The 144,179-nt window shown below is 42.8% G+C and overlaps 2 protein-coding genes across 9 annotated transcripts in view; one reads left to right on the top strand and one right to left on the bottom strand.

The window, feature by feature from the left end:
* Nucleotides 1-28,876: 28,876 nt before the first annotated feature.
* On the bottom strand, nucleotides 28,877-86,202 carry THBS4 (thrombospondin 4). Its single transcript, XM_069597602.1, has 22 exons — nucleotides 85,564-86,202; nucleotides 75,881-76,084; nucleotides 58,086-58,333; nucleotides 54,075-54,183; nucleotides 53,608-53,690; nucleotides 53,189-53,240; nucleotides 52,761-52,963; nucleotides 50,996-51,133; nucleotides 48,687-48,755; nucleotides 46,028-46,180; nucleotides 42,613-42,717; nucleotides 41,934-42,041; nucleotides 41,455-41,614; nucleotides 39,914-40,032; nucleotides 38,982-39,034; nucleotides 36,188-36,381; nucleotides 35,191-35,369; nucleotides 33,632-33,680; nucleotides 33,338-33,534; nucleotides 32,571-32,743; nucleotides 29,658-29,797; nucleotides 28,877-29,100 (listed from the first exon to the last, which is right to left on the bottom strand). Exons 1-22 carry the CDS (start codon nucleotides 85,649-85,651, stop codon nucleotides 29,039-29,041), a joined length of 2,886 nt encoding a protein of 961 aa, XP_069453703.1. The 5' UTR covers nucleotides 85,652-86,202; the 3' UTR covers nucleotides 28,877-29,038.
* Nucleotides 86,203-126,668: 40,466 nt separating this feature from the next.
* Nucleotides 126,669-144,179, top strand: part of MTX3 (metaxin 3) — a 21,195-nt gene continuing 3,684 nt past the window's right edge. The window contains exons 1-10 of one of the 8 annotated variants that reach the window (XM_069597595.1): nucleotides 126,889-126,996; nucleotides 127,515-127,584; nucleotides 127,974-128,050; nucleotides 129,189-129,281; nucleotides 129,801-129,983; nucleotides 130,215-130,291; nucleotides 130,798-130,955; nucleotides 131,490-131,586; nucleotides 132,404-132,492; nucleotides 135,783-136,508. In XM_069597595.1, coding sequence (XP_069453696.1) covers nucleotides 126,916-126,996; nucleotides 127,515-127,584; nucleotides 127,974-128,050; nucleotides 129,189-129,281; nucleotides 129,801-129,983; nucleotides 130,215-130,291; nucleotides 130,798-130,955; nucleotides 131,490-131,586; nucleotides 132,404-132,470 — 903 coding nt within the window. In that variant the 5' untranslated portion in view covers nucleotides 126,889-126,915 and the 3' untranslated portion in view covers nucleotides 132,471-132,492; nucleotides 135,783-136,508. Of the gene's footprint in view, nucleotides 126,997-127,514; nucleotides 127,585-127,973; nucleotides 128,051-129,188; nucleotides 129,282-129,800; nucleotides 129,984-130,214; nucleotides 130,292-130,797; nucleotides 130,956-131,489; nucleotides 131,676-132,403; nucleotides 132,493-134,155; nucleotides 135,339-135,782; nucleotides 136,691-144,179 lie in introns of those variants that run through there. The other 7 variants (XM_069597598.1, XM_069597593.1, XM_069597601.1 and 4 more) reach the window with 7 other exon arrangements.

The following is a 144,179-nucleotide window of genomic DNA, read 5'->3' as shown; positions in this document are numbered from 1 at the left end:
GAACCATTCTTGTATCCCTGGGATAAATCTCACTTGATCATGGTGTTTGATCGTTTTAATGCATGGTTGGATTTTGTTGAGGATTTTTGCATCTATGTTTTTCAGTGATGTTGTCCTATAATTTTCTTTATTTGTGAATTATTTGTTGGTTTTGGTATCAGGGTGATGCTGGCCTTGTAGAATGAATTGGGGAGCATTCCTTCCTCTGTAATTTTTTGAAATAGTTTGAGAAGTATAGGTGTTGACTCTTTTCTAAATGTTTGGTAGAATTCACCCATGAAGCCATCTGATCCTGGACTTTTGCTTGCTGGGAATTTTTTTTTCTTTCTTTTACAGATTCAGTTTCATTACTGATAATTTGTTTATTTGTGTTTTCTATTTCTTCCTGGTTCAGTCTTAGAACATTATACATTTCTAGGCATTTATTAATTTCTCCTAAGTTGTCCATTTTATTGGTGTGTAATTAATTGTTCATGGTAATCTCTTATGGTCCTCTATATGTCTATGGTATTTGTTATAATTTCTTTTTTTATCTGATGTTATTGATTTGAGCTCTCTTTTTTCCTTGATGAGTCTAGCTAAATTATCTTTAAAATCTTTTAAAGATAGCTCTTAGTTTCATGTGTTTTATCTGTTTCTGCTCTGATCTTTATGATTTATTTTCTTTTACTAACTTTGGGCTTTGTTTGTTCTTCTTTTTCTAGTTCCTTTAGGTGTAAGGTTAGATTGTTCATTTGAGATTTTTCTTGCTTTCTGAGATAGGCTTGTTTTGCTATAAGCTTCCTTCTTAGAACTGTCTTGCTATATTCCATAGCTTTTGGATTGCTGTATTTCCATTTGTCCCCAGATATTTATTAATTTCTTTTTTGATTTCTTCAGTAACCTGTTAAATGTTTAGCAGTATATTGATTAGCTTCCATTTGTTTATGCTTTGTGCAGTTTTTTTCTTACAGCTGATTTCTAGTCTCATAGCATTGTGCTTGTAAAAGATACTTGATATGATTTCTGTTTTCTTAAATTTACTGAGACTTGTTTTGTAGCCTAGTATGTGAAATATCCTGGATAGTGTTTCCTGACTATAGTTAATAACAGTGTATTGCACATTGAAAGAGTAGATCTTAAAATTTAGAGAGTAAATCTTAAAATTTCTCATGACAAGAAGAAAATGTTTGTCTCTGTGTGTGGTGATGGAGGTAAGTAGACTTTGTATGGTGATCATTTTTCAATGTGTACCAATATAAACTGAAGTATTATGCTGTACAACAGAAACTGACATGATGTTATATGTCAGTTAGAAAAAAAAAGTGTCTGGAAAAAGCTCATGGCACTCCTGTGGGTGACCAGGGATGCTAAGGGCTTGCAGAGATATATGCTCCTGGTACATGGCTCTGCTGAGGCTCTGGGCTATTTAATGAGCCACCTTACATTCTTTTTGGAGTCTTGAGTAAGGCAGGGTATCTGCTTCTCTGGGAGCCCTGGGAAGGCTTTCAGGAGAAGCTTATCAAGTACTATGGTATATGGGTAAGGGGATAAACTCCACGATCAGGTGAGTTTGGTCCGAATCCTGACTTTCCTTCTAATTAGATGGGTAAACTTGCTTCTTAACCTCTCTGGGTAGTTCTTTCCTTATTTCTAAAATAGGGATATTAAGAGTATTTTTTTCTTTTTTTGCTTTGTTGTAAGTCTCTAATGAGTTAACCTGTATGAAGCAACTGTTAAGTAAGACACACACAGGTAATCTTCCTGTGGTGATACACAAAAGGTCAAGACTAGGAGATCTCACATCTGCCAGGACTCTGAAGCGTTCTATCGGGAGTTAGGGAAGAATGTTTGTTACTAGGAATCAGTGTGTTTTCCTATGTAGTGACGTTTGTAATTTTTGGCTATCCATTATCTAAACCTCACTTCCTAATAGCACTTATTACTTTCTCTCTTGGAGACCATACTCTTGGATATGGTTGTGGTGGAGGCAGTGTGCTTTTGCTAAAGAACTCAAAGGGGCCAGATCCTCCCCTCCCTGCCCAGCTGTGGGTAGAGTCCTTGCCTCTGATCTGGCGAGTTAAACCCCCTGTCCCTGAAACTGTCTGTCTCTCTTTCTGGACTCCTCTTAGGTAGATACAGAGCCTTCCAGATTAATCAGCTTTTCTCTCCCATTTTCTATCCTATTCCCTTTAGTGGCTAATTCTTCTATTTTATCTTCCAGAGTTTCTATTGAATTTATTGCTTTAGCTATTATAATTCTAACTCCCAAGAGTTCTTGTCTGTTTTCTGATTGTCCCTTTCCCTCCCTAAAGATAGCATTCTGTCCTTGTTTCATGGATGTATATTGTCCTAGTCTGGCAGTTCAGGCAGCTCTAACAAAAACCCAATGACTGGATGGCTTATCGCACACAGAAATTTGCTGCCCACACTTCTGAGGGCTGGGAAGCCCTAGATCAGCCCGGATGCCTTCTGGTGACGGCCCACTTCCTGGTTCATACCAGCACCTTTCTGCTGTCTCCTCACATGGTAGAAGAGGCACTGATCTTGTTGATGAAGCCTCCACTCTCATAAAGATCTTCCAAAGGCCCAGTCCCCAATACGATCATCTTTGGAGGTTAAGATTTCAACATACAAATTTAGAGAGGACATAAATACAAATATTAGGACCATAGTACATATCTTCTCATATTTCAAGGATGGTATTATAGATATTTTTGTTGTTGTTTCCAAAGTGTTTCTCTGATCCCTTTATGGCCTCTTTCTCACCCTGCTTGAGCTGATTTTATTCTCATTGTTTGGTCTCTCACCTTTTAGAGTGAGACTCTATAAAGCTGATTAAAAGCTCCCTGGGCATTCCAGCCCTATCACTCCATAATTAACAATAATCCTAATATTCCTTCTCTGTTGCATGTTTTTTCTCTGCATTTTATTATAATGCTTTCCGTTGTCTGATATGTTCCATTATGTAATGACTATACTTACAATTATCCCATTGTTTTACTGGGCATTAAGTTTTTCCTTTTTTCTCTCTTTGCTTTTAGAAATAAGTTTGCTACATTTTGGGGGGCCCCAAAATCACTGCAGATGGTGACTGCAGTCATGAAATTAAAAGACGCTTGCTCCTTGGAAGAAAAGTTATGACTAGCCTAGACAGCATATTGAAAAACAGAGACATTACTTTGCCAACAAAGGTCCGTCTAGTCAAAGCTATGGTTTTTCCAGTGGTCATGTATGGATGTGAGAGCTGGACTATAAAGAAAGCTGAGTGCGGAAGAATTGATGCTTTTGAACTGTGGTGTTGGAGAAGACTCTTGAGCATCCCTTGGACAGCAAGGAGATCTAACCAGTCAATGCTAAAGAAAATCAGTCCTGAATATTCATTGGAAGGACTGATGCTGAAGCTGAAACTCCAATATTTTGGCCACCTGATGTGAAGAACTGACTCATTTGAAAAGATCCTGATGCTGGGAAAGATTGAAGGCAGGAGAAGGGGACAACAAAGGATGAGATGGTTGGAGGGCATCACCAACTCCATGGATATGAGTTTGAGCAAGCTCTGGGAGTTGGTGATGGACAGGGAAGCCTGGTGTGCTGCAGTCCATGGGGTCACAAAGAGTCGGACGTGACCAAGCGACTGAACTGACTACACACAGCTTTTATTTCCCCATGAGGCATTGTCTTGAAATAGGTTCTGGGAGTTGAATTGTCAGGTAGTAGTTTGTGGGCACTTTCTGTGTGTTGCCAAATTTCTTTCTGGAGGTAGTGAACACAGGTCTAACGTCAGCAGCAACAAATAAGTACAACCCTCAAGCACATGATTTTTAAGTCTTTCTTTATTGTACCTTGTTTTCAAAGTACAAAATAGCACTCACTATTGTTTAAATTAGTCTTTCTTTGGTTACCGGGAGGTGAGGGGTGGGGGTTAAAGATTCTTTCATATGGAACTGGGCAAATTTAGCCTGGAGAAACATGAGGAGGCCCACTGGATATAGAAAAGCTCCTCAGATGACTTTCAGGTAGATACAAATGCAAAATATTCAGTGGGTTCTTAACCCAAATGCCACGGGCTGAGGTGGGTTGACTCCCTGACATTATATGTAAAGTGTTGTATCCATATGCACTTCAGCAAAGGGAGTGGGAAGGGCCCTTGGCTTTCATCGCAAGGCCCTGATGCTGCTGCTAAGTCGCTTCAGTCGTATCCGACTCTGTGTGACCCCATAGATGGCAGCCCACCAGGCTCCCCCGTCCCTGGGATTCTCCAGGCAAGAACACTGGAGTGGGTTGCCATTTCCTACTCCAATGCATGAAAGTGAAAAATGAAAGTGAAGTCGCTCAGTTGTGTGTGACTCGTAGCGACCCCATGGACTGCAGCCTACCAGATTCCTCCATCCATGGGATTTTCCAGGCAAGAGTACTGGAGTGGGGTGCCATTGCCTTCTCCATCACAAGGCCCTAAAAAGGCTTAGTTGTTTGGTGGGAGATTTCTACCCTGAGTGAACAAAAGGCAATACAGGAAGACTCTACAGTGAGACTTCCTTGGTCTGAAATCTTGTTCTGCCAACTGCTAGCTCTGTGATTGTGGGCAAGCTATTAACGTCTCTGTTCTGGAAAGTGGGAAGGATAACAGTAGCAGCTATTTCATAGGGTTGCTGTGGTGATTAAACGAGTTCACATGGGTAAAGCACTTTTATATAAAGATTCATTATGGCTGTGCTGGGTCTTTGTTGCTGGGCATGGACTTTCTCTAGTTGCACTGAATGGGGGCCACTCTTCATTTCAGTGGCTTCTCTCATTGGGATGGCTTCTCTTGTTGGGGAGCACAGGCCCTAGGGTGCATGGGTTTAGGTTGCCTTGTGGCACGTGGGATCTTCCTGGAGCAGGGATCAAATCTGGGTCGCTTGCATTGGCAGCTGGATTCTTAACACTGGACCACCAGGGAAGTCCCAGTAAAGCACTTTTAGTAGTGCCTGGTATATAGTAAATATATAGTAAGTGTCTATTACTCAAAACCATTAGACTTTTCCAGCAAAAGGACAGTCCACTTCATGTAGCCCTATCAAGTCAAAAGCTTGTAGGTAGTGAGTTCCCTGTCACTTGAGGTACTCATGAAATAGCTAGAAGACAATGGTCAGGGAGGCTCTTGGGAGGACCCCTGAATTGAGAGACACTCTAAGTTTCTGGGAATTAAAATTCCCCTCTGGGCAGGTGGCAGGGCAAGACCAGCAGGCCCCCAGCAGGAGTGACAGCTGTGCTTGCTAAAATGGAAATGTACTTATGAACACTCTGGCTGTTTCAAGAGCATGTCCCTGGCACACAGTTTTGAAGATGCAGAAGAATAGTTTGGAAAAACCAAGTGCAGTTTCTGCACCGTCGTGTGTGGAGAGAGTAGGGGTGGGGGAAGCATCCTTGGTGCCCAGAGAGATGATATATTGAGGGTACGGTGTTGTGTAGCAGAGGCTGCCCACTTTCAATTGCTTCTCTGATTACCAGATATTTGATGAGATATTTATTCTCCAAGGTCTGTGCACTGGATATGATGATGGCTGGAGGGTGGGTTAAACAGATGAATGAGATCCAGTACCACCATGCCCTCGTTGTTCTGGTTTCCTTTAATTTACTGATCTCTGGGCTATTCGTGGAGGACAGTAGAGCCCAGCTAAGTGGCTGAGGTGCATGGATGTCTTTGGGAGGACTGATCCAGGGGGAAGTTGGGCATTTCTACATATGAATGTGTCTGCACGCTCACAAGCACTGGGGATCCATTCGAGCCTCAGATTCGCTAACTCTGGATCAAATAAAATCTGAATGGGATAGTGTGGAAGGAGGTTTACTTTTACTTCTGGTTGGTTTATCCAGAAGCAGATGCTGAGCTAAGGATTTGAGTATCTTTCTTTATTTGGAGGTGAAGGAACCCCAGGTAGGGGAATGGAGAGTGAGTTGGGGTTGGGAAGGTGACTACTGTTGAGGCAACTGAGGCTTCATTGTGTGGGGTGGCAGAGAATCCATACCTCAGGGGCATCCCCCCAAGGAAAAGGACTGGTTGGAGCTTATTCCTGGGGCTCTTAATTCCCCTGCACTCCCAGGCTACCACATGGGTAGAAAAAGTGGTCTTAACACCAGAGAACGCTCTGAAACAACAAGCTGCATGTGCTGGCAGTTTGACATGGTTGAGTGAGGGATCCTAAGAGAAGTGGGTGCTAAACATACCTGCTTCAGTGTGTTTCAGTCAAAATATAAGTTCTGATGTCAGCAAGGCCAAGAGTGTTTTGGGAAGCAAGATGGATCCCAGGGAGCTTCTTCTGAAGCCTGAGGTTGACCAGGACCTCTGTACAGTTGACTTGGAACAACATGGGGTTGCAAATGCAGACCCTCTCGCACGATGGGAAATCCAGTATTACTTTACAGTCGACCTTATGTATTGTGTGGTTCTTATCTGTGCATCCAACCAACCACAGATTGTGTAGTACTGTAGTACATATTTATAAAAAAAGAATACATGTGGAAGTGGACGTGCACAGTTTAAACACGTGTTTTTCAAGGGTCAGCTGTGTAGAAGTGTTGGTTTTGTATGCTTCATAAAGGCAGCTGGCTAAGGTGGCACAGGGGGGAGCTCAAGTCTGGACCAGTCTGGGTCCTCCTTAACATGCACCATGTGGGTCAGAGGCCCTCCTGGTGCCTCAGGGTCAAACTCCAAGGCTAGATGAAGGCATGGAGTCTGCTGAGGGTGGAGAAGAAAAGCTGGAGCCTTCAAAGTCCCGGGACGTGCCCGCCTTCCACTGCTAGGTCTTTGCCATCAAAACAGGAGGTGGGGAGGCCTCCCAGGAGACCCCTGGAATTTTGTGACATAGATCCTATTCACACTTTCTGTTGGAGTGCTCTAGAAGAGAGCAACTGTTCATACTTGAGATCTGGTTTAGCTGGGGTGGTTCTCACAGCAGGAGGAGAAGTCTGAGCCTGTAGGTATTCACACATAGGAACTAATTCCAGCTCTGGTTCTCATTAGCCATAAGACCCAAGTCAGCAATGACTGGGCCTCAGTTTCTCCAACTGTAAAATGAGGTTGAAAAAGATGGTCCGGTCCCCAATGACCATTCAGATATAAAATCTGGTGATTTATAGTTTTGGATATATAGTTTTATAAACACTTGCCCATCCTGAATATCTTCTGAATTAAGGAGAATTAAATTCAATGGGAATAACAGAAAAGCCTTAAACAGATTAAAAAATTCTCATTTTCAAAAAGCCCAGATGTAGAAATTTTAGGGCCAGTGTTTGACTTCACAATGTCAATTCTATCTTGTTCTCTGCTATGACACTTCCATTCCCAAGGTTTTCTCCTCAGTTGAAGATGGCTTCTAGAGCTTTGGCTGTGACATCCACATTCCAGAGTAGGAGGGAGAAAAGGATAAAGAGGGAACATCAGCTGTCTTTAAAAGAAGATTCCCAGGTCTACCATAATTCTTTGCTTACATGCCATTAGCCAAAATTTGGTCATATGACCACACCCAAGTATAAGGAAATCTGGGAGTAGTCTTATTCTGGGCATCAATGTTTGGGATAAAATCGTGGGCTCTGTGCCTAGAAAAGAAAGAGCAGATACTGAGAGTTGTAGTCTAAACCTTAAATTTCTCTGGATGCAGAAACTAGTCAAATAAGCCATACCATTTAGTCTCTGCCCCTTGCCATGTGTGTTTAATCTTAGATGTCTCCATTTGAGTCTGCTCCAGGTCTACAGGCAATTTGTGTGAGTGTGTGTGTGTGTGTGTGTGTGTGTGTATGTTTTTAATATTTGTTCAGTTGTTTAACTGTGCCCAGTCTTAGCTGCAGCATGCAGGATCTTTAGTTGTGGCGTGTGGTATCTAGTTCCCTGATCAGGATTAGAGCTTGGACACCTGCAAGGGGAGCATGGAATCTTAACCACCTGGGAAGTCTCCAGCTTTTACCTTTGGGTCTCCCTCTCTTGTTATTTCCTCACAAATGAGGCAGATCTAGCACTTCCTTAAATCTGTGTACTTTGCAAAGCCCCGCAGCCTCCTTCAGCTGCTGGTGCGGGGTAACTGATGTTCCAGGGTGCTCAAGAGCACCCCTCATTCAGTGACTTGCTAGAGGACTCACAGGACTCAACATGTAGTTGACTTATAGTGATAATTTATCCCGGCAAAGGATACAAAGTAGAATCAGCAAAGGAAAAAGGTGCATGGGCCAACATCTTGAGGAAACCAGCTGCGAGCTTCCAAGACTCCTCTCCCAGCAGAGTCAGGAGATGTGTTTAATTCCTTCCAGCAAGTGGTTGCCACACCACATGTGTAATGTCCACCAGGGAAACTCAGTGATTCCGTACCCAGATTTTCACTTGGGGCTGGGCATGTAAGCACACCCTGCCTAGCTTGTACCAAACTTCCAGATGGCCAGAGGAAAGCAGGTGTTCAGCATAAGCCAGGTTGGACAGTATGGGTACACTTATCAGTTCTGAAATGGGGCTGCCCTCCCCAAACCCAAGCTCACAGGTGCCAGCCAGTGGCTAACTTGGCCAGCAAGCTTTCTTTCTTTTTTTTTAATATTTATTTATTTATTTTGCTGCACTGGATCTTGGTTGTGGCAGGCAAACTCTTTGTTGTGGCATGGGGGATCTAGTTCCCTGACTAGGGATTGAACCTGGGTCCCCTGCATTGAGAGCAGAGTCTTAACCACTGGACTGCCCGAGAAGTCCCAGCAAGCTTTCTTTTTTTTAAGGAGTAGTCTAATATTATGTGAGAGTTGAACTATAAAGAAAACTGAGCACCAAAGAATTGATGCTTTTGAACTGTGGTGTTGGAGAAGACTCTTGAGAGCCCCTTGGACTGCAAGGAGATCCAACCAGTCCATCCTAAAGGAGATCAGTCCCGGGTATTCATTGGAAGGACTGATGCTGAAGCTGAAATTCCAATACTTTGGCCACCCACTTTGACGTATTTGAAAAGATCCTGATGCTGGGAAAGATTGGGGGCAGGAGGAGAAGGGGACAACAGAGGATGAGATGGTTGGATGGCATCACCAACTCAATGGACAGGAGTTTGGGTAGACTCCAGGAGTTGGTGATGGACAGGGAGGCCTGGTGTGCTGCGGTTCACGGGGTCACGAAGAGTCAGACTCGACTGAGCAGCTGAACTGAACTGACACCTAAAAATATAATTCACTGTATTAACAGAGTAAAGCAAAATAACCAAATAGTCCTTGTGCTAGATGTAGGAAAAACAGTTTTATCATTCACATCAATTCATGTCAAAACTGCAAGCAGGCTTTTAGGATAGCAATCCCAGGCCTGCTCTGTTAACTCTTTTCTGCACCACTGATGAATATTTTCCCATAACTATATGATAATTTCAGGTTATGGAGCCAATGACACCGGGTTTGAATATTCCCTCTGCCATTTATAAAGTAGGTATCTGTTTACCAAGTCCCTTTACCATTCTGTGCCTTGGTTTCTTCAGTTACAAAAAGGAATCCTCTCCCTGCCCCAAACTTTCCCTCCCCCTTCTCCTCCCTTGCAGGTTGTTGTCAGGATTAGAGGTCCTGTGTACAAGGTGTCTGGAATGCTCTCTAAGTCAAGCTGCTACTGTTATCCTTAGTCTTTTTCCTTCCTGTCTTTGTTGGGGTGTGATATTTTGGTCTGATGCCTGGGGCAGACAGCAGTGTGGTGAGTGAAGGTGAGTGAAGCTGAGTGAAGGTGAAGGTGAGGTACGAGTAGGGGGCCTTTACTTTGTCCTGGGGCAAGTGGGGCCCACTCCCCACCTGCCCTTTCTCTGCTTTCTGTCTGCAGGGGCTGGCATGAGCACTCTGCATCAGTGGACCCCCTGGCACATCGGCTCTGGCCAAGCCAGAGTATTTGGGGTGGGAGAGGAGATGGAGGGTGGGCTGCTTATCTCCTTGGCTCCCATGTGGAGTTGTGCAGGATGGCTGTGCCCTTCTACCCAAGGTCCTGTTGGCTGGCACTCACTGTGCCCCACCCTTTCTGGAAGTGGTGACCACTCTTTCCACTTGCTCTGTCAAGGGTCGTGGGAACAGCACCCCTCTCTTGCTTGGGGGGTGGAGGGGGGCAGGAAGCAGAGGAAGGAATGGGATACTCTCTTTCCGTTTCCTGGCCACTATCTTCTTTGAAATAGCTCTTTTATTAATTTCTTCTCAATTATGAATTTGAGCACCTTCTGTGTCTTGTGGAGCAGTGCTGGGACGAGGAGTTAGGACCCCTGGATTAGAGTCCAGGCCAAGCCATTCAGTAGCTATGGGACTGGGAAGGGGTCAGTCGGAGGGCTGTAGTCTGACCCTCCTCTGTAATCCCAGCCAGCCTCGCAGACTGCCGTGGACATCGCAAGCCGAGGGTCTCAGACTGGGTCACCTTTAGGGGCCAGGCAGGAGCCTAATGAGTGAAGAGGGCTGAACAGCGTCCAGGGGTGCCTGGAGGACATGGCCCTCGCCGAGGTTCCTGGGCAGGGATGTAGATGGTGTGGCCAGAGCTTTTGAACTTTTTGAGGGAAGCTGGAAATATGAATTTTTCTGTGAACTCTTCCATGTTTTTTTTTTAATTTTTATTTTTACTTTATTTTACTTTACAATACTGTATTGGTTTTGCCATACATTGACATGAATCCACCACAGGTGTACATGCGTTCCCAAACATGAGCCCCCCTCCCACCTCCCTCCCCATAACATCTCTCTGGGTCATCCCCGTGCACCAGCCCCAAGCATGCTGTATCCTGCGTCGGACATAGACTGGCGATTCGATTCTTACATGATAGTATACATGTTTCAATGCCATTCTCCTAAATCATCCCACCCTCTCCCTCTCCCTCTGAGTCCAAAAGTCCGCTATACACATCTGTGTCTTTTTTGCTATCTTGCATACAGGGTCGTCATTGCCATCTTTCTAAATTCCATATATATGTGTTAGTATCCTGTATTGGTGTTTTTCTTTCTGGCTTACTTCACTCTGTATAATTGGCTCCAGTTTCATCCATCTCATCAGAACTGATTCAAATGTATTCTTTTTAACGGCTGAGTAATACTCCATTGTGTATATGTACCACAGCTTTCTTATCCATTCATCTGCTGAAGGACATCTAGGTTGCTTCCATGTCCTGGCTATTATAAACAGTGCTGCGATGAACATTGGGGTACACGTGTCTCTTTCAATTCTGGTTTCCTTGGTGTGTATGCCCAGCAGTGGGATTGCTGGGTCATAAGGCAGTTCTATTTGCAATTTTTTAAGGAATCTCCACACTGTTCTCCATAGTGGCTGTACTAGTTTGCATTCCCACCAACAGTGTAGGAGGGTTCCCTTTTCTCCACACCCTCTCCAGCATTTATTGCTTGCATATTTTTGGATCGCAGCCATTCTGACTGGTGTGAGGTGGTACCTCATTGTGGTTTTGATTTGCATTTCTCTAATAATGAGTGATGTTGAGCATCTTTTCATGTGTTTGTTAGCCATCTGTGTGTCTTCTTTGGAGAAATGTCTATTTAGTTCTTTGGCCCATTTTTTGATTGGGTTGTTTATTTTTCTGGAAATGAGCTGCATAAGTTGCTTGTATATTTTTGAGATTAGGTGTTTGTCAGTTGCTTCATTTGCTATTATTTTCTCCCATTCAGAAGGTTGTCTTTTCACCTTGCTTGTATTTCCTTTGTTGTGCAGAAGCTTTTAATTTTAATTAGATCCCATTTGTTTATTTTTGCTTTTATTTCCAGAATTCTGGGGGGTGGATCATAGAGGATCCTGCTGTGATTTTTGTTGGAGAGTGTTTTGCCTATGTTCTCCTCTAGGAGTTTTATAGTTTCTGGTCTTACATTTAGATCTTTAATCTATTTTGAGTTTATTTTTGTGTGTGGTGTTAGAAAGTGATCTAGTTTCATTCTTTTACAAGTGGTTGACCAGTTTTGCCAGCACCACTTGTTAAAGAGATTGTCTTTACTCCATTGTATATTCTTGCCTCCTTTGTCAAAGATAAGGTGTCCATATGTGTGTGGATTTGTCTCTGGGCTTTCTATTTTGTTCCATTGATCTATATGTCTGTCTTTGTGCCAGTACCATACTGTCTTGATGACTGTGGCTTTGTAGTAGAGCCTGAAGTCAGGCAAGTTGATTCCTCCAGTTCCATTCTTCTTTCTCAAGATTGCTTTGGCTATTCAAGGTTTTTTGTATTCCCATACAAATCTTGAAATTATTTGTTCTAGTTCTGTGAAAAATATCACTGGTAGCTTGATAGGGATTGCATTGAATTTGTAGATTGCTTTGGGTAGTATACTCATTTTCACTATTTTGATTCCTCTGATCCATAAACATGGTATATTTCTCCATCTATTAGTGTCCTCTTTGATTTCTTTCATCAGTGTTTTATAGTTTTCTGTATATAGGTCTTTAGTTTCTTTAGGTAGATATATTCCTAAGTGTTTTATTCTTTTCATTGCAATGGTGAAGGAATTGTTTCCTTAATTTCTTTTTCTACTTTCTTATTATTAGTGTATAGGAATGCAAGGGATTTCTGAATGTTGATTTTATATCCTGCAACTTTACTATATTCATTGATTAGCTCTAGTAATTTTCTGGTGGAGTCTTGAGGGTTTTCTATGTAGAGGATCATGTCATCTGCAAACAGTGAAAGTTTTACTTCTTCTTTTCCAATTTTGATTCCTTTTATTTCTTTTTCTGCTCTGATTGCTGTGGCCAAAACTTCCAGAACTATGTTGAATAGTAGCGGTGAAAGCGGGCACCCTTGTCTTGTTCCTGACTTTAGGGGAAATGCTTCAATTTTTCACCATTGAGGATAATGTTTGCTGTGGGTTTGTCATATATAGCTTTTATTATGTTGAGGTATGTTCCTTCTATTCCTGCTTTCTGGAGAGTTTTTATCATAAATGGATGTTGAATTTTGTCAAAGGCCTTCTCTGCATCTATTGAGATAATCATATGGCTTTTATTTTTCAATTTGTTAATGTGGTGAATTACATTGATTGATTTGCGGATATTGAAGAATCTTTGCATCCCTGGGATAAAGCCCACTTGGTCATGGTGTATGATCTTTTTAATGTGTTGTTGGATTCTGATTGCTAGAATTTTGTTGAGGATTTTTGCATCCATGTTCATCAGTGATATTGGCCTGTAGTTTTCTTTTTTTGTAGTATCTTTGTCAGGTTTTGGTATTAGGGTGATGGTGGCCTCATAGAATGAGTTTGGAAGTTTACCTTCCTCTGCAATTTTCTGGAAGAGTTTGAGCAGGATAGGTATTAGCTCTTCTCGAAATTTTTGGTAGAATTCAGCTGTGAAGCCGTCTGGACCTGGGCTTTGTTTGCTGGAAGATTTCTGATTACAGTTTCAATTTCTGTGCTTGTGATGGGTCTGTTAAGATTTTCTATTTCTTCCTGGTTCAGTTTTGGAAAATTGTACTTTTCTAAGAATTTGTCCATTTCTTCCACGTTGTCCATTTTATTGGCATATAATTGCTGATAGTAGTCTCTTATGATCCTTTGTATTTCTGTGTTGTCTGTTGTGATCTCTCCATTTTCATTTCTAATTTTATTGATTTGATTTTTCTCTCTTTGCTTCTTGATGAGTCTGGCTAATGGTTTGTCAATTTTATTTATCCTTTCAAAGAACCAGCTTTTGGCTTTGTTGATTTTTGCTATGGTCTCTTTTGTTTCTTTTGCATTTATTTCTGCCCTAATTTTTAAGATTTCTTTCCTTCTACTAACTCTGGGGTTCTCCATTTCTTCCTTTTCTAGTTGCTTTAGGTGTAGAGTTAGGTTATTTATTTGACTTTTTCTTGTTTCTTGAGGTATGCCTGTATTGCTATGAACTTTCCTCTTAGCACTGCTTTTATAGTGTCCCATAGGTTTTGGGTTGTTGTGTTTTCATTTTCATTAGTATCTATGCATATTTTGATTTCTTTTTTGATTTCTTCTGTGATTTGTTGGTTATTCAGAAGTGTGTTGTTCAACCTCCATATGTTGGCATTTTTAATAGTTTTTCTCCTGTAATTGAGATCTAATCTTAATGCATTATGGTCAGAAAAGATGCTTGGAATGATTTTGATTTTTTTGAATTGATCAAGTTTAGATTTATGGCCCAGGATGTCATCTATCCTAGAGAAGGTTCCATGAGCACTTGAGAAAAAGGTGAAATTCATTGTTTTGGGGTGAAATGTCCTATAGATATCAATTAGGTCTAACTAGTCTAATGTATCATTTAAAGTTTGTGTTTCTTTGTTAATTTTCTGTTTAGTTGATCTGTCCATAGGTGTGAGTGGGGTATTAAAGTCTCCCGCTATTATTGTGTTATTGTTAATTTCCCCTTTCATACTTGTTAGCATTTGTCTTACATATTGTGGTGCTCCTATATTGGGTGCATATATATTTATAATTGTTATATCTTCTTCTTGGATTCATCCTTTGATCATTATGTAGTGGCCTTGTCTCTTTTCACAGCCTTTGTTTTAAAGTCTATTTTATCGGATATGAGTATTGCCACTCCTGCTTTCTTTTGGTCTCTATTTGTGTGGTATATCTTTTTCCAGCCCTTCACTTTCAGTCTGTATGTGTCCCTTGTTTTGAGGTGGGTCTCTTGTAAGCAGCATATAGAGGGGTCTTGTTTTTGTATCCATTCGGCCAGTCTTTGCCTTTTGGTTGGGGCGTTCAACCCATTTATGTTTAAGGTAATTATTGATAAGTATGATCCTGTTACCATTTACTTTATTGTTTTGGGATTGGGTTTATACACCCTTTTTGTGTTTCCTGTCTAGAGAATATCCTTTAGAATTTGTTGGAGAGCTGGTTTGGTGGTGCTGAATTCTCTCAGCTTTTGCTTGTCTGTAAAGCTTTTCATTTCTCCTTCGTATTTGAATGAGATCCTTGCTGGGTACAGTAATCTGGGCTGTAGGTTATTTTCTTTCATCACTTTAAGTATGTCTTGCCATTCCCTCCTGGTCTGAAGAGTTTCTATTGAAAGATCAGCTGTTATCCTTATGGGAATCCCCTTGTGTATTATTTGTTGTTTTTCCCTTGCTGCTTTTAATATTTGTTCTTTGTGTGTGATCTTTGTTAATTTGATTAATATGTGTCTTGGGGTGTTTCGCCTTGGGTTTATCCTATTTGGAACTCTCTGTGTTTCTTGGACTTGGGTGATTATTTCCTTCCCCATTTTAGGGAAGTTTTCAACTATTATCTCCTCAAGGATTTTCTCATGGTCTTTCTTTTTGTCTTCTTCTTCTGGGACTCCTATAATTCGAATGTTGGAGCGTTTCATATTGTCCTAGAGGTCTCTGAGATTGTCCTCATTTCTTTTAATTCTTTTTTCCTCTCTGATTCATTTATTTCTACCATTCTATCTTCTATTTCACTAATCCTATCTTCTGCCTCCATTATTCTATTTGTTGCCTCCAGAGTGTTTCTGATCTCATTTATTGTGTTATTCATTATATATTGACTCTTTTTTATTTCTTCTAGGTCCTTGTTAAACCTTTCTTGCATCTTCTCAATCCTTGTCTCTAGGCTATTTATCTGTGATTCCATTTTGATTTCAAGATTTTGGATCATTTTCACTATCAATATTCGGAATTCTTTCTCAGGTAGATTCCCTACCTCTTCCTCTTTGGTTTGGTTTGGTGGGCAACTCTCCTGTTCCTTTACCTGCTGAGTATTCCTCTGTCTCTTCATCTTGGTTATATTGCTGCGTTTGGGGTGGCCTTTTTATATTCTGGTAATTTGTGGAGTTCTCTTTATTATGGAGCTTCCTCACTGTGGGTGGGATTGTATCAGTGGCTTGTCAAGGTTTCCTGGTTAGGGAGGCTCGTGTTGGAGTTCTGGTAGGTGGAGCTGGGTTTCTTCTCTCTGGGGTGCAGTGGAGTGACCAGTAATGGGTTATGAGACGTCAAAGGTTTTGGAGTAACTTTGAGCTGCCTGTATATTGAAGCTCAGGGGTGTGTTCCTGTGTTGCTGGAGAATTTGCATGGTATGTCTTGTTCTGGAACTTGTTGGCCCTTGGGTGGAGCTTGGTTTCAGTGTAGGTATGGAGGCATTTGATGAGCTCCTATTGCTTAATGTTCCCTGAATTCAGGAGTTCTCTGATGTTTTCAGGTTTTGGACTTAAGCCTCCTGCTTCTGGTTTTCAGTTTTATTTTTACAGTAGCCTCTAGACTTCTCCATCTATACAGCACTGATGATAAAACATCTAGGTAAAAGATGAAAAGTTTCTCCACATTGAGGGACACCCAGAGAAGTTCACTGAGTTACAAGGAGAAGAGATGAGGGAGGGGGTAGTTAGAGGTGACTGGAATGAGATGCGGTGAGATCAAAAGAGGAGAGAGCAAGCTAGCCAGTAGTCACTTCCTTATGTGCACTCCATAGTCTGGACCGCTCAGAGGTATTTACGGAGTTATACAGGGAAGATGAGAGGTAGGAAGTAGACAGAGGTGGCCAGGAGGATAAGAGAGAGGAATGAGAAGGAGAGAGACAAATCTTGCCAGTAGCCAGTTCCTTAGGTGTTCTCCACCGTCTGGAACACACAGAGATTCACAGAGTTGGATAGAGAAGAGATGGGGGAGGAAAGAGACAGGGGCCACCTGGTGGAGAAAAAGGAGAGTCCAAAGGAGGAGAGAGTGGTCAAGCCAGTAATCTCGCTCTCAGGTAAAATTGGGTAGTGAATTTTAAATGTACAAAATTGACAACAAAAACCAAGAAGCAAAGATTAAAAATCTAGAGTAGAGGTTGGATTTTCAAAAATACAATATTAAAGAAAAGAAGCTGAAGGAAAAAGGAAAAAAGAAAAAAAAAGAAAAAAGCCACAAGAATTATTAAAAAAAACACCAACAACAACCACCCAAAGACTATATATGGTGTTTGCCTTTAAAAAAAAGAAAAAGGTCTTTTTTTTGAAAAGTAAAAAAATAGAGTCTTTTTTTGGGAAAGTAATAGTAGGTTACAGAAATAAAAATTAGAGGAGAAATAGAAGACTTAACAATTTAAAAAAAGTTAGAAAAAAAAAGGAATGATTGTAAAAATAGTAAAAATATTTCTGGCCCTTCTCTGATGTTGTGGGCAGTGTGGGGTCACTTCCAAGGCGGTTCCCTCTGTTTAACTTCTGTTTGCTGGTTTTTTAGGCTCACTAGTTCAGTCGCGCTGTGGGGAGGGGGGCATGCTGCAAACAAATAGCACTGTCGTGTGCACACAGTGTCTCAGCCCCGCTGGACCTGTCCCCTCTCACAGTGCACAAACCGCTCCGGCTCTACGATGCTCAGCCGGGAACCACCTGAGGCCGGCCCTAGGCTGCGTGCACTTCCCCGGTCTAAGCCGCTCAGGTTCGGCGCTCAGGCAGCCCTCAGAGGCACGGATTCGGTTGGGACTGCGTTTTGTGCCCTTCCCGGGTCCGAGTAGCTCAGGAGTTTGGCGAGCGCGGTTGCTGCGACTTGTCACCTTTTCTGCCTCTGCTGCTCAGCTTTCTGGGTGGACCGCTGGCACCCCTTGTGAGGCAGATGGTGACTGTCCAGCACCCCCAGAAGTCTTAGCAAAGAAGCCTGCTTGCAGTTTGGTAAGTAAAGTCTCTCCGGGTCTGCAGTTGCCCCTTTCCAGCCCTTACGGCTCTGGCTGCCTGTCCCCGGTGGGGGATGGTCTGCAGCTGGCTTTTTCCATTCCTCCTTTGTTCTGTGTGCGGTCCTCGCGGTGTCTTAAGTTCGAGCTTTTCACGTGGTAGCTATCCCACAGTCTGGTTTGCTAGCCCACGTTAGATCATTCTGGTTGCACGTGGGGCGTTCCTGCCTGATTCTTACAAAGCACTGCAGCCTGCGCCTCCCGCGCTTCCCTGCCCTGCCCCCACTTGCTAGTGGCGGATGCAGGCATCTGTGCTGCTTTTCCGCTGGGGGAGTTACTGTTGGGCTTGTAATCTGTTGGTTTTAATTATTTATTTATTTTTCCTTCCTGTTATGTTGCCCTCTGTGTTTCCAAGGCTTGCCACAGACTCAGCAGGGAGAGTGTTTCCTGCTATTTGGAAACCTCTGTTCTTAAAATTCCCTTCCCGGGATGGGCTTCCCTTCCTGGGACGGAGCTCCCTCCCCACCTCCTTTGTCTCCTTTTTCGTCTTTTATATTTTTTCCTACCTGTTTTTGAAGACAATGGTCTGTTTTTCTGGTTGCCTGATGGCCTCTGCCAGCCTTCAGAAGTTGTTTTGTGGATTTTGCTCAGTATTGAAATGTTCTTTTGAGGAATTTGTGAGGGAGAAAGTGGTCTTCCCGTCCTATTCCTCCACCATCTTCTTCCATCAATCACCTCTTCCATGTTTTAAATATTTGCTCAGGTTAACAAAACCAACAAACAACCAAACAACAGTGTAAACACTGCAGGCTGAATAGTTATTTACTCCATTTCTGTCAAGCCACCTGTCCTGTCTTGGGACACTGCCTTCTGCTCCCTGGAAAATTCTTCCTAGGAGAATTTAGGACATTTAGGACAAGGCTCTCTTGACCCAGCTAAGAACTCTCAGGATTGAGTAAATACGGGTTCTTCCAATAGCCAAATATGTTATAGATTGTCTAAGAGCAAGGGAATCTAGAGATTGGCTTTAAGGTTTATCTAATCCTAAAAGAAATTGTTTTTGCAATCACGATCAGTACTATAACGAAAATGGTTTTCACTCATACAGAGGCCTGGACTGAAGCCAGCTGGATTTGTGCACTTTTTTTGTAGCCCTCATAGTGCCTGGCACGTGGTAATTGCTCACTGGGTGTTTGGTGAATGAATAAGTGAATAAATGTATAATGAACAGATGGAGAACGGCTCTTTGCTTGACTCACAGAAAGCTGTGCTGTGAACTTAGGTTGAGGGATGTGGAAAAAGGCTTCTCCAGGCAATTCCTGAAAGAAACCAAAGATAATGAGGCTTCAGTGTTCATTCAGAGCCTAATTGCAAAGATTCAAATTTAGGTTGTTTTGTGTCTGGTGCTTGTTTTTTGTTGAGTTGCATGTTTTGGTAAATGAGAATTCTTAGGCACTAAACTATTCACAGTTAACATAGTGCTATGGGTAGAGCTCTATTTATAAGTTTTTAATAAATTACAGTGGTTATTATCTTACTCTTTTGTTGTTGCTGTTGTTATTTTACTTTTAATGAACTTTAGGAGATGTCTCTTATTAATAGGTTAAATAAAAAGAGTAGTTTGTTTTTTTTTTTTTTTTTTCCGAATTTTTAGAGGATTTCTGCCACCTCGTGGATTCTTTGGAGAAAGACAGGAATTTGAAGCAGAGATTTGATGTTGTAGGCTTTCCAATTCAGCAAACACTTTAGGAGGTGGCAGGGAGAGTATGGAGAGGAATATTCCACAGTCCTCATTCTGGACTGAGAGTCCAGGAGCTCTCAGTAGCCACAGGGTGAGAAGGGACTTTCGAGATGTTCTCAAACCCTGATCCTCAGAATTGTGGTGGGAGAGGGGTGGGAATGGTATGGCCTGTGAAGATAACTCATTGCTGTGCTAAGTTGCTCAGTTGTGTCTGACTCTCCGCGGCCTTATGGACTGAAGCCTGCCAGCCTCCTCTGTCCATGGGATCCTCCAGGCAAGAATACTGGAGCGGGTTCCCATGCCCTCCTCCAGAGGATCTTCCTGACCTAGGGATCGAACCCGCATCTCTTACGTCTCCTGCATGAACATGTAGGTTCTTTACCACTAGTGACACCATACATGAATGGAGAAATTTTCAATGAGAATTTTTGTTCTATTAATTTTTCTTAGATTTTAGGTATCTGCTATGGTTTACTCCTAGTCAATACTATAAAATAAGCATTAAATGAGATTTCCCTCTGGTCCAGTGGTTAAGACACTGTGCTTGCAATGCAGGGGTTGCAGGTTCTATCCCTAGTTGGGGAACTAAGATCCCACTTGCCATGAGATAAGGCCAAAAAGAAAATTTAAAAAAAAGCATTGATGAACAAATATTTAGATAAAAACCTGAAACGTGGCAACAGTGGTTCACACTTAGTTGGACAAGCCTTTTTTTTTTTGTGACCACATGCTCCCAACAGTGATTCCTGTTGTATTTTATTGTTTATCAATTTGATAGTACTTAACAAGTTAAACTTCATGGGGAAAAACTTGTGTGCTAGTTCACGGCTTGGATCAAGCACTGAAATGAATCCCTTTCTCAGAGTATCTTGAGGTGAAGCTGTCACTTATGTCACAGCCAGCCACCCACCTGGAGCACTCGGCTCAGGAGCTCTTTTGTGAAATTTCTAAGGTGAAGGATGTGGCCTGGTCTAAACCTAGGCATCTTATAACTTTAAGAAAAAATTTAATTAGTAGGAGCTGAATAATTCAAGACTGATTTGTAGTGGCTTAAGAAACTAAGTTGGGGTTAAAATCAAGGCTGGTTGTTTTGTTTCTATTTTAATTGCTCTCATTTATATCCTTTAATCATCTATGCTTCTCTTAGACAATATTCTGCTGAACCCATTTAAACTGCTCATTGGTTTGCTTGACACTTGAAATTTGTATTCTATTCCTTCTTGTAGAAACAATACGTGTGCAGCAGTGTAATTTTAATTAGTACATATGATTCACAGGTTCCCCATTTCGGCATGTGGCTGTGCTTTTGCCTGCTTCTGCCTCTGGTGAGTGGAGTTGGATGGACAGGGTCACCAGGAGCACCTTCTGGAGTTGGGAGTACAGGTCGTTGAGGTGGTCCTACTAGCCCTGTGGCCCACCTCTCTCCTCTGAGTGCAAATAGCTTTGGCCCTGCCCTTCATGTCCTACCTTTCTTGATGCTTCTTCTGTCTGCTCCTCTCTGTTGGGACTGAGCAGATGCCCCTGTTCTCACTCTGTCCCTCTGCCCTCTCACCCAGCTGACCTCCAATATCAATTCTTCCTAGGGCTCCTTCCTCAGCCCTGCCCCCTACAAGGATCCCTGGGCTTACATGGCTCCAGAATGTGAGACTTGGGGCTTTCTCTTTGGTGGTCACCTGCTCCACCATTGCCCTTTAGCCACTGGATGTGCCTGTGGGGATCTGGTCCTCCACAGGACCAGATGGGGGCGCTATTCTTTGGCAGCTGCAGTCATGTTCCTTACAATAGGCTTGTCTGCCCCTGGGCTTCCCTGATGATTCAGCTGGTTAAGAATCTGCCTGCAATGCAGGAGATCTGGGTTCTATCCCTGGTTTGGGAAGATCCCTTGGTGAAGGGAATGGCTACCCACTCCAGTCTTCTTGCCTGGGGAATTCCATGAACAGAGGAATCTGGCGGGCCACAGTCCATGGGGCCACAAGGAGTTGGATACAACTGAGAGACCAACACTTTTGCATACTTTCACTGCCCCTGGCTTGGCTACCCGGAGGCCTCACCTCTGATCTCAGGGTGTGGGCTAAGTATCCAGTCCTCGGTCACAACAAGTGCCCCATCAGAGGCTCCTCCTCATGGGAGTGGGCAGACCCCACCTCCCCAGAGACTACCTGCCCATACCCCACTATGCTTCTGCTTAACTAACCTTGGGGAATCCCTTTTTCTTTTCCTAGCCACCCTGCCCTGTCCCTAGAGCAACTTGTTTCATTCCTGAAGTCAGACTTTTCCAAGCAGTATCACTGGAGGCTATTTTGTTTTTTCAGATGTGCCCCAGACATCCAAAGGTGATCATACCCTTTAGATCGCCAACATTTGAGGTCATTCAGAATGTGGTGGGGGTAGCATTTGACCTACCTCCTGCTCATATTTCTCTTTCCCTCAGTCCTTTTGTTCAGTAAGAGGGTGGATCCTGAGCTTATTATCTCAGAGGGGCTGTGGAGGATGGCCTGGTGATGCCCCTTCTGTGTGGTGATGGCACCAGAGCCAGGGAGAGCTGCACCAAGGTAGTGACAGTCCCCTCTGTAGAAATGGGCTGTGCTCTGGAACACTTGTCAGCGACTTACTGGCATTGAGGATGCATTCCCCAGACTCCTCCAAAATTTAAGAAAAAATCTAAGTGTTGTCATTGGGCTGTTTTTGTTGGTCTTGTTTTTTCCTTATAAGGGAAGCCTTTGTACACAGAAAACACAATTTATGGCTTCTTTAGGTTCTTGCAACAGTGAAAAAGAATCTGGTCTAGAGGTGAGGAGACTTAAGAACTAGGTCATTTATACATGAATCTAGGGGAGTGGGATGGATATAAAACACCCCTGTCTGGAGAGCATACGCTTGGGGTCCCTAATAACACTGGGACTATAGGAGGGCTCAACTTCCCCTACAGGATCATGAAAAACATCTCCTTCAGGCAATTCCCTGGCTTTCAGTGCTGAGGGCCTGGGTTCAATCCCCAGTCAGGGAACTAAGATTCTGCAAGCCTTGTGGTGTGGCCACACCCCATCCCCAAACCTACACAGCACACCCCAAAACCAAGCAGATAACCCCCACCCCCAAAAAATGAAGAATAAAAATCCACTTCAGTGTCCAGAGCTCCAAATCTTCAGCTAATAAACCACCTCAGCCCACTGAGTTCACCCCAAGTTTCTTGAAACAGTATAGTTTCATTAGTGTGTTGTTAGGGAATGTTTCACAGTAGGATTCCTGTGTGCTGTTTCCTATCTTTCTTGAGCCCTCTGTTCCTTATCGGTTCCTGTCAGGAGCGAGAGGAGTGGCAAGCCACTCCCAGGACTGAGATCATAGAGATGGGATGCTTGCATAGGATTTCCTTCATTAGCCTTTCCATATGGTGAAAGGGATTATCTACGACCTTCTTTTAATATGGATTGCCTTTTGGCCTTATGGCCTCTTAGTTCAGTTCAGTTCAGTTGCTCAGTCGTGTCCGACTCTTTGTGACCCCGTGAATCACAGCACGCCAGGCCTCCCTGTCCATCACCAACTCCCAGAGTTCACTCAGACTCACGTCCATCAAATCAGTGATGCCATCCAGCCATCTCATCCTCTGTCGTCCCCTTCTCCTCCTGCCCCCAATCCCTCCCAGCATCAGAGTCTTTTCCAATGAGTCAACTCTTCTCATGAAGTGGCCAAAGTACTGGAGTTTCAGCTTTAGCATCATTCCTTCCAAAGAAAATTTTACTCCTTGTTTCCTTGGTAACTTGTAAAGTCTGGTCTTTTGATCTTCATCTGAAGAAACTACCTTGTAATACAGTATATATACTCACAAAGAATTCAATAAAGCACCTTTGTTCCACCAGAGACTTGGGTCCCTGTGTCCTTCTTTCTCTCTCTCTCTCTCTTATCTCTATTTCTGGCTGATTCCCTGGAGCACGAAGGCCAGCTGTGTAACCCAGGAAACATTAGCCTCTTTCCTTCTTTCACTTTATCGTTGACTCTGGACCACCAGGTTCCAGTCCATTAAAGGACCCCAACAGTGTGTAAGGGTCTTTTATTCCTGAGAAATCTTAAAATTAAATACAGAATTGCTGAACCCATCATCTTAATATTTTTGTGTGGTGTTTTGGAATTATCTTTGACTATGTGGAATCAAGATTGCCAGGAGAAATATCAATAACTTCAGATATGCAGATGACACCACCCTTATAGCAGAAAGTGAAGAACTAAAGAGCCTCTTGATGAAAGTGAAAGAGGAGAGTGAAGAAGTTGGCTTAAAGCTCAACATTCAGAACATGAAGATCATGGCATCTGGTCCCATCACTTCATGGCAAATAGATGGGGAAACAGAGGAAACAGTGGCTGGCTTTTTGGGGGGGGCTCCAAAATCACTGCAGATGGTGACTGCAGCCATGAAATTAAAAGACACTTACTCCTTGGAAGGAAAGTTATGACCAACCTAGATAGCATATTCAAAATCAGAGACATTACTTTGCCAACAAAGGTCCGTCAAGGCTATGGTTTTTCCAGTAGTCATGTATGGATGTAAGAGAGAAGAAAGCTGAAAAATTGATGGTTTTGAACTGTGGTGTTGGAGAAGACTCTTGAGAGTCCCTTGGACTACAAGAAGATCCAGCCAGTTCATCCTAAGGGAGAATAGTCCTAAGGGAGATCAGGGTGTTCATTGGAAGGACTGATGTTGAAGCTGAAACTCCAATACTTTGGCCACCTGATGCAAAGGGCTGACTCATTTGAAAAGACCCTGATGCTGGGAAAGATTGAGGGCAGGAGGAGAAGGGGATGACAGAGGATGAGATGGTTGGATGGCATTACCGACTCAATGGACAGGAGTTCAGGTAGACTCTGGGAGCTGGTGATGGACAGGGAGGCCTGGTATGCTGCAGTTAATGGGGTCACAAAGAGTCGGACATGACTGAGCAACTGAACTGAACTGATGTATTTAAAGTACCTGAAATATTTAAGATAATTTGGTATATTACAAAATCTAATAAATTGAACTTGTGACTACAATGAAGAATGTATAATTGAGTATTTGATTTTAGCCTTGTAATTTTAAGCCAAAAAGTATAGAAGAATTTGGTTGAATATATAAATAGTCAGGTGTTAAGAGAACTTATGGTACACAATATTCATGTAACATTTATGAGTTAATTAGGTAGGTTTTGTCAGACAAATGACAGAAAAATTTATAATTAAAATTGTAAACATTGTAGATTTATAGTATATTAAAATGTAGTATTATAGATTAATGTATAAAATTTATAAATGCAATTTTAAATGCTTAAGGAAATTTAATTAAGTTTGCAGATAGGACTAAACAATCAAGCTTAAAGGTGACTATGAGGACTAAGAGGACTTGCTATAGAGAACTAAGTAGATTTGAATATTTATAGAGTATAGAAGAGTAGTAAATGTTTTTTTAAACCAAAGTATAGCTGATTTACAATGTGGTGTTAGTTTCAGGTGTACAGCCCAGTGACTCAGTTACACGTGTATTCCTTTTCCGATTCTTTTCTCTTCTAGGTTATTACAGAATAGGACCTACTGTGCTATACAGTAGGTCCTTGTTGGTCATCCATTTTATAGATAGTAGTGTATGTTAATTCAGTCTCCTAATTTATCTCTCCTCTCTCTTTCCCCAAGTAGTAAGATTTTTAAGCTGAACTTAGAAGTTTAAGATATTGCAATTTGCATCTTGAATTAATTCTAAGATACAGGAGTAATAACGTGGGGGGAAGAGGGAGGAGCTTCCATTCTTTCTTGGGTGGAGAAGGAACGTGCTCCCCTCCCTCTCTGCCCCTGCCCCCAAACCTGGGGCTGTCTCCCGATGCTCTCCATGCCCTTCCTCTGCCCCAGGAAGTCTCCCCACTCTGGTGGGAGTCTGCCTGTGCACAGCCTTTTTCCCACAGCGGCTCACCTCTTCTCTTTCCCAGGCATACCTCCCATGTCGCAGGACCTTTGATCTCAGTGAGAAGTCAGGGGGTGGACAAGCAGTGGAATGAATTTATCCTCATTGGTGAGTGAGTGAGTGATAGCTGCTCAGACTCCTAGGGTTGTTAATGAAATTCAGAGGAGGACCTTACTAAATGGAACTCTAATAGGAATTTGAGTCACTCCACTACCAACTGAACTATCAGGGAAGCCTAAAGTTGAGTATAAACATTCAAAAGTCCCAGGTTGCGACTTGTGGAAGAGGCACCTGCTAGTCTGTTCCTATGGTTTGTATCTGGCATTTGACTAGCTTTTCTCAAGGGCTTCCTGATTTTCACAACTTTCGCACTTCTTTGCTGTTTTAAATTGAATCTGTTTGACATGTAACGTGTGAATTTAAGGTGCACAATGTGTTAATTTGATACATTTGTATGTTGTAATTGCTGTTACAGTGGAATTTGACACCTCTATCATATTATGTAATTATCATTTCTTTTTAGCAGTTGGGATAATTAAGTTTTAGTCTCAGTTGGTTTGATGATTGGAGTACAATATTTTCATGTACCATAACATGCATTGGCTCTCTATGACTTATTTACTTCTCACTGCAAATTTGTATCCTTAAACAATAGCAGTCTTATCCCCTCACTCCCCATCCACTGGTAACTACCATTTTACTCTGTTTTTCAAAAGTTTAACTTTTTTAGATTGACATCTAAGTGATATCACAGTATTTGTCTTTCCGTGTCTGATTTTGCATAATGTTCAAAGTCCATCCATGTTGTTACTAATGGCAGGAGATCCTTTCTTGTGCCCGAATAATATTCCATTATCTATATACCACGTCTTTTTTTATCCGTTCATCCACTGGACATTTAAGTTCTTTCCATATCTTGGCTATTGTGAATAACGCTGCAATAAACATGGGAGTGCATATGTTGCTTTGACATACTATTTTCATTCCTCTTGATATATACTGAGAACTGGAATTGGTGACTCTTGTGGTAGATCTATTATTAATTTTTTGAGGAAACTCCATACTGTTTTCCATAGTCGCTGGACCAATTTACATTCAAACAGTATATGAGGGTTCTCTTTTCACCACATCCTGGCCAGCATCTCTTGTCTTTTTGGTGATAGCCAGTCTAATAGATGGGATGAATCTCACTGTGGTTTTGATTTGCATTTCTCTCGTGCTTGCTGATGTTGAACATCTTTTCATGTATCTGTTGGCCATTTCGATGTCTTTTTGGAAAACCGTCAATTTAGTTCTCTGCTCGTTTAAAAATGTGATTGTTTTCATGGTTATTGAGTTGTATGGTTTTTCAATATATGTATTTTTGGATATTAATCCCTTATCCAATATACAGTTTACAAAAATTTCCCCCATTCTCCCAAAGGTTGTCTTTTTCATTTTGTTAATTGTTTCTTTTCTGGTGCAGAACTTTTGAATTTGATATAGTCCCATGTGTTGATTTTTGCTTTTGTTGTTTGCGCTTTCAGTATCATACCCCCAAAAAAGTAATTGCCAAGATCAAAGAGCTTCTTTCCTAAGGTTTCTTTTAGGAGCACTTCTCTACTTCTTAAACAAGAAGTTTTCTGAACATTTCAAGCTTTCTACACCCGCTTCCAATGAGGGAAGAATGACCAGGAGTAAGTAAGAGTACCCAGTCATGTGTTGATAAATGCTTGGCAGTCAGCAATCTGGAGATCTAATTTGTAGCATTTGCCAATTTCTGTGGTGTAAATACTATGATGGCTAATTTCAGATTTTCAACAGATTTAACAGCTGGCTCACAACATTCCCAAGACTAGCTCTCAAGAACTGGCATGCTCTGGTTTAAACACACCACCGGGGCTACCTGTTCTACTTTGCCCTCTAATTGGCGGGAAGACAAAAGTTACATACACAATGTAATAGGCTTCTGAGGTATGGAATTATGTTTTAAATGTCCTGTGAGCCCACGGTACTGTCATGTTCATAGACACAAAAGTGTTGATTATCTAGAGATATTCCTATGGACTACTGCTTTTAGGGAGGAATGCCTAGCAGGGAGGCTGCCTCCTCATCCTGCCTGCCTTAGGGGGGAAGTATAGGGGAAATACAGGAGCACAGGACAGATCGAATAAGTACACCAGCGTCACTGAAAGTTAGATCAAGATACCATAAGACTTCAGCTCAAAGTAACATCCATATCTGATCAACTAACATATTTTCCTCTTACAAATGAGTGTATTAATATTTCAAGGTAGAGGGTTTGGCATGCAATTCAGTGATTAGTGTGAAATCCCCCAAGAGTCTTTGGCCTTCATCACATATCGCCTGGTAAAGTGCCAAGGCCTCCAGAGAAAGGGCACTAAAATGTTATGGTATAAAATAGCTTTTATACCTACAAAGGTATACTCTATACCGCAGAGTGGGTGGAGGACCAGGAGGGCCAGAGGGCTCCTGAAGGCCTTAAGGGCTCAGGAAATAATCTTTCAGTGAGACACAAAAAGCAAGGAAAAGAGGGGAGGATTGAGAGATGACATTCTCCAACCATACAGATTTGCTTCTCCTTCCCGGGCTCTTTTGAATTGGGATCGGTCTGTAGATGCATCACAATAGCAGCGTGGCCCCGAGACCCTGGGAGGCGGCTCCTGTAGCAGGGTCTGCCTGCGCGATTAGACAGTGTCAGCAAGCCGGGGGTTGGTGGAAGACCCTGATCGAAGACCCTCGTCCTGACTTTTGAAGCAACCTACCCTTGTAGGCTTTACATGTGAGGTGGACCGAAATCCTCCACGTCTTGTATCGGTCATGCATATGCCACTGTAGTTTCTACCGAAATCATAATAAAATGATGGTGACAGTGTTTATCCTTTACTTATGATTTAAGGTATTTCCAGGAGTTCTGGAATAGGAGAATATATTGCTGCCCAGCAATATCCCTTGAAACAGAAATCTAAGGGAATTTATTTTAAAAACTTGCCTGGATCATTTGCCTTACAAATGCAATGGAGAAGAACTAATGCAAAAATCAGTTAAGTTTCTGTCCTGAACATACAGTGAGGCTGCTGATACCACCATAGATAGTGTATGTTGTGAGCAGCTTTCTGAGTTGTAGGAGGGCTCCTATCCATATACATTATTGTCCTTATCACTTAAGAGTCAGCCATCTAGCAAAAAATGGACTGGAAATCTCCATACCAGGTATTCAGAGTATAAGGATTGTGCTAAGACGTGGTCCTTTAATTCTCAATTAGCTGACATTCCACTAGGGGGAGCCAAATATATAAAAAAAGCACAATTGTTGAAAGTGCTGGTAGAGGTCTGGGTGGAAGGCGTGTTGGGTGGAGAGGGTTTAAGAAAAGAACTGGACAAACTTGCCCCAGGATCAGTCAGGAAAAGTCTTCATAGGAAAAGTGTCCCTGAGCAGTGTTTCTGAGGTTCCTTACCCCAAATAAGGAGGCTGCTGAGGTGAGCATGGAACTGTCAGGCTTCTCTGTGAAAGAAACAGAAGGTGAGACCTTTGGCCTGAGCCTTCTGACTGATGTACATGGTCAACCTCACGACTGAGGAAGAAAGAGCCCCTGGCGATTCTCTGTGGACTTTCCACAGAGAACAGCAGAGTCCCCATCAAAGCCTGAGCCACATGGAATGATGTCTGGGTAACATGGTTTTTAGAAATCATCTCTTCTTTATTGCCACATTCATATAAGAAGTTTGGTATATCTGGGTGGGCAAAAAGAAAGCCACACTGTATACAAAGAAAGTTGTAGGAAGTTAAAAAACATATGACTTTAGTGTTTGGAAAAGCAGTTACGGATTGCGTCCTCTGTTTATTTATCCAGGCTATCAAAATTCTGGGTCTGAAATTCTTGGAAGTCCTCTGGGATGGTGTCTGCAAAGGAGGACAGGCACAGGGGCATTAGGAAGGCTCCCTCCAGCCCTAGTGCATCTCGAGCTGGGAGGCCTCCTGTAGGGGTCGCTGTCAGCCCGCCCAACAAGCCCCCAAAGAAGCACTCCCCCCCTACCCCCCAACCCCGCAGCCATTTTCTACCTCAGGCAGCTTTGCGAACTGTTGGCTTAAAGCCCAGGAGCGTCATTCACAGGCCAAAAGAAAATGAGCAGGCAGAATGGGTTTTGAGTTTATGATTGTGCTTGAGCTATATGAAAATGAAGGCTGCCTCTCAATTAAATCTGCCTCCATCTCTCACAGAACCCTATGTCCCAAGCCAAGCAGTTTAATAGTTTAATTCTCTAGCGTTCCATCTCCTCATCTATCAAATAGGAAACGTGAGATCTGCCTTTTGCTTGGATCACAGAGGGACCCTCAGATTTCAGGGATATGTGGCATGACTTTCGGCTTCTGGGAGAGATGTGTACTATACAATAAGGTGGCATTGTTTGATTTTTTTTTTTGTAGTAATACTATTCAGTAACAAGAATGTACATTACCATTGCAGCGATATTTGAGGTTGGACCAAATGATGTTTTCCTGGGAGAAGCAGAACACGCCGAGCCGGCCTCCACGCATGGTGGTGTCTATGGTGACCCCAGAATCAGCCACCAACTCAGAGCCTTCATAAAATCGCACCCTGTGGACACAGCCGGAGTGGGTTTCAAACCAAGGTCAGGGGGAGCCACCCATCAGGAGGCAGGGGGTCCCACTTCTTGGCTACCCACGTCTTTGCTCTGTTTCATCTTCCACTTTCCTCAGACCTGGGTTGTGCTTCTGGCTGCTCTTTTTCCCTTTCCCTGCTAGACTGGGAGAGCCATGAGGTCAGGGACGACCTGTCCACATCTGCCCTTCTTCTGTCCCTCGAAAGGCCTAGATGAGGTTGGGCACCGAGTCCAACTCAACAGGTCCTCACTGATGGGTCAGAAAGCACAATACGTCCCAGGACCAAGAGGCTTTGTGACTTCACTGTGCAGTGAGTTACCCTATCCAGACATCATGCTTAAAAACCACTGCCCTTCCCTAGGTCTGACTGATATCATTCAATTGGTGGGATCCAGGAGCAGTGATTTTCCTTGGGAGGGACAGCATTCCCTAAGCAGGATTTTAGAAATGGGGGGGGGGGGGCATTTTGGGCTGTCACCATGGCATTTAGTGGCAGAAGGCAGGGATGTTGGGTGGCTTACAAGGCTCTGGAGAGAACAATGAAAACCTGTCCTGCATCCAGACACCTTTGGGGTGCTCCTCCAGACCCTTGGTAGGAACAGACCCTTGTCCTGTTTCTAGTTATCTGGGCTTAAAACCCAACTCAGTTGTGAATATCAAGTATTTTTGCACTAATATCAACTGATTTTTTTCCAGGGTAAACTGATAAACTGTTGAGTACATTTGACTCTCAAACAACGTAGGTTTGCGTGGGCCCACTAATATGTGGATTTTTTCCCCCCATAAATACTATTTCGCTACATGATCTGCGGGTAGTTGAATCTGCAGATATGAACCACAGATACAGAAGGCCAACCATGGGACTTGAGCATCTGTGGATTTTTGTCCATTGCAGGTCTGGGAACCACCTCCCAAATTGTTCAAGTCAACTGTACTTCATTGTCTTGTTTAAAAATTAAGCTGTTCACTATTCACCTTATTGGAGTATGGTTGATTTACAATGTTGTCTTACTTTCTGCTGCACAGCAAAGTAGGTCAGTTATACACATATCCACTCTTTTTAGATTCTTTTCCCATAAAGGACATTACAGAGTACTGAGTAGAGTTCCCTGTGCTACACGGTAGGTCCTTATTATCTGTTTTATAAATAGTAGTGTGCATATGTCAGTTCTGACCCCCCAATCTATCCTTCCCCCCCACCCCGCCCCGGTAACCATAACGTTGCTTTCTTCATCTACTGCTTCTGTTTTGTAAAAGAGTTCACTTGTACCCTTTTATTAGATTCCACACATAAGAGGTATCATACGATATTTGTCCTTCTGTGTAGCTGCTCATTATTTTAGAAATTCACAACACTGCTGGCAATACCACATTGTGGCCACAACACACGAGCTGTAGCAGGACATCACCTCTGCAGTGATTCTAGGTACACAGGCCAGCAGCAACCTCCTACGGTTGTGCCCAAGCGCTTACACGATTTTGTTATAAATCTTATTTCTCCATTAGGGATCAGATTGATCCTTAACATCATGCAGGTAATATTTTCTATGACTTCATTTGGGATGCAAGAGGTGGCGTTTCAAAATATTTGTTATAAAAAAAGGGGGCATGCAGCTCAATAGGGCTGAGAATATGACAACCTCCCTCTAGACAGACATCACATTTGGTGTAAAGTCTCAAAGAAAGACAAAGTATGAACTAGCTTTCATGATTTCTGTTTTCCCACTTGGCAGCTTTCCTGCCCCGGTCAGGAAAATGCAATCAGCACCCCTTCCTAAAGAAGTGCTGCATAAACTGGTATGGATCTGTAAGTCTGAGGAATGAGAAAGTAAGTACCTTGCTGCTGCTGCTGCTGCTGCTGCTGCTGCTAAGTCGCTTCAGTCGTGTCCGACTCTGTGCGACCCCATAGACAGTAGCCCACCAGGCTCCCCTGTCCCTGGGATTCTCCAGGCAAGAATACCGGAGTGGGTTGCCATTTCCTTCTCCAAAGTACATTGACTACATGTCAAAGATGTGGTTCTAAGACGTTCTAGCTTCTGAGAAATAGGTGTTTGTTTTTTTAAACAGTCCTACAGGGCAGTTCCAAGGGCTTCCCTTGTGACTCAGACGGTAAAGAATTCGCCTGCAATGTGGGAGACCCACGTTCGATCTCTGGGTGGGGAAGATTCACTGGGGGAGGGCATGGCAACCCACTCCAATATTCTTGCCTGGAGAATCCCAGGAACAGAGGAGTCCAGTGGGCTACAGTCCATGGGGTTGCAAAGAGTCGGACTTGACTGAGCACCTAACACTTTCACAGGGACATAAGGCAGAACATGGGCTCACAAGAGGGTCAGTTCATGCCGAGGGTAGAATGTGCCATTGCTCTGTCAGGTGCAGGGGAGACCAAGATAAAATGAGACATTGGTGCTGCTCTCATGGAGTTTCTCAGACCAGGAGGGACTCACTGCAGCATGAAATGTTGAGGTGAGTGATGATACAGGGCCCAGAGGGACCACACGGGAAGGCGGATGAGAGAGTCAGTCTCGCCTCACACAGGTCACAGGGGCAGACTGTCCTGGTGCCCAGGCCTCCCCCACAGAAGGTCCTTCTACCCCCAGTGTGGCCCTACCGTCCAGGTGGTCAGTGTGAGCGGGGTATCCTCCTGCCTCTTTCCTGGGAGCCTGAGGTCCTCGCTCGCCTCCAGGAGCTGTCTGCTCAGGGAAGCGAAGGCTCGGAGACGTGGGAGGAGGGGCCGCAGAGCCTACCTGATGTAGCCCACCTGGGGCCGGTGCTGCAGGAACCAGCGGTAGGACACCTTGTCCTTCCAGCCCACGTTCCTGGAGTCCTTCCACAGCAGCCTGACCTGGTCACTGGTGTCCCCCGTGTGCCACAGCGAGTTGCGGAGATGCTCCCCTGGACCCGTCTTGGACTTCACGGCCTGGACGATGACATGAGCAAGGTCTTAGATGCACAGACTGCACTTCCTGCATCCCGTATCCCTGGGGTAGTGATGGGGTCAGGATTCACAGGTGCAACCTGGCCGCCTTGAATCTGGACACAAGGCGTAAACACTTCAATGCCATTTCTGCTGTGGTCATCCCCAGCCTTCAGTGATCAGCACTGGCCGGCATTCCACTAACTTGGTCCAGGCTTTCCCTGCTGTCAGACCCATTGCTCCCCACATTTGGCCAAGGAGGGCTCTGAGCTCTGCCTTTCCTCCTAGCAGGGTGACGGACGTAGATTCCCAGCCCTCCTATACGAAGTTGGCCACCCCAAGGAAACACATTAGTCATTTTCCAAGGGGAGTGTGCCCGAAGATGTACCCCTAAATCTTCCCCACCTCTGGGGTCAGACATTCTCACCCAGAGGGGAGCATGCAGCTCATACAGAGAAGTGAAGGCATGGCCCCCTGGATGGATTCAAGAGTTCCCAGATTTGAGTGCAAACGCATCGATTTCTTAATAAATGCCATATGGGAGAACACAGAATTTAAGAGGAGGGTGAAGGGCCCAGAAGAAAGGGAGACGAGTGCCTTGAGCTGGATGCCAGGTTCCGCAACAGCTCGGAACGGGGTGGCCTGCCAGTAGGTCTGCTCTGTCTGCTTCCACATGACCACGTAGAAGCTGGAGCTGTCCTGGTAACCAAAGATGAAGCCGGCGTAGTCATCGTCCGTCTGGGTGTTGACGTGGAAGGTCCCTTCAAAGTCAACTCCGTTAAAAGCCGTGTACCCTGTAAAGATCAGAGCAGATGAGAAAAACAGGCAAGCCACGTGGGTAGCTGGAAAGAGTGAATTCCACACAAGGGTTGACTGAGGCCCTGGACATACCCACTGCCAGGCCAGGATCACTGTTCATGGTCTGCACAATCTCCATGCCCTGCAGAGAGAAATGCAGGAGTTAAGATTAACCTCAGAGGGGATGGAATAAGCTCGAGGAAGCTCAGATTCTCAGGCATCACCGGTGAGGAGTCAGTGATGTCTGAGCTCCATGTAAAGAGTTCATTATCTGAAGAACTGCCCTACCTTGTTATGTGCTCAAAGCAAGCATATACTTTTCAACAAAACAAAACCTCAGTGCTGAGTAGAAACAGTTTTGCTAAAACTGTCACTGAGTTGATTTAGTAGACTCTTAATTAGAGAACATATGCTTTAAATTTTTTTTTTAATTTTTAATTGGAGAATAATTGCTTTACAAGACTGTGCTGGTTTCTGCCATGTTGCTGTTGTTCAGTCGCTAAGTCGTGGCCAACTCTTTGCAACCCCATGGACTGTAGCCCGCCACCCTCCTCTGTCCCTGAGATCTCCCAGGCAAGAATGCTGGAGTGGTTGCCATTTCCTTCTCCAGGTTTCTGCCATACAACATGAATCAGCTGTAAGTATACCTAGGTCCCCGCCCTCTTGAACCTGCCTCCCACCCCTCTGGGCTGCCGGAACACGGGGTTGAGCTGTGTTACACAGCATCGTCCTCCCTGGCCATCTATTTTGCATACGGTAATATACATGTCTCAGTGCTGCTCTCCCACTTTGTCCCACCTTCTCCCTCCCTCGCTGTGTCCATAAGTCTGTTCTCTATGTCTTTGTCTCTACTGCTGCCCTGCAAATAGGTTCACCAGTAACCATTTTTCTAGCCACAAAAAGGAGCAAATTTGAGTCCGCTGATCTGAGGTGGATGAACCTAGAGCCTGTTATATAGAGTGAAGTAAGTCAGAAAGAGAAAAATGAATGTCATATATTAATGCATACATATGCTTTTAATGAATGTGGCCTGCTGGGTGATGCTGGAAAATCTACTAAGCCTCTCTGTGCCTGCCTTCTTTAGTTCCACAAGGAGGCGAACACACAGAGGCACCTCCTGCAGAGACTGGGAGCATGGGTCTAGGGAGACTGCCCAGGCCCCAGATCCAGCAGTCTCAGCTGCTTACCTGCCATGCTACCCTGAGGAGTCACTCAAGCTTCACAAGACTCGAGCTCAACATCTGTAAAATGAGGCTACTTAAAGTGCTCCATCAACAGGACTGTTGTGGGGAATAAATGTGACATGGGCGAGTGCCTGGCTCACAGATGGCACCCTGCAAAGAACCTACTTCTCTCAGAAGGGCCTGGGCTGGAGGGAGGAACTGGGAGACTGGGACTGACGCCTACACACGAGTGATACTGTGTCTGAAACAGATACCTAGTGAGAACCTACTCAGGGAACTCGACTCAGACCTGAATGGGAAGGAGGGCCAAAGGGAGGCGATATGTGTATGTCTGGGTGATCCACTTTGCTGTACAGCAGAAACTAACACAACATTATAAAGCAATTATACTCCAATAAAAATTAGTTTTTTTTAAAAAGCCTGTGTTGAGAGGCAAAGCTGAGCCATCGCCAGCTCCGTGACACTCACCTGGTTCAGGACCACCCAGTTGGGGTCGATCTGGGCATCCCCTTCAGGGTCCAGGACCACGGTCTGATAGGCTCTGAAGTCAGTCAGGGTGACCTCTGCGTTCTCTGGGCACACGTCTATCCGATCAATGACCTGGTCCTGGTCAAAGTCTGCCTCACAGATGTCTCCCACTCCATCACCTGAGGGAATGGAGGAGGGGAGCTGGGTAATACCCACCACCCCCATGCCACCCCCTCTGTGACAGGAGCCAAAGAGAGCCCAGCGCCAGGGCTAGGTCTTCAGTCTGCGTGGAGAGAGAAGTCCTGGAGCCAGCTGTGCCTAAGCCGGCCCCGGGGTCCTTGTGGTGGGTGGGTGAACCCCACTGCAGGTGGTCAGAAGGCCTTCCCAGCGGCAGCGTGAGGGTAACTGTTCAAAGCTGACCTGACAAGAAACCCTGGGTGTCCTCTAGGATCGCATCTCACTGACGGGTGGATCTTGCGTCTGACCTTACGTAAGCAAATGCCTGTAGTACTTTCTGGACTATGGCACATAAAAAGCAGGGACCCCATGGCCACCAGACACTCTCTCAGAATAACTTACAGTGGCCCTTAGGCTGAATCTAGCCCCAACTGTCCTTTGTCCAGCTAACAGGGTGGTATTAGTATCAAGATTTGAATTTGCGTATGTGGCATGGGTACGCTTACCACCATGCTCACAACTCTGCCATCTCATTTCTGGCCCTGTGCACACCTCTTCCCTGCAGGCATTGGAGCCTGTGAACCCCACCCCCGCCTGTGCTGCCCTGGCCTCCTCTCCCTCCTGCTCCCACTGGGACTCTGGTGAAAGGGGTGGGCAAGCCCCAAGCGCATGGTTGCTTCCCTGCCCTGACAGCTGGAGACACGTGGCTCCCAGGGCCCCCCTGTCCACACAAGCTGTGGCTGCTCAAAGGAGCTGGGCCCCGACAGAGGTGGGCCGCCGTGAGCCTGGCCGAGGGCAGCCCTGGGCTGAGCCCGCTTACTGTTGCTGTCCTCCTGGGCGGGGTTAGGGACCAGCCGGCAGTTGTCCGGGCCAGGGGGTACCAAGTCTGGGATGCCGTCGTTGTCGTCGTCATCGTCACACTCATCACCAATCCCATCCTTGTCAGTGTCCAGCTGGGCACTGTTGATGACGGTGGGGCAGTTGTCTGTGCTGTCCTGGTGCCCATCTCCGTCGCTGTGGGAAAAGGGAAGGAGGGGCTATTTCACAGCTCAGCAGGGGACATGAGGAGGCCAGTTCTTAGGAGGGAGAGTTTGGGTTTGGGGTCTTAACCAGGCTTGGTCTTTTATTAATCTTCCCTGGTGGCTCAGACAGTAAAGAATCTGCCTGCAATGCAAGAAACCCAGGTTCGCTCCCTGGGTTGGGAAGATCCCCTGGAGGGCATGGCAACCCACTCCAGTGTTCTTGCCTGGAGAATTCCATGGACAGAGGAGCCTGGCGGGCTGCAGTCCTTGGGGTCAAGGAGTCAGACATGACTGAGCAACTTTCACAGGTCCTTAGATAAGGCTGCCTTATGGGCCTCAGAGACCAATTCCTACTTCCCCAACCTATTGAAACAAGTAGATCTTTTCTATTCAAAATAAGGGTCAATTTCTGTGATTCTGTAACCAGATGCCCCTTTCAGTCCCTGGCACGACTACGATCCCCGCAGAGACTCTGGGAGCAGAAGAGAGGGAGGGGCAGGGGCGCCAAAGTGCTGGCTGAGAGCCCTGGCTCGGCCGTGCACGTGGCCCCAACACAACACGTGGCGCTCCGTGGCTCAGCATCCCCCTCCGTACCATGCGGACAGTAACAGCCCACCTCGCAGGCTTGAGACTGAAGGCTGATTAGAATAGTGCACATTACATTTTTATACATGAAAAAGCACTTCCAGGGGCCTGGCCTTTGGGAGGCCCTATGGTGTTTCCTTTCCTAATGCTTTTCACCACGCCTGGCCAGTAGACCCGAGAAGCATCAGCTATGAACACACAAGAAGTGGACTTCCACATACTTCTCAGTCTCTGAGTCTCACTTTCTTTCCAGGCCTGACAGCCACCAGGGGAAGAGTGTGCCCTGACCCCAGGCTTCCCTGAGTGGATAGTGGCCTCCTATGGCTACTCGGGATTAGAGCAGATATTTCTTTCACCAGTTCTACCCATGGCCCATCCTGGGCCAGCAACTACCCCCACGATGGGATGGGAAAAGGAGGCCAGGGACCAGGGCATGCCCTTCAGGCCACGCTTCCCAGATGGGACCCAGGGAAAGTGAGGTCGGCTCCAACAGCGGGGTTCCTGGGCCTGTGGCAGGGCTGTTTTCCAAAACATAAGCCTGAGCTATTGCCGTCAGCAGCCATGCCATATAGCCCTGAACGTTTTTATGCAAAACCAAGCAGTTTCTGTCCTCAAGTCTGTGGGAATTAAAATGTAGCAAATGAGTCATTTATTTTAGGCAACTTCTAGAGGCTGGTGGGACAGGATATTTTAGAAAGAGCTCAGATGGCGATCGGAGTGCAGGATGACCTGCAACAGGGAACATTCGTGATGCTCATCACCGAGGGAAGTTGTCAGGGTACCAGTCCCACCTTCCACTCAACAACAGAGATATCCTGTGTCAGCTTGTCACGGACTCGCCTCTCCTCATGCTGTGGGAACAATAATACCTCACTTATCATTTTCTGCAGGTCACCCAGGGGCCAGCACTGCGCCAGGAGCTTTACCCACATTATCTTTCATTTGCACCATCACTTTTAAGATGCATGCAATTATCTCTACTTCGCAGATGAAGAAATGAGACTCCGACTGAGAAGTATGTTGAAGTTCACTTAGCCAGCATGTACTCTGCAGCAAGGACATGGAGCACATGGATGGAGATGGGGCTTGACAGGATCTATCCTTGAGCAAGGCTGGGCTTCAGAGCTGCTGGCTGTAGGGCAGCCTCTGAGGAGAGGTTGAGGAGGGAAGCTACCTTGTTCCTTTTGCCTTTCAGACCCCTTTCCCTCTCTCATCCCTGTCCTGCTGCCCCTGTGATTCCCTACAGAGATGACAGGGTCCAGACTATCGGACTGCAGGTGCCTCTAGCAGAGCTGCCCATGTCTACGTTTTTGATGTTGTTACAGCATCTGATCCAGCTCTTTGTCCTAACATAGGCCTCCATCCGTGTGGGACTAGCAGGGCTGACAGCATTCATTTGCATAGAACAATTCCACCCAAGAAAAGAAAACTGAATGAAAAAATTCCAGAGACAATGAAATCACAAAGATCTCTCAGCAAACTGGCAGCTCTCTATTTGGGGGCTGATGGTGAAGCTTCCCTGAGCTGAAAGAATATATAAGAGCAAAAGAGCTAATATCCATGTAACAGAAACTGTGATATGTACTTTCCATAAAATTAGCTCAACCTCCACAATCGTCCTAAGAGCTACATTCCATTTTTAGCCCCATTTTACAGATGAGGAAATGGAGGCACAGAGAGATGGGCAGCTGATGTGTACGGTTAGCTGATGTGTGAGTGGAGAACTGGGATTTACATCCAGGTGTGTCACTCCAGAGCCCATCTCTAACACGGCCTCTCCTGTGATGGAGCCTCAGTTGCTCGAGTGCCTCGTGACCCCTCCTGATACAGTCAACTCCTCCATCCACAGAGGTGCAGCGACCCTGACCAGAGAGAGAGCTATTGTTCCTCTAGCAACTCAATCTACCCAGAGAGCCCCCAAAGCACAGTAGCAGCAGAAAGCTCTGAGAGAGAAAACTCCCTCTGGACTTTTCATCTGGTCCTATGCAGTTGGGAGATGTGCCATACCTGTCCTGATTGGTGTCACAGGAGTCCCCAACCAGATCATTATCCACGTCAGACTGCAAAGGGAACAGAATGTGTTATTTATCCCTAGGCCTGCACAGAACGTTCCGGAGAAGGCAGACCTGGCCCATCATCACTGGATCTCAGGAATTATTTCTTTGAAATTGGGGTGGTGCAAACTGCAAAAGGACAACACCATATTGGTGTAGGCACAATGCTGAATTTTCAAAAAAGTCTTCCAAAATATCAAGCTCCAAGGACGGGCTGCCTACACACCAGATGGGCTGACTGGAGAAGGGCGCCGGGGCAGTGTGGGGGCAGGTGCAGACACGGCCCTCCGGCTCAGGTCGGAAGGGGGCCAACCACAGACACGAGGATGAGGCAGGCAGGTTCTGCTTTGCTTCTGCATTTTGGAGTGGAGCCAGAACGGGAGTGAGTCAGAGGGCAACAATGACAACCCCTTCCCAGGGCTTTCAAAATACGTGACACATCACACCCAAGGATCCAGACAGGAAGGAGGAGAGAGAAGAGAAACTGCACATCACTGATCAAACCTTATCTGAAAGGTCCATACACAGGGGTTTGGGGATGAAAGGGACATGAGGCTCCCCATGGTTAATTTCCATTACATTTTCCTTTCATCAGGAAAAAAAAAAAAACAAACTTGTCCTGGGCATCCTTAGATTCCTATGACTGACCTCAGAGGGACTCTACAGCCTGTGAGGTGAGTCAGAGGGCCCCAGATGTCCTGCAGCGTCCTTCCCATCACCTCCAGTCCTAGGTATACAACATTATCACCTCTGCTGATAGGAGGAAGGCAGCAGCAGCGAACGGGGCTGGTGGGCTCTGCTGGGTTCTTCCATACGCTGGTCTTAATGTGCATCTTTGCATGGGGCGCTCAGCCTGGGGTTCGGCTTCCTCTGGGTCCTACTAACCTGGTTCGGGTTGCTGACCTCAGGACAGCTATCACAGGCATCCCCTACACCGTCACCGTCTCTGTCTTCTTGGTCACTATTGGGAGCTTTCTGGCAGTTGTCCAGGATGTTTTTTATTCCTGCAAGAGAGGAATGCTTCCCTGAGTCAGGCGAACGTCACAGAAAGGTCTGGAGCACAGACTTTCAGGAGCTGTAGCGATCAGGCCAACACGCGGGGAGTGGCATCTGCCAAGGCCATCCTTGGGGAGCACCAGCCCTTCCAGCAGCTATCTGCTGTGTGTGCATGCTCAGTCATGTCCAACTCTCTGTGACCCCTGGACTGTAGCCCCGCCAGGCTCCTCTGTCCATGGGATTTTCCAGGCAAGAACACTGGAGTGGGTAGCCATTCCCTTCTCCAGGGGTGCAGTTATCTTGAGGTGACATCAAAGGATGAATTCTGGGAGGCTCAAAAACGAACAGTGACTTGAGACATTTATCCAGCAAGTTAGAATCTGTCCAAGGTGTTGAGGGCTATCACTGTGTCCAGATGAGGCATCAAGAGGGCCAACCCCGGGGAAGGAGGAGCTCATGGGTCTGTTACTACCAGGGCCCCAGGGCTTGGGTGGTGGTGGGCTGGAGCCAGGCCCTTCACACCATTTCTCCCCAGCTTCCTGTTCAATTGTGTCATCTCCTCTTGGTACCTTGGAACCAGGGATGGTGAGAGTGGTACTTAAATCCTGGAAATGCAAATGCTGCAACTCAGGGCCTTTTCTGTTCATTTTGCTGAGCTGATTTACCAGCTGTCCGGCTTATAGAAGGTAAGGTTGCATTTTAGAGAGGTGTGGATTTTCTGGAGTAGGGTGTTGGTGGGTATGGTGTATTTCTAAAAGGATATTCCTCCAAGGTCCTATAATGTGATATGTTTTTCAGAAATGATCAGATCCAGCCTATACTTTGATGACAGTCATCTCTGTTCTATGGGAGCTATACAGAAACAAATGTCCTTCTTATGGCCTGCAGAGCTCTAGAATTGTTCTCCAGGGTGCTAGTCACACAGACCAAAGTATGAGGCCCTTCAGTGGACCCTGGAGCTGGCTGATGCAGCCACCTGCCTGATGGCCCTTTCCACTCTGTGGGAAAAGACCTGATTCTCTGCATGAGGAGCCTGACCTGGGGCTGCAGTGCTTGCCCCTGCTCTGACCCTCTCCCTCAATCTTCCACTTCTAGGGCTCTTACGCTTGAGAAGGACGGTGGGAGGGAGGAAGCTGCAGTCTGAGAAGACAGATGTCCTCCAAAGACACAGCCTTGACAAGACACTGCTTGAAGGGATTCCTACAGCTTCTGGCAATGACGTCAAGTTCCTGGAGCATGAAGGTTATTAAACATGGGAGAAATAAGTAGACAAAAATAAGTGGACCTGGGGTCCCCCAGGCTCAGGCCATGTAGAACCCCCCAGAGCAGGAAGGCCTTCAGAATCAGCAATTCTATTCCTGCTGCTAAGAGAGAACAAGGAGAAAAGCACAGATAGGTCCCAAGGAAAGGACAACGCGAGGCAAACCCACCGTCCCCATCCATGTCGTCATCACAGGCATCTCCTCTCCCGTCCCCATCAGTGTCTTTCTGGTCATTATTCAGCACATTCCGGCAGTTATCACAGGCATCCCCGAAGATGTCTTTGTCACTGTTCCTCTGGTCCACGTTGTGGGTCAGGACACAGTTATCCTAAAGGATCCCAAGACCAACATTTACTGAGACTCGCTGTGTGCCTGGTCCTGTGGTGGATGCCAGTCAAGCTCCTGCCACCCCACCCCTCTGACGCTGGCATGAGATGTCAGACCTCCGGGGGTCAAAGCTCCTCAGAGCTCCTTTTGTATGTTAAACATTTCAGAATTTTAGAATAAGAAGTTACAGTGCTGTGGAAACACAGGCGTGGAAATGGACCTTTGGGATGATTCATATAAACAGTGAACTTCACGGACTTTCCTCCACCGTCTCTGGCACGTGGCCATTTCCAGGCCCTCCTAGCAAAGCAGGTGCCTACCTGCTCATTCAGGATCCCGTCTCCATCAGCATCCTCATCACAGGCATCTCCAATGCCATCCCTGTCTGCATCTTCTTGGCCAGAATTTGGTACATACTTGCAGTTGTCCTAAGTTGGAGAAACACAGCTCAGTGGGACATCTACGTTTGTCTTTTTTTCAGCTTTACTGAGGTCTTTTAACAGACAAAATTGCAAGACATTTAAAATGTATAATGTGATAATTTAGTACATGTGTATATTGTGAAGTGATGCCTCCGCTGATTTCATTAACATATCTATCACCTTACATATTTATCCCCACCTTTATTTTGCTGAGAACATGTAAGTTCTACCCTTAGCAAATTTCAAGCATACAATACAGTGTTAACTACATCAGATCCACAGATCTTATTCACCTCATAATGGATAGTTTGTACCCTTTTACCCTTCTCCCCATTTCCCCATCTCCAGCTAAATCAAAAACTATTTCTGACCTCAACACACTGCACCTATCTGACTTTATTGTCAATGGCTGTTTTGCTACATTTGAGATGAGGCTACTTTAAAAATACAGTTCTGAATGGAACCCACAGAACCTCTCCCCCATATACGATGTGGCTCTGGAAAGCCACAGAGCGAGAGTGCATATGTGCTTGCGTGTGTGTGTTTGCGTGTGTTTTCTCCTGCTCGTCCCCCTCACCTTTTTGCAGTTTCTGGCCGAGCATGGCAGTTCCTCATCAGGGTAACTGTCAATGTCCACATCCTTTCCACAGATGTAGCCGTCACCAGCCCAGCCGACCCCACACTGTGAAGAGAAAGCCTGTCAAAAGCCCAGGCACTAAGCCTGGTGGGAGGATGGGGCTTACAAGGGCCTCTGCTCCTGTACACAGGCCCAGAGGGAGGGCCCGGAGCCAGGAGGCTTTGTTGGTAGGATTTTAAAACTATTAAGCTGTGTTTTGAATATTGTAGTCTAATGGTTCAAAATTCAAAAGGCAGAGTGAAAGCTCCTTCCTGCTCCTGGGCTCAGGAATCCAGGCAATCCACTCTTTTGAATACTTTCAGAGACACGCTGGGCAGAGACCAGCAAACACATATTCTTTTCCTGTTTGTTGATCCTTTAGCACAACTGGTAGCACACATGTATACTACTCTGCACCTTGAGTTTTAAAAATTAACATGACATCTCGGGCCTCTTTCCATATCACTGAATGTAGATTTGTGTCATTCTTTTTAATGGGCACAGATGTATTATACATCAGTTGGAATACATGTGCCTTAAGTAATTCAACTAGGCCCCTACTGGTGGGCGTCAAGTTGTTAAAGCCTTTCTCTATTGCAAACAATGCTGCCACAGAGAATTCTAGTCCATTTGTCCTGCTGCACATTTGACAAATTCTAGTACATTTGACCTTCTGGATTCTTAGTGTGAAATTCCTGGTTCAAGTGTATTTATTTATATTAATATTTGTAATTTGGGATTTTTGTCCAAACATTCTCCAGTGGAAATAAATGCGCACATGGGGAGAGAGGCTGTTGAGGCACTTTGCTTATCATCTTGGCGCCGTATCTCTGTATCTAATGGTCTTCTAGATCAATTTCCACCACACAGGGAACCTTCCACGGTGCTTAACCTCTATTCATATCCCCTAACAGGAGAAGACTCTTGAGAGTCCCTTGGACTGCAAGGAGATCCAACCAGTCCATTCTGACGGAGATCAGCCCTGGGATTTCTTTGGAAGGAATGATGCTAAAGCTGAAACTCCAGTACTTTGGCCACCTCATGCAAAGAGTTGACTCATTGGAAAAGACTCTGATGCTGGGAGGGACTGGGGGCAGGAGGAGAAGGGGACGACCGAGGATGAGCTGGCTGGATGGCATCACAGACTCGATGGACCTGAGTCTGAGTGAACTCTGGGAGTTGGTGATGGACAGGGAGGCCTGGCGTGCTGCAATTCATGGGGTCGTAAAGAGTTGGACACAACTGAGTGACTGAACTGAACTGAACAGGAGAAGGTTCCCACAGGTGCGTTGCTGAGACTGTGCATTCTCTATTCTTCTGAAAAAGTCTACCCAAGTTGCCTGCCACCACCAGCTGCTGAGGGCAAGCTTCACTGCTAGTAGAATAGGCATTAAAGTAACAGTTATTCCAGACCAGACTCTACAGGCATTTTTTCCAGTCCTTACAGTGATGGTACAAGGTCATCATTACCCAATTTTACAAAAGAGTCAACTTAGAGCAGTGAAGTCCCTTGCCCAAGGTCTCAGGGCTGGGACTTGAACTCAAGACTGTCCCAGTTCAATGTCTTCTGCCATATGTATTTGGGTAACATGAGTTCTCCCCCTCATATCCATATCCTAGTGGGCCCGGTTAAAGAATGAATGATAAACCTAAGAGAAAGGCAATCCTTCCATAAGGGTGTCCGGGGTATGAGGTGGTCCCTGAAGCTCAGCCCAGGAGCAGGATAGGTACCTGAAGGAACAGGCAGAACAGAAGGGACAAGGGACAAAGCAGCCTGGAAAGCGACAAGGAGCCAGTGAGGTGGGGGGAGGGAGGAGGGGTGAGAGTCTGGGGAACAGCGTCAGGGCCAAGGGAAAAGAAACTTGACACGAGTTAATGTTACATTTCCTGCCCTCATTAATCAAAATAAGGTGATTTAAGACTTCCTAGGCTGCAGCCTGTCTGTTCTCAATCACGTACACCCCTCTTCTGCAACCAGAGACACGGAAGGCAGGGTTCCAAAGACACCCCTCCCATAACTACCCTTATTTCCGCTCAGTTGTTTCAGTAGGGCCTTTAGAAGGCCTGGAAAGCACACCCATGGGGGCATCGTCCTTGACTCATTTTAATGAAGAAAAAAATTTCCTCTAGGAACAAATACGTTTTTAATGAGCCATTTTCTGACAGATTAAATTATTTTAGTAGTCACTCCAAGTGTATTAATCCTTCACCATCTGTCGCTGGGCCTTATTACAAATTGAAAAACACATTAAGAGCCCCATCACCCACCATCCCAGGGGAGTTGTTAATTTGTTCACAAAAGATGAGGATTTAAACATAGATATATGCTTGCCTCTCAATGGGAATAAACAAGCCCCATTGATAGGAATTAAAGAAATTGTTGGGTTTTTTTCTCCCCCTTCAACCCAGGTCATTCCCTTGTCAGTACCTTGTACAAATTACTTGTACCACTGGAGAGAGGGGATGGTATTACAGTTATTTCTTTAACTTGGTTTTGATTCTCCTCATTCTTCCTATTTGAAAGCCATATGCTCACAGTAGAAAATTTTGAGAACAAAAAGGTAAAGAAGTCCGCGGTATGAAGAAGGGAGAAGTCTCCCAGAATCCATCCTGCTGCTTAGGCTGACTGCTACACCAGACTCTAAGGGGCCTGCCTCCCCAGGGAGGAAGAAGCAGGATGTGAACAGCTGAAGACGGACTATTTAGCCATGTCTAGAAGCCCCCCAGTCCCCAGGACTCCGGGGCTGGGGGTTTGGGGACGGATGGCAGTAACAAGCTCCATTCCTCACCAAGGGCCCACTCCACACCTGAGTGGTGGGAGACCCTCGCGAGGCTGAAGTGCCCTGCCCTCTTCCCCGGCCTCCCCTCCCCAGGCGGTTCCTGGGCCGGGAGCTGCATGGGAAGGAGAGTGCTCAGGAGCTCCTCTTGAGCCTGGCGGAGGTGGGCACAGAGAACAGCTGGTGCTGTGGAAGGTGGAGGGTTTACTCAGGGCAGTTCATCTCCCGGAGTGTCAGGCCAGACTTGGAAACTGGATGTCCTTGGGGCGAGGACAATGAGGAAGGGCAGTGTGCTCATGTAAACCAGCAGCTTATCGAGGGACTAGTCGAGGGAAGCCATCTCCCCCCGGTCCTGGGGCTCACCTCCTGGGCCTCCCACAGAGGGTGTATGGGAGCTGGGACTCCACCACCAACCTGCCCAGGAAGACGGTGTTGACCCATGGTCAAGAGAGAGCAAAGGTGGCTGATGGTTAGGTGACTTCAGATTGCTCCCCACAAACTTCAGCTGCCTCTGCTACAGCCACATCCTTCATTTATTTTGATGGAATTGCTTTCGTTTTTGAGTACTTTTACTCTGAAGCAAGCAGCAGATTACTTACCACACACGTCACATCCCCCTGCCTCTCTTCGATGCACTGGGCGTTCACACTGCAAGGGTTCAGTTCTGGATCTCTGCAGTTTCTTTCCATTTTGCATCCCCTCATCTGATCACCGATGTACCCTGGTTTGCAAGGCCCACAGCGATAAGATCCCTGCAAGGAGCAGAGCGAGACGATGTTCAGACCTGGGAGCAAAGGGCCTATGGTGGTGTCTATTTATCCGTGGACTTGATGATGCCAGGATGAAGTAAGCCACATGCCTGGCTCTGTAATGTGTGTGTCTTATAACATTGTGTGAATATTGAGGGAGACACCAGCAGACTGGAAGCCACAGCCAGCCACAGAGACATGAGAGAACAGAACCAAAGGCAGAAGGCTGGCTGGGGAGCTGCTTGGTCTTGCCAGCTCCACTGTGGGGGACAAGGAGGAAAGGGGTGAAAACCTGAATGAAGCCCTGGGAGGTGGAGAGAGAGAATTTACTCTGGGGACAAAGGGTACGGTTTGGTTAAAAGGCAAGTTAGAAAAAAAAATTTTTTTTATTATTATTTTTTTTTAAATCAAGTGATGGACAAAGAACTGTTGGTGGCCTAGCACTGAGGATTTTTGATGAGGTGGGCTGGTGTGGAAGAAGCCTGGCAAACAAGCTGTCAGGTCCATTGGGATAGGCAAGCCTGAATTTTTATTTAAAGACAGCTTTACTGAGATAGAATTTATATACCATGAAAGACACCCATGTAAAGTATACAATTCAATGATTTTAGTCACTCACAGCTCCTTAATCACTAAGCACAAAAGATGCTCTCCAGTGATTTTTTAAAAATATTGATTTGTTTGGCTGTGTGGGGACTTAGCTGTGGCATACACGATCTTCAGCTGCACCATGCGGGAGCTAGCTCTCTCACCAGATATAGCACCCAGGCCCTCTGCATTGGGAACATGGAGTCTTAGCCACTGGACCACCAGGGAAGGTCCTTTTTTTTTTTTTTTTTTTTGCTGCACCGCAGGGCTTGTGGGACCTTAGTTCCCTAACCAGGGATTGAACCTGGGCCCTAGAAAAGACCTACCCACTGGACTGCCAGGAAATTCCCTCCAGTGATATTTCTTGGTCTGTTAGCCTCACTGGACCACTGCCTTTGGTCAGTTCTCTGCTTTTCTTTGCTCCTCTGCTCGCCTTCCTTCGCCTACTTGTTCATTTTTGAGGTTCTCTAGAGTTCTACTTTCTAGACAATCCCACTGCCTACTTTTCTCCTCCCAGGGTGGCTTTAGTTATTATCTTCACATCAGCATCTCCCAGATCTATCTCTGCAGACTAGCTTTCTCCTGGTAAAAAGCTAAGAAGCAGGAAGTCCCAGTATATTAGCAGGCAGTGTCAGGAATAAAAACGGTTCTGCAGGCAAACTGGACATCTTACGAGATGTGTGGTCTTCGCCTAATTATTTAACTTTACTGGGCCTCCGCTCCTTCAGCTGTGAAATGGGAATAATGATAGTGCCTACTGACAGATTGTTGTAAGGATTAAAGTAAATGGCAATATTTATAAAATGCTTTGACATATAAGGAAACTAGGAACCTAGAGATTAAAAACCTTTCCCAGGAACATACAGTGAGTGAGAAGCAGTGATGTTGTTTAGTTGCGCAGTCCTGTCCGACTCTTTGCGACCCCATGGACTGTAGCCCACCAGGCTCCTCGGTCCATGGGATTTCTGAGGCAAGAGTATGTGGAGTGGGTTGCTATTTCCTTCTCCAGGGGATCTTCTGTCCCAGGGATTGAACCCATATCTCCTTCATTGGCAGGTAGATTTTTTTACTGCTGAACCACCAGGGAAGCGAGAGGCAGCGGTGGCTGGAGTCACTGGTTCTTTCCTGACGGTCTATTCTGATACATCTACCATCCTGAAAAAGTCAACAGAACTTCCAGAAATAAAACCCATTTCCAAAGAGTTGCAATTTAGACCCCTAAGTGTTAAACAGTTTAATTTAATACAAATGACTTTTGAGAAGTTCTGTAAAAACAATGAATACCATTTGGGAACTGTCACCAGTAAAATGCCTATTCCGGAATACTGAACTATTAATACAAAACTAAGAAGCTCTTCCTATGTAAAAAATATAAGAATGATAATATTTTATTAAATAAACATTCATCCGAAAGCCCAACACTGCAACTTGGAGAGATGGTAAAGAACAAGTTTGGCATTCTGAAAATGATTATTTTGGACACGCTACTCTTGCTTGCAAGATCTTAGTTCCTGGACCAGGGACTGAAACCTGCATCCTCGACATCGAAAGCACAGAGTCCTAACCACTGGATTGTCAGGGAATTCCATCATAAAGTTATTCTTATATAAAAAATTACTTATCCATTACTCTTACAGTAAAAACTCTTTCAGCACAAAACTTTTTATTTTGTGGCTATGCTGCACAGCATGTGGGATCTTGGTTCCTCAACCATGGACTGAACCCGCAACCCCTGCATTGAAAGTGTCAAGCCTTAACCACTGGACTACCAGGGAAGCCCCTCAGCACAAACTTTTATCCTCATTTGCAAATCAAATCTATTATGCCCCTATGTTCTCTACTGCCTTGGGGTTATGATTTACAGACACACACTTGTTTTAACAAGTGGTCATCAATAACAAGAACCATGAAACATACTTACCAAAGTGTTAATACAGATAGAATTGAGAACACACGCCCCGTTTCGACACTCATCAACATCAGTGCAGACCTAGCGTGGAAAAGTTGAAAGAGGCGCACTGTTTAAGTAGACAGGCAAATACATTTTGCTTTGTTTTGACATCTTTGGTTGAAGCAACAACATGGACTTTCAGAGTGGCTGGTCATCAGAGCACCGTTTTGGCCATCTCCCTGTGTCTGCACTGGTCTGGGCTCAACCTAATTCCAAGTGATAGTTGACTCCTTGGTATTTAAAGTTGTTCAGAATCTTAACATGATTAGTCTACTCCACAACTTCAGGAAGGTTCTGCTTTATTCTGCCTGGGACTCATGCATTTCTTCTCCTCAAGGATTCCTATCTTTACTCAGTTCTGAAAAATCCTTAGTTCCCGTCTGCTCCTGTTCCTTCTATTCCTTCTTTGTAACTACACTTAAAGAAATATTAGACTTTCTTAATCTCTTTTGACCCTTAACCTCTCATCCCTGTTTTCCATAGTTTTCTTTCTCTGTGCTATATTCCAGATGATTTCCTTAGACATACCTTCTAGACAATAAATGCCCTGCTAGCTGTTTTGCTCACCTATTTTATTTTTGATGTCAGTTATTATGTTTTTCACTGAATAAATTTTACTTGGTTATTTTTAAAAACCTGACTATATATATTTTTTCCAACATTGCCCTATCCCTTAACTATGGCATCTATTTTTTCCTTTTCTCCTTCTGAACTCACTTTATATTTGTCATGTCTCCTCAGGGTAGCTTCTTTATATAAATTACATTTTTGTTTATGAGGATATCCTTAGTGGCCTTGCTTTTGCTTGAGGGTGTCCCACGGGCCCTGAGTTTTGGAGTCTCTTCACAAAGTGATATCAGCCAGGGCCCTGGGGATTTTATTTCTCTAAGGCTATAGTTTTTACGTCAATTTTGGGGCTTTTTTTCTGCATGCTATGTCTAACACAGATTTGGAGCTCACAACTTTATGTTGTACAAGCTTGGAGCTTTGATTTGCTGTGGGGAACCATGATTTGCTGTCAACCATGTCCCAAAACTGACATCGAGCTTCCTGTTGATTTGCAGGGGGATGGCTAGGGAAGTTTTTTCATCTCCTTGTAATGAGGAGGGTAGCTCTCTGAGGCTTCTGGCTTTCTTCAGGGGTGTTAGGTCTTTCCAGAAGTATCTGCTATACCCACACAGTGCATGAACCCCAGCTTCCCACTTGGAGGGCCTATACCCATCTTCCATCTCCCATGAGCTGCTGTGGCATCAGCTTCCATCTACAGCTCTGGTTCTGAGTTCCCACTTTGTTTCTAGAACCTGCACATTTCCTTGTATTTCTTTTGATATTGGTCATGCATTAAAATTTGTTGTTAAATGTTAGCGAGTTGGCTCCCTTCGACTTGAGTTCCTTCTACCATACTGGAAATCCTCTGGAAGGGCTCCTTCCTAGCTTACATAAGGCACCTGCTATTTCTTCTTGTCTGTTTCCCTTGGCTTAGTCTTGACGATTCTGTCTTTACAGAAGAGGAAGTAAAGCTTTAGGTCATTACTTTAATGACTTCTTGCCATCCCTCTGTGTCTAGCTTGGCTCCTTTCTCCAGCCTAAAAAATGATGCCCTCTAGAATTCTTTGATAGGCAGCTAGGAAATAATGAACCTCTGTCCTCTTCAAAGCGAATAATTTCCCTAAGGTAGTAAAATATATTTATAGACCAACCATTTTTAAGGGCTGAATACATCAGAAAGAATTTCACAGTCAGTCAGTTAAATAATGACCAGGATATAGTAGAACATCAAGAAATAAATGGAGACTGTCACAAACTGCTCAAGAGCTTTATGGCAATTTATAGCCGATATAAGAAGAAAGGGGGTTTTCCCCAGGGGATTACTTCTACTCTTGAAATCCTCTCATCTCTAAAACAGCTTCTGATCAGCAACAATGACTCTATAGACATGACCTAATTTTTCAAAGCTTTTATTTGTTTCCCCAGTTCTTACGTTATTGTGTCACTAATCGTTCAAACGGCTACCAAGAAAATAAGCCCAGATCCAGCCACACATCCGGTCTCATTGCCCTCACTGCTTTTCTAAAGATACTCGATGATCCCAGTTGACTAGCTTGCTCCTCACCAGCCTTGATGGACACGTATATTCAGAAATGAGTTGGAAAAACCTGCTAATGTGCCCACAGTGCCTGAGGACATTCCACACACCCTTGTGGAATGGAAAGAGACGGGAACCTACCAAAGGTTTCCTGTTGGCGATTAAAGATCAAAAGACCACCACTTCAGCCCACCTGCTTGTTTGTCTTGGCGAAATTGATCCCAACGCCCTGCAGCATGGGCCCCGTGAAGCCCACCGGGCAGGCATCACATCTGAAGCCAGGAGCCAGGTTTACACAGCGCACGCCAGGATAGCAGGGGTGGTACTTGCACTAGAGAGAAACAAAAATTCAGTCTGTGGCCACAGGGAGAACACACGCTCAAATATCCATTCATCTCTTTGCACAAACTTATGGAATCACTTAACTATCCATTTTGGGGGGGCTGAAATAATCAAAGGCAATAAAGGCTTCCAATTTCATAGTGACTCATAGAATCTCTGACCCACACGGCCTGGAGGTTACCTTGTTGTGAGCTTCGCTATAATATAGAATGAAGCACAGCCGAGTGGAAAGGGCCCTAATGTTAACCAGTCCACCTTCCAGGGCAAACTCCCTGATATTGTAACTTGGAATTTAAAAATGTCTGGGAGAGAACAGTGCTCCTGGACCACTTGTCAGGTGGCCACTGAGTCCAAAGGCATTATTAAAGCAACTACTCAAAGAAAAAGGCCTTGAGAAGATCAAGCCAGGGCAGCTCGATCTTCAGTAAGACATGGTTCATCAGGGGCTGTTCCTGACTTTGGACCCCGTTGAGCCCATGGCTGCTGCACGGCTCTCACAGTCTAGGAGATTCATTCTTCTCTTTTTTTTTAAAGTCACTTCAACTAATGTAAAAAACATGACCACTTCCTGCCCTTTCAAAAGAAGGAAAATTCCAGTTCACAGATAAGAACCACATGCAGTTCTGTGAAACATGTGCAGATGCTCTTCCAAAGGAGGGATGACTAGAGATCGTCTTGATTGCTTACTACCTGGCGCGGTAATCGGCTACCACAAGTCTGTAGGATGCATGTATGTAAGCTAAGCTCCTTCCAGCCTTCCTCTGGCCTGAAAGTGTGAAAGTGTTAGTTGCTCAGTTGTGACTGACTCTTTGTGACCCCATGGACTATAATCTGCCAGGCTCCTCTGTCCATGGGGTTCTCCAGGCAAGAATACTGGAGTGGGTGGCCATTCCCTTGCCCAGGGGATCTTCCTGACCGGGGGATTGAATCCCGGTCTCCTGCATTGCCGGTAGATTCTTTACCATCTGATGGAAAGACAAAGGCAGATGCTGGGGGCAGCCTTGCCACCCACTATGAACACTGCCTTCCTCGAGACTGGACCAGTGATTGGATAACTATGGTCTTGAAACAGTCTCTGTCAGAGGCTTTGCCAGTTGGCCAAACAGCCTGTATTTGCCCTACATGTCTTTCTGGCTCGGTCTCTGGGCACATTTGGTTACTCACAGATTGTGGGGCCTCCTCAAAAGGTCTTGTTGGTTTGAGATTCCTCTCACTCCTGGAAGCCTTAAGAAATCAGTTGCAACCCCTAAAACATACCCTGACGCAGATCGTTCCCTTTCCACATTCATACGTGTACAATAAAATCACAGTAGTCCCAGAGACTGCTTATGAGAATCAGTGGCAGAGTCGAAGGCTGAAATCTCAGCATTGCAGCAACAGGGACCGACGCGGTGGGAAGCCCAGACAGGAGGTACAAGGAAGGCGGCCACAACCGTAGGTCGCGCCTCCGCCTCCCCACCACCCATAGGTCTCTGAAGATTCCCGAGGGAGTCGTTTTTATGTGGCCTGGAGGTCAACCCAAGTCAGCCCTCGGTTATCCACCTGGGCTCTCTTCCCATAAGCCGTAGGCTGTAAGCGATACCGAGGGAGGCCCCTCTGTCTGGCTGACTGTTCACCTCATCGGCGTCGGAACAGGCGATCCCATTTCCTGTGTAGCCCTCGGGGCAGGGTCCGCACTGAAAGCCGTCTCTGGTATCCGTGCATCGCACGCCGCGGAAACACGGGTTGGAATCACAGCGGCGCACTGGGGCTGTCGGGGATGCCGCGGGCACCACGGGTATCAGGGTGTTGGGGGTGGGAGACTGAAAGCTCAGAGGACCTAGACAAAAACCATCATCCACAGGTTTCCAAACCACCAAGAAAATAGAGCTGATACAGGATGTGGTTCAGCTTCCCGGTGAGTTTCTTTTCGCTTCCCTCCACCTCGGTGCCAAACCTCCACAGACCGCAGCCAGCGGAGCCCACCCCGCCCCACCCCGGCCCTTCGCAGTCCGCACTTGCTGGTCCAACTCAGAAGCGTGCCAGTTACTAGAAAAGCACTTACCGCAAGCCTGGCATTCGGCTATGGTGTTTCGCAAAAATGTTGTTTCCTTGACCTTTAGAAATGGGAAGGGAAAAAAAAAAAAAAAAGATGGAAAAGGAGTACCTGATGTATAATCCAGGAATGAGAGAATCCATGAGTGGCCAACTGTGAAACAGAACCTAAAGAAATGTTAACACGGCCCTGGGTGGCTCCCATTCGGCCTGGAGCCCCATTCTGCCTGGAGCCCAGCTATGTTTACCATCTGACAGCCCCCTAGTTTCAGAGCCCTTCCAGCAGAGCCCCAGGGCAGCAGGCTGCATGGGGCCACCTGAGGTCTGGCTCTAGGCCCTTCCCTGACTCTGCAGGCCTGCAGTGCTATCAGCTCCAACAGACAGCGTCTCTGTTATAGGGCTTTTCTGATGGTCCATCCAGCTTGTTACCTGCTGTCTCAGAAGATCCTTCACCTCTCCTAGTAGTTGGTTTAGTTGTGACATCTGCCCCAAGAACTGCCGATTAAAGTCTCCTGTAGGAACAGCGGAAGGAAAGGAGCGTCAGAAAGTGACAGCTATTTCTACAGTGACTCAAAAACAAATGATTTCCCAGAGAATTATCATGATGAAAAACTCAGGGTATGAGAATCTAACATGGGGTAAAATTCATCTAACTCGCCTAAAAAATAATGATAATGATGCCACGGCTCTAGTTAGTCCAAATTCCTATGAGTTATACAAACACAAATGCAATGAAGATACCTCTTGCCCTGGACTTTGGCACAAAAAGCCTGATTTCTGTAGACACATCCTATACACTGCCCTGCTGATAGCCCACCCTTCGGGGATAGGACCCAGCCCATCACAGGCCTGGGGGTTTATTGATGGAGGTGAGCAAAAGGCCTGAGAACACATACCTGTGTTTGTGGTGGCCAGTGGCTCGCTCTGCTGCAGGAAGCAGTCTTGCAGGCTGGCCACCTGGATCAGCGAGCCTCTCACCACCAGTTTCAGCTCTTCCAAAGAGTCCTGGAAGAAATTGGATTCATACCACACATTGGTGGTGCCATTCAAAAGCCAGTGGGCATGCAGACTCACACAATTTTCATAACACAGTAGGCCTGAATACTTGGACTCTGACATCTTACATAATTTTGTGGGTTTGCATTTTTTCCTGAAGCTCGCGAGCCCTGCCCTTCTGACTGAAGCAAATATGGAAGCAGCCAGCAGCTTAGGAGAGTGCTGGCATCCAGTGTGGTCTTGATGAGAGTTCATCAAGGCGACTTGGAGAAAAGAAAAGGCCCTTTTCCTTCACGGTAAACAAGTTCTTTTGTGGTAGGAGCCTCTTAAGAATTGTCTGTTTACAGACATATAGATCAATGGAACAAAATAGAAAGCCCAGAGATAAATCCACACACATATGGACACCTTATCTTTGACAAAGGAGGCAAGAATATACAATGGAGTAAAGACAATCTCTTTAACAAGTGGTGCTGGGAAAACTGGTCAACCACTTGTAAAAGAATGAAACTAGATCACTTCCTAACACCGCACACAAAAATAAACTCAAAATGGATTAAAGATCTAAATGTAAGATCAGAAACTATAAAACTCCTAGAGGAGAACATAGGCAAAACACTCTCAGACATAAATCACAGCAGGATCCTCTATGATCCACCTCCTAGAATGCTGGAAATAAAAGCAACAATAAACAAATGGGATCTAATTAAAATTAAAAGCTTCTGCACAACAAAGGAAAATATAAGCAAGGTGAAAAGACAGCCTTCTGAATGGGAGAAAATAATAGCAAATGAAGCAACTGACAAACAACTAATCTCAAAAATATACAAGCAACTTCTGCAGCTCAACTCCAGAAAAATAAACGACCCAATCAAAAAATGGGCCAAAGAACTAAATAGACATTTCTCCAAAGAAGACATACGGATGGCTAACAAACACATGAAAAGATGCTCAACATCACTCATTATTAGAGAAATGCAAATCAAAACCACAATGAGGTACCACTTCACACCAGTCAGAATGGCTGCGATCCAAAAATCTGCAAGCAATAAATGCTGGAGAGGGTGTGGAGAAAAGGGAACCCTCCTACACTGTTGGTGGGAATGCAAACTAGTACAGCCATTATGGAGAACAGTGTGGAGATTCCTTAAAAAATTGCAAATAGAACTACCTTATGACCCAGCAATCCCACTGCTGGGCATACACACCGAGGAAACCAGAATTGAAAGAGACACATGTACCCCAATGTTCATCGCAGCACTGTTTATAATAGCCAGGACATGGAAACAACCTAGATGTCCATCAGCAGATGAATGGATAAGAAAGCTGTGGTACATATACACAATGGAGTATTACTCAGCCGTTAAAAAGAATTCATTTGAATCAGTTCTGATGAGATGGATGAAACTGGAGCCGATTATACAGAGTGAAGTAAGCCAGAAAGAAAAACACCAATACAGTATACTAACACATATATATGGAATTTAGGAAGATGGCAATGACGACCCTGTATGCAAGACAGGGAAAGAGACACAGATGTGTATAACGGACTTTTGGACTCAGAGGGAGAGGGAGAGGGTGGGATGATTTGGGAGAATGACATTCTAACATGTATACTATCATGTGAATTGAATCGCCAGTCTATGTCTGACGCAGGATGCAGCATGCTTGGGGCTGGTGCATGGGGATGACCCAGAAAGATGTTATGGGGAGGGAGGTGGGAGGGGGGTTCATGTTTGGGAATGCATGTAAGAATTAAAGATTTTAAAATTAAAAAAAAATAAAATAAAATAAAAAAGAAAATTAAAAAAAAAAAAGAAAACAATTGTTAATATAATAATTCTGGAGTTTTTTCTGGGAGGTTTATAAGCTATGTGAATACTTAGATTCCCCCAGATTTCTAGGTCTTGTGATTTTCTCCTAGTTTCTGAACTACCAACTCTATAAATGTTAATTTTTCCCATTAAAAATATATTTCACAATTTAAAAAAAAAAAAAAGAATTGTCTGTTTATGGAGTTTAGACTGCAATGAATAAGACATTGATCCCAATTTTAAACCCTATTATTTTTAGGATGTCTTGGCTCCAGGTTTTAGCAAAGTCTCTGGTTTCCTTGGATTATGAGAAAGAATACACAGTATATTCTATGATGTATATTGTTGTACATTTTCATGTATTTTCATATTACTGGATGATAACAGTCATTCATTGTTAGTCATCAAGTTACTATTCTCACCCCTTAATTTTGTAGCTTTTACTTGTACCCATTATTTTATACACAGATGATAGAAAACGTTTATGTTAACTGCTGATGTAAGGTCTTCATCCTTATTTTAGACATGAGTGTGCTGAGGATTTTCCAAGGCACTCTGCTTTTCAATTAAGTTAAGATGTGTGCAACACGTTTTATGTAACAGATATTGTGTTGGAACCAGACCATAAGCTCTATGGAGGCCATGACTATTTTGCCAGCTATGAGATACCTAATGCCTAGAATGTGCATATTGACTGACTGACTGAGTAAATGAGAAGATGACTATGAAGACAGAGCATTGCGGTCCTTGCTGACAATCTAAGGAAGTAGAATTTTTTGGGAAAAAAATCCAAAAAATTCCATCTATTTCTGATGACCTTGGCTTTTAGAAATTGACTTATTTGGTGGTGGATAGTAAAATTGCTGAAATAGAGACATAATTTCTGACTGTCATTCTATCTGGGCTACTTTGGGGATTCAGAAATAAAATTTAGCATATCTTTCCATTAATTTTTTTCTCTTTCTATAAATCTATACTATATATCTTTTCTCTCTCCAAACCTAGATTTTAGTCTTGAAATTTCTGCTTGAAAATGCTCTTCATATTTTAAGCACAAATTCTAGTATCTGATTCACAGTTTTTATATCAGTATCTAAAGTTTCTCAGCATTCCTAGTTATAACCAAAATTGCTGTTTATAACCTGCTTCTTTGTACAAAGGGCTCAGAACACCTTGGTACTGGGTTGGACAAAAAGCTCGTTCAGATTTTTCCCATAACATTGTGCAGAAAAACGCAAATCAACTTTTTGGCCAACACTATACAAGCATATATAAATTAGTTAAAGCACATATAATGAAGTAATGAAACAGAAATGGAAAATTGTGATTGTGATAAATAAGACAACAACAATATGGGCCACAGTGGGTGAACATGGTTATTGATTTTAGTATGGACTTCCATATCAGATGAAACTCAGGAACTATGACCAGTTATAGTAATAATTAGAAAAGGCAAAGAATACTAATTATTTATAGGAAATGGAGTATTTCCTATAAATAACAAAATTATAGAAGAAATATAGGTGGCAATTTCTACAGTAGGTGCAATGACATACTGTAAAAAATACCATCAACGTGGCATAAAACAGAAGACAGAAGTGAAGTGATATGTAAGGCCTCATGGAAGTAAGTTGGCAATAAGGTTCTTTTTGTTAGAGATGCTCTAGTAAGACCTATGGAAGAATGTTGTTCCTGGTGCTTGGCAAGTTCCAATCATTCTTTTTTACTTCTATTAAAAAATTATAATTTTATGAAAGATTAAAAATAGATCATCTTACTGCCCTAAGATAGTTTAAAAGTTTTTGCTATTCCTTTTCTACTTTATAATTATATGCCCAAAGTCTCCACTTATCTAAAGGAGTAGCTCGCAATTTTGACTTCACATTAGAATCAGTATCTTTAAAACAACTGATGCCGAGGCACCACCTCCACAGACTCTGATTTGTCTGGAGTGTGGGCCATCTAGCAGTTGGTTTTTAAGTGCAGTAAGTGATTCTAATATGCAGTCAGAATTAGACCCATTCTTGACCTCAGCCCACTCGTCTGCATTCTCAGAAACCATCTTTCCACTTTGGAAAATGGTCTGTGGGTTCTTACGTGTGCCTTCCTCTGGAAAGTCCTCAGTTCCACAGCCTCGGGACTCTGGGCGAGGCCGGAAAAGGCTCTGGGGAGGTTGTGGATGGAGTCCACGCGGGTGCAGTCCAGGAACAGCTCCACGGAGCCAGCCCCCCGGTGGAGGTTGGTCAGTCTCAGCAGCAGCCTGTGCCTCCTGCCGTCAGCCAGCTGCACGTTGTTGAAAACCACCAGGTGAATCCTCCCATCGTTCTTCAGGTAACGGAGGACGGCTGGAACCAAGCACACGGACCAGTGAATGACGAGAGGGCTGACTCTGTGCCGAACAGCCTCCAGGTGACAGTGACAAGGCCAGGTCATCGGAAAGATGCAAGCGAGTCAGGACCATAAATGTTCAACGTTTTGTGTGCACTGGCCACCCACTGTTGCTGGGATGTTTTGTACTCATGAAAAGAGACGGTAAGTAGTAAGTGTGAAAACAGACAATATAATTTCAGTTCATGATGAGTACACTGAACAAGCAGGACACATTGAAAGTCAACTCACATCCAAGTAAGCTCCTCAGGGCATGAATTCATTCATTCACCAATGTTTCCCGAGCACTACTATGGGGCTGGGTGCTGCCCCTGGTTGTTTTAAACGCTTATATTCTATTCATGGCAACCCTATGAAACTGGAATTGACTAGAGGTGAGGAAAGTGAAGCTCAGATAAGCGAAGTAACTTGCTCAAGGATATAGTAAGTGACGGGACTAGAATTTAAAGCCGAGTGTGATTGGGTCGTTTATTTTTCTGGAGTTGAGCTGCATAAGTTGCTTGTATATTTTTGAGATTAGTTGTTTGTCAGTTGCTTCATTTGCTATTATTTTCTCCCATTCAGAAGGCTGCCTTTTCACCTTGCTTATATTTTCCTTTGTTGTGCAGAAGCTTTTAATTTTAATTAGATCCCATTTGTTTATTTTTGCTTTTATTTCCAGAATTCTGGGAGGTGGATCATAGAGGACCCTGCTGTGATTTATGTCTGAGAGTGTTTTGCCTATGTTCTCCTCTAGGAGTTTTATAGTTTCTGATCTTACATTTAGATCTTTAATCCATTTTGAGTTTATTTTTGTGTGCGGTGTTAGAAAGTGATCTAGTTTCATTCTTTTACAAGTGGTTGACCAGTTTTGCCAGCACCACTTGTTAAAGAGATTGTCTTTACTCCATTGTATATTCTTGCCTCCTTTGTCAAAGATAAGGTGTCCATATGTGTGTGGATTTATCTCTGGGCTTTCTATTTTGTTCCATTGATCTATATGTCTGTCTTTGTGCCAGTACCATACTGTCTTGATGACTGTGGCTTTGTAGTAGAGCCTGAAGTCAGGCAAGTTGATTAAACGACCCAATCAAAAAATGGGCCAAAGAACTAAATAGACATTTCTCCAAAGAAGACATACGGATGGCTAACAAACACATGAAAAGATGCTCAACATCACTCATTATTAGAGAAATGCAAATCAAAACCACAATGAGGTACCACTTCACACCAGTCAGAATGGCTGCGATCCAAAAATCTGCAAGCAATAAATGCTGGAGAGGGTGTGGAGAAAAGGGAACCCTCCTACACTGTTGGTGGGAATGCAAACTAGTTCAGCCACTATGGAGAACAGTGTGGAGATTCCTTAAAAAATTGCAAATAGAACTACCTTATGACCCAGCAATCCCACTGCTGGGCATACACACCGAGGAAACCAGAATTGAAAGAGACACATGTACCCCAATGTTCATCGCAGCACTGTTTATAATAGCCAGGACATGGAAGCAACCTAGATGTCCTTCAGCAGATGAATGGATAAGAAAGCTGTGGTACATATACACAATGGAGTATTACTCAGCCGTTAAAAAGAATTCATTTGAATCAGTTCTGATGAGATGGATGAAACTGGAGCCGATTATACAGAGTGAAGTAAGCCAGAAAGAAAAACACCAATACAGTATACTAACACATATATATGGAATTTAGGAAGATGGCAATGACGACCCTGTATGCAAGACAGGGAAAGAGACACAGATGTGTATAACGGACTTTTGGACTCAGAGGGAGAGGGAGAGGGTGGGATGATTTGGGAGAATGACATTCTAACATGTATACTATCATGTGAATTGAATCGCCAGTCTATGTCTGACGCAGGATGCAGCATGCTTGGGGCTGGTGCATGGGGATGACCCAGAAAGATGTTATGGGGAGGGAGGTGGGAGGGGGGTTCATGTTTGGGAATGCATGTAAGAATTAAAGATTTTAAAATTTAAAAAATAAAAAACTAAAAAAAAATAAAAATAAAAATAAAGCCGAGTGTGGTTTATTCCATGGCTCAAGAATGCTAGGCTTGGATGGGGTTTTGTAAGCAGATGTTGAATCAGGTGTAATCTATTGTATTATCCCTCAGTAAAACCTATTTTCAAATTTTAACAATGCTCAGTTAGAAAACCAAAGGTATCCATGGATGCAAAAGAAAGACTCCATGGGAGAGCCACTGCCTTACATAAAAAGATATTCTCAGTATTATGTGGAGTGAAAAAAAGTTATGGGTCAGTATAGGTTTGCTCAAAAAAAAAAAAAACTATGTATGTATGTACATACAGTATACACACAGACAGAAAATTAGAAGAAAATATTTGTATGGTCATTTCTGGTGGTTGGTGATATGTGTTTTTTTCTTCATTTTCATTGTCTGATCTTTCTATGCAAGAAACTTATGCATTACTTATATAATTCAAAAAAGTTAAAAAAAAGAATTCCACATGTAAACCCAGAGTGTGCTACAATCAATGTGTATGATTCACAGCAAGCAACTAGGACCATCTCTCTTCAGGTGCCTCTTCTGTGAAGTGTAAATGCCAACTCGGTGCTGCCCAGACAGGAAAACCTGTTTATGCTGCAGTATTGCCAGAGAAAATAATCACCACTATGAAATTTAAGGGTGTTTTTGAAGACTTCCTCCAAATCCATTCGACGTTCTAGGTCGATTTCCCCACCCTTCTAGAATCTGACTAGATTTGCTTTTCCATTTGACCATCGCTGGAGGCGGGGGCAGTTGGCATCTGGGTCCGTGGTATAGAGAGAAACCAGGAGGAGTCAGGAGATCTTCCCTCGTGCCCACGGGACCACCACCACTTGCTTACTGAGAGAGAAGGACTGGTGAGACCTGGCAGGACAGACTGCCTAGAAGGCCTTTCTATGACTATAGGACAACACTATGCTTCCTGAAGCAAAGTATTGGTAAGACTTAAATGTGGAATGAGGAGAAAGAAAATAGACGTGGGTAGACATTCTTGCATGGAGAATCCTAGGGACAGAGGAGCCTGGTGGGCTGCCGTCTATGGGGTCACACAGAGTTGGACACGACTGAAGCAACTTAGCATGCATGCATTGGAGAAGGAAATGGCAACCCACTCCAGTACTCTTGCCTGGAGAATCCCATGGACAGAGGAGCCTGGTGGGCTGCAGTCCATGGGGTCACGAAGAGTCAGACACAGCTGAGCGACTTCACTTTCCCTTTTCCTTTCATGCATTGGAGAAAGAAATGGCAACCCACTCCAGGAATTTTGCCTGGAGAATCCCAGGGACAGAGGAGCCTGGTGGGCTTCCATCTACAGGGTCGCACAGAGTCGGACACAACTGATGCGACTTAGCAGCAGCAGCAGCAGACATTTTTGAGGTATTTTTAATACGGGATACAACAGTATTTTTACCCCCTTTTAAAAAATATTGTTGAGAATTTATAATAGTAACAGCATGGCTTGAAATTTGAGGCATAAAATACACAAAAGAGGGGGGAAATTGAGCCCAAACATATGCACTAATTCAATATTTTAAAACCTCCATTCCTTTACTTTTGAAATAGTTTTGTAAATCCCCAGCATTTTTACAGGCCAATGAAAACACTACTCAGACCACCAGACCTCAACCCAGTCACAGACAAACATACACTCAGGATCTCCTTATTTTCCTTTCGGCCACAACCTCTGTTCCTCATATTAACAGTTTAAGAGGATACATAGAGTAGCTTAGAACAAATACTCGTGGTTTTTCTCCCCCAGCTGAGATTTCTGGTGGAATTCAAAGGAGACATATTTTAGTGGACCTCTTGCCTGCTTTTAGCAGGCCTTCCAGGCCATGTGGGTCATGATTTATTTTCATAACTGAATCGTTAAGTTTAGTTTTATAAATACTACCTAATGGAGTAATTTCCACCTAACAGGTGCTCATTAAATGTTGTGAATATGAAGTTTCAGTGAATAATTAGATGACTGCATTGAAAGCTTTTCACATATAAATTGAAAAGTTTAGCGAGTGGCAATTTAACATCCACTGCAGACAGCCGAACCTGCTATTGTGATCACGCTGTCATTTAAGGGCGTTCCACACTTCTGCCTTGCTTTGCATTGCACTGCAACATTGAAATAGGTTCCTCCCGCTCCCAGGTCTTGCGACAAGAGCAACAGGCGAGGAAAAAAAGGAAAAGAATTATGGAAACTTCCATCTTTGCAAGGTCTGTTAGCAGAAAAATTATCAAAGGCTTTGACATTTACTACTGTTCACACTTGATCCAATAATTCTCATTTTGCTTATGGCTTTCATTTTTCTTTTTTATTGCAAGTGCTTCTATACTTATTTTAGCTTCAGAGCAGTAACATTACCCAGAGGGTCGGCAGGCTCAGAAAACACATTTCCCCACCAGTCATACTGAGCCTAGAGGCAGACTCAACAAGCCAGGAGCCCGCGGCCTGGGACACTCCCTAAGCTTCTTCAGAAGCAGCACCATCAGAAGGGAGAGAACAGACCCAGTTCCCATCTTCTCTGTCTGTCCCCTTTACCCATGCTCAGCTCACCCAATCTTAGCCCCCTCCTCGCCACACATACACACACAGGGGAGCAGAACAGAGGGGAGAATACTAGTCACCCAGCAGGACATCACTTCACCTCCAGAAGGAATGAAAAGTCAGGCCTGGGAGCTGGAAGGAGCAGTCTTCTTTAGGCTCCATCCCACCCCTGCCCCTCAGCACCCCAGGGAGCACTGCACTCAGGAAAACAGCCGTCACTGGGGACAGCTCTGCTTCTTCAGCTAAGGCACATTCCGTTCTGCTTGTTTCTCACGGAAACAAGTTAGCCTGGTGATTTCAACCTGCTTCTCTCTCAGGATGAGCACCAAGAACCCATCTGATTAGAATGAAAGGCTGCAGGTCTTCAAACACATTTCTGTCTCTATGCTGTTCCATCTCTGGGTTTCTCTGCCAGATTCCTGACTCATCTTCCTGCTCAGGGTCTTTTCCTGTGCAGGTTTTCTGGACGGACAGCTTGAGATGCCTACACGACTGTTCTGATCAAACGATTGCCTTCTCAGGGCAACACACAAGCGAGCCAATGGAATCCTTCACTAGCTCCCTAGTGGTTCCCAATTAATGTGTAACTTATCCCAGGACTGACCTAACCTTCTAGCCACCTTCCATTCTGCTGATCACTGCCAAGCTAGACAACCTGTTTTAACAACTGGTTTTCACACCTCTCTAGCTTTCTCCAGCCTCTCTCATCCTTTTTTTCTGTGCTGAGTGTTCTCTTCTCCATCCCTCTCCTTCCTGCTCCATCACTGCTACAAATTGAAAGCCAAGATCCAGCTCAAATGCACCTGACTCCCTCTAGTATTCCATCTTCCTCATGACTGGAAGTTATCTGCCTCATTCATATTCCCATTGGAGAAGGCAATGGCACCCCACTCCAGTACTCTTGCCTGGAAAATCCCACAGACAGAGGAGCCTGGTAGGCTGCAGTCCATGGGATCATGAAGAGTCGGACACAACTGAGTGACTTCACTTTCACTTTTCACTTTCATGCACTGGAGAAGGAAATGGCAACCCACTCCAGTATTCTCGCCTGGAGAATCCCAGGGACAGCGGAGCCTGGTGGGCTGCCGTCTATGGGGTCGCACAGAGTCGGACCGACTGAAGCGACTTAGCGAGCAGCAACATATTCCCTTAGCACTTTCTCAGTGCTTTGCTAGGTGTACTTTTCCAGCCAAAACTCAGATACTTTAATGCCTGTGTTACCCTGGGCCTGAGTCCAGTTTTTAAACTATTAAAAGGAGTTAATAAAAGTTGTCCTTCCTAATTTCTGTTCAGTGGTGGTCAAATAAGAAAATGCAAAACTATAAGCTGCTATACACATGTAGGTATATTTGTTTATTTCTTATCTTCTCTACTAGAGCATAAGATCTTGGGACAAGGAGTCTATTTCTTACTAATTTTCCCATACACCACAGCATCTGAGAACACCAAATACAACTGTTTGTTGAATGAAAAATAGATAAAATATTCTTGTGTTTACTCTGACTTTTTAAAACCCACAGTCTTTTAAAAAAGAGCAGTTTCTATTGCTTTACTTATATAAATCCTTCCCTTCTAAACTTAGCGTCTGCGTGTACTTGAGAATCTGGAGCCTGATTTTATGGCTACATTTCCATGTCTGGGTACTAGCCTGATAGAGGAACCACGTAACCTAGCCTGATTAAATGCCATCACAGTGACTGGTAGGAGATGAAGCAGCAAGCGCAAGCAATGAAGATTTGAAGTATTGCTATCAACTTGAGAAGGAATTCTCAAAAGGTGCTTTTTGAAAAGCCGGTGGACAGGGTAGTCAAAAATATTATGATGTGTTGAATGTCAAGGCTATGAAGCAGGATGCCAGCTTTAAAGAACTGGAAATGATAATATTTTGTCTGCTTGGGCTAAGGAGTTCAGAGTGACGTGGCCTGCCCAGGCAGCAAACTCGGCAAGGTAGTCTGGGGCCTTCTGCTTTGCTTGGCAAATGGCTTTGCTCGGCAAATGGCTTTGCTCTTTGGCACTTTTAAAGATATGATGAAAGCCGCTGCTGTCAACCTTTCCTCTTCTTCTTAAATAATTGTATATTAAAAGAGCCTTCTTGCCATTAATGTCTCTTGTGATGGATGTTCTTGTTTGCCTTGACTCATTTGTTTTATGCCCTATACACTGGATCTTTGTAACTTTAGTGCTTTGGAAATACATATAAAAGGAAAACCATCAAATTGCTTTTCCTGAAAGTACTGTGGGTGACTCCCAGGTGTGATAAATGCAGTATGTGTGTTTGGAAATTTTTTTCATAGCAGTTTCAACCAATGTAAAGTTTACAGAATACACACGGAGCAAAGAAACCATCCAGTGAAAGGAAGCACAGCAAGTATAATGAACTTCTGCAGAGGGCTCTATGCTTGGATAAGTTATGAGGCATCACTACACAACTACCTGGTAGGGGAGAAAGTTGTAAGTGTGCACAGACTCCCAAGGTCACCTTAGAGGAGACAGTTGTGAGTGTACACAGAATCCCAAGGTCACCTTAGAGGAGAAAATTACAAAGCAATTTTGATGCCCATGGAACTCTCTCTAGCCTTAGCAGAGCCACAGAATATTAGCATTATAAGTCATCCAGCTTAATATCTCACTCCACAAATCCCTTCAATAAAAAATGTAGCCTCTACCAGCACATTTCCAGTAACAAAGAACTCATTACTTTGCAGAAAAACCCATTTCACTTTTGGAGTACTCCCCAAGATTTTCCTAATTCAGAGCCAATATCTGTTTCCTCTGCCTTCCACCAGTGTGTCCTAATTTTACTCTTCAGGACTATAGACAGATTTAATCATATCCTCAATCGAAGTGATATTCTTCAAATATTTTTAAGGCAACTTTCATCTCTCTCATGTCTTCTGTTTGGCTCCTTGATTTCTCCAGTTCCTTCAACTTTTTGACTTGTGATGTGGTATTAAAAAAACAAAACAAAACAAAACCAGAGCTCAGAAAGGTGCCAGTTTAGTGACTCTCTTCAAAGTAATCTCTGACTTGACAATGTCCCTATGAAATGTGCTCACAACCAGACAGAGTATGCTAGATGTGGCTGGATAATTAAGAATCCAGGTTCCACCAATCTGGTCACATGTACATATTAATGTACAGTTAATAGAGGAAAACAATAGAATGGGAACAACCAGAGATCTCTTCAAGAAAATTAGTTTTACCAAGGGAACACTTCATGTAAAGATAGCCACAATAAAGGACAGAAATTGTATGGACCAAATAGAAGCAGAAGATATTAAAAAGAGGTGGCAAGAATACACAGAAGATCTATACAAAAAATATCTTCATGACCCAGATAACCACGATGGTGTGATCACTCACCTAGAGCCAGACATCCTGGAATGTGAAGTCAAGTGGGCTTTAGGAAGCATCACTACGAACAAAGCTGGTGGAGGTGATGCAATTCCAGTTGAGCTGTTTCAAATTCTAAAAGATGATGCTGTGAAAGTGCTGCATTAACATGCCAGCAAATTTGGAAAACTCAGCAGTGGCCACAGGACTGGAAAAGGTCAATTTTCATTCCAATCCCAAAGAAAGGCAATGCCAAAGAAAGTTCAAACTACTGCACAATTGTACTCATCTCACACACTAGCAAAGTAATGCTCAAAATTCTCCAAGCCAGGCTTCAACAGTATATGAACCGTGAACTTCCAGATGTTCAAGCTGGATTTAGAAAAGGCAGAGGAACCACTCTATTATACAGAGTGAAGTAAGCCAGAAAGTAAGTCAGAAAGAAAAACACCATACTAATGCATATATATGGAATTTAGAAAGATGGTAATGATAACCCTGTATGTGAGAGCAATAGAGACACAGATGTATAGAACAGTCTTTTGGACTCTGTGGGAGAGGGTGAGGGTGGAATGATTTGGGAGAATGGCATTGAAACACGTATAATATCATATATGAAACAAATTGCCAAATAAATAAATAAATAAATCTATATATTATTCTCAAAAACAAACAAACAAACAAATTGCCAACATCCATCGGATCATTGAAAAAGCAAGAGAGTTCCAGAAAAACATCAATTTCTGCTTTATTTACTATGCCAAAGCCTTTGACTGTGTGGATCACAACAAACTGTGGAAAATTCTGAGAGAGATGGGAATACCAGACCACCTTATCTGCCTCCTGAGAAATCTGTACGCAGGTCAAGAAGCAATAGTTAAAACTGTACATGGAACAACAGACTTATTCCAAATTGGGAAAGAAGTACATCAAGGTTGTATATTGTTACCCTGCTTATTTAACTTGTATGCAGAGTATATCATGCCAAATGCCAGGCTGGATGAAGCACAAGCTGTAATCAAGATTGCCGGGAGAAATATCAATAACCTCAGATATGCAGATGACACCACCCATACAGCAGAAAGTGAAGAAGAACTAAAGAGCCTCTTGATGAAAGTGAAAGAGGAGAGTGAAAAAGCTGGCTTAACGCTCAACATTCAGAAAACTAAGATGTTACCTGGTCCTATCACTTCATGGCAAATGGATGGGGAAACAATGGAAACAGTGAGAGACTTTGTTTGCTTGGGCTCCAAAATCACTGCAGATGGTGAATGCAGCCATGAAATTAAAAGACGCCTGCTCCTCGGAAGAAAAGCTATGACAAACCTAGACGGCATATTAAAAAGGAGAGACATTACTTTGCCAACGAAGGTCCGTCTAGTCAAAGCTATGGTTTTTCCAGTAGTCATGTATGGATGTGAGAGTTGGAGTATAAAGAAAGCTGACTGCTGAAGAATTGATATTTTTAAATTGTGGTATTGGAGAAGACTCTTAAGAGTCCCTTGGAAGGCAGGGAGATCAAACCAGTCCATCCTAAAGGAAATCAGTCCTGAATATTCATTGGAAGGCCTGATGCTGAAGCTGAAACTACGATAATTTGGCCACCTGATGCAAAGAACTGCTGCTGCTGCTGCTGCTAAGTTGCTTCAGTCGTGTCCGACTCTGTGCGACCCCATAGATGGCAGCCCATCAGGCTTCCCCGTCCCTGGGATTCTCCAGGCAAGCACACTGGAGTGGGTTGCCATTTCCTTCTCCAATGCATGAAAGTAGAGAGTGAAAGTCAAGTCGCTCAGTCGTGTCCGACTCTTAGTGACCCCATGGACTGCAGCCTACCAGGCTCCTCCGTCCATGGGATTCTCCAGGCAAGAGTACTGGAGTAGGATGCCACTGCCTTCTCCGGATGCAAGGAACTGACCAATTGGAAAAGATCCTGATGCTGGGAAAGATTGAAGGCAGGAGGAGAAGGGGATGACAGAGGATGAGATGGTTGGATGGCATCACCAACGTGATGGACATGAGTTTGAGCAAGCTCCAGAAGTTGGTGACAGACAGGGAGGACTGGTGTGCTATAGTCCATGGGGTTGCAAAGAGTTGGATATGACTGAGTGACTGAACTGAACTGACTGAACTGAAAATTTAAGAAACTTTTTAAAAAGTTGCATCACCCTATCTGTTCATTCATTCAGCAAACATTTTTGAGCAACTAGTAAGTGCCAGGCACTGAGCTCAATACTGGGTGGTTCTTAACACTGTTGATTAGAATGCTTAGGGTGTTGTTGTTGAGTCTCTCAGTCATGTCTGACTCTTTGCGACCCCATGGACTGCAGCATGCCAGGCTTCTGTGTCCTTCACTATCTCCCGGAGTTTGTTCAAACTCATGTGCCATTGGTGATGCCATCCAACCATCTCATCCTCTGTCTCTGTCTTCTCCTCCTGCCTTCAATCTCCTAGCATCAGGGTTTTTTCCAATGAGTTGGCTCTTTGCATCAGGTAGCCAAAGTATTGGGGTTTCAGCTTCAGCATCAGTCCTTCCAATGACTATTCAGGACTGATTTCCTGTCCAACTCTCCATCCATACATGACTACTGGAGAAATCATAGCTTTGACTAGATGGACCTTTGCAGCAATGTGATGTCTCTGCTTCTTAATATGTTGTCTAGGTTTGTCATAGTCTTTCTTCCAAGGAGCAAGCATTTTTTAATTTCATGGCTGTAGTCACCACCTGCAGTGATTTTGGAGCCCAAGAAAATATAAGTCTCTCACTGTTTCCATTGTTTCCCCATCTATTTGCCACGAAGTATGGGACTAGATACCATGATCTTAGTTTTGGGGTCTCCCTCAGCCTGTGTATCTGCAATTTCCTTTTCACTACCAGAGAAAGGATTTACATTTCTTATTGTTAAATTTCCTCTGACTGTGGCTTGTTGTGTCAGCTTGGTAAGACCTTGGAAATCTTGATGGTGGCATCCTATATGTTCAACAGTCTTTTCCAGTTTTGTGCCAGCTGCAAACATTATAGAATATTGTCTGTGTTTTCACCCAAGTCAACGATTTATTGAAAAGTTCAATGCCGAAGACAAAGCCTTGTCAGAAAACACTACATACTTTGCTACGAGGCAACTTACCAACCCCCAATAGTACTATTTATCTAGCTCATTCTCTTTTTTACATTATTCAGAAAGGTATAGTAAGTGACTTCATAAAATTGATTTAAAAGTTTAGGACTTAGTTTTAGTAAATCTATCTGCCTTCAAATAACCCTAGCTTTCTTTTCCAGGAAATCCCCAAAGGTATAACTAATAACACAACCCTCTGGGAGTTTGTCTGAAAGTTCATGAAAATTCTTTGCACTTTCTGCATATGGCCACTTTAAAACTAAGCTCATTCAATGGTGCCTAGTAAGAATGTAGTGAAAGTTAACAGGGAAAATGAGCACTGGGCCTTCAGTACAGCCTTGCTTTGCTGTGATGGCTCCATAAATAAATAGTATTATAAGTGTCTCATTTTTCCCCTTCAGTATTTGGTTTAGAATTCTAACTATTTTTTTGGCTGTACAACGTGGTTTCCAAGATCTTAGTTCCCTGGCCAGGGACTAAACCTGGGCCCTTGGTAGGGAATGCTCAGACTCCTAACCACTGGACTGACAAGGAATTCCAGAATTCTAACTTTTTAAACTCTTTCATCTCTTTCAAATTGTATCTCTCATTAGCCTGCAAGCTTCAGAACAACCATTCTGAACTATCTGACTTCTCCTATCGCAGGCTGAGGAGCTTGGCTGGCTCTGTCCAGTCATCACCACTAGTTCTTGGAGTTCCCTTCCTTTCCACAGCACCAACTGTTTTTCTGTAGCTGTCAAATTTAGGCTGAAGAAGCAGTCTTCATGCTTTTCCTGAGAGGTGAGGCTTTCGCTAAGGAAAGCCAAGAGTTCACCAACTCATCAGTTTTTGGAAGACAGTTTCTTAAATAGTAGAGAGATGTCTCTGTCTGTCTATCTATCTAATATAGGAATCTGAAATTTTTATTGAGCTTCACAGCCTAAAAAAGTTATTATACTTTATATAAGTCAGTTTCTCCAATCACCCTGAAAGGTAGCTATTATCACTTTCACTTTAAAGATAGTAAATTGAGGTTAAGAGCGATTCAGAGATGTTTTCATGGTGACACAGTTGTTAAGACTTTTAACTGTGACTCAAACTCAAGATACTACCTGCAAACTTGTCTCCATACCAGATTCAAGAAAATCAATCATATTCTCTACCTACTCCGAGTGGTTTCTACAGAATGCTCATTTCTATCAAGATTGTATCACCTGTGTTACTAATAATCTGATAGATCATTTCTATCAGAAACACTACCTGCATTTCTTTTAAATCTTCATCCAAACGGTCTTCAACACTCATTCACTCAAAAGTGATTCTGAGCCAGACATTGGATACATCTAGAAATTCCACAACCGGGAATGGTTTTCTAGCAAAGCTACTCTTCTCAGGCTCCATTTATTCCACTCAGTCTCTTCATGAGACACTTCCATGTACAGGGCACTGTACTATGTGCTGCAGCAGACAAATGGGAGTTAAGGGACGTTCAGTCCCTGCCTTAAGGGGGCTGATAACCAGCTGGAGAAAAGGCATATAAGTCATTCAAATCCAATGCAAGTTAAGAGTCGTGGAGGTGCGAAGTTATAAGGAAAGGTGTCAGGAGGAATTTGAGATGTGTCTTGCATGTGGAAAATTTCAGCATCTGGAGATGGTGCAGGGCAGGCAATGGGGGCAGCAGAGGGCAAGAGCCAAAGGACAGAAAAGGAGAGACAGCACACATGGGTCCAGGGAACCGTAGTTAAATCCATCCCATGGAAGCATGGGCTGCATGGATGGCTGGAAGGACAGATAAACTGGAAAGGCTGGTTGGGAGTCAGGCAGCGGAAAGCCCTGAATGCCCAGCAGGGATGTGTGTATCTTACTCAGTTTGGGATGGGAAGTCACTCTAGGTCTCTGGGGTCAGATATAACTAGATCCAAGTCATGCCTTGTGAACAGTAATGAGGCAGTTCAGTGCAGTTCAGTTGCTTAGTTGGGTCCAACTCTTTGTGACCCCTTGGACTGCAGCACGCCAGGCTTCCCTGTCTATCACCAACTCCCGAAGCTTATTCAAACTCATGTCCATTGAATCAGTGATGCCATCCAACCATCTCACCCTCTGTGGTCCCCTTCTCCTCCTGCCTTCAATCTTTCCCAGCATCGGGGTCTTATCCAATGACTCAGTTCTTTGCATCAGGTGGCCAAAATATTGGAGTTTCAGCTTCAGCATCAGTCCTTCCAATGAAATTTCCTTTAGAAATTAGACTGGTTTGATCTCCTTGCCGTCCAAGGGACTCTCAAGAGTCTTCTTCAACACCACAGTTCAAAAACATCAGTTTTTTGGTGCTCAGCTTTCTTTATGGTCCAGCTCTCACATCCATACATGACTACTGGAGAAATCATAGCTTTCACTAGATGGACCTTTGTCAGCAATGTGATGTCTCTGCTTCTTCATCTGCTGTCTAAGTTTGTCATGCTTTTTCTTCCAAGCAGCAAGCATCTTTTAATGTCATGGCTGCAGTCACCATCTGCAGTGATTTTTGCAGCCTAAGAAACAGAGTCACGGAGAAACAGAGAGCCCAGTGGCAAACTCCCTTCTTTGCAGCTCTCATAGGAAACGCCTGAGTTTTGCATAGGAGCTCATCTAGGGCCCAGATGACCAAACCTTGCTCTTTGATACCGTGTAGTCGCCCTTAACCATAACTTTGTGTCTTATTTCCTATTCCAATGTTTTTAGTCACAAGAGATATATCTTGACTTCTTCTGTTTCACTACTCTCCATGAAGATCAGCTGAGCCGAGTCAGCTGAATGATGACTGGGGTTCACCTTCCAGGACAGTGATTCTTCCCCACCCTCCACAGATCACAGCAGGGGTGCACAGCCACCCGAAGGGTCAGGCCACCAAAGATGTCCTCCTGCCCTTTGCGATCTCTTGCTCGCCTGGTCCCTGCTTCACCCACTCCCTACTCACATGACTGTGCTTACCCCTTGCCCCAGCTAGTGACTGTTCTAATCCTTAGGCCGGGACAACTCCACCTGCTGGTTTACTAATTTATTACTGTAACAGGGAAGAGTCAATTCTGACTCCTGTTGGATCTGTTTCTTTGACTTTAACCTTTGCTTTCTGTTGCTTTTGTTATTATAATCATAGATAACGGCCTGCCTCAGGGAACACGGTCCCTCTGCCCGAAAGTTAAAGTGGCTGTGTTCAGCTCATAGGGAGACAATCTGACTCTGCCCATCTGTGCATGGCTGCAGAAAAGAAGTTAACACATGCTTTCCTATTCTGCAAAATAAGTGGCCTTTATACTTTACTTCCTCACCTCCTCTCCCACTCTGTTCCATAAAACAAACTGGCATCCAGACCCTGAAAAGATGATTTTTTGGAGACACTCCTCTGCCATCCTCTCGGTCTGCCAGCTTTCTGAATAAAGTCATGTTCCTTGCCTCGACACCTGTCTCACGATTCACCGGCCTGTCATGTGGTGAGCAGAGTGAACTTGGACTCAGTAACACACATCTGCGTTTAATTAATCTGAGGTCATTAATCTGAGGGGGCTGTGAGAGATGTGTCCCAGCTGCTGGTTTCCCTGGTAACTGACAGTCAATCTGATGTCAGTTCCCCCTACAAATGGTAGCCTCCCTATCCCCCTGAATGGCCAAGATTGCTGCCATGTCCTGCCTGCTGTCTGCCAGATACAGTGGGATATCTCTCCAGGACCTTTTGCTGCAGACTTGTAAGAGCCCCTTTCCAGTAAACCAACGATGTGTGGGCTCTTTGTTTACTCTTGAGGTTGGACAACAAGACGTACAGGTGTCCAGGATGCAACCCAACACCACCTCTGAACACCTCCACAGAGAGTTACAACCACACATCACATCTTTTTCTTGGACCTGATGGACCCACTGACTTATCTTTCTTGTTCCAGTCAGAACACGCTGCTGCTCCTTCCGAGACCTTTCAGTGATGGCAAATCTCTGCATTTTTTCCTACTGCTCCAGGGAAACTTGAATGTCAAATTCTTCAACTCTCACAACTCTAATTCTGATATAAATTCCTCTTCATTTTCTGAGAATTGTCATAGGACTCCTTTAAAAACAAATTTTTTTCCTAAGAGCTATTTATCTTTTCTAGTAGGCTGGCAGGCGGAGAGGTATTCACAATCATTTCCTCTTTTTTCTCCTTTAACATAGAAATCAGCTGGTGTTAACAGTTGACTCACTGCTGCTGCTGCTGCTAAGTCGCTTCAGTCGTGTCCAACTCTGTGTGACCCCATAGATGGCAGCCCACCAGCTTCTACCGTCCCTGGGATTCTCCAGGCAAGAACACTGGAGTGGGTTGCCATTTCCTTCTCCAATGCATCAAAGTGAAAAGTGAAAGGGAAGTCACTCAGTCGTGTTTAGCGACCCCATGGACTACAGCCTTCCAGGCTCCTCTGGTTGACTCACTGATGACTCTTCAAAGGAAAAACATCTACCTGCCCAAGCATTCCCCCAGCCTCTACAGAGCAAATAGAAAGAAATCAGTGCAGGCGGAGGGGGGAGTTTCTTCCTGTTTTTCCACTATGGCAGATTTAGAAGTAGAGTGAGATTCAGCGAGAGTAAAAACCTAGAGGCAGAGCTCTTCACTCTACCAAGGGCCTTTTAGCCGCCAAGCTGAGTGAGCTAAAAGAAAAACCTTCCAGAGCCTTTAAAATAGCTTAGGTAGCTTCTTAAAAGAGAAGCTCCTCCTCTAAAGAGCAGGGTGGTTTTTATATATCATAAACTGAGTACAGAAGACGAGCTGTTCCTTCAGTAGATCTGAGGCAAAATGGGGTTTTCAGAACCACGGTAGAGAGATGGGGGAAATGACCTCCCAGCATGGCTTCAGGTGGGGCAGAGGGAGCAGGAATGAACCACCGGCTAAATCATGAACCAGGTCCCCAGCTCCTTCCATGACCTGAAACCGCACCTCAGCCCCTGAGAGGCCATGAGGAACAGAGAAAGCAGACTGGACAGTGGGGTGGGAGTGGGAGGAGGGAAGGAGGATATTGGAAACTGACATAAAGGAAGCCACTAAAACCCCACTCCTTTTTGCTTTTAACTCTATTGTCCTATGAACGCTAAGAATTAGGGGTTTCTTTCAGTTCCTAACACCTGCAGCTGTAAGTGTTCAATCACAATTAGAGTCTGAGAGAGTCTGAAGTGCTCGAAGGATCTCCTCTGTAAAGCAAATTGAAATAAATAAAAAAATCTCTGCAGGAAGGATCAATCCTCCTCCTTTTTTTATTAAAAACATCAGGCAGCACAGACACGTATCTGTCACATTCCTCAATAAGCAGGAACAGGTGCTGTCCCCAGGGCACGGGTGGAAGAGGAGGAGATGAAAAAACAGTGACCTTTTTCTTTGGGAGTCATTTCTTAGCATACCGTAGTAACTCACTTTGACAGTGAAACATTTGACAGCAGGGGGAACAACCAAATGACAGATCTGTGTAAACTGGCACAAAACAGGTAGAAAAGAGAGCTGTTCATTTAGTTCCACCTGTGAGATATTGTCTCCATCAAGTCCAGGCGCTGCGTGCAGAGCTAGGAGTTAAGTCTACAACATGCCTCTGCTGCTGCTGCTGCTAAGTCGCTTCAGTCGTATCTGACTCTGTGCGACCCCACAGACGGCAGCCCACCAGGCTCCCATGTCCCTGGGATTCTCCAGGCAAGAACACTGGGGTGGGTTGCCATTTCCTTCTCCAATGCATGAAAGTGAAAAGTGAAAGTGAAGTCGCTCAGTCGTGTCCAACTTTTAGCGACCCCATGGATGCAGCCCACCAGGCTCCTCCAGCCACATGCCTCTACGGGAGCACAAAGAATGGGGTGGGTGGCTATTACAGGCTGAGTGCTTGTGTTCCCCTCAAATTCATGTGCTGAAGCCCCGGTCCTCAGAGTGATGGTATGGGAAGTGGACCTCTGGGTGGGATTTCGGTTTAGGTGAGGTCATGAAGGCAGGGCCCTCCTGATGGCATCAGTGTCCTTATAAGAAAAGGAAGACAGAGTTTTCTCTTTCTCTCTCCACCAGTACACACCGAGGAAAGGCCATATGAGGCCACAGTGAGAAGGTGGCCACTTATAAGTCAGCACTCAGGCTCTCAGCAGGCACCCAATCTGCTGGCAGCTTGACCTTGGACTTACCAGTCTCTGGTACTATGGGAAATTAAAGTCACAAACTTTATGGAGTTTATGGTATGTGTTACAACAGATCGAACTAATACAGTGGCTTAATTGTGCTGGGTCCTGTCCCTTCAGGAACTGGATCCAGAATAACATGAGGATGGGGCAATGTCAAAGTGCATTTTGGCCACAAGCAAGTCTTCCTTCTTTCTCCCGATATCAACTCACCCTCCCTATACAGGTAAATGTACAAGTAGAAGAATTTGGAATTGAAAGCTGAAATGAATGGTGGATGGAACCACCTGAAGGAAAGAAGACAACCCCCTCCCCCGCCCCCCGTCCACCAAATCCTGGAAGAGGCAGAGAGGATTTTTAAGAAAATGATTTCTACAAACTTGCTTACCTTTATTTAAACGTCCCATGACAGTAAATTCAAAATATTTGCTGTGGTCAGCTGAAGAGTAAAGGCCGAAGATGGTGGCCGAGCTTTTCGACTGCAGCTTGAAGGTGGAGATCACGTAGAGCTCGTTCAAAGTGGGGTCTGTCAGGATCGGCTGCAGAACACTTGGGTTCAGCCTCTGGCTGGCAGATGGGAGAAGGTCAAAGACTGGGGAGAATGGGAAGACAAGGACAATCAGTGAAAGGTTTAACTTACGGACAAATGTGGTTTTTGTTGTTTTGTTTTTGAGGGGGGACAATTTTCACAGTAAGCTATGAAGTAACCTGATATTATAATCATTTTTCCACATTGTCAAACTTGCCAGTTGTCTCTTATCACTCTACGGTGACTGGATATTTGAACTAGAAGAAATATAGCACAATATTCATCACCAAGTTATAGACCCCAAGAGAAGACAAAATTTGCAAACCCATTTTGCCTGAAGAAGTGACTCTGAAAATGCCCACCAGGAAAAGCACTAAATGTTTAGCGTGTGGGGGATCGGGAGAGAACATGGGCTTCCCTGGTGGGGCTAGTGGTAAAGAACCCACCTGCCAATGCAGGAGACATAAGAAATGATGTGGGTTTGATCCTTGGATGAGGAAGATCCCCTGGAGGAGGGCATGACAGCCCACTCCAGTATTCTTGCCTGGAGAATCCCATGGACAAAGGAGGCTGGCAGGCTTTAGTCCATGGGGTCACAGAGAATTGGACATGACTGAAGCAACCTTAGCATGCAGGCATGCATACAGGTAACAGCATCCAAGTCATTGCTTTTCCTATGTCCCCTAGTAGTGAATTTCTGCCTTGGGATCCCTCATGCGCCTCCTGGATCAAATCCAACTGTCTCTTCCTGGTCAGTAATAAATGACACGGGAAGGCCATAGAAAGCATGGATGTGGTGGCAGATGCCGTGTCAACAAAACAATTTGCTGCCTTTGTGGGACCTAAGCGCGCCCTCGTGCATTTTCAGTTCTCCAATATTTCTCTGCTAAGAAGTTGTGAGTGTGACAATGTGGAAACAAAATGGAAACAAAACAGTACAACGAGCTTTCTATTTCTTGACTGTATAGCCTGACAGAGTTGGTCTACAAAATCTAGAATCTAAATTTATATTGTGCAAGTCGCTTTTGATACAAGCCAGCTGCACTTTTAAACTTTATGAAAGCTATAAAAAAGCGTGTCCAGTTAATTTCAAAGTTTGCAAAGGCCAAATTTGGGTAACTATCACTAGACTGTTACCTAGTGTTTCTTTTGGTTTATGCAAAATTGTTTGAACAATTCCACAGCCTGCAAGAACTTCAGGCTCCAGAGCTATTTTCTGGATATAATAAGCTGGTTACTAAAGATGGTCACAGTATTCGTAATTTATAGAGTTCTTACAAATCAATGAAATAACCATCCTAACAGAAAAAAAATGGGTACATAACATGAAAAAACAATTTACAGAAAAAGTATTACAAGGGCAAATAAGTACACAAATAATATGTTCACGTGCTTAACTAATGATGAAGGAATTGCTAACTTAAACATCAAGGTAGGGCTTCCCTGGTGATCCAGTTAAGAATATACCCGCCAATGCAGGGGACACTGGTCTGATCCCTGCTCTGAGAAGATCCCACATGCTGCAAGGCAACTAAGTGTGTGTGTATGTGTGTGTGTGTGTGCCACAACTACCGAGCCAGTGCTCTAGAGCTCGCAAGGCACAACTCATGAGCCCACACACCGCAACTACTGAAGCCTATGTGCCAAGAGCCTGTGCTCCTCAAAAGAGAAGCCACCGCAATGAGAAGCCTGCACAGAGCAAGGAAGTGAGCCCCTGCTCACTGCAACCAGAGAAAGCCCTTGCACAGCAGTGAAGACGCAACGCTGCCGCTGCTGCTAAGTCACATCAGTCGTGTCCAACTCTGTGCAACCCCATAGACGGCAGCCCACCAGGCTCCCCCGTCCCTGGGATTCTCCAGGCAAGAACACTGGAGTGGGGTGCCATTTCCTTCTCCAATGCATGAAAGTGAAAAGTGAAAGTGAAGTCGCTCAGTCATGTCCAACTCTTAGCGACCCCATGGACTGTGGCCTACCAGGCTCCTCCATCCATGGGATTCTCCAGGCAAGAGTACCGGAGTGGGGTGCCATTGCCTTCTCTGAGTGACAGCAGCTTGGGCTAAATGTATTCACTGCTTTCGTTCTAGCCAGGAAGCAAGACAGGTGAACAAGGCCCAGGTTAGGGGATAGACATTGTCTCCCAAGTCTGTGCTGCTGCTGCTGCTGCTAAGTCGCTTCAGTCGTGTCCAACTCTGTGCAACCCCATAGACAGCAGCCCACCAGGCTCCCCCATCCCTGGGATTCTCCAGGCAAGAACAATGGAGCGGGTTGCCATTTCCTTCTCCAATGCATGAAAGTGAAAGTGAAGTCGCTCAGTTGTGTCAGACTCTTAAATAAATAAACATTAAAAAAACACATTAAGGTATTATTTCCCTCATCAAATTGAAAAAACAATAAATACAACAATACCCAACTGCTGGTGAGAATTCAGGGAACTGGGTACTCATATACCGGTGGGTAAAGATTTACACTAAAATAAACACTTTGAAGCCAGTTTAAAAAACAGTATCAAAGACCCCAAGACACACATGCTCTTTGATTTAGTGACTCTACTAAAGAAATTTATCTTAAGAAAATTATGGATAACACAGTAATGTATTTAGGTACAAGGAGATTCACCACCAGTATTAATTCTAAAGCTTCTATATAGGAAGGCGTTGTGTGAAAATCTAATTGGAAGAGGTGGGAAACCTGGATCTTTGCTGGCATAGCATTTCACCTCTCTTTACCAGAGATGGTAGGGTTTGACAGAGACTACAGGGGTTCAGCCATCCCAAACCATCCTGTGGCACTGCAAATGTTCAATAAATTATTTACAATTTCAGAACACTGGACATAATCAAGTGTCCTACGCTAGAGCCCCAGCTAAATATATTTTATGCTGCGCTTAGTCTCATCCAACTCTTTGTGACCCTATGGACTGTAGCCAGACAGACTCCTCTGTCCATGAGGACTCTCCAGGCTAAAATACTGGAGTGGGTTGTCATGCCCTCCTCCAGGGGATCTTCCCAACCCAGGGATAGAACCTAGGTCTCCTGCGGTTTCTTAATTGCAGGCGGATTCTTTACCATCTGAGCCACCAGGGAAGCCCAAGAATACTGGAGTGGGTAGCCTATCCCTTTTCCAGGCGATCTCCCCAACCCAGGAATTGAACTGGGGTCTCCTGCATTGCAGGTGGATTCTTTACCAGCTGAGCTACCCAGGAAATTTTGGTCCACCCAAAAAGAGTAATACTATCAAAAAGGGTAATGCAGCGGAATACTTACATATGGAAAGATGTTCATGATATATTATGGGGAGAAAGACTATCACAGTTATCCAAGTCTATGCCCTGACCAGTAACGCTGAAGAAGCTGAAATTGAACAGTTCTATGAAGACCTACAAGACCTTCTAGAACTAATACCCCCAAAAGATGTCCTTTACATTATAGGGACTGGAATGCAAAAGTAGTAAGTCAAGAAATACCTGGAATAACAGGCAAATTTGGCTTTGGAGTACAGAATGAAGCAGGACAAAGGTTAATAAGAGTTTTGCCAAGAGAACACACTGATTATAGCAAACACCCTCTTCCAACAACACAAGAGAAGACTCTACACATGGAAATCACCAGATGGTCAACACTGAAATCAGATTGATCATATTTTTTGCAGGCAAAGATGGAGAAGCTCTATACAGTCAGCAAAAACAAGACCGGGAGCTGACTGTGGCTCGGATCATGAACTCCTTATTGCCAAATTCAGACTGAAATTGAAGAAAGCAGGGAAAACCACTAGACCATTCAGGTATGACCTAAATCAAATCCCTTACAATTATACAGTGGAAGTGAGAAATAGATTCAAGGGATTAGATCTGATAGAGTGCCTGATGAACTATGGTCGGAGGTTCGTGACATTGTACAGGAGACAGGGATCAAGACCACCGGAAGAAAAAGAAATGCAAAAAGGCAAAACGGTTGTCTGAGGAGGTCTTACAAATAGCTGTGAAAAGAAGAGAAGTAAAAGGCAAAGGAGAAAAGGAAAGATATACCCACCTGAATGCAGAGTTCCAAAGAATAGCAAGGAGAGATAAGAAAGCCTTCCTCAATGATCAATGCAAAGAAATAGAGGAAAATAATAGAATGGGGAAAACTAGAGATCACTTCAAGAAAATTAGAGACACCAAGGGAACATTTCATGCAAAGATGGGCACAATAAAGGACAGAAATGGTATGGACCTGACAGAAGCAGAAGGTATTAAGAAGAGGTGACCAGAATACACAGAAGAACTGTACAAAAAAGATCTTCACGACCCAGATAATCATGACAGTGTGATCGCTCACCTAGAGCCAGACATCCTGGAATGCGAAGTCAAGTGGGCTTTAGGAAGCATTGCTACAAACAAAGCTAGTAGAGGTGATGGAATTCCAGGAGAGCTATTTCAAATCCTAAAAGATGATGCTGTGAAAGTGCTATACTCAACATGCCAGCAAATTTGGAAAACTCAGCAGTGACCACAGGACTGGAAAAGATTTTTCATTCCAACCCCAAAGAAAGGCAATGCCAAAGAATGCTCAAACTACCGCACAATTGTACTCATCTCACATGCTAGCAAAGTAATGCTCAAAATTCTCCAAGTCAGGCTTCAACAGTACATGAACTGTGACCTTCCAGATGTTTTAGCTGGATTTAGAAAAGGCAGAGGAACCAGAGATCAAATTGCCAACATCTGCTGGATCATGGAAAAAGCAAGAGAGTTCCAGAAAAGCATCTATTTCTGCTTTATTGACTATGCCAAAGCCTTTGACTGTGTGGATCACAACAAACTGTGGAAAATTCTGAGAGAGATGGGAATACCAGACCACCTTACCTGTCTCCTGAGAAATCTGTATGCAGTTCAGGAAGCAACAGTTAGAACTGTACATGGAACAACAGACTGGTTCAAAATTGGGAAAGAAGTACGTCAAGGCTGTATATTGTCACCCTGCTTATTTAACTTATATGCAGAGTACATCACGAGAAAACGTTGGGCTGGATGAAGCACAAGCTGTAATCAAGATTGCCGGGAGAAATTTCAATAACCTCAGATATGCAGATGACACCACCCTTATGGCAGAAAGCGAAGAAGAACTAAAAAGCCTCTTGATGAATGTGAAAGAAGAGAGTGAGAAAGTTGGCTTAAAATTCAACATTCAGAAAACTAAGATCATGGCATCTGTTCCCATCACTTCATGGCAAATAGATGGGGAAACAATGGAAACAGTATCATACTTTCTTTTCTTGGGCTCCAAAATCACTGCAGATGGTGACTGCATCCATGAAATTAAAAGATGCTTGCTCTTTGGAAGAAAAGTTATGACTAGCCTAGACAGCAGATTAAAAAGGAGAAACATTACTTTGCCAACCAAGGTCTGTCTAGTCAAAGCTATGGTTTTTCCAGTAGTCATGTATGGATGTGAGAGTTGGACTTTTAAGAAAGCTGAGGGCCGAAGAATTGATAAGGCTCTTGAGAGTCCCTTGGAAGGCAGGGAGATCAAACCAGTCCATCCTAAAGGAAATCATTCCAGAATATTCATTGGAAGGACTGATGCTGAAGCTGAAACTCCAATACTTTGGCCACCTGATGCGAAGAACTGACTCATTTGAAAAGACCCTGATGCCAGGAAAGATTGAAGGTGGAAGGAGAAGGGGACGACAGAGGATGGCATGGTTGGAGGCATCTCTGACTCAATGGACATGAGTTGAGTAAACTGTGGAATTTGATGATGGACAGGGAGGCCTGGCGTGCTGCAGTCCATGGGGTCACAAAGAGCAACTAAACTGAACTGAACTACAAAAAGAATTGAAAACCAATATGACAAGATGCTAACATGAATAGTACCTATCTCTCATTTGCATGATTATATTTACATTTTAAACTTCCTTTTCTTTTGTTTACCCAATTTTCTGTTTGTTCTTTCTTTTTACAATGAAGTTGTATTGCTTTTGTAAGAAAAAATAGTTATAAAAGAAACAAGTAAAAAGCCTAGTTACTTAGGAATGTCTACTCTTTTTATAAGACGATCTGTCTTCAGATTGGATGTGTATTCTTTCTTTCATGTATACTGAGAACCTTTCACAATAATGAAATTAACACTAGCAATGTTGGAAAGCAGATTATCTATTATGTTCTTTCCTGTGTCCCACATTCCCCAAACGTGAGGATTGCTGCCCAGGGTACTTCAAGAAAGGGTGGAGAGTTTTTAAATTTACAGAGAACTGGAAACTTTATATTTTCACCAGTAAAAGAGAAGGGAAATAAGACAACATATTTAAAAGTTCCCTTTAGGACAAGACATCTTCAGGAAAGAGATGTGTGTTTCAAGGATGGGAACAGCATGCAGAACTAAACTCTTGGTATTCCTGATTCTTGCTTTGATCATGATTACTTCACAATTCACCTCAAACTAAATTAATCACATTTCAACCTGTATGGTTCTTCCAATCTACTGACTTCTCTCTCAAGAGGCAGAGTTGGGATTAGTTAGTAATGAGCTTGGAGAGCATTCTGAAAAGGAAATGAGACACTACAAGTTTCTATTAATGTTATTACACTTCAGTAATAGTGCCAAGGTCTAAGCACAACCTTCAAGTAGTGTACAGGTGAAATTATTGCTACCAATGAGGCCAACCACCAAATCATGAAAATCAAATACTTACTAATAAAAATAGCAAGGCAGCTCAGAGGAAAAAGGAGAGAGCAAATTTTTCAGCGGAGCTGATAACTGTAAGACTAATCAATTCAATAAAGGCATCTATCAGAAATTTGACTTAATCAGATCATCTACAGCAATTAAATTAACCAGATCATGTAGGTATAGCCTGATTTCAAGTCTCCACAAAACAAGCAGCTATGTCTCAGAAAAAGCAAAATCCATACCTGCACATCATGAAATTGCGTGTTCAAATGTCAAAAATTCGAGTAACGCAAAATATTAGACCCATGAATTCAAACCTGTTAAATAATGTCTGCAATAAGAAAGTTTCTGAACTGTGTTAGAAAGCTTCCTTCTGACACCAAAAGCAAAGGCAACAAAGAAGAGTAAACAAGGGAGCCTACGTCAAACTAAAAGGCTTCTCACAGCAAAGGAAACCAGTGAAAGGAAAAGGCAACCTATGGAGCGGGAGAAAATATCTGCACATCACATCTCTGCTGTAAGGGGTTAATATCCAAATCATATAATGAATTCATACAACTCAACAGAAGAGACACGCAAAACAACCAAGAACTACAACCAAACATATTTACAAGTGGGCAGAAAATCCAAATAAACTTTTCCCCAAAGAAGACAGACAGCCAGCGTATACATGAACAGATGCCCAACGTCACTAGTAACCAGAGAAATGCAAATCAAAACCACAATGACATGTTACCTTACACCTGTTAGAATGGCTATTATTAAAAAGACAAGAAACAGCAAGTGTTGGTGAGAATGTGGGGAAAAGGGAACCCTGTCCATCACTGGTGGGAATGCAAGGTGGTGCAGTCACTATGGAAAACAGTATGAAGGGTTCTCAAAAAATTAAAAATAGAACTACCATATGATCCAGCAATTTCACCCCTGGGTATTTATCCAAAGAAAACAAAACCATTAACTCTAAAAGATACGTGGAGTTATTCATCACAGCACTATTTATAATAGTCAAGATATGAAAACAACCAGTGTCTATCAGTGGATGAATGGATAAAGAAAATGACATATATAAAGGTGTAGACACACATATATGATAGAATAGTATCCAATTATGAAAAAGGAATGAAATCTTGCCATTTATAACAACATGGATGGACTTCATGGGCATTATGCTAAGTGTAATGCGGAAAAAATTACGTATGATCTCATATGCAAAATCTTATTAAACAAGAAGAATCTCATAGAATACAGAGAACAGACTAATGGTTGCCAGAAGTGGGAGTGGTGGTTATGGGGGTGAAATAGATGAAGAGGGCCAAAAGGTACAAACTTCTAGTTATAAAATAAGCCGTGGGGATATAACATAGAGCCTGGTGACTACAGTTAATAGTGCTGTATTGCATATTTGAGAGTTGCTAAGAGAGTAGATCTTAAAGTCCTCATCACAAGGGAAAAAATTGCAGCCATGTGTGGCGACAGATACTAAATAGACTTGTAGTGAAGGTTTTGCAATGCATACAATGATCAAATCGCTATGTTGTACACCTGAAACTAATATAACATTATATGCCAATTATACATTAATTTTTAAAAAAAGTTTCCTTTCTTATTTTCCCAGAAGCAAGGCTGCAATGAATAAACTGCAGCGTTTTAAACATTTCAACTCAAACTAAACGCAGTCCAGTACCCCCTGACAATAAAATTCTGGTAGCCTGGTCTAGAATCAGAATGAGTTGTTTGGTGAAATGCAAAGTTTAAACGGGTAATTACTGAAGTGGGAGGGGAAGGGACCAGGATAAGCAATCTTGACTCTGGCTTTCTAGAAAAAGCAATTTTTACTTCAAGTTTTATTTCCTTAGCTCGAAGGAAATTAACCCCAGGCATCAATTTCAAACAGATGAAGGCGATCGCTGGCTAGCCAATTAGAGCCCTAAGATCTTTTCTTGGTTAAATAACTTCTTCCTTTCGGTCTTCCCAAAATTCTGTTTAAGCTTAAGTGCTTTCTGCACAACGGTTCTTGTCACAAAGGAGTTTGAAGACCGATTATCCAAGTGCTTTTCAAATTATTTATCGAATTTTTAACCTCTGTAGAGAAAAGACCCATTTCTTAGCTTTCCTGTTCAATTTACCTCCAGAATCAAGTGAAGTGAAGTGAAGTCGCTCAGTCGTGTCCGACTCTTTGCGACCCCGTGGACTGTAGCCCACCAGGCTCCTCCGTCCATGGGATTCTCCAGGCAAGAATACTGGAGTGGGTTGCCAGTTCCTTCTCGGGGTGGGGGTGGGGGGGGGGGGTCTTCTAGATCCAGGGATCGAACCCAGGTCTCCCGCATTGCAGGTAGACGCTTTAATCTCTGAGCCACCAGGGCACAGATCAAGCCACCTCCCAAAGCTCCAGCAGAGCTGGAGCAGAAAAAGGTCAGCGGCAAGGCAAGAGTAATACTGCGCCTTTCTTGGGTATGTGGCCTCAGACTAGGCTAACATCGAAGGATTTAGGATGTCATCGCCGAGGGGAGGGCGGCCCACAGAGCCGCAAGGCACAAAATCCAGATTTCACCGTACTCCAGACAGGACGTGTTCGAGGTCTAGGGCCGCGCTACAAACTTAGTAGTGAACCCCACCTCTTTGCCTAGATTGAACATAAATTTTACACCCCCAAACTATTGTATAGGGAATTGATCTCACCGCCGGTAAATCGAATCCCCGAAAATTCTAATCTCTAATGACCGCTTCCAAGCACAATACGCTTTCCCTCGGGCCCCAGAGGCGCAGTGAGGTGCCCAGAGGGACCCAGGAGCCCAGGGCGGAGCAGCGCGCGGGGCGGGTCCCTCCGTTCGCCCGCGCGGAGCTGCGGGACGGCGGGCTCGGTGGCCCGGAGCCCGGCCCGCACCCACTTACCCTGCGGGGCGGCCTGGGCGCCGGCCCCCAGCCAGGGCTGCAGGGCCAGGTGCAGCAGGAGGAAGGCGGCTCCGCGCGGGGCCAGCATGTTGGCGCTGCGCGCTCCCCGCGGGCGCGCGGGAGTCTCGGCAGCCGGGGCCCGGCCTGGGCGTGCGGGCGGCGCGCGGCCCCGGGTCGGGCTTCCCGCGGGCGGCGCAGGTGAGGCGAGCGCGGCGGCGTCCGGGCAGCCGTCGGGGGCGGCGCTCGGGTCCTGGCGCCGCGGAGCGGGGTGCGCTGGAGGCAGGGCTGGGCGCTTTATGGTCCGGCCGGCGGGGCGGGGAAGGGCCGAGGCCGGGGCGGCCCCCTTGGCCAGGATCCCCTTTGGCCGGGAAGTGAGGGGGTGGCCGGAGCGGCGGAGGGAAAGGCGTGAGCCTGGGGACTGGGGACGCGAGGACCCCCCTCCGCCCGACTCGGGTCTGGGGAGGTGGGCGTGGTCGCCGACCCCGGACGGACCGGGAAGTTAGGAGGATGGGGAGAGCGGGGATGGGGCTGGTAAAGTGAGGACACGCAAGACAGAGGAGAAGAGAGGGGCAAAGGAAGCAGAGAACGACACTGACCCGCTAGCTTTGGGCACCGTCCGTCCCCCACCTCTTCTTTTCTGAACGGAACATTGTTTGGACAAGCTTTTAACACCCGTCTTGGGCTCTGCGGGAACTTCTGCCTCCCAAGGTGGTCCGGTGAACAATTCGTTTCTTTTATTTCTTCAAGCTTGTCTTGAATACTTCAGATGATGAATATTTTCCCCATCAGGCTTTGGGATGTGACCAGTGAATGTTTCAAAGTTTTTGAGTTTTTAATGGAAATAAAACACATCTCAAGGAATCCATCCAGACAGAACCGTTTATAGGATGGTAGAGTTTTATGGAGAATTTATTTTCCAAACACTTGTCTGCCCACTTCTGTTTCACCCTCCCAAAAGATTCCAAGTGACAGTTTAAAGCTATGGGAGTAGGACCTAAAAGAGAGGGAAGGAACATGAGGAATTAGTCTTCCTTCTAGCAAAGCCCCCTAAAAATAATGTGGATTAACTAGAGGAAAAAATATTTCAGAACAATGGTAAGCTTTCCCCTCATAAACAATCTTGACAAATGGAGAAAATCCAGCAATGTATTTATATCCCTTTAAGTCTCAAAGAATTCCATTTCAAAGTTTAAGAATAAGCCACAAACTGCCACAAGCTGGAAGATTAACTCATCTTCTTATTCGCAAACTGTGCTAGAATAACCCATTATGATTCCACTTACAGCCAATGACCTGGAAGTTTGTGAGCCATATTCAGAGTTCCTTTGTATTATATATATTCGAGGTCTTCCATATTCTGGTTCCAGCTTCATTTAATGCCATGTTACACTAAAGTTTCTGTATGGAGTGGGTCACCATATGTCTACATAAGAGAGAGCACTGAAGAGACAAAGGCACATGTTTCCAGCAGTGTGACTATACACTGTTACTGCTAAGTCACGTCAGTCGTGTCCGACTCTGTGCGGCCCCATAGACAGGCCCACCAGGCTCCCCCTTCCCTGGGATTCTCCAGGCAAGAATACTGGAGTGGGTTGCCATTTCCTTCTCCAATGCATGAAAGTGAAAAGTGAAAGTGAAGTCCTCAGTCATGTCCGACTCTGTGCAGCCTCATAGACAGCTGCCCACCAGGCTTCCTGTGCCTGAGATTCTCCAGGCAAGAATACTGGAGTGGGTTGCCATTTCCTTCTCCAATGCATGAAGGTGAAAAGTGAAAGTGAAGTCCTCAGTCGTGTCCGACTCTTAGCCACCCCATGGACTAGAGCCTACCAGGCTCCTCCACCATGGGATTTTCCAGGCAAGAGTACTGGAGTGGGTTGCCATTGCCTTTTCACTATACACTAGTGAGATGGATTAGACTTGGGCTTCCCAGGTAGCCCTAGTGGTGAAGAATCCATCTGCCAATGCAGGGGATGGCATCGATCCCTGGGTCAGGAAGATCCCCTGGAGAAGGAAGTGGCAACCCACTCCAGTATTCTTGCCTGGGAAATCTCATGGACAGAGGAGCCTGGCGGGCTACAGTCCATGGGGTCACAAAGAATCAGACACGACTGAGCATGCGTGCAGTCTTCAAGTCTCTGGACAGTGTCCTCAGCAGTGGCCTGGGACAGAGGGGGCTGCAGGCTCCCAACTTTTACTTCAAGCCCAGCAGCTTTGCTTGTATATGTTTTATACAATGGACTTCAGAGTAAGTAGGACTAAGCTGGAAGTTATTTGAAGGCAGATACCATATTTTTCCCTGGTGGCTCAGATGGTTAAGTGTCTGTCTACAATGCGGGAGACCCGGGTTCAGTCCCTGGGTCGGGAAGATCCCCTGGAGAAGGAAATGGCAATCCACTCCAGTACTATTGCCTGGAAAATCCCATGGACAGAGGAGCCTGGTAGGCTACATGTAGTCCATGGGGTCGCAAAGAGTCGGACACGACTAAGCGACTTCACTTCACTTCACCATATTTTTAAATCATCTTTGTTTAATCCTCTTTCCCAGGCCTCCCCAAATCCCAGCAGATTCCCAGAAAAAATAGCTTGCACAGGTAGGCACACAATAAATTTTGGTTGAAACTGGATGACTACTAAGTGTAATTGAGCAACAAAAGAATCAAATGACTTTCTGCTAGCCTGATAGAACTTACAATTTAGTTTTGTTTTTAAAGATACTGCAATTTTGTGAGGCTATTCTTTGGGGAATCACAGTCAGCTTTTTCTTTATGTCTTCGAAATCAGGAGGAAATTTAATTTCCATAAAAATCTATTAAATTGGCTGTGAAATATATAGTAGAGGAGGGAAAAGACTTGATTGGTATCTTTTCTGTGCCACTTTATTAAACTATCTGTTGATATACTTACTGCACTGAATTTTGATTTATCTTAATAATGTGCTAATTTATTTAATTACCTCCAAGTAATAAGCTGTAAACTCTTTAGTAGTATCTCATTTATTTTTTTATAGTCCCAATTTCAAGAACAGTTCTGGCACTTGATAGTGATTGAACTGACTTTCTTTCTCTTAGTACTGTAAAGTAGGGTAAGAGGTTATGATATGTTAGTAATCTATTTGTACTGTAGATTGCAAAAATGGCCCCAATGCTTCACTCTTTTTCTCCATACAGCTTTTGTTTTCTTGCTGTAGCTCTGGGCTTAGATATGTAGCTCTTTTCGTCAATACAAATGTAGCAAAACTCCTACAAACAGAAGTTTAAAACATGCTTGTAACTGGACTGACTATTTCTACTTCTGCCTTTGCCTTGATAGTGTGGCCGCACTAGCTTGTTGGAGGTTGAAACATGGAGCAGAGCTGAGTTACAAGTCATCCTAGACAAAGCCAGCTGAGCTCCACTTACAGCTGACTTACCCAGATGAGTACGTTCTGGCAAGATCAGCAGATCTGTCTTGTTGATTCCAGCCTTGAGAACAACTTTTTTTTTTTTTTTTTGGCATGCCATTAAGATTTTGTTGTTGTTCAGTTTCTAAGTTGTGTCCGACTCTCTGCATCCCCTTGGACTGTTGCTGGGCTTCCCTGTCCTTCAGTATCTCCCGGAGTTTGCTCAAACTCATGTTCATTGAGTTGGTAATGCTATCCAACCATCTCATCCTCTATCACCCCCTTCTCCTTTTGCCTTCAGTCTTTCCCAGAATTAGGGTCTTTTGCAATGAGTTAGTTCTTCAAATCAGGTGGCCAAAGTATTGGAGCTTCAGCATTAGTCCTTCTAATGAATATTCATAGTAGGACTGACTGGTTTGATCTCCTTTCTGTCCAAGGGACTCTGAAGAGTCTTCTCCAACACCACAGTTCAAAAGCATCAATTCTTCAGTGCTCAGTTTTCTTTATAGTCCAACTCTCACATCCATACATGACCACTGGAAAAACCATAGCTTTGACTAGATAGACCTTGGTCGGCAGAGTGATGTCTCTGCTTCTTAATACACCACCTAGATTTGTCTTAGCTTTCCTTCCAAGGAGCAAACGTCTTTTAATTTCATGACCACAGTCGTCATCTGCAATGATTTTGGAGCCCAAGAAAATAAAATCTGTCACTGTTTTTATTTTTTTCCCCTTCTATTTGCCATTAAGTGATGGGACAGGATGCCATGATCTTACTTTTATGAATGTTGAGTTTTAAGCCCACTTTTTCACTCTCCTCGTTAATCCTTATCAAGAGGCTCTTTAGTTCCTCTTCACTTTCTGCCATAAGGGTGGTATCATCTGCATATCTGAGCTTGTTGATTTTTCTCTGGGCAATCTTGATTCCAGCCTGTGCTTCATCCAGCCTGGCATTGCACATGATGTACTCTACTTACACGTGAAATAAACAGAGTGACAATTTACAGCCTTGTCTTACTCCTTTCCCAGTTTTGAACCAGTCTGTCGTTTCATATCCAATGCTAACTGTTGCTTCTTGACCTGCATACAGGTTTCTCATGAGACAGGTAAGAAGTTCTGATATTCTCATCTCTTTCAGAATTTCCACAGATTGCTGTGATCCACACCGTCCAGGCTTTAGAATAGTCAATGAATCAGAAGTAATGTTTTTCTGGAATTTCCTTGCTTTCTCTATGACCCAACAAGTGTTTGCAATTTGTCGCTGGTTCCTCTGCCTTTTCTAAACCTAGCTTGTACATCTGGAAGTACTCAGTTCAAATACTGCTGAAGCCTAGTCTGAAGGATTTTGAGTATAACCTTGCTAGCATGTGAAATGAGCACAATTGTACAGTAGTTTGAACATTCTTTGGCATTGCCCTTCTTTGGGATTAGAATAAAAACTGACATTTTCCAGTCCTGTGGCCACTCCTGAGTTTTCCAAATTTGCTGACATACCAAGTGCAGCACTGTAACAGCCTCATCTTTTAGGATTTCAAACAGAATAGCTAATAAGATTTGGGGGTTGTTTATTATGTAACATTATTATAACATTACAATCTTATTGTAGCAACTGATAGACTAGGCTTCCTTCCATTTCTAACTATTGTATCATAGAGTTAGACAGAACTCTATGACATATTATGACTCTAATAACATAGAGCTATTGCTCCATTTTTGATGTTTGCTGACAGATTTCAAACTTCAGCATTCTCCTTCTTTTTGGTTCCGTCTCTGAGCAAATTGATGAGAAAGTCTGGATGCTGTGCAAGCCCTAGATTATGCATGGGAACCCCGTCCTGGCCCACCCCTTGACCATAATGCAATCCCAGAGCCAGCCTCCTTTCCCCGCTCTCACAGACCATCTGCAGACAGCTTGGGGGGCTACCCTGCTCTCCCCAGAAAGCATCCATGCATGAGTCATGAACCTTTTCAAAGCTTCGCACAGCTGGGCATGGGGATACCCATCGTGCTTCTGTTCCTGTTCTTCAGAAGGAGAAGTTACTCATGTTACACATTGTTATTTGACACAGCTAAATGGAAGCTTCATAACATATTTGTTCACTGATACTTGAATAAAGTTATGACTAATAATGTCAAGTTTACCACTTGAATTCTTGAAGGGAATAGAAATGGAAGATAATTGTTATCCTTTAAAGATGGTTTGAGGGTCTTCACTGGTGGTCCAGTGGTTAAGAATCTGCCTGCCAATGCAGAGGATAGGAGTTCAGTCCCTGGTCCAGGAAGATTCAGCATGTTGCAGAGCAACTAAGCCCTTGTGGCACCACTAATTAGCCAGTGCTCTAGAGCCCAGGCTCCAAAGAGAGGCCGCCACAGTGAGAAGCCTGCGCACAGCATCAAACACCCAGCACAGCCAAAAATAGATAAATAAATCTGAAAAAAAAAGATGGTCTGAAGGGAGTATGGTTTATACTCTAACGTGTGATGACATTTATGCTGCAGTTCTGGAAAATGTAGACTTTGGGCTCTTATTTAGTTTAATATTAATAACAAAGGAAGGTTCTTGATTAAGTAACAGCAAAACAGCTTCTCTAGAAACTAGTTAACATGAGTAAGGGGCCAGTAAATGAAGCAAGGGCCTTGTGATTGGTATACAATTTCAAGTAAAAAACTTTGTAGAACTCAAAAAAGATATGTTATCTTAGCAATTAGGGTCTGTTAGTGAAGAAAGAAAACAGTTTATTTTCAATCTCTATAAAGGTCTAAGTAGACTATTAAAATCATCATTAAGCTTCTTTAACATCCTGTACTAAATACTGTGGAAATTTTCGTTAGAAAAATAGCCAGAAATGCAACTCTGAGGACATTTATTACTAATAACTATGTTTACCCAACTTGAAGTCCAGAGTTTTGACAATTAGCGTTTGTTAAAGTAACTGCTCTGCTTCATTAAACAATACGTTAATCCGTCAAAATGGTGGTTCCGGCCAAATCTAGTGATAAAAATGATTATTGTGCCAGGGAGGTCCCAACTTAGTGCAGGAAGACTAAATGTATTTGCTGAGAAAATAAGACACGAAATGCGATGAAACAATAGGACATAATGCAACCTCGTAAAATATGCTAGAATTCTGTCCATTTGAATGTGTTTGGAATTAGGGAGGATTTGATTTGGATTGAAATTCATCAATGTGGGCAAAAAGGTTTGTAAGCAAGTGAATAGTATTGAATTCCTGGGGGCGTGTTTAACCTTACTGAAGGAACTAACACCTGAAGGATTTTAGTGATAAACTGTCAACAGGAAGATTGGCACTGCTAGTTACAAATGCAGGCTATACAAATATAAATGAAATACAGTTTTTGTTCTCCAGCTCATTGTCTGCCCAGATATACAGTTGATATAAATAATACGATGAAGGCTATAACAGACATGTAACCTAAGAAATAAGGAAAGGCTGAGCAGAAAGCAACTTACAGTTAGAGCTAGAAAAGATTTCCTAGAGGGGCTGACTTTTCATTGGGATGAAAAGTCATCCTTTTTGAAGGATGAAGAGGCATTCCCATGTCACAAAATAAGGGAAGAATATTGCAAGCAGAGGGGATGCATGTTATATGCGAGACCATGGAGAGAGATGTCAAAATGATGTTTGAGGCTCTGACCTGGGCCACTTGGCAGACTGTAGTGCCATTCACTGAGGCAGGAGGGGTGATGATGGTTTGGCTTGGCCATGTTGAGGTTAAAGCACCTTTAAGACATTCAGTCTCCATCAGACACTTTTCATGGGTCTGTAACTTAGGGGAAAGGTTGACAGGTATGGGCATCAATTTCTAGGCAGCAATTAAAGCTGTAGATGATTACCCAAGATGAAGAAGCATGTGTAAGATGAGGAAAGAACATTGAGGAACATTAACATTCAGAACCAGTAGAGAAGGAGAAGGCGGTGAAAAAGACAGGAAGACAAAGAAGGAATTGGGGAAACGTGGTGTCAGGGAGGCATGGTGAATAGTATAAATACCTTGGAGAGGTCAAGCAAGATAAGCACTGAAGACTGTGCTTGGGCTTATCAACATGGAAGTCATTGACAACTCTTGTTGAAAGCATTTGATGGAATAGTGTGGGTGAAAGAAAAACAGTGTTCTGCCATTTGAGGAGTGAGGATGACTGAAAAGGAAGTAGAGAATAAGGGTAATGATAAAATAAGATAACTTCCAAGAAGCCTGCCTGTGACATGGAAGGTGGAGATAAAGCAGTAATTATTAGGAGAAATAGGAACACGTTTTGACGTAGATGGGACAGAGCTGCCAGGGAGGGGCTTGTTATGTGGTTTTTCTTAATCAGGAGGCATTAAGAGTATAACTAGTATCATGTGGTGGTCTATTAAATTTGGCATTTCCTGTTTTCTTAGAACAGTTTTTCATTTTCTGTGTTACAACAGCTGCTTCGCAAGAATGAAGGCTGTCTGTGTTAACACAGGGGTTCATAACCTCCTATACCATGCAGTCCAGAGAGAGGGACCTGTAGGGGTGGTTCTGTGAATTAACACTTATGCTTCTGCATCAGCTCTTGAACTTCCCTTCTGGTTACTGCAGCTCCAAATGTCATGTCTTTACGTGGCATCATCCAAAAGCAGGAAGCAAGGGGAGAGGAAGGCTTCTGTTCTTGTATCTCTCTCAATCTCCACCCTTGCTGTTTCCAGTGAGGAAAGCCCTTCCCCAAAGCACCCACACAGGCCTCTTTCTCCTCAAGTCTTATTGTTCAGGAGTGGGCCACAGATATACCTGGGTCTTGTCTGCCAGGAAGGATAGGAAAGGGACAACAGGTATCTTCCGCCTCCACTGTGGGAGCGGGCTCGACCAGGAAGGAAGAGCGTGGGGTGGTGGGTTACTGATCAGGCCAACGTGGTCACCACAGGCCCCACTCTATCAGTACCCCCGCAAGGCTGGGTACACCTACAAGTGGCAAATGACCCTTATTCTCTTTTGAGGGTCATAGTTCACATTGGTGAAGCTAGAAGAGAAATGATAAACTGGTAAACCAGAATAGGAGGGAGGGGGTGGGAAAATAATGAGCTTAGGGAAAAGAGGATAGGCAGAAAGAGACAAAGGACTTCAGTCTCAATGGGTTTCGTGTGAAGAAGAAAAGTTATGACCAACCTAGATAGCATATCAAAAGCAGAGACATTACTTTGCCGACTAAGGTCCGTCTAGTCAAGGCTATGGTTTTTCCTGTGGTCATGTATGGATGTGAGAGTTGGACTGTGAAGAAGGCTGAGTGCCGAAGAATTGATGCTTTTGAACTGTGGTGTTGGAGAAGACTCTTGAGAGTCCCTTGGACTGCAAGGAGATCCAACCAGTCCATTCTGAAGGAGATCAGCCCTGGGATTTCTTTGGAAGGACTGATGCTAAAGCTGAAACTCCAGTACTTTGGCCACCTCATGGGAAGAGTTGACTCATTGGAAAAGACTGTGATGCTGGGAGAGATTGGGGGCAGGAGGAGAAGGGGACGACCGAGGATGAGATGGCTGGATGGCATCACGGATTCAATGGACGCGAGTCTGAGTGGACTCCAGGAGTTGGTGATGGACAGGGAGGCCTGGTGTGCTGCAATTCATGGGGTCGCAAAGAGTCGGACATGACTGAGCGACTGACCTGAACTGAACTGAATACTCAATGTATAAAAAGTTCTAGACCAGGGATCGGCAAACCGTGACCCACAGGCCGATCTGGCTCACCACCTGTTTCTGTAGGGTTGACAAGCTAAGGGGAGTTTTGACATTTTCTAAGGGACTTGGTCACTGACTTAAAAACCTAATGAAAATTTGCTTCCTTTTATGGATCCAGAGAAGTCTGCACTGCAAACACATTTTATTATGCCACTTGAGCATTAAATTTCATGGGTAGATAATATGTATTTCATCACACATGTCAGTTAAAAATGAGATTCTGACTTGCATAATCCTCAGAAAGAGATTGCTTTCTGGGGTTCTGGCAAGGCCCTTCACAAAAGTAATCTTGAATATGGATGTAATTGCTACTGATGTTGATGATTTTGGCTGCTGTGTTTAAAAACCGACCAGCGGGGAAGGAAAGTAGACATGATAAATCCAATAAAGGACAAGCTTCAGCAGAAAACCCAGAAGTGAACAAAGGTAGCAGAGGACTTGGGGGAGGAAGGAGAGTGAAGGGGGCAGGAAAGGTGAGGGGGCAGCCTGGGGTCTCTCAGGAACAAGCTCGTTGTGTCTAGAGGTGTTGGTGCTGGTTCCCTTTAAAGGACATGTCAAAGAGCCTCATGCTCCATTTGATATCTTCATTCTTCTTATTATACGCCCCCCCCCACACACACACACTCTCCTGAGAATGAAAGAGCTCCTTTTCCAGTGCCCTCTGGGTGGGGCTCGCTGTTTCAGTGCAGCTCCCTGAAGTCACCTGTGGGAGCAAGGACCTTGGTGTTAGTCCTTTGAGAACTACTGTCCCTCTTATCTTGGTCACAGCAGCAATCTTTCAACACTATCTGCAGATTTGATAGGGGCTTCCCTGGTGGCTCAGTGGCAAAGAAATGCCTGCCAATGTAGGAGACACAGGTTCAATTCCTGGGTAGGGAAGGTCCCCTGAAGGAGGAAATGGCAACCTGGTCCAGTATTCTTGCCTGGACAATCCCATGGATTTTCTGGCAGGCTACAGTCCATGGGGTCTCAAAGAGTCAGACATTGACTGAGTGACTGAGCACAGCACAGCACAGGCAACTCAAAATCAAGGCCTGCAGGCTTTCCCTAGCACACTTGAACAGGGGTTTTTTCTGTGACATTACGACTAATTTTTTCATCTTCATTTGCACAACACATCTTACTTGCACATATGTACTTATATGCATATTCATGCATATATATATTCCTATATTATGCATAAGTATACACACACCATCTTTTCTCTTTTCTGTGGAAGAGTCTTACTAATCCACATAATAATAATAGTAATCAGCTTGATCTCATTTGGATACAGAGCTCTGTCTTATATTTGATCTCATTTAAGCTTCACAACTGGTGGCTCAGGCAGGAAAGAATCTGCCTTCAAGACAGGAGACCCAGGTTTGATCCCTGGGATGGGAGGCTTCCCTGGAGAAGGGAATGGCCACCCACTCCGGTATTCTTGCCTGGAAAATCCTATGGAAAGAGAAGCCTGGCAGGTTACAGTCTGTGGGGCTGCAAAGAGTCAGATGTGACTGAGCGACTTTCAGTCTTCACGATACTGAAGTGAAATAGATAAAATGGTTATAATTCCCACTATATAGACTAGGCCTAAGGTCAGGGAGGTTGAACAACCTACCTAAGGGAATGACGGGGCTTGGACTCAAACTCAGGCCTATGGCTCGGGCCGAGTGCCCTTCTGCTCTGCCACACTTTCTCAGAGAATCTGTGCAGAAACCCCTGCTTCCTGGATAGGCTAATGAATTTCTTCTTGTTCATTTATTTCCTTCTAATATACTATGTAAAACCCAAACCTCAGTTTCCCAGTATTTGCTTTTTCTTTCTCTACCATTTTCTAAGACCGTACTGGCTGTGAAGGATAGCCATGTCTGATCCGGAGCAGTGGCACATGGACCCATGCCTGAGTTTGAAACCCTGCTCATCACTTCCTAGGTGTGGCCTTGGGGAAGTTCCATAAGCTTTTGCTGTGGGTGAGGGTAGCATCTCTGTTTCCTTGCTGGAAAGTGGGCATGACACTTACCTTGTGAGTTGTATGAGAACCAGCTCCAGGAAGGTGTCCAACATGTTGTGACTTTATAAAAGCAGTGGTGGTTTATTCCAAGGTTGAGGCTCTGACTTCAGGGATCTGAAGCTGACTCCCAGGATGTGTGGATTGGAAACATTTCTGAGAAGGGCTGGTGAAAATTAGCAGGGGATAGTATCCTGGTTGGGAATGTACCAGGCTCCATGGCCATATTGGCTTTGATCCTGACTCCATACTGTGTGCCCTCAGGAAGGCATCTAATGGCGCTATTCCTTAGATGGAAGTGTCATTCGTAAGACGGAGGTGTTAATGGCACCCGTGGTACCGTGAGCGTAGATGCCAACAGCACTTTTAGGTGAGAGAATAAATAAACACACATAACCTAGTGCCTGGCACAAAGTTGTTTCATTATTACTTTCATTTTTGCAGGGATAAAGTTCAGGTATTTCCATTTTGAATTGAGTTTTGTTAATCTATTATTAACAAGAGCCTAAATGGGAGGAAATGAGAAAGCAGCAGGTTGCCTTGACAATCTTTAAACAAGTGGAGCATATTCTCTTAGAGACAGTACCCAACCCTCTTGTAAAAAGAAGGGAAGGACAGCAGGACCTACAGGAAATTTTATTATAATTACTCTGACTTCAAATAGAAGTAATGCTTTTGCTGCCTTTCTTACCTTGGGCAAAAACTGAAATCAAAATCAAGGGGAGAGGCTGTGCTATTGTTATATATGAAACGCTGTGATCTAACTTCTGTTTGTTTCCTGGGTAACTCTGTGTGTGTGCAGGTACAGCTAGATATGTTGGCCAACATAGAAATCAGAAAACCAGAGGGTTTGGGGGGCTGTAAAGTCTAAGGAAAGCCCTGGATAAAAATATCCTCCATCAACACTTGTAATCGACACTGGGGAATTATTTTTCTGTCTTAATCAGGGACTGTGGGACATTGTGGAATGTTAGGATTCTGAGATTTGCTCATTGCTGAGTAGATGTTTGTTGACTTTTCCTTTATGTCTTTATTTTTCTCTAATAAATATTCCGTTCAGTTGAGGCTGGTGTTCATCTAACTGAGGAAGTTGATACTAACCTACTCAGCTATCTAGGGGAAAGGTTTGCCCTGTTCTTAAATGGAGCCTTGTGTTGAGAGAAGCATGACATCCTTACAGAGTGGCTTGGTCCAGAGCAGCCCAAGTCCACTACAGTAAAAAAAGAAAATGAGAGAGAGGTGGACTTTGTAGTCTGATCCTACAGGCAGATAAATAAAGCATGAAAAAAGGGATGGATCACACGTGTCAACAGGGCTATTTCCGCTGTTGTTAGGAAAGGAATTTATGACACTGAGAAGGTGTTCTTTCAAGATCTAGCCTCTCTTTATGTCTGTATATTTTTAAAAGTCTATGTTGAGTTTGTCACAGTATTGCTTCTATATTATGTTTTTGTTTTTTGGCCACGAGGCATGTGGCATCTTACTTAGCTCCCCAACCAGGGATCACACCCACCCCCCCTATACTGGAAGGTGAAGTCTTACCCACTGGACCACCAGCGAAGTCCCTATGTACATTTATGGGACATAAGGTTGATTATGATTTAACAATGACTTGAATAAATGACCTTCATAAATCAGGAGAAAAGACTGGCTCGATAGGGTACGTTTTGAGACAACTATATTTTTACCTGGGTAGCTGGAAGGTAAATATACTGGATTTATGTATTGAGGCCAAGGGCTTTTTAATAATGAGATGATAGGAAATATTTTTTGAAACTTGCTTGTGGTTATAACTGCTATTTAAATCGCTATAAGAATTGGAAGAAAAATGGCTGTGATTGAACTTTTGTCTAAAAAGTTGTCCTGCACACTGCAACTGTTGAGCCCATGTGTTACAACTAGACAGAAGCTCACACACCGCAACAAAAAGACCTCATGCGCCACAGCTAGGATCCGATGCAGCCAAACAAAAACAGAAATGTTGTCACTTGAAGACTCCTGTTTCTGGTAGTCTGATAGAAGAAGATGCCCAGAATAATCCTCCCTGTATCAATAAAAACATGAACATTTCAGATTAGAAAATATTTTTAAAATTAGATAAACTGCTGCACTCTAATAAAGTAATTCCTAGAGGCCAAATGCAAACTGGGAGCCTGAATCCTGAAAGGTCGATGAGCACTGGAGTCAGCTTTTACACTGAGAATAGCTGATAAACTTTGGGATATTAAACTTCTGTTTTATCAACTTCACAGGTTGAAGGGATTAAAAAAAAAAAAAAAAGCCCAAGGCCCTCCTAGAGTGAAGAGACTACTAGGAAGACACCCTCCCCATATAAAGCTGAGACCCGAAGGAGTCACACCCTCAGCATTAGAAATAAAACCTCTGTTCAGAAGGGGAGAACAGGAATCTGGCCTGTCTTGATCTTAGCTCTTGTGTTGGGGATGAAATATCTCCCCTGAGAATTTATACCCACAGCTATCCTGCATGTGTGTATTTTTTTTAGTTTGCTTTTGCTTTTTCCCATAAAATTTTTAAAAATTAATGTTCTAAAACCTACATAGAAGTCAAGGGAAAAGTACAATGAACAGTTCTAGAGTCACTGATTTCTCTGTACTTCTGCTAATACCTATACCTACACATATACACGTGTGTATATGCACATGTGGGCTTTCCTGGTGGCTCAGGGGTAAAGAATTCACCTGCCAAGCAGGAGACATGGATTCAATCCCTGGGTCAGGAAGATCCCCTGGAGAAGGAGATGGTAATCCACTCTAGTATTCTTGCCTGGGAAACCCCATGGACAGAGGAGCCTGCAGGCTACAAGCCACGGGGTGGCAAAGAGTCAGACATGACTGAGCGACTCAACCACTGCTGCTGCTGCTGCTGCTGCTGCTAAGTCGCTTCAGTCGTGTCCGACTCTGTGCGACCCCAGAGACGGCAGCCCACCAGGCTCCCCTGTCCCTGGGATTCTCCAGGCAGGAACACTGGAGTGGGTTGCCATTTCCTTCTCCAATGCATGAAAGTGAAAAGGGAAAGTGAAGTCGCTCAGCAGTGTCTGACTCTTAGTGACCCCATGGACTGCAGCCCACCAGGCTCCTCCGTCCATGGGATTTTCCAGGCACGAGTACTGGAGTGGGGTGCCATTGCCTTCTCCAGAGTCAACCACTACCACTATCCTATAGATGTTTTAACTCTTCCTTCCTGTTTTGACTCCCTAACATTTGTTTTTGTTTTTTCTGATCCTGGTTTTCATCTTGTGTTCTTGTCTTAAATTCTCTGGACAAATCAGGTAGGGATAAATAAATATATAATTGAATGGGTCAATAAGTAAAAATAAAATGATTGGAACAAACAAAAAACTGAAATCTGGAAAGGGTAACTACTGGGTTGACCAGAAAGTTCACTTGGGTGTTTCCATAAAACCCAAATGAAATTTTTTGGCCAACCCAATGTTTTAATTGCTGTTTAGTCTTTTTCGATAGTGGCAGCACAAAAGAGTGGTATGAATTAGTCTAGCTCTGTCTGAATCAATTCATCCAATGTTGGAATTCCAAGCAGTTTGTCTATGCTTGGGGTTTTAATAGCTACTAGTGGTGCAAACCACTAACAAGACAAGCAAAATCTATTATGAGAAAAAGAAAATAGAATTTAGTACTGAGCAACTTTTAGAGCTGATAGTATTTTAAATATGAAAATATATGTATATATGTTTCATCATTTATGAACATACTTTTTGTCTCTAAAGAAGAAATTGTAATGGAGGAAGAAGCTGCCCTCCTTTGATATAATGAAGCTGATTATGGCTGTTGAATTTGTTATAAGAGTTCATCTCATTTGATTCATTTTATGCTAAAAATAACCTTCTTTCTCAGAGCAATCCCACTCAAAAAAATCTGTGGGGACATTCAAAAGAACACAGAAAAGAAAAATGAAATGAAATAAAACAAAACGACATTTTAAGACTACAGTGTGGGTGTTATATGGGAGGAGGCCAACAATGGGGTGACCCTGGGAATTAGGCTATGAGAAGAAATAGCCTTTTGCCAGCAGAGCACACACAATGGGTAAACCCAGTATGCAGCCACAGCCTATAGAGTACTGAGACTTGACTTTAACCTGTCCTGATGAAAAACTTTAACACAGTTAAGGAAAGACTGGGGCAGTCAGGAAGGGAATTGGTCAGACACTGAAGTCTGGAGGTGGGTGGTATGGGAAGAGTCAGTGAGGCAAAAGCTGGCGGTGGACACGTGAGTTGTCCTGGCCCCAGACACAACCCCTCTGGTCCAAGCGGCCGACAGGCCACATGGGGGAAAAGGACGCATCAGGTAATTATAGGCTGACCCCATTAAACCTCACCCTTGTTGCTTGCCAAGCAAATTTCTGTTCAATTGGCTTCTTTGCAATTTGTCTTAGAATGTGCCTGCCAGGCTGAGGCCAATGTCAATGTCTCAGAAAAGACACCTTGCCTTTTAATGAAAACAAGGGTAGTCTGCTTATTATCCTCCAGCCTCCCTCCCACACTGACAAGAGGAGCATTTCTCTTAGGACTGAATCCCCAGCCTGGATCCTTGGTGCTTTCACCATGGAAAGGAACGTGCCTGCTGGAAGCCAGTCTCCCCTCTGTCACCTGCTGTCCCTAGGGACCTTCTCCATGAACGTTGGCAGTCAGCCATCCTTTCAGCATCACGTACACATGATCACTAGAGGTTCCTGATCAGAAGAGGGGATGCTCCAGAAGGGTTAGGTTCACCTCTTCCAGTATAGCTCACAGAGGTTCTGGCTAACCCTTCCCACCTACCATCCCAAGGTGGGTGGGCATTAGCCCTTTAGAATGTACCCTCCTATGTCCCCAAAGACCTTTACAGAATGTCTCTCACTCATGACCAGTTCACGCAAGCCCCAGAATGATGCACCTGATACCTGGGTCACATAGGAGAAGTCCATTTCTGAGATCGTCAACTCCTACTTAACTTTTGCTGCCACCAACTTAGTAGTAAAGAAACGAAAACTTTCCCCATCCCCTAATTTAGTCCTTATTTTAATGCCAAGTATGATAGGGTAACACCTTTTTCCTTGCTTCATCTTTTCTCATCTAAGTTTGGATAATGTTCTAAGGTTGAGTACTGAATGTTAATTATTTTAAAGGATGTAAGTTTTCCATTATAAGATTACTTACAGGAATGGTAACATTTCCAAGTTCTTGGGCGTTACACATTTCCATGGGGATGGAGTGTTCTGGAGAACTTGGCTTTATCTGTATGTGGTAGAGACATAACACTATCCCAGGAAGGGCCTCTGTTATCAAGTACAAGCCTCTTCTCTCCTTTCTGTGTGTGGATAGGCTGGGGTTCAAGCAGGCTCACTTATCTCTGCAGAGAGAGTCGGCAGCAGACTAGGAGGAGCAGCCAGTGCTCCAGGCTCCTGGTGCAGGGCTCTCTCCACGTCTCATCAGAATACAGTGCTTTAAGTGAAGCCCTCCATTTGACCCTTATGGAGATGCCAGGCAATAGAGGTGTATTCTATAGCTCCCTGCCTCAGTCTGGCTCCACTCAGAGTCTGTTCTCTACTTCCCCCACACCCTAAATTTCTGTACATTGGGATATAAACCCACACAGGCTCACAAATAAATACGAGCCACTACTCCATGGTATCAATCATTTTCTTCCTCTTTTCCCCCAGCCTTTGACAACATCATACCCTAGGGCTCCAGCAGCCTCTTGATCTCAATCAGCCTAAGACTGCTGTAGCTTCCAAGGGCCGAGCTGCATCCACAGAGCACCATTCAGCCTCTGGAGTTACTTTCACATCTGCTGGGGACCACTGTCATATCAGCTGGAGATCACTGTTACATCTCTTGGGAACCGTATTCAGGTCCACAAGACCCGCCTGTCACATCAGCTGGGGACCACAATCCTGTCTGCTGGAAACCACTGTCGCGCCTGCTGAGTACCATCATCAATGGATATGCTCACCTCTCAGCTGTTCTCGTCCCTCTTTTACCTCTCTTTCTGCCTCTGTGCTTTGTGGGTAACTTCCTCCATGTAATAGTTTTTGGTCTGTAAGAGTCAACAAGCTGAACAAACTTAGGCAATGATTCCTCTTCCCTCCTGTAATGTTTCCCCAATGGCCATTCTCCCTTTCTTCCTTTTAGTCCAAGCATAAGACTTAGTCAAGCCTAAGACTCAGCTAAAGGCTGTATCTCTCAGCCTCTTTTGCAGCTGGGGTGGTGGTTCTAGACATTCTAGATAAAGTGATGAAAGTAGAAGGGGTTTGTACAACTTCTGGGCCACGTCCTGTCATGGATGCTGGCTACACTGCCATCTGCCATTGGGATTTGTTGGCTGACATCCCTCTTTGAGAATTAGCTCCACTGAAAAGAGCCATCTCACCCAGGGTCATGCCCTCTTCCTATTGATGGAGCAACTCACATCAATAACTGGTCAAGGCATATAAACGTGATCCCATGGTGTGTAGCCTGCCAGGCTCCTCTGTCCATGAAACTGTCCAGGCAAGAATGCTGGAGTGGGTTGCCATGCCCTTCTCCAGGGTATCTTCCAGACCCAGGGATCAAACCAGGGTCTCCTACATTGCAGGCAGATTCTTCAGATTCTTTACCATCTGTGCCACCAGGGAAGCCCCATAAAGGCATAACTCTCCGTCCCAACTCTGAAGGGCCATCTCTGCTTCACAGTTAACTATGAAGGGCCATCTCTGCTTCACAGTTAACTATCAGGTTAGTTGAAGTCAAGCAACTAACTGGTTGTGATTGTCCTGAAGTCTACCTTCTCTCTCTGCACAATTCTGCTTTCTTTCTCTCCCCGCACAGAGGTTAATGTCAAGAGAACTCCCTAACAGGAAACTCCTTTGCTCTGACCCCCATCTCAGATTTCCTAGGAAACCCACCCTCTTTAAAAGAAAGTTATTATCTCTGCCTACCTTTCTGTAGGTGGGAACACAGAGAGGGTGGTGATGAGCAAGCGTTGACCATATGAATGAGGCAAATGCCTTACCAGGTGGCGGAGCAACAAGATAGAAAGTACATGGGCCCCTGGACGATGTCATGGTCAAGCTCCCCACAAACGCTGGACCACTGACCATCTGCATCCTTCTAGTCTGTTATGTGAGAGAATAATCAGTTTTGGTCTTCTTTGAGTCATTCTGTTGTTGGGTCTCTGGGCTTCCCTGGTGGCTCAGATGGTAAAGAATCTGCCTGCAATGCAGGAGACCTGGGTTCAATTTCTGGGTCGGGAAGATCCCCTGATGAAAGAAATGACTACCCAGTCCAGTATTTTTGCCTGGAAAATTCCATGGGCAAAGGAGCCTGGTGGGCTACAGTCCAGTCCATGGGGTCACAAAGAGTTGGGCATGTCTGAGTGACTAAAACACACACACACACACACACACACACACACACATTACTGGATCGCTATGTTAGAGCAGTTTAGTCTATACCTTAGGAGTTGAAGAAGTGTGATCAACTCTAGTTAGATAATTTAAGACCACGTAGACCACAGTAAGAATTCAGAAATTTATCTTAGGGGCAATGGCTTTTGTTGCATCCTTAGGCATTGTGTATATTGTTTGTCTAAGAAAAAACTCTGGAACTGAGCTGCTTCACTCTTAGAGTAGAATTGCCTTGACATATGTTTTTAAAATAGTAACATTAACAGGACTATTTGCCTAAATTGAGTTAGAATGAGTCAATAATTAGACATTTTTTTGCATTATCCTTACAAAATACAAATTTGTAGATTTCAAATTAATAAAGGCAGAAAAAGAAGTTGATGTATTCTCTTTGGCATTTTGTTTGAATCACTGTTCTTTTGAGTCTCTCTTTACTGGAAGTAGATTTTATTTTTTTTTCCCCTCCAATCTGGCAATCCTGCAGAACTTGAGTGGAAAATAGGATTATGCTGAAAATTCCTTGCAGGAAGGAATGATTAGTGGCCCTATATAACTAAAAAACTGTAAATTGGAGCCACAAAGACTTGAAAGGTCAAGTCTTTAAAAACTTCTCTATAATATGTGTAACCACACTACCTTCTTGGTTTAGACAGCAAACTAAATTCATATGTTTTCTTGGGGGAAACAGAAGCAACAACATTGTAGCAAAATTCCCCATTGAATTGTTTTCTGAAAATCAAATAGCAAATAGCTTCCCCAATCTAGTTCCCAACACATCCCTTGGCAATTTGTTGTTTTTGGACACATAGACATGATTATTCAGCTAGGTGGTCTGGGTTGGAATTTCAGTTATTGCTATCCAAATAAAACACTTCTTTTCCAGAAATCAGAGGACTGTACTAACTGTTCTCTCAGAGTGTGGATGAAGGCTATGTTGGGAACCTGAGCCTTCTTTCGAGTACTTTCTACTGTCTTTTTCTCTCAAAGTGGACACAGAAGCATCTCTAACAGAGCCCCAGGTTGTAAACAATCCCACGTCTACCTGCTCAACTCCTCAACCATCTCTCATCAGTCTTCCGCTGGTATCTCTCCCAAGATGCTTTAAAACGATAACCACATAAAATATAGCTTTCCTCTTCTTTCTTCAAGACCAGGACAGACTAGTTTCCTCCCAAGGTATTTACTTATAAATAAGCTTCTTTCCTCAGAACAGCGGTCCTGAACCAGGGACGATTTTGTCCTCTTACCCCACTCCCTGGTGGACATATGGCAGTGTATTGGAACACTGGTTGTCACAGCTGGGGGATGCAACCTGAATCCAGTGAATAGAGGCCAGGAGTGCAGCTAATTGTCCTGCAATGCCCAGGAGAGCCCCCAAGACAAAGAATTATCCAGCACAAAACGTCAGTAGGGCTGGGCTGAGAAATCCTACCTAAATAAGATTTGAAATTGTATTTATCTCCGCAAGTAACTGGATATCATATACTCTGAATTTTACTTGGGAGCAGTATTTGCAAACAAAACTTGCCCCTTAGATTATAGTTGCTGGATTTAGCAAATGAAAATACAGGAAGCTGGGGACTTCCCGGGTGGTCCAGTAGTTAGGAATCCACCTGCCAATACAGGGGACAAGGGTTCCGTCTCTGGTCTGGGATGATTCCATGTGCTGCAGAGCAACTAAGCCCGTGGGCACCACCTACGAAGCCCACACTCGGCAGCAAGAGAAGCCACCGCAGTGAGAAGCCCGTGCCCCGCAAGGAGAGAGTGGCCCCTGCTCTCTGCAGCCAGAGAAAGCCCGAGCAGCAAGGAAGACCTATCACAGCCCTAAGTAAATAAATAAAAATTCTAAAAAGTACAGGAAGCTGAGTTAAATTTGAAGATTTTACTTATATGAAAAAATTATCCATTATTCATGTGAAATTTAACTGAGCGTCTTGTATTTTATCTGGCAACCTTATCTCAGATAGAGATATTTGTCTTACTTTTCACTGGTAGATTCACTTTCATATTTTAAACCATTGATTTTAGTTAAAAGATGCTCACTGTTTTAAAAAATGTCTTTAGGTTAAATGGTACGTAAACAAATTAATTATCTTTCCAAAAAACTACATGATGATGAATGCAGCTTGAGAGAATCTTTAGTTTCTTTTCTGAAAATTGTGTCAATCTGATTTTTGTTAAATTGCTGTGATGTGATAATAAACTTCCTAATGTTCTTATGTTTTGCTAGGAATGGTCCACATTGATTCTGGATCTGGGCTCACTCTCTTCTAAGATACTTCCCCAAATATACAAATCAGGCTCTTTCACTTTCTTTTCCTGCCAGACCATCTATTACATACTTTACTCTCAAAATAAAACTAAGTGGTTATCATTTGAGAAGAATATGAATAATTAATATTGATAATCTCAGATAAAATCCAACACACCAGCCACATTACCCAGAAGAAAAGTGACTATAAGGACTAAAACATTAACGGTTTTCTTTCATAAAAATATATGTGTGTATGAACCCAGGGCTGGGGTTACAAGGCCTGCATTCTGGCTGAGATTCTGCCACTGGCTTCTCTGGGCCTTTCATCCAGAGATGCTCACCCCTCTGTACCAGGCTCTCTCTTTACAAAGTTTAAGATGCTTTGTGACTTAGGTATAGAAAAATATATGAGAAATGACTTAATTTTATCACATAAGTGTCACATCTACTAAATGCAATGTTAAAAAATAGTTAATTATTTAATAATAATTAGAAAACCAGAGAGGACTTCCCTGAGAAAACCAGATAATCGCAAATGTACTAATTAAATTAACCTTTAACTATACTTCTTTATATTACACATGGAATTGCAAGCTGCTAAACTTTAAAAAATCCATAATCTATTACCTTTTGTCAATATAGGAAGAGCTGGAGAGATATTACAGTAAAAATGAAGAAATTTACAGCGTTTTCTGTATAGTAGCACTGAAGCACTAAAATAGTCCCAAAAAGAGCTAAGAAAAAGAACAAGCAAAAACTATCTTGCTCCAACATATACTGAATGTGTAAAATAGGTAAGTAATGAGAACCTACTGTGTAGCTCAAGGAGCCCTCTACTCAATTTCTGTGGTGACCTAAACGGGAAGGAAATCCAAGAAAGGGGATATACGTATACGTATAGCTGACGCACTTTGCTGTACAGTAGAAACTATCGTAAAGTAGAAAAATACTGTAAAGCAACTACACTCCAATAAAAGTTAAAAAACCATACGTGTATTTTGAATGCAACTGTTGCACGTGATCTTGGTTTAATTACTGTCATTTCTGAGCTCTCAATATTCTAATATTTAAAATTGGTTTTTATTTTTTTCATTTACCACAGTTGCAGAATGCTAAAAGTCGCCACTTTGCCCCAATGGAGGTAAACGCTTCCTTCATCTTCAGTCTATCTGTCCATCTTCAGGTTTTTCTGAATTTCTAAATCAAATCCACAAACCACAGAGAAGGGAAGACTCTAGGAGCTGAGAAGCAAGAGGGGTCCGACTCGATGTCCTTGAAGGCCCAGCTTGCAGGACGGGTCTGGCAGGACCTCGGAACTGTGTCTCAGGAAGGAAGGCCCAGAGACGCTGGGTCACGGGGAGGCACAGGGTCCTGGTTTCCCCAGGCCAGTCGAGTGCAGTGCTGATCTCACGTACAGAATGAACAGTGTCATTCACACGTCATAGTCATCATTCTAAAATGGATAATCTAAATTTTTTCTATTTTCTCCTCTTTGGGAAAAAAATTAACATTGAAGGCAACCCTGAATGACACTTTTAGTTCCAGCTCAGTTATTGCAGCTCGGGTTCCTTGTGAAAGGGACCTGCCATGGGGAGAAAATCAGGAAACTGAACTGGGCGGTTTTCAAAGTCCTTCTAGCTCTAAGCTGTACTTCCCTCTACCTTCATCTCTGTGGCCCTGATTCATTTATGCCACTCTAGGAGAGCCCCAAGTATGAGTGACCCACCCCCTAATTCCTATCCCGTACTTACTTCCATGTGCTCGGTGGCACTTTTAACTTTTAAAGAAACAGACTTGTAGAGGAATGCTTAAAACTCACAATATAGGAAGAGCTTCTCCAGACTCTCTCCCCAATCTGTTTCTGATGATAAATACCAGATGCTTTGGAGGAAGACGAACTATACAGACAACTTGCATGTAAACTACGCAGTCATGGCGAGACAGGGTCTGGAAGGGAAATGGGGTTTCATTTTGAACTTGGCCATGGAGTCTGCTTCTGCCCCCAAAGGGGAGCAGTTTTGAGTTGCTGTAGGTTCATTCGTATATGTGTGTTCATTGTTTCTCTTCTCTTCGTGAGGGAACTGCATTAGCCCTTTTCTTTTTCCCTTTTCCTCTTGGAAGTTCTGGTTGTATCTGGTTTGTAGAGATCAGAACTGCCATGGGCAGTTGCTTGAGCCTCTTGTGTGGTGAGAAGGGGTTGGAGAGCTTACTCAGTCAGGGCAAATCACTAGTAAACAGCAGGGTGTGACCACTAACCTAACCCTTCAGCCAACTCTCTAGGTTCAAAACTACCCTTCTCCTCTCTTTTGCGTTCCCCTTACTTATTCCTCTTCTTGGTCTAATCCCCTTGCTCCCTGATCCCTTTCTTGCTCCCTCTCCCCTTTCCCTAAATATTTCCTGAATCTCCAATTTTTTCTTTAAAAGTTTATGAAATGCTTTGACATAGAAACAAATATAAGGAATAATATAACGAATATTTGTTTCTACTGCTCAGCTAAGTTTGTTACTACAAATTATTACAGCCAATTCTCTCTCTTCTGATATATCCACCCTCCATTCTCTGTCCCAGGAGTTAAACATAATGCTTACCTTGCTACTCATTTATCTATAACAGATTATAATATGGAACTTAAAAAAACTTGCTCTTACTGGAAACATTCTTCGATCTTGGGATAAGAATCAGGGCATTTAAAACTAATACATATATAGGGACTTGCCTGGTGCTCCAGTGGTTGAGAATCCACCTTCCAATGCAGGGGACATGGGTTTGGCCGCTAGCTGGGGAACTAAGATCCCACATGTACTGATACTACTGAGCCTGCACGTCACAGTGAAAATCCCTGCACCACAACTAAGACCCAGTGCAGCAAGATAAACAAAGTATATTTTAAAAAACCCGTGTATATAGAATGGATAAACAGCATCCTACTGAACAGCACAGGGAACTACATTCAACATCCTGTGATAAACCATAAGGAAAAAAATAGGAAAAAGTGTGTGTGTGTGTGTATATATACACACACATCCAACGAGTCAATCTTAAAGGAAATCAACCCTGAATATTCATTGGAAGGACTGATGCTGAAGCTCCAATACTTGGGCCACCTGATACGAACAGCCGACTCATTGGAAAAGACCTTGATGCTGGGAAAGATTAAAGGCAGTAAGAAAAGGGGACAAAAGAGGATAAAATGGGTGGATGGCATCACTGACTCAATGGACAGGAGTTTGAGCAAGTTCCAGGAGACAGTGAAGCCTAGGGAAGCTTCTAGGGAAGCCTAGCGTGCTACAGTCCATGGGGTCACAAAGAGTCAGACATGACTGAGCAACTGAACAACAACGTATACATTATATATAACATATATTTATGAATATATGTACATTCTTATATGTCCATATGGACATTGCTAGATGGTCAATACCAAAATCAGATTGATTATATTCTTTGCAGTGGAAGATGGAGAAGTCTTACATAGTCAGCAAAAACAAGACCATGAGGTGACTGTGGCTCAGATCATGAACTTCTTTTGCAAAATTCAGACTCAAATTGAAGAAAGTAGGGAGAACCAATAGATCATTCAGGTATGAGCTAAATCAAATCCCTTAGGATTATACAGTAGAAGTGACAAACAGATTCAAGGGATGAGATCTGATAAGAGTGCCTGAAGAACTATAGACAGAGTTTCATGACACTCTACAGGAGGCAGAGATCAAGACCATCCCCAAGAAAAAGAAGCGCAAAAAGGCAAAATGGTTGTCTGAGGAGGCCTTACAAATAGCTAAGAAAAGAAGAGAAGCAAAAGGCAAAGGAGAAGGGGAAAGATATACCCGCCTGAATGCAGAGTTTCAAAGAACAGCAAGGAGAGAGAAGAAAGCCTTCATAAGTGAACAGTGCAAAGAAATAGAGGAAAACAATAGAATAGGAAAGACTAGATCTCTCTTCAAGGAAATTAGAGATACCAAGGGAACATTTCATGCAAACATGGGCTCAATAAAGGACAGAAATGGTATGGACCTAACAGAAGCAGAAGATATTAAGAAGAGGTGGCAAGAGTACACAGAAGAACTGTACAAAAAAGATTTGATGATGGCATGACCACTCACCTAGAGCCAGATATCCTGCAGTGTGAAGTTAAGTGGGCCTTAGGAAGCATCACTACAAACAAAGCTAGAGGAGGTGATGCAATTCCAGTTGAGCTATTTCAAATCCTGAAAGATGATGCTGTGAAAGTGCTGCACTCAATATGCCAGCAAATTTGGAAAACTCAGCAGTGGCCACAGGACTGGAAAAGGTCAGTTTTCATTCCAATCCCAAAGAAAGGCAATGCCAAATAATGTTCAAACAACCACACAATTGCACTCATCTCACACACTAGCAAAGTAATGCTCAAAATCCTCCAAGCTAGATTTCAACAGTACATGAACTGGGAACTTCCAGATGTTCAGCTGGATTTAGAAAAAGCAGAGGAACCAGAGATCAAAATGCCAACATCTGTTGGATAGCAGAAAAAGCAAGAGAATTCTAGGAAAACATCTACTTCTGCTATATTGACTATGCTAAAGCCTTTGACTGTGTGGATCACAACAAACTGGAAAATTCTTAAAGAGATGGGAATACCAGATCACTTTACCTACCTCCTGTGAAACCTGTATGCAGGTCAAGAAGCAACAATTAGAACCAGACATGGAAAAACAGACTGTCAAAATTGGGAAAGGAGTGCATCAGGGCTATATATTGTCATCTTGTTTATTTAACTTATATGCAGAGTACATCATGTGAAATGCCAGGCTGGATGAATCACAAGCTGGAATCAAGACTGCCAGGAGAAATGTCAATAACTGCAGATATGCAGATGACACCACCCTTATGGCAGAAAGTGAAGAACTAAAGGGCCTCTTGATGAAAGTGAAAGAGGAGCGTGAAAAAGCTGGCTGAAAACTCAACAATCAGAAAACTAAGATCAAGGCATCTGGTCCCATCACTCAATGGCATATAGATGGGGAAACATTGCAGACGGTGACTGCAGCCATGAAATTAAAAGATGCTTGCTCCTTGGAAGAAAAGCTCTGACAAACCTAGACAGCGTATTAGAAAGCAGAGACATTACTTTGCCGACAAAGGTCCATCTAGTCAAAGCTGTGGGTTTTCCAGTAATCATGTAGGGATGTGAGAAGAAGGCTGAGTGTTGAAGAACTGATGCTTTTGAATTGTGGTTGTTGGAGAAGACTGTTCAGAGTCCTTGGATAGCAAGATCAAACCAGTCAATCCTAAAGGAAATCAGTCCTGAACATTCATTGGAAGGACTGATGCTGAAGTTGAAACTCTAATACTTTGGCCACTTGATACAAAGAGCCAACTCACTGGAGAAGACTCTGATATTGGGAAATATTGAGGGCAGGAGGAGAAGGGGACAAGAGAGGATGAGATGGTTGGATGGCATCACCGACTCAATGGACATGAGTTTGAGCAGGCTAGGGAGATAGTGAAAGACAGAAAAGCCTGGCGTGCTGTCGTCCATGGGGTCGCAAAGAGTCAGACACACGACAGAGCGACTGAACAACACCACATATAGTCGTCAGTATATACGTATAACTGAATCACTTAATAGTACAGCAGAAACCAATACAACATTGTAAATCCACATACTTCAATAAAATGAATTGAAAAAAGAATCAGGGCATTTAATTAAATTTTAAAAGAGAAAAATGAAATTAAGTTTTTCAGGAGAATGTACTTTGAAATAACAGTTCCTCCAGCCACCTCCTGCTGCAGGGGCATGCACCAGTTAAAGTCTCCCGTACCATCAGCACAGCCGTGTTCAGGACTCTTTTTTTTTTGAATCTCTGTAATTTTAATACTCTTTTGTTTAGTTCTCAGTCTTTGCTTTTTTTTTTTCTCTTTCGGAATTTCCCCAACTGTCCAAATGTTTCTCTCCTGTCTCATTATGGGATTCAACCCAGTGACATTTACTGCTTAGACAATTTATTCTTGAATATAAAATTTTCTCTCTGCTTTGCCCTGAACGAATATACTTGACTTTCTTGGCACCTTTTTATTTAAGTCATTTGGTGAAAAAGAATGAAGGCCATTCCCATTAGGATGGAGCAGGAGGTCACTGAGAGGGGTGCTTCCGGCCCTCCGGAGGCGGGGTGACTATTAAACATGGCAGAGGTCATGGTCCTTGGGCCCCTGTTCCTTTTTGGAAAATGTTAATGGTTTAGGGGCAGCAGAGTCATCCTTAGCACCTGGGCCTTCCTGACATCCACTGAGGGGATGTCCGCCCCTGATGCCAGCACTGAGAGAGGCCTCTGCTCCCAGCAGGCCCAGCAGAAGTGCCTGGGTAGAGGTGCCCTTGCTGTCAAGTTCTGGTCTCAGATCCAGATTCACCTCTGTCTTGGGCAGCTACTGAAGGCAGTGGCTGGATGCCCAAAGAGGAGAGTCATGGCTGTGGGGTACCCACCAAGGGTAAGCCCAGAGTTAGATGCTATCTTAATGCTAATTATAATTAACAAAAGAGAGTGCATGGTATGGTATAAAATAGGAGGGTAAAAGATATCTAACCAATAGACTCAAAATACAAAGAATATTGGAAGTAGGGTTGTATAACACGGGCTTTTCCCAAGTAATGCTATTTAACTGTTTTCCATTTTTTTCCTCTCATTCTTACAATATGATTTATTTTCATCTTTGGCTAACAGTTAATTTCAAGAATGTCTATGAAGTAAATACGGCTTAGTATAAAAAGCTCAGGCTTTGGAGACAAACAACTGGGTAAAACCCCTCACGTAATCACTTTTCAGGACAAGATATTTACCCTTGGTTCCTCTGAGTCTAGATTCCTTAGCATGACTACATAGACCTCTGACTATGCCTGTAGTCTTAATTCTCATTATCATCTACTGCTCACTTTATCCTCCTAAAATGTTGGGTTACATGTCCCCAGATCACAGCATACTGTTTCTTTCCTCCCTGTCTTTACTGGAATCATTATCTCTGCTAGGAACTACTCCCTGGCCATGAGGGTGTCTGCCTGACCCTGCTTCATCTTCAAGTGCTTTGCAGATGGTGAGTGATTCCTTCCCATGCAATTTCATAATACCCTGAACTTATCCCTGTTAGCACGAAGCACATGAAGGGGTGTTACATGTTTATCTCCTCCAATATAAGCCATTCAGAAACAAGAATCACATCTTATTTATCTTGGTATCATTGGTAACAGCCTTAAGTAAACTCAATAAATATTTGCTGGATTAGAAGGGATATATCTGTGAAATGAGTATAATACCAACCCTAGGATTATTGTAAGGGGAAATATTAAAATGCTGACTGCTAATTCTGTTACTCAGCTTTCTTCCAATGTATTTCTAAAACACAGAAACAAACATATCATACATGCAAATAAAATATATTTTGACAGTCACTTCTAGATGTCATTTTTATACTCACATTTTTCATAGAAAAGTATGTGCAACAGAGTTACAACTATATTTGCTAATTTTAAGATACCATTGGCTTATGAAATCCAAATAGCAGGAAGATGCTTAAGGACCAGAGGGACAGTTTAATTGAAAGTCAACTGGTCTCTCTTAATTTATATAAACTGTTGGTCATATCTGCGAGTAGACATTATCTTGAAGAAGAATAAATGTAAAAATTCATTGGCTTTCAAACAGATCCACATACACGGTGAATACATCTATAATTAAGAAGATCAGGGAGAAGAGAATTTTTCTTCAAAATGGAAGATCATTGGGGATATTTCCTTTGCTTGAGGAGGTTTCTTCAACAAATCCTGCCATGTGATGCTTCCGTCCCCCATCGCGCACGCACACACACACACACACACACACACACACACGTTCTTGGTGTACCACCCTTGGATATTGATACTGAGCCACTGTTACACACCGGAAGATATACCCAAGAGAACCCCTTCTGCACTTGCCTTACTCACTCTCATTACTTTGTAGGTTTCCAGTATTTAGTTAGCCTCAGAAGCGACTTAGCAGCAGCAGCAGCAGCAGCAGCAGCAGCAGCGAGTTCAAAGTCACTTAATTACCTCCTCCAACAAAGAGGGGAAAAGGCACAGAAACTGTGTTTATTCACACAATAGTCTTATTCTCTCATCCTTATAATGGGAATCAGAGGTACAGGGTGGAAGGCTGCAGTGGCAGTAACAGAAGACATGAATGTTTAGAAGCCAGAGAATAGATAGGCCTTGTAGAGGCAGTGGTCAGCAAAAGGAGGGAGTTTCCGGAACCGGGGATAGGATGCAATTGACAGATAGAACACAAAAAGCAGAGGAAACCACTATAAGGGCAGATAGACATTGTGACAAAAAGCCAAGTGTAAGACTGAACTCTGCTCCTTTAACATATCCTGTGTCCCCCTCTCCCCTTTAAGGGAGCTCCCATCAGCCTTGTGCATCTATTATCCACTTGCTGGATGCTCTGGGGGATATATTAATAAGACTTAGCTTTTGCATTTGAGGGCTTCCCTGATGGCTCAGACAATAAGAAAATCTGCCTGCAGTGCCAGAGACCCAGGTTGGATTCCTGGGTCAGGAAGATTCCCTGGAGAAGGAAATGGCTCCCCACTCCAGTATTCTTGCCTGGAGAATTCCATGGGCAGAGGAGCCTGGTGGGCTACAGTCTATGGGGTCATAAAGAGTTGGACAGGACTGAGCCACTAACACTTTCACACTTACATATGAGGTAGAAAACCAGGACAGAACTTCATGTGTGGGAAACATGCGGTGTGAAGAGATATGTTGTACAAAATTAAAAATATTAACAAGTATTCATAGACAAAGACATTTTGCCAAGCAGTCAACACATATTCCATTCTCTTGTATGCATTTTGGCTTGATTTTAGTTGCCTTATTTTACTAAGGTAACATCAACATCTAGCTTGATGTTGCCTTAGTAACCTTGATGTGTATAAGAAGCAAGTTCAAGAGCTGTGAAAAATACAAAGTGCAAAACTGTCCTGTGACACCATTTCAAACGCACTGGACCCTGTCATCACTGGACTCTTCCTAACTCACACCCATTACTTAAAATACGCACTAAGTAAAATATATGCTTAGTCTGCAAAGCATATATTAACATTAAATCACTGATGTGAGTAATGGCTGACATTTCAAGAAGAGATTTCAATAAAGTGAGGTATCAGACCAGAAAAAATATGTGTCATTTACACAACTGGTATGATTGTGCACATAGATATAATTTATGGATATGGAATATTTTTAAACGCTGCTTGCTTAAGACAATTTGTGTATAAAGCAAAGAACCCCTGAGGAATGAATCCCTACTGATCCAAATGGCAGGACTTCACAAGACAGAGCTTAGTTGTTCTTCACCATGAAGGGTAGATTATTAATCTGGGAATGTTAATACAGCTCCCCAAAACTTAACAATATCATGGAATGACTTAAGTTTTGGAAATAACTGAAATTATTTTACATATTCTTTTATAAATATTCCATAGAATGGTACTTTTTAACGTTTTAATTATTACCATTAAAAAATGAGGCAAATGAGACATTGTGAAAGTCACTCAGTTTTGTCTCTTTGTGACCCCATGGATGCAACTGAAGCAACTTAGCACACATGCATAGCATACGTAGATGTATCAGAGTTGCTAATCCCAGACAGCCCAAGTTGTCAGTTCTTGTCAGGGCTTCCCAGGTGGTGATAGCAGTAAAGGACCTGCCTGCCAATGCAGGAGACATAAGAGATGCAGGTTTGATCCCTGGGTCGGGAAGATCCCCTGGAGGAGGGCATGGCAATTCACTCTAGTATTCTTGCCTGGAGAATCCCATGCACAGAGGAACCTGGTGGGCTACAGTCCATAGGGTCACAAAGAGTCAGACACGACTGAAGTGGCTGAGCACAGCACAGCGTCTCTGTGGAACACAACTTCATCAATCACAGTACAGTGCAAAGAGCAGTTCTTTTTGCCTTTAGTCAGATAAACTCATTTCCAAAGCTGCTTAGATGAGGACAACCCTCCATCCCCTTCAGTGTGGTTGTTCCATACATTCTTAAGAAAGATTCTTTTGTTACAGTCTACATCTCATGGTGGGATCCTCTGACCCTGTAAATAATTTTTAAAATTTCATATATTAAGGGTCACTTTTTATGCTGTAAAATTCTATGGATTTAAACTAATGGATCATGTTATATACCCACCATGAAAGTATCATACAGAATGGTTTCATCTCCCTGAATAATCCCCAGTGCTTCATCCATTCAACCCTTTTCTCCCTCCATCTAAACTCCTGGTGACCATCAATCTTTCTACTGTATCTTTAGTTCTGCCTATTCAAGAATGTCAAGTAATTGGAATCATGTAATTTTTCAGATTCACTTTTTTCATTTAGCATATGCACTGTAGGTTCATCCATGTCTTTCAGGGTTTTGACAGGTCATTTATTTTTATAGCTGAATAATATTCCAGTGTATGGATATCTCACAGTTTATTTATCTACTCAGCTATTGAAGGACATTGGTTCCTCCCAGTTTTGGGTGATTATAAATAAAGCTACTATAAACATTCCTGTGCAGATTTTTGTGTGGACACAGGTTTTCAAATCAGCTGAATATATACTTAGGAGTACAAATGCCAGATTGTATGATACATTAGTTTCCTAGGTCTGCTTAACAAATTACCATTAAATTAGGTAGCTTAAAACAACATAAACTTATTCTCTCACAGTTTGGAGTTTAGAAATAAAGTGAAAATTGAGTGTCAATGGGGCCAAGTTCCCCCTGAAGACTCTATGGGAGAAAACTTTCTTGCTTCTTCCTAGATTCTTATGGGTGCCAGAAATCCTTGGTGTTCCTCGGCCTGTTGACACATCACTCCAACCTCTGCCAGTCCTTGCACAACCAGGTTCCCTCTCTGTGGGTGTGTGTCTCTGTGCCTCTGTGTCTCCATCTTATAAGAACATCAGTTATTGGATTTGGGGTCCATCCTAATTCAGTATGTGTGCGTGCTAAGTTGCTCAGTTGTGTCTCTTTGCAACCCTATGGACCATAGCCCCCCAGGCTCCTCTGTCCATGGGATTCTCCAAGGAAGAATACTGGAATGTGTTGCCATTTCCTCTTCCCGATTCACGGATTGAACCCACGTTTCGTATGTCTCCTGCATTGGCAGGCTGGTTCTTTACCACTAGAGGCACCTGGGAAGCCCCTAATTCTGTATGATCTCATCTTAACTTGTCTACATCCGCAAACCCTCTATTTCCAAATAAGGTCACATCACAGGTACTAGGGGTTAAGACTTCAACATAATTTGGGGGAAGTGGAAAAATTCAACCCACAATATATGGTAAGAGAGTCTTTAGTTTTGGGAGAAGCTGCCTTGCAAAGTTTTGCTTTCCTACCAGCAATGAATGAGCGTTTCTGTTGTCCACAGCCTTGCAAAACATTTGGGATCATCAGTTTTCTGGGTTTTAGCCATTCTGGTAGGTGTATAGTGATATCTCCTTGTATTAATTTGCAATTCCCTAATGACAAAGGCGGAGAAGGCAATGGCAACCCACTCTAGTACTCTTGTCTGGAAAATCCCATGGATGGAGGAGCCTGGTGGGCTGCAGTCCATGGGGTCGCTAAGAGTAGGACACAACTGAGCAACTTCACTTTCACTTCATTTCACTTCATGCATTGGAGAAGGAAATGGCAACCCACTCCAGTGTTCTTGCCTGGAGAATCCCAGGGACGGGGGAGCCTGGTGGGCTGTCGTCTATGGGGTCACACAGAGTTGGACACGACTGAAGTGACTTAGCAATGACAAATGATGTTGAGCATCTTTTTATATGTTTATTTTCATCTGTCTATTCTCTTTGATGAGGTATCTGTTGACATCTTTTCCCCATTTTTAAATTGGATTGTTTGTTCTCTTGTTGAGTTTCAAGAGTTCTTTGTATATTTTGGATACACATCCATTAACAGATAGGTGTTTTGTAAATATTTTATCTATTCATTCACCTAACAAGATATTTTATATTTTTATTATTAAATTTTATGTATTTTTTCCTTTGAGACTTCCTCTTTGACTCATTGATTATTTATGAGTGTGTTATTTAATTTCCAAGAGTTTGGAGATTTTATTGTTGTCCTTCTATTTCTTATTTCCAGCTTGATTCTAGTATGGTCAAAAAATACTTCCTGTATGAGTTCATCAATTTTTGTTGTTGTTGATGTTTGCTTTATGACTTAGGATATGGTCTATCTTGCCGAGTATTCTGAATGTTCCATGGGCTCTTGGAAAGAATGCGTGTTCTGTTGTTGATTGGTGTGTTCTATAAGTGTGAATTAAAGCCTGTGTTTAATTCATTGAGATGTTTGCTTATTTTCTGTCCAGTAGTTCTATCAGTTGCTGAGGAGGGAGTGGTAACTCTAATTCTGGGTTTGTCTATTTATTCTTTCATATCCATCAGTTGTTCCTCATGTGTTTTGAAGCCTTGCTGTTTGGTGCACACACTTAGGATTGGTGTGGCTTCTTGGTGGGTTGGCCCATTTGTTGTTATACAATATCTGTCTTGTCTCTAGCAGTTTTCTTTCCTCTGGAGCCTACTTTATTTGATGTTAGTATGCCAACTCTTACTTTTTCGTGTGATCCATATTTGCATGGTATCACTTTCTCCATCCTTCTCTGTCCAAGCTACCTATGCCATCATGTTTGAAGTTCCTTGTAGACATTATTTATCTGGGTTGTGTGTGTGTGTGTTTAAATTTTTATTGGCATATAGTTGATTTATATTGTTGTATTAGTTTCTGCTCTACAGCAAAGTGAGTCAGTTATACACATACATATATCCACTCTTTTTTAGATTCTTTTCCTATATAGGTCATTACAGGGTACTGAGGAAGAGTTCCTTGTGCTATATGGTAGGTCCTTATTATGGGTTGTGATTTTCTTATTCACTCTGCCAATCTCTGTCTTTTAATTGGTGCATCTAGACCATTCACACTTAGAATAATAATTGATTTTGTGAGGTCAAGTCTGTCATTTATTATTTTATTATTTGTTTCCCATTAATTCCTTGCTAATCATTCTTCTGTTGCTCACACATGCTCTTGTTCTGTTCTGTTCTTTTTTTTTTTTTTTTTGGTGGAGGGGGTTACTTAAACATTTCTTAGAATACTACTTTGATTTCTTTAATTTTTTTGAGTATATCACTTTGTATTATTTTCTTATTGGTTGCTCTAGGTATTACTATATATATATATATAACTTATATATAACTTATCTACTGGTATATGATGTTTTATCGCTTTGAGTGAAGAATAGAAACCTTATTTCCTATTAGGACCCTCATTTTTAAAATACGATTCCTCTGTTTAAACATAATTGATCACTATGTCACATAATACTATTTTTGTTTCACTTAATTCTTAGTCATGTATGGATGTGAGAGTTGGACTATAAAGAAAGCTGAGCACCAAAGAACTGATGCTTTTGAACTGTGGTGTTGGAGAAGACTCTTGAGAGTCCCTTGGACTGCAAGGAGATCCAACCAGTCCATCCTAAAGGAGATCAGTCCTGAGTGTTCATTGGAAGGAAGCTGATGCTGAAGCTGAAACTCCAATATTTTGGCCACCTTATGTGAAGAACTGATTCATTTGAAAAGACCCTGATGTTGGGAAAGATTGAAGGTGGGAGGAGAAGGAGACGACAGGATGAGATGGTTGGATGGCATCACTGATGCTATGGACATGAGTTTGAATAAACTCTGGGAGTTGGTGATGGACAGGGAGGCCCAGTGTGCTATAGACCATGGGGTGGCAAAAGTCAGACACAACTGAGTGACTTCACTGAACCTGTTCATTGCACTTCACAGATACTGCTTAAAAAAAACTGAAGGTTTGTGGCAATCCTGTATTGGCACTATTTTCCCAACAGCTTTTGCTTATTTTGTGTCTCTGTTCCACATTTTGGTAATTCTCAAAATATTTCAAACTTTTGCATTATTATATTTGTTAAGTGATAGTAATAGTGATCTTTACTATCACTATTTTTAAAAGATTATGACTCACTGAAGGTTCAGATGATGGTTAGCATTTTTAGCTATAAAGTCTTTTAAATTAAGTGCTATAAAGGTTTTTTTTTAAGCCATAATGCTATTGTACAGCCTAAACAGACTATAGTATAGTGTAAACATAACTTTTATATTCACTGGGAAGCTAAATGTGATTCACTTTATTGTGATATTTGCTTTATTGTGGTGATCTGGAAATGAACCCGCAGTATCTCCAAGGTATGCCTGTACAAAATACAACAGGTTCACTGCATGGGAAGTGCAAAATGAATCCCTTTCAATACATATCACTCTCTAATAGCCTTGATACCAAATAAATAAATGAACCTGCTTCCCATTTACATTTCTAGGCAATAAAGTATCATTAGAGGAAGTCACATAATTGTACTCACTTAGCTAGGCTCCAGGATGGCTGAGCCCCACTCCTGAAGGTTTAGATTCCATTTTCTTTCAATTCCAAGGGGAATTCCTAGCATCCCTTTTTCTATTATCCTCAGGACCAAGCTTTAAAAGGTACTAAAACCCAGGTCTCCACATAGGATTTCTAACAGATAGAATTGGTAAAATGTAAATTGATCCTGTAACATTCTCCAGCTAACTTCATTTCTATAAAAAGTTGAATAAATATTTAAAGAATATCTCCTTGAAAGGGCATCTAATTATTAGCCTGCCCACGGCTTTCACTTGATTTGTCTCCTTTATAGTAGTTTAAATTTGACATTTGCCACTGTCAGCATTGCTTCTATTCACCTCTTGCTAACTCCCTGGTATATCCTCTAAATTGCTTTCTCTCTCTCTTTAGAGCCTCAATCTCTTTCCATCATGCTCTTTTGACTTGTTTTCTAATGTAACAGGGAAATTTGAAGGTAATTGATTTGCGCTAACTCAGCACCTCCTGCTCGCCTTGAAACTTCCTCCAGTGTCAGAAAGAAAGCATGTCTCTTCATTTTCAGTGCTAGCGCCACTGCTCAAGCTCCTGATCTCTGCCTCTCAACACTTACAGTAATTCCTAGGAGCCCATTCATCTTTTTGCTGCCATCTTCAGGCTTTTGCTCAGCAGTAGCCAGCTTTGTCTTCATCTGTACGTAGACTCACCCTGTCATCTCCTACAAGAACTGTACCTTGAGTCTTCTGCTCCCGTCCTATTGCTTTCCTTCCTTTATCTGGTCATATCTTGTACATTCAGATATTTTCTATATACTTTATCTGATATATTCCTTGGGATATTGTACCTGTCTCTATTCCTAATACCATTTTCTTTAGTAATCACTTGCAATTTGATTTATAACAACCTATTCAATGAGAAATGCTCAGTGCCAGGATGCAATGTGACTCTTGTCTGATAATATCCTGCAGCATTTCCTCCCTTTATTTTCTCACACCATTTAAATTTATATAATACAGTGTATTAGTTCACAAAACCTTTCCTCCTATCACGTTCATAAAACAATAGAATTCCACTTCCCATCCATGACTATGTGAATCCATTAATATTGTATTAAGACTTAGTCTTCTTTTTCACTTCCTCAGAACTACATATTCCCATACCTTCCAATATCACTAATTCTGGTTCTCAAGTTAATAAACCCTCTTCCCGATCAGTCTCTAGCTTATTATCAAATCCCACATCCATTAATTGTCTTAGAGGCTCTGCCATTGTCATTCCCTCTCCAAGCCTTGATTCATGCAGCACAGCCCATACGTAGTGCTGTTCTCTGTGTCAATTTAAACCCAGCGTACTCATCCTTCAAGGTCACCCAAGGTCACCCAAGGCCCTACATCCTCTCTCAGGCCTTTGCCAAACACGGCAGTACATTATAGACTTTCTCCAAAGCCATGTTAGACTTGAGACAAAATTGTGGTCTGCTAGACAAAATGGTACCTCCTAACCATCTCTAGTTACCTCAAATATGTAGACCTTATTTTACCAACTATCCCTTTGAAAGCACAAATACAAGTTTCTATTTTCTTACTGCCCAGCAGGGTGCTGGGCATATAGAAGTTGCTTCATGAACTTGTTTAATGGTTTAATTCTAAACAAATACTAATAAGTATTGATAGTGATTTCACGGCACTGATAATTCTACTCTGAGTGAAACTAGGATTTTTATAGGATTACTTAGAAGGTTACAGGTAGAATGTCCATCAAAGAGTTTACAAATAGGGGCTTTCCTGGTGGTCCAGTGGTTAAGCATCCACTTTGCAACACAGGGGACGTGAGTTTAAACCCTGGTTAGGGAACTAAAATCCCACTTGCTGCAGAGCAGCTAAAGTCCATGCCCCACAGCTACTGGGCCCTCGAACCATAACTAGAGTCTGTGTGCCATATGAAAAGATCTTGCATGATGCAATGAAGATCCTGTGCAACTAAGACCCAACACAGTAAAAAAAAAAAAAAAAGTTTACAAATAATAAATGCTGGAGAGGGTATGGAGAAAAAGGAACCCTCCTTAAAAGAACTAAAAACAGAGTTACCACATGACTGTTATCCCACTCCTGGGCATATATCTGGAGAAAAACATAATTCAAAAAGACACATGCACGTCAATGTTCACAGCAGCACTTGTCAACAGCCAAGATATGGAAACAAGCTAAGTGTCCATCAACAGCTGAATGGATAAAGATCTGTTTTCTATATATACACTCAGTGGAATATTTCCTAAAAAAGAGTGAAATAATGCCATCCGCGGCAACATGGATGGACCTAGAGATGATCATACTAAGGGAAGTAAGCCAGACAGAGAAAGACAAATATCATGTGATATTGCTTATATGTAGGATGCAAAAAAATGATACAAATGAACTTCTTTACAAAACAGAAATAGAGTCACAGAGATAGAAACAAAATTATGGTTACTAAAAGAGAAAGGGAGCAAGGAATAAATTAGGAGTTTGAGATGAAAATACACACACTACTATATGTAAAACAGATAACCAACAAGGACCTCTGTGTATAGCACAGAGAACTATTCTTAATACCTTTCAATAAAAGAGAAAGTTAAAAAAGAACAAATATAGATATTTTGTTGTTGTACACTGTCTCACACACACATACATCTGAATCACTTTGCTGTACTACTGGAAACTAACACAACATTGTAAATCAACTATATTTCAATAAAAATGTTTTTAAAAGATGAAGGCTACAGGCAGAATGACATAGTGTTTAAGAGTATGAGCCTAGAATGCCTGGGCTCCAATCCTATCTCTATCACCTGTTGGCTGGGTGACCTTGCGGAAGGTTAATTAACAACTTTGGGCCTTAATTTCCCTCCCTGAAAATAGGGGAACATTATAGTACTTACCTCATGGAGTCATTATGAAGGTCAAATGTGTTATGTTGGATACTTAAAACAATTTCCAGCATGCAGAAACTGTTCCATGAATGTCAACTATTATTAAATGCTTATCAGACACAAAATGATGGTATCTCAGAACTACTTCCTTTATAAGTGAGTGAGTCGAGGAATAAAGGTAAATAATTGGCTCAAGGTCATAGGGCTATTTAGAAACAAAGTCAGGAAACCGGTTCTCCTGATCTCCATTCAGTATTCGTTATTTTCCTCCCCAAGAATTCCATATCTGAACATGGAAATGACTTATACAAGTTTAGAGTTAAAAGCAACATTAAAGGATTTCTAGTTCATAATGCATGATCACTTGTTACTTTCATCTTTGCTGACAGCACCATTTCCCAGATTCTTAACAACCCAGACAAAGGATCCTAACAGAATCTGCAACACGGCTCCTAAGTTAAGGAACACATGAGGGATAGGAATGGATGCCAAGATCAAGTCCCTGGAGTCCAGATGACCATCACTAGATGAAACTATTTTTAATGTCTATATTTTGAAAAATAAGATTTCTTTTTCAGGGAAAACATTGTCTGGAATACTCATTATAAAGTTGTAATTCAGGTCATCCCACACATACATAAATGTTTTGCGGATAGTATGCTTCCTGGTAGGAATCTGAAATTATGATTTTGACAAACTTTGAACAATATTCTTTAGCAGCCATAAAAATGCACAGGGACCAACTACCCATACCATGCATAATTCCTGAAGGTTTCGGCTTTCGGTGTGGTTCTCTGGAACAATACTCAGCCTGGTTGTGCAATCAACTGTGCTAGGGTTTTAAAATTCAATCTAGCAAATATAGACTCTCCAGAGAAATTGCAGCAATAAAAAAAACTGCTATTAAATAGATACAAATAAACCTGTGTGTAAAGATTCTCTCATCAAAAGCAATAGCATGCCATTCTCCGTCTCAACGCAATGCTAAGAGATTAAATTTCCCTTTAATGCAAATGAAACTGTCTTTTGTAACAGTAGCAATAAGGGAGAAGGCTGAGCTGAGTAATTAATAATAACTGTGTGTCCACAAAGAATGTACATCCGCTTTAACCCCCCTCCCTTCTATAAACAAGACTCAAGCAACATACATTCTCTGTGTACGATTATTTAAAATGCCTTAATTGTCATATTTGGACTCTGAAATTTATGGCTTGGGAATTTAATCCTCTAAACAGGGAGTCCAATTACTTGAATCCGAAAGTTGAATTACCCTCTTTATACTGAAGACTACACAGAAGTTTCCCCTGATTCCACAGGGAATGTATCATTCCTGCTCTCTGCTTCCACAGTATTTTATTTTTATCTCTAACTTTTCTCATGATAATCTGATTTGTTACACCTAATTTTTGTCTCCTATGTAGACTATAAACTCCTGAGAATAGAATTAATAACTTATTTATCTCTGTTTATCATCTCAGAATTTTACAGTGTTTTGGACATAGCAGCTGCTCAATAAATATTTTGACATTTAATTTTAATGATATTTATGTTACACGCTTTCCAATTTTAAGTATTGTTAGTGGAATCTCACCTTAGACATAACTTCTCTAACCATTTCTGAGAATTTTCAAACTCTTGCCTTTGAAACATGAAAAAGGACTCTAGCAGATTGATACTGCAATTTAGATGGCTATGTAAATGGTAAGGGACTGTTTAGCAATTACTTGTTGAGTTGTAACTTTATGAAAATTTGCAGAGATTTCTTTTGAGTTTTCAGTTGTTTAAAGGGACCCAACCATTTCAGGGGCTTGGGAAAGGAAAGAGCTCAGAGGAATGCCTGAGAGAATATCCCAGAAAGTCTTCTGTGCCTTCTAGAAAGACACCTGGTAAGTGAAGTCGCTCAGTCGTGTCTGATGCTTTGCGGCCCCATGGACTGTAGCCTACCAGGCTCCTCTGTCCATGGGATTTTCCAAGCAATAGTACTGGAATGGATTGCCATTTCCTTCTCCAGGGGATCTTCCCCACCCAGGGATCGAACCCAGGTCTCCCACATTGTAGACAGACGCTTTATACCCAAGTCCTAATTTCAAGACCCAGAGAGCACGTTATGATCAAGGCATTTCCAGGGTCCATCTTTCTTTTCTTCAGTTTTTCTAAGAAGTTGTCAGTTTGATGTTTAAGAAACATGTAGTTCATGCCCACAAGGCCCACAGACACGACTGATAACATGTTGCAGGGCCCTGTTGAAATAAAAAACTCAGGGCCCTCTGTTCAAAAATTATTAAGAATTTCAAAACAATAACACCAGAACATTAAGGCAAGTGTGAGCTTTCTAAGCACAGGTCTCTGTGTAATTGCTTAGGTCTCACATCTAGGAAGCCAGCCCAGTTCTGTCTTCTAAGAACTTTCAGTACACTGAAAGGCAAAAAGTTTGTATCAGGTAGAAGCTACAATTCAAGTATGTACAAGAGGCTGCAGGGATCTAGAAGTTCCTGACTTCGGAAAACTGTACCAGGGAGATGATAGCTAAACTCATCTTTGAGGGAGCAGAGCCAGGGAAGAAAGAAAGATATTCCAGACTCAAGAAGGGCAGAATTCTTCAAACCCCAGGAAATTGACGAACTCCAGGAAACTCGCTACTTTTAGAAAAAGTGTAACAAGTAAACATGCAGGTGACTAATTGAGATTGAGAATGGCAAGAAGCAGAAGCCAAATATACGGGGGAAAGGGGTGAAACAATTAGAGTGTCTACTATGTATGTCTAGTTCTTTACCCCCACGTCATAGTTTTAAAGAGAACAATCTTGTGACTAACCTGCTATACTTAGTTCTACAAATGGGTTAGTTTAGACCCAGGGTAGTAATGGTCAAAGGGCTTGGGACACATTGCTTGCTTTAGTCGCTAAGTCGTGTCTGAACCCCATGGGCTGTATAGCCTGCCAGACTCCTCTGTCCATGGGATTCTCCAGGCAAGAATACTGGATTAGGTTGCCATTTCCTTCTCCAGGGGACACATTAGGCGTGCAATAAGTATCTGGGGACTTACTACTGGCAGGCTATCTGACTTACTGCCCAGGACTTTCAACCCCTAAGCCAAGCCAATTCTAAGCATGCGATTAACCCCTCCAGGGGTCCTTCCCGCACCTCCCCCGGTCCCCAGAGATCTCTTCTCTCTTTCTCGCCCCGCCCCCGTGATTCCACCTGCCGGAAAGTAGGTGGCAAAAGCACTTCCGGGATAACAAAGGTCGGCCCCGGCAAGATGGCGGCCCCCTTGGAACTCAGTTGCTGGGGAGGCGGCTGGGGGCTCCCGTCGGTGCACAGCGACTCCCTGGTGGTGATGGTGAGGCCTTCTCCCTGGCGCGGGCGCGGGCAAGAAGGGCGGGGCCAGAGGCGCGAGGCTGGCTGGCCGGGTCCCGGCGCCCAAAGGTGGTTCCCGCGCGGCGCACCGGCCCGCGCCGGCCCGGACGCTGCTTGCTGCAGCAATCTGGGCTCCCTCGCGTCCGAGAAGTTACAGCCTAGCCTGTGTCCCCGCCGAAGCTTCGGCGGGGAAGTCATGGCTTCACCGCTTGGCTCCGAGTGTTTTCAATCATGCAAAGCTGTCTGGGCGGTGGAATGAAAGCCCAAAGCAGGGGGCGCGCGCTCCCTGCTCTGTATCCCTTGAATGTTGGGGTGGGGGTGAAATAAACCCCCAAAGCCCTGGTAGCTGGCGTGCGCAACGGCGGCTAGAAGTCTGGGGAGGGATGCAGCCCCGGAGTCTGATGTTTCTACCTTTCGGGGGACCCAGATTTGAAGTCAAGCTGCTCTGCAGGTTTCCTTTAGTACTCAGTCTAAAATGTTCTATTGCAAACTCTCTTTCAGGCTTACGCCAAATTTTCTGGTGCACCCCTGAAAGTCAATGTCATAGATAACACCTGGAGAGGTTCAAGAGGTACACTGTAAACTTTTAAACGCTCCTTTCTGCCCTTTCCCCCCTCTCATTTAACGCTAGGAGGCATGTAGCCATGGAGTACCTTGGGGTTTTAGTTCTCACCATGACCTTGATTGTATGTTGCTTATGTTTTGATCATTCTGAGTAATACTTAAAAGGACAAGCCAAATAAATGGAAATTATGAGAAATGAAATGCTCTCCAAAACTCTGTGTGTGTGTGTGTGTGTGTGTGTGTGTGTGTGTGTGTGTGTGTAAAACTGCAAAAACCTAAAATATCTTACTCATTTTTTCCTCCTCCAAATGTGATTGGTATAGTTTTAAGGGTACTGGGATCTCGTCAAAGGATATTGAAATGCTTCCTTGTGTGTAAAATGTGTTTTGATTATAGGAGATGTACCAGTTTTGACAACTGAAGACAATACTATTTCTCAGCCAGCAAAAATACTAAACTTTTTAAGAAAACAGGTGGGTGGTCCTTTTTGAATAAGTAGATTCTCCATCCCTGCATGTTACTTAAAAAAAAGAAAAACATTAAAAATATTTGTTTAGAATTCTTTTTTGGAGACACATGCATGCATGCTTCAGTTGAGTCCAACTCTTTGTGACCCCGTGGACTGTAGCCCACCAGGTTCCTCTGTCCATGGGGATTCTCCAGGCAAGAATATCAGAGTGGGTTGCCATTCCCTTGTCCAGAGGATCTTCCCTGCCCAGGGATTGAACCCCGGGTCTCCTGCATTGCAGGCAGATTCTTTACCACCTAACCACCTTGGAGATACATAGGGTTTGATTGAAAATAAATAACTGAGAGTCACCGCTCTAAATTATGAGTTGTACTGTGACTCAAAAGCCATATAGTGAGTTACAGTCAACTTACATGATCATGCACTTTGCTTGGCTTTTATTGAAGATTAGGTATAAGTAGATTCAATTTAGCTGTCTTCACTATTACACTTATTGATATGATTATAAATTTAGTTCCATAACTGCTACACATTTTGTTCTTGGTATGAGGTCTGAGTTCCTATCAACTAGCAACTAGTTTTTAAAAGTACTTAAACTAATAGTTGCAGTGAAATGTTTCATGAAATAATGCATCCAAAATATCTGAACATGCCAAGGTTTATATATTTAAAATGTTTAAACATGTAGCAATTTATATAAATGTGAAAGTTATCATCAGTTTTGCCAATAGATAAGGAAGTGCTATGTCAACAAAATTTAGAACTTTTCTAAATGGGGAAGTTTTCTCTTTTCATGGGGAACACAACTAATTAGAACTTTTCCTTGTTATAAATTAACAAAAATAATAGCTTCTATTAAGTTTGTCCTACATGCCACACACTAAACTAAGGTCATTAACAATCATTGAAATAATAATTAAAAAAAAAACCAAACTAACATTTATGGACCTTACTGTGTACATGAGGCTATGCTCAGAACTTTATTTGCATTAAGTAGAATTTGTTAACTGAATTTGTATCTCTCTTTTCCTTTTTAACATGTTTGCCATTTTTGAAGAAGAATAGGAGTCCTAGTTTATTTAGCTTCACTGTTTTGGGATGTTCTTGACTTATGAGGTTTTGGGTTTTATATTTTTTAACAGAAATACAATGCTGATTATGAACTTTCAGCAAAACAAGGGGCAGATACGCTAGCTTACATTGCTCTCCTTGAAGAGAAGCTTCTTCCTGCAGTGGTGAGCATTGGTGAATATTACAGTATTTTAGTGACTTACTGAGAATGTACTTAGTCTGTTCAGAAGAACAATAATGGAAGAGGCTTAAGAGAAGAAATTTCATTTATGTATTATTTTTGATTGTTTCACGTAACTGTGAAACTGGGTTGAATCTGTTAGACATTCAACTAGTATAGCAACCAACAAAGTGAAAGACAGTGTCATTTTGGAAATAAAAATTCTCTGTGAAAGACAGAGTTTGTTGCTCCATGTATAGATTTGGGCCAACTGTAATTCATTTAGAAAATATTCATTAAGCGCCTAGTATGTTCCAGGCCTTATTCTGGATGCTTGGAATAGAGCAAAACAAAACTCACATGTTTAAAAATCTTGGTTTATCCTTGAATCATCCTAGCTGGAAAATGGGTATGAAGTTAACTTCACTCAGAAATATTTATGAAAAAGTTTTACATCTACTGAATGATCTTCTTTTAATAAAAGAATATCCTTGTAGTGTTTTTTTTTCTCCTCCTTTTGCAGCTTCACACATTCTGGGTTGAGAGTGACAATTACTTTACTGTGACAAAGCCATGGTTTGCTTCACGAATGCCTTTTCCGTTGAGTTTGATCCTGCCTGGAAGAATGTCTAAAGGAGCACTGACTAGGATTCTCCTAACCAGGGGAGAGCCTCCCCTCTACCACCTTCGAGAAGTAGAAGCTCAGGTATGGTTGGAATTACCTTCAGAGCAAGGGCTCTCTGCAGGAGGGACAAGAGACAGCAGGGATGAAACTATTGGGTTGGTCAAAAAATTTGTTTGGGTTTTTCTGTAAGATAAGATGGTACAGAAAAACCTGAGCAAACTTTTTGGCCTGCCCAGTACTTATCAATGCCAGCCTGAAAAGGAGTTCTCGAGCATCTTTCCTACTTTTGAGATCTAATTTCATCCTTATTAGATATACAGAGATGCGAAGGAGTGCCTAAATCTTCTGTCAAACAGATTGGGAACATCTCAGTTTTTCTTTGGAGATATGTGAGTACATTCCCTTATAAAACCATTTTAATGTTTTGTTTGCGTATATCCATTGAGCAGTTACTTAAAGCAAGTTCCCTTGCCTGGTCCTTTTACCCCATCCCCAATGAGTTTGACACTTAAAAAAATACTTAGTGGATTTTTTTACTATAGGAAACTTTCTGCTGGGGTGATCTAACATTGAGTTCATATGTTGCATATATGACTTTGAAACTTTTAAGACTGTTCGTACCCAGTCTCTAGTCTCTATATGATGCCTGTGAGTAAATCTTTTAATTTACAACTTAAATTTTCTTCTAAATAAAATGGGTAAGAGTATTTTAAAAAACTACTTATGAGTAAAACCCTAGTTGCTTCATTTTTATAAGCCCAAATGGGTAGTAAACCTTTTTAAAGACTATATTGTATACTGCAGAATTGATAAATGTATTTGAGGAAAAGTTTTTAGCATAATCCCAGATTAATATTTTCTTAGTGCTTTTTAAAAATCCTTAATTTATTTTCAGGCCTTCCACTTTGGATGCCTATGTGTTTGGCTTTCTCGCACCTCTTTATAAAGTACGTTTCCCTAAAGTTCAGTTACAAGAACATTTGAAGCAGCTCTCCAACCTGTGTCGCTTTTGTGATGACATCCTAAACAGTTATTTTAGGGTTAGTCTTGGAGGTAAGTTGGTTCTTCTTCAGCTAATCTTTGTTTGCATAGAATGTTTGCATATTCTCCTAAGGATGTATACACCAAATCCATTACTTATTTAAAACGTGTGTATATTGTCTTTAAACCTTGGTTTGCTGCTGCTGCTGCTGCTAAGTCACTTCAGTAGTTTCCGACTCTGTGCGACCCCATAGACGGCAGCCCACCAGGCTCCCCCGTCCCTGGGATTCTCCAGGCAAGAACACTGGAGTGGGTTGCCATTTCCTTCTCCAAAATCCTGGTTTATAAAACTTCAGAAAGTGGCACTTTTTCCAACTTTATTTTTTTCCCCATGTGTTAGTTCTTCTTTCAGTAGAGAAATATCTATTTGCCTTTTGTCTGTTCTCCTGGATTTTATACAGTTCTCACTTCTTGTTCTTTAAATATTGCCCCTTTGAAGTGGGTAATTTTCTTCTAAAAGTTAACCACAGGTATTTATTATGTCCCTACTGAACAATAGCCTTTATCCTAATGCAAATGGGCAATTACTTTAAATGTTGCTTCTAGCATTTTCCTGCGTGAACAGAAATGAGCAGCAGATTGATTTTGGTGAGGTACACTCCCATGATTCCACTACTTGCAAACTGATTGCACCAGACTGGAGGTATAGTAAATAGAGGGCACCTGTCACTTAGGCGCTGCTTCTTTGGGAGCATGGGGCCTTGTGCTTAAGTGATTGGGACACTAAGTTTGTGTGGGGAGAGTTGGCAGAAATTGTCCTTTTAAGAAACAGAAGTCATCAGGACCATTGGCTTAGGAACAGTTTACTTTTTTATATAGTGGGTTATGTGTTTTGTATATAATATACTTGTATGTAACAAGGGAGGGGTTAGTAGTTTGGAAGTCATGAAACTGAGTAATTTTCAACCTTGTTACTTGGGAGCAGTGGTTAGCAAACCTGACCACAGAACAAATACAAAATCTTAAGCCCTGTACCAGATTCACTGAATTAGAATAGAATCCATTCCTGGAATAGATCCCAGAAAACTGTATTTTCTTAAAGTCCGTTCAAGGACTTTGGAGGTGTGGATACTTGTTTGGCCCTTAGAAAGCTCTTCAAATGCAGTAGTTGTAACTAACGGCCTATTTGAAATGGGTGGGGAAAAGGTACAAGTCAAATTTGAGAAGGCAGTGAGGACTGCTGTGCTCTTATTAATGACCTTGGCTGTCTGCCTAACACTTGGCTAACTGGCTCTCCTTAAGGACACATTTAGTCCTTTGGCTTAGGGTTTGGTTTTGGAGTATTACCGTATGTCTTAAGTTTGCCTTTGAACCGAGAATGGTTTTTCCCTTTGCCTTTTTGGGGAGGTGGGTGGGGGATGGAGCACTTAGCGGGTGGATAGACTCAGTATTCTTTGAATCTAAACAGCTTGTAAGGCTTTCAAAATTTCCTCTTTCTGATTTCTGTCCTGGCTTCTTAGGCATCTCTCCTGCTGGACAAGAAACGGTAGATGCAAATCTGCAGAAACTGACACAACTTGTAAATAAGGAATCCAACTTGATTGAAAAGGTCAAGTTTACTTCAGTCGTTACTTTGTACTAGTTCAGCATTTTCCTTTCTGCAGTTAATATTGTAATTTGGGTTATGCATTACCTTTACCCTTTTCCTTATTTTTTTTAAGTTTATTTTTTTCATAAAGTTGTTTAAATATACATTTACTAAAGCAATACAAAATACAGTGTTTTGAAGCCAGTAATGGATTGATTGTTTGGGGGAAAGATCTGATAATAGCACTGGGTTTACTTTTGCCACACAATTAGCAGTGCTTTTCAAGTTAGGAGACTTTGGCTTTAAAAAAAAGGGGGGGCGGCTGGGGAGAGAGAAAGAAACAGAAAAACACTTCTTGCTTGCTTGTCTGCTCCTTTCTGTCTCTCAGGGTTAATGTTTCTTGATCATAAGCTCCTGTGCTTATTCTTTCTTACTAATAGCACTATGGTGCTTTTTCTTTCTTTCACATAAATGTTTTTATTTTTTTCTCCTTCCTATCCTCTGTTCTAAGTGTTGTTTACAGTTTTTGGCTAGTGTGGATATTTGCCACTTAGGGACTATGCATTTGTTGAGAGAAATATTGAGGAATTGGGCAGGGGAGGGAACCAACAATGGAAATTACAAGGGTGATTCTAGGTGGAAAAAAAGAGAGTTATACAGTTTTTTCCTCAAGTGTTTGATAAACTTGCTTTTTTTCGTATACAAATGGGTAATGCTTCATTCTTTCACAAACTAAGGGGTCATTATGGCCTAATGACACTGGCTAGAGGTTTGGGGGATTGAGTAACAGGCGCTGTATCATATGGGCTGTATATGAGTTATCTCATTTAATCTCAAACAGCAACCCTGTGTATGCAGACTCTCTGTTATCCCCATTTTACAGATGCGATAACTGAAGCTTCAAGGGTAGCTTATAACATCATCTGCCTGAGGTCATTCAGCTGGCAAGAAGTAGAGAGAGAATCTGAACCCTAGTAATTGGATTCCAGCATGGGCTTTGTAGTTAGTCAGCTACGTAACTCATGAATGAAATTATGTAACCATTACTGCTGGTGGTAATAGCCAGGTTTACAACTGCCACTCTCTGGAATGACCATTTTATATCTTTTTATGGTATATTCTTGGGCTTCCCTTGTGGCTCAGCTGGTAAAGAATCCACCTGCAATGTGGGAGACATAGGTTCTATCCCTTTGTTGGGAAGGTCCCCTGGAGAAGGGAAAGGCTACCCACTCTAGTATTCTGGCCTGGAGAATTCCATGGACTGTGTAGTCCATGGGGTCGTGAAGAGTCGGACACAACTGAGAGACTTTCACTTCACTTCACTTCATGATCCCCTGAAGAAGAGAATAGCTACCCAAGGATAGCTTGGATTCTTGCCTGGAGGATCCCATGAACAGAGAAGCCTGATGGGCTACAGTCCACACCGCTGCAAAGAATTAGACACAACTGAGCAACTAGCACTTAACTCCTTACTTATGTACCTCTTGTTAAAGTTTGGGTAAGCTGAATGAAAGCCAAGTTTGTCTTAATTCTTAGCCCAGTGCAGTAAATCTCATGAGAGGAAATACCCCAAGAGTTAAGTGTGGATAATGGAAAAATTATTCAGACTATTGTAGGTACTTTTCTGCTGGATGAAGACTATCCAGTGTAGTTTTCATTTCCATCTGTGGCAAATTCATTTCAGACCCACATTTGCAGAAAGTGAAACCAAGAGGCCCCGCCACCACTTCTGTGCCGTTCACTTCAGCATCATCACTATATGAGAGTCTCCTAACCCTGTGTCAGCGCCTCTCCCCACGCCAGTTCCCATCTGCTCTTCAGTACGGATCACCGTGTGCTACAAGACAGTAGAACAGCAGATTCTCTTGACCACCACTGTTCACCATTTAGACAAAAAATCTAGAGCTTTAAAAAAAGAAAGAGCTATGTTTGAGGAACTTAGTTCTTGCAAGGAAAAAAAGAACTGATTCAAATAGTTCACTGGGAATACTCTTGTCCATTGGAAAACTGAGTTAATCTTCTCTTCTTTTCCTTTGATTATAAACCCCATGTACCTCTGCTGAAACATTTCCTCTGTGCTTTATAAAAGCATCTTGAAAGGAGAGAGTTTTGCGCTACGCATGTTAAAACTCTAAAAAAAGCCTGTCTACCAGCTAGGTGGTAAGACGCTGTATTCTGTTGGTTCTGGGTCATCGATGGCAGCTGCTTTCAAGACTTTTATGAAGTATCTTAACACCAGGACCTTGCACTATGGTTTTGGGGTGCCCTGGTTAAAGGTAGTTTTCTACGGTCTGACTCAGATCTAAATAACCCCTCTTCTGATGTTTTCAGGGATGCTAATGTACTCCTGAAACTCTTGGACATTTTCTAAATGTGCTCCATGTTACTTTGTTTCTCTGGAGCAGACTTAGAACTGATCCATTGTTTGCAGTGCCTCTGGATGAGGTCTAAAGTATTTATCCTTCTGTCTCTTTTCCTAGCCTTCCTTGGTCTAAATACTCAGAGCCTAAAAGAGGTGATCTTTTTGAGTGGAGTACAGGTCATTTTTATTGTGACATTGAGGTATAGTTGAAAGAACAACAGTGTTAGAATAAGACCAGGGTTCACATTTCAGCTCTAATGCTAGCTTTGCTAATGCAAATCTGATAACCTTTCTGAGCTTCCTTTTGCTAATCTGTAAAATAGAGAATGATTGTCTTTTTTTCTTTATAATTGTCTTGGGAAGCTCAAATGAGAACATGCTTTGTAACATGTGGAAAGTAGTCTAACAGAAATGTTGCTTTTACACTTAATATTAGAAGGTTTCTTAAACCAAGTTGTACTGTGGTTGAATTCAATAAACTGTTCATTTTGTGGCATTATTGTAATTTTGTGAAGACATCAGGATGAGCCATACTGCTTTTATACATATACTAAGTGAAAGTGAAAGTCACTCAGTCGTGTCTGATTCTTTGCAACCCCATGGACTATACAGTCCATGGAATTCTCCAGGCCAGAATACTGGAGTGGGTAGCCTTTCCCTGCTCCAGGGATCTTCCCAACCCAGGGATCAAACCCAGGTCTCCCACATTGCAGGCGGATTATTTACCAGCTGAGCCACAAGGGAAACTCCATACATGTACTAAGTCAGGCAGTATTTAGGTATGTTGTTTAGAATTCTTTAGAGATTATTTGCAAGAAAAGATTTCTCTAGCAGTGCTCGAAACATAAGGTTCTGTCCTCTTCTAGGCTATAGTTCGGATGGGGACGCCACAGTCCATATTAGTGTTACCATAGCTATTAGTCAGATGTACCTTTTGTACTTTCCACAGATGGATGACAATCTTCGCCAAAGCCCTCAGCTTCCTCCTCGGAAACTGCCAACACTTAAATTGACTCCAGCAGAAGAAGAAAGTAATTCCTTACAACGGCTATCACCCTGACAGTCATCATGCTTTGTGTCCAGAGTCATGTAATTGTTGCAGCAGTCTCTTACACTAAGTGTGTGAAGGGCAAAAAGAAAATGCTAAAAATAGATAGAAGGAAGACTCTAAACCAAAAGAAACTGTCTATGACAGCAATTTTTTTTCGTTAGGAAGCTTCTGTTTTAGCTTGGCAATGCACTTTAAATAACATCAGCGTGAATGCTAAATGAACTTGCGGGGGGGGGAGAGAAAATACATTGTACTGTATATAAAAACCAGCCTTAACCTTGGCAGATTTTTGCCTTTGGTTCACATGTTGCTGGCCCAAAGCTCCACTTCTGTTCTGAATGTGCACACTTAATTTATTCAAGTTAATTTATTAATTTAGTATCCTTAGACCAGTCTGAATATTTAATATGTGGCTCTTTGTCTAAGGCCTTTTCTCTTCTGTTTAGAAATCTGATGCCTATTTTAGACACCAGGAAAAATATATTATTCTAGTATTCTGTTTAATAGAAAACCTGTATTTAGTGTTAAAAAACAACATGGAATGTGTTTCTTAATTATCTCACAAGTCTAACCTTTGGGGGAGTTAGTACCATATATATAAATATTAAAGGTGGTAACATATAATATTTGTCTGACTATATGCACTTCGATATAACAGTATTTGCTGATGTGTTCAGTATAGGTTAGCAAGGGCTGTTTTAATTTATTGAAGCTTTACTGCTGCTGCTGCTGCTGCTAAGTTGCATCAGTCGTGTCCGACTCTGCAGCCCCATAGACAGCAGCCCACCAGGCTCCCCCGTCCCTGGGGTTCTCCAGGCAAGAACGCTGGAGTGGGTTGCCATTTCCTTCTCCAATGCATGAAAGTGAAAAGTGGAAGTGAAGTCACTCAGTGGTGTCTGACTCTTTGCAACCCCATGGACTGTAGCCCACCAGGCTCCTTCATCAGTGGGATTTTCCAGGCAAGAGTAATTGAAGCTTTAGGCCTGTGTATTTGTAGTACATCTTTAACACTAGTCATCTCTTTCTTGGATTGATTTCAGGAGAGCTGAATGTTAGCACCACTTTTATGTTAGGCTGTAAAGTCTTACGACACTTGCTCAGTTGTTAGACCCTACTCAGGAGGAGCCCGCCGCCACAGAACTGGAAGCACCTACTATGCATCTGGTCCAAGTTCACCATGCTTGGCTCAGACCAGCGTTCTTTCCTGAGAAACATACCACGTAGTCAGAAGCTTTATGACAACTGATTATTTTCCATAGAGCTTATCTACAGTTGAAGAATTCTTTGGAATAATCGGAAATAGCATATTTTAAGGAACATTTTCCATTTATTGGTTGCTGAACTGTTAAAAGATTTGCTGTGTGGGTAATTTTACTTAGAATCTTGCTTATTTTAGTGGCTGAGGTGCTTCTGCCGTCTTAAAACCACTTCTGGGTTTTTTTAAAAATATAGGACCATGTTTTTGATTAGTGTCTTAAAAGATTACTATGGTGCTCAGCAAATCTTATCTCATCCTGCTGAAACCCCCATGTTAGGAAAACAGCTTTGGAGTCAGTAGACTCGTCTAATTTGAGCTGAGTGGAGCTCAGCAGTGCTTGACCTGCATCCTCTCAATTTGATATGTATTAGGTAGCTATTTATATAGTAGTCTTTAAGTCATCATAAATATTTTTTCTTGAAAGTGTTAATGAGAAACAAGGTAATCTTCAAGGTCTTGGTTGTCTGTTTGGCTACACTGAGAGAAAGTCACTCCTCTGTTTCACATTACTTCTGCAACAGGTGCGAGAGTGGGGGCGTGGGGGTGGGGGTGGGGGTGTCTGGGGGTGTGTGCGTGTTTTATATTATTAGTCTTCTGTTAGATTCCAGCAGTCGGAAATCTGTAGAGAGGGTGTGTGTGTGTGTGTGTGGTGGTCTGTGTTAGTCTTCTGTTGGATTCCAGCAGTCGGAAATCTGTATGAATATTCTATGTTGGAAATCATGACTGTAGGACTTTACTATCCTCTGGGATTAATGTATACTGAAGAAGGGTGGTTAGCATACTAATCAGACATCTGTTTGTGCTTTAGTGGTTAGTCATTTTCAATTACGATTTCTATTAAAGCTTTCAAAAAGCATTTGAAGTGACTTACAATTGTTAAACATGTGTAAAATAGGTCAGTTAAAATTGGGTTTTGGAAAAATAAAAAATTTGTAGGAGATAGAACTATACTAACCCAACCCTAACTATACTAACTCTAAAATTGAATGGTAAATTTAATTCCCAAGTTTCCCTGTGGACAAAATCAAAGAATAATACGGGGTTATGTAAAGTTTTCTGTCAATACAGTGACTAATGTCCATGAGTAAGAAAAATACGTTTACATTTTTATAAGAATGTGGGGTATTGTGTTATGACACAAAGATGCAGCCAGTACGCATACTGTAGTGTTTGATGTGTTGAAAGTTGAATCAAAAGGTGTCATTCTGGAATAGCAAGTTTTGTCCTTTTTTTAGTAGAAAAGATGACTGTAAATATGATTTTATTTCCTTTCAGTCATTCCTGCTTTGAACTGCCTTTAGCTGTGTGCCGTATAGGCCATGATACTTCCAGACTATCTTCGCTAAGAGGCGAAGTATGAGTTAGATAAGTGAGAATTTATGTGCTGGGTTACTTAGTTTTGCTTTTTTGGTAAAAGCTAATGAGATGCTAGGAAGCTATCACTGAGCACAAACCACTCCAGGCATCAGCTGCACACATAGGAAACTCTTGAAAAGGAACAGCTTTCAGGACTCGACAGAGAGCTTATGATAAACCTGTCAGAATATGCTTTGGATAAAGTTTGAGTTTGCTGAGATAAATGATCCACAATCTTAAACACTGTGGTAGAGGATAATATGGTAAAAAGGATGGTGTTGGTGTTTATGGCACTATAGAATGAGAATATTGGTCAGATAATTCCCATAAGATAAAAATCTTTCATCCGCAAACCGTCATCAGTTGTCCATAAGGCTGACCATTCTTATAACACCAAAGAAACTGCAAAAGACCTTTAAGGATAGTCATTCCTACACAATATTTTTTTCCCCTAAAAGTTTGGCACTGGCAAAGGAATCAAATTTCAATCTAGATATGTTTATTTTTTGAGTGCTAGAGATTTTACATTAAATCCAAAGAATTTTGATTTCCATTTGTAATTTCTGTTCATTTAATATGGCAAGATACATTAACTTAAAAGAATGGGAAGGCTTATTTCAGTCAGAGCTAACTTACAGTTCTCAGAAGTCTACAAAAATGGAAAAAAGTAGACATCAAAAGAGGCAGAAATTGGTAACAGTGATAGCATCTCATAAAACCAATTTTTAAAGGTAGTATCATGTGATAAAAGTGGCATTTAAAGTCAGTAGTGTGTTTTCTTAGAGCCTCTTCCAGGAATAGTCATTTACCAGGTTATTAGAGTTTTTCATCAGTTTACTTTTCATAAGCTGTCAAAAATTGTATCCCTCTAAAACCAAAATACAAATGCTTACATGTGAAGACAAGAAGCTGAGGGATGGCTCTCTCTGTACTATTTTTGTGAGTCTGTAATTATTTCAGAATAAAAGGGTTTTAAAAGTAAATTCAATAGAGTGAATTTATCTTTAGATAAACTGATTTACAATTTAATGCTTCAGACATAGTATTCAGGATTCAGTTCCAGATGAATAAATGCATAATATAAATCTATTTCATTCCAAGTTTAAAGACAAAAACAAACTCAACTTTATAACATGATTATCTAAAGATTTGGTTTGCCTTATCAGCAAAGGAAAAAAAGCTAAAACCAAGAACCCCTTTTCCTAAGATATAAAAAATTCTATGATCTTTATGTTTATAATTATATCTTTTCTCCCTATGGTACCTGGGTTTACCTGGGTTTAAAATATTTTGAAAAAAGCTCCTCCATGTCTCCATGTGGTAATCCTTCTTTATTTTGCAGGTGTCCTCTCACTAACAGTAGGACCATGCTTTGATGGACAAAGTGTACTGTGTGTCTGTGTTTTTTGTATTAGGCTTACAGGGGTTTAGTGATTGACTTTGTCTTGGTTTAGTTATTTATCTAATTGAAATCCTGAGCAGAGCCACATAGCATATTTGAGTTGTAATGATGGTATTCTGTATATGTTGTTGGCACTTGAGTTATTTTTTGCCTTTACTCTAGTTCAGCTCTGTGTAATTTGTATTTACTTTTCAATGTTTTCATATTTCCTAAGAAAGTACTAGATTATTAAGAAATTTGTTAATTACATGAACCAAAGTTCAGTAATCCTAGTCTCAAAGGTTTAACTGAAGCATAATTAAATCTTCAAAATGTTGATTTTCATAGAGACATAGAGTGATTTGCTTTTTTTTTTTTAAGCGTTTGTAAAATTATTTATCCCAAAGTTCATGTTGGGATATAGTTTCTTTAAAGCCCAGATTACCTGCCCTAGACTTAAAATTATTGTGATTGAGGTGGAGAGGTATTCTCAGAATCAGAAAGCATACAAAAATTTTTTGTCCTGATAAAGAGGCCAGTGATTACTGATGAGAACTAACATTCTTGAACAGTGATATAAGAAATGGTTACTTTGAATTGGATGTTTATAAATAGAGAGTGAAATGTTATAACAAAAGACTGTTCAAAGCAAAACAAAATAGTTCCTTTAAAAAATTGCAGGAAAATAAGTGTTTTTATATCCTCATTATTCTTAATTTGAAATTATATTGTAAGATTTAAAAAAAAAACACTATATTTTAGTTCTTTGGAAAAGCAGTTCAAGATATATTTTGGCAGAATATATGGTTATTATATGAATAGAGAGGTCTTTGGCCAAATAGGTTTGGGAAATTCTGGGTTAGACAAAGTGAAGTTACTGTAGGCATCTCAGAATCTTTGATATGTTATTGGTGGTTTCAAACTCCAATGAGGACCTGTATTTTACACACCATTTTCCTATTTTTATGTGGAATTGTTTTTTAAAGTAAGTGTCACGTGGGACTTGTGTTCTGAGAAATACACTTAGAGAAATGCTGCCCTGCGAGTGTTTCTGCTTGCTTGTACTCATTACAAAGGCTTCCAGCTGTTGGCTGCCCCTCTAGTGAGTGCTGGGAAAATGGGAAGAGAAGGTTAGTACTCCCTTGGGCTATAGAGTTGTCTGGGAAGTGGCTTTGGGTTTCAATAGGTTGCTGTTTAGGCACCTGTGAGGCCTGTGGTCAGTCCAGTCACTTTCTCTGGAATCCCAGTTAGCTTGGAACAGCTGCACAGGGGTGTGAACTGGTGGTTTCAGAGAACCAGCCACTTCTTAGGCATCTACAAGACAGAGGGAACCAACTTGGGAATCCAGCACAAATTTCCAAACTGATTTTGGCTGTGCTTTAAAAGCACCAAAAAGGCAGTGAGTATTTATAGCGTTAAAGTCCCATATGAGCTGGTTATTTTATGCATATATATATGCATGCACGCATAGTGTCGTAGAAAGTTTTCATTTGCTTCAGTGACAGAAGCAAAGAAAGTTTAATATTTTCAAGTTCTGTTACTGAAGACATTGTCTAGACAAAGATTGCATGTTTGTGTATGCTTTTTCTAGGATGAGTGTTTACAGCTTTTATTCTGAGCAGTTTCTATATCTTTCCCCTCCCCCCAGTTTAAGCCTCACGAGACCTTCTTAGAGGACCAAAGATGTTTGATTTCATCTCAGAGTACAAAGTCCTTCTCCGCATTGTAAGGAGGCTCTTTGTTTTCTGCAGTGTATATGGTTGCATATTTGGAACTCCATGCTTTGGATATGAATTTGATGGAAAGCCTGCCATTGGATTTGAGTTGTGGTGTAATGGTGAACATCGATTCATGTGCAAAGCAGTTGGATCTTTGTTCTGATTCTTTAGATTTCCTCATGCAAATTCAGAAAAATGCCTTTTAATCATTGAGTTTACATATCCAAGATCCTTGGAAGTCTAGAAAAAATGACTTGCCAGAGTTTGCATCAGTCCTGAGTAAGTCATGCAGAGTAGAGAAGGCTGTGTGCGGCCATCCACTCTTTGGCCTGTTGGCTGCCTGTCTTGCAGGGCTGGTGTCTCTATTTCTTGGAGAAGGATCGGTGTACTCAAGCTTTTATGTTAACTGCATAAAGATGAGCTTTATTCTTCTACTGACTTGGTGTTTTATTTTGTAAAATAGGAAATAATGTCTTCTCATTTTTCTGCTCACTCTGAAGTGGAAATTTGAAGTGTTTGTAATATAACTTCAGCTTTCTGAAAGACTGATAGCAAAGAAGACAAGAAATTTATGTATACTTATATTGGTTTTGTTCCACCAAGCTTATCTTTGAATGGCAAACATTTGAAACATCTGTTCTAGTGTACAACTACTATAGTTTTGTTATTAACAAACTTAAGCATTGTTTGTCATAGTTTCAATATTCTAGCCTTGCCTAGTGTGACTATATTTTACTCAGAGATTATGTACAAATACCCAGAAGAGGTGATGATGATCAATGTTGTAAAGAATTTATTCTGATACACGAGAAACTGGATATTATGTCAAAATAGCTATTTTCAAAATAAAGTCTCAAGTTGCTTGAATGTTTATTAACTCTTGGTTTAATGTTATTTATTCTTTGAGGTGAGTATTTCATTGGGAAGAATTTTGGGGTGCTTGAACATAGTTCTGTGCTGGGACTGAGCTACATAAAGGGTTGCTCTTTTTAAAATGCCCATTCTTTCCATGATGCATTGAGGTCATTTGTGCTTTTCCCAGCCTGTGCTCAAGGAGGGTAGGCGCCTGCTCCTAGGCCATGCTTTGTGTGTGGCCTCAGAGAGCTCAACTTCTCAGGGCTATAGTTAGCTCATCCCTTCAGCCCCGTAAGTTGCTTTAAAAATTTCTCTTTTGCTCACCTGGGAAGTCCAGTGATATTCCACATAATTGGATGGAAGACATACACTGAGAAAAATAATTGTAGTTAAAAGGGAAGATATTCATATTTTTTTGCTGCTTTTTGGAAAAAAAAAAATTGGGGCAGGATATGGAGGTATAGAAAACCCTGTGAGAGCTGCTAGTTTAGTATCAGCAGGCTCCCTGAGGGGGTGAGTCTGTTAGTAGAGTTTTTTGTTTTTTGTTTTTTTTTTTAATTAAGGTATAATTTATGTGTAGTAAAATGCATCAGCCTTCCAAGTAGAGCTGTTAGTTATGTATTTCTCACATGGAAAGCCAGCTACATCTTTGTTGATACTTCTGTTCCAAAGAACACAAGTCTTAATTGCATATGAACTTTGGGTTTCAATTCACCCGTGGGTGGATTGAGGTGGTTAGTAACAATCAACAATCACCTGCTTTCCACAAGAGAGCAGGAAAGAAGAGTTGGTATTGGTGGGATTATAGAATTCTTTGGGGGAAAGACAACTCTGAGTCACAAAGCTGAGAACCTTTCACCAAAGACCTGCAGAAATTTTGGTTTTTAATTGCTCAGCTCGGAGCCTTGACTTTGGCCTGGGACGGTTCTGGGTGATCAGATCTCCTGGATGCCTATTGCAATGCAATGCCCCTTGGTGGACAGAAGGCTACAGTGTAAACAGTGCTGTTTTTCTTTTGGCACTAATAGCAGCTATTGATGTTAAGTTTTGCCACACTGGAATATTGTCCTAAGGAGACTGAGATAAAGGGAAAAGCGCTAGGATCACTGAGTACTGCCCACATGTTTGAGACAAGTGTATATGAGAACAGGAAGGAAATGGCGGTGGAAAATGTAAGGGCTTGTCTTACTCAAGATCATCGTACGTTCCTAGTTGTAAAGCAAAGGGGATACTCATCCCTTCTTAATCTGACAAGAATTTCAGGGGAAAGGATGAGAAAACAGTACATTTCTCCAGGTACATTAGTCAGCTTCCTGGAATGCTTTAGACATCTGTGATTAAGAAATGAAGACAGCTGTGCATCATCAAAGACATTTCTAATTTCTAACACAGCCAACTCAAGGCCCCAAATGTTGTGCTTTACCAAATAAGAGAGAGGCTGTGATATTTATCCTGCTTTTTGAGTAAGTGAGTGAAAATAGGGAAATCTTGACATTTATAAATAAAATTAGGGATTGGTGTTTCAGATCTGAGTTTGGGGCAGGTGGTCTTTTCAAGAATTTACATTTTGGAAAAGTTAAGAAATCTTTCGGTATAGAAGGAAGCATGACGCTTTCCAAATATCACAGTTAAGACCAAACAGATTTCAGTTTTATTTTAAATGCAAGAAGCAAGCTGACTTATTTGAGGGCTGTCAGACTGTGTCTGTTCTGATATGTGTTGTCCCA

The sequence above is a fragment of the Ovis canadensis genome, chromosome 7 (genome assembly GCF_042477335.2).
Source record: "Ovis canadensis isolate MfBH-ARS-UI-01 breed Bighorn chromosome 7, ARS-UI_OviCan_v2, whole genome shotgun sequence".
In the NCBI taxonomy this organism is placed as follows: Eukaryota; Metazoa; Chordata; class Mammalia; order Artiodactyla; family Bovidae; genus Ovis; species Ovis canadensis.
Note: the sequence above shows the minus strand (reverse complement) of the source record. Positions and strands in the feature narration are given on the sequence as shown.

What these genes read in the sequence shown, in the direction of transcription:
- THBS4 (XM_069597602.1), bottom strand. Translation starts at nt 85,651, where the DNA reads ATGCTGGCCCCGCGCGGAGCCGCCTTCCTCCTGCTGCACCTGGCCCTG. An exon ending in CGCCCAGGCCGCCCCGCAGG is followed by an intron (nt 76,085 to 85,563) that starts GTAAGTGGGTGC and finishes CATTCTCCCCAG; the next exon opens with TCTTTGACCTTCTCCCATCT. An exon ending in ACTGGCCACCACAAACACAG is followed by an intron (nt 53,691 to 54,074) that starts GTATGTGTTCTC and finishes CTGTTCCTACAG; the next exon opens with GAGACTTTAATCGGCAGTTC.